This window comes from Solanum verrucosum, unplaced genomic scaffold (assembly GCF_900185275.1).
Source record: "Solanum verrucosum unplaced genomic scaffold, falcon-dt-bn FXZP01000102.1, whole genome shotgun sequence".
NCBI classification, from domain to species: domain Eukaryota; kingdom Viridiplantae; phylum Streptophyta; class Magnoliopsida; order Solanales; family Solanaceae; genus Solanum; species Solanum verrucosum.
In genome coordinates, this window is record NW_026019930.1 from 3,847,304 (window position 1) to 3,969,207 (window position 121,904).

General features: G+C 34.0%; 9 protein-coding genes across 10 annotated transcripts; 5 read left to right on the forward strand and 4 right to left on the reverse strand.

The window, feature by feature from the left end:
* Window positions 1-1,794: 1,794 nt before the first annotated feature.
* LOC125831129 (transcription factor TCP5-like) lies at window positions 1,795-2,709 on the reverse strand. Its single transcript, XM_049510316.1, has one exon. It carries the CDS (start codon window positions 2,683-2,685, stop codon window positions 1,795-1,797), a length of 891 nt encoding a protein of 296 aa, XP_049366273.1. The 5' UTR covers window positions 2,686-2,709.
* Window positions 2,710-16,448: 13,739 nt separating this feature from the next.
* Window positions 16,449-24,983, forward strand: LOC125831111 (glycerophosphodiester phosphodiesterase GDPD6). Its single transcript, XM_049510299.1, has 8 exons — window positions 16,449-16,598; window positions 21,934-22,112; window positions 22,375-22,558; window positions 22,752-22,826; window positions 23,046-23,155; window positions 23,325-23,543; window positions 23,784-23,939; window positions 24,538-24,983. The coding sequence occupies exons 1-8, from the start codon at window positions 16,562-16,564 to the stop codon at window positions 24,775-24,777; spliced, it is 1,200 nt and encodes a 399-aa protein (XP_049366256.1). The 5' UTR covers window positions 16,449-16,561; the 3' UTR covers window positions 24,778-24,983.
* A 3,551-nt stretch (window positions 24,984-28,534) lies between these two features.
* On the forward strand, window positions 28,535-63,870 carry LOC125832835 (DExH-box ATP-dependent RNA helicase DExH14). The gene is made up of 49 exons (XM_049512028.1): window positions 28,535-28,756; window positions 28,827-28,888; window positions 29,079-29,247; window positions 30,459-30,912; window positions 31,012-31,077; window positions 31,448-31,552; window positions 31,638-31,940; window positions 34,875-34,991; window positions 35,115-35,174; window positions 35,261-35,332; window positions 35,412-35,528; window positions 35,658-35,819; window positions 36,332-36,397; window positions 36,544-36,696; window positions 36,776-36,859; window positions 38,565-38,639; window positions 38,732-38,863; window positions 38,950-39,015; window positions 40,245-40,310; window positions 40,412-40,534; window positions 41,034-41,183; window positions 42,048-42,260; window positions 43,421-43,576; window positions 43,659-43,883; window positions 43,963-44,064; window positions 44,143-44,223; window positions 44,587-44,667; window positions 47,296-47,499; window positions 47,610-47,726; window positions 47,821-47,943; window positions 48,790-48,879; window positions 48,961-49,086; window positions 49,220-49,282; window positions 49,396-49,484; window positions 49,637-49,727; window positions 49,846-49,995; window positions 50,087-50,278; window positions 50,374-50,439; window positions 51,084-51,239; window positions 54,463-54,606; window positions 56,213-56,280; window positions 56,359-56,524; window positions 56,628-56,690; window positions 57,017-57,112; window positions 57,374-57,541; window positions 61,742-61,912; window positions 62,780-62,929; window positions 62,995-63,126; window positions 63,536-63,870. Exons 1-49 carry the CDS (start codon window positions 28,650-28,652, stop codon window positions 63,608-63,610), a joined length of 6,267 nt encoding a protein of 2,088 aa, XP_049367985.1. The 5' UTR covers window positions 28,535-28,649; the 3' UTR covers window positions 63,611-63,870.
* Window positions 63,871-64,469: 599 nt separating this feature from the next.
* Window positions 64,470-69,276, reverse strand: LOC125830366 (protein CANDIDATE G-PROTEIN COUPLED RECEPTOR 2-like). Its single transcript, XM_049509554.1, has 6 exons — window positions 68,837-69,276; window positions 66,666-66,857; window positions 65,105-65,264; window positions 64,909-65,011; window positions 64,735-64,816; window positions 64,470-64,645 (listed from the first exon to the last, which is right to left on the reverse strand). The coding sequence occupies exons 1-6, from the start codon at window positions 69,155-69,157 to the stop codon at window positions 64,568-64,570; spliced, it is 936 nt and encodes a 311-aa protein (XP_049365511.1). The 5' UTR covers window positions 69,158-69,276; the 3' UTR covers window positions 64,470-64,567.
* Window positions 69,277-75,540: 6,264 nt separating this feature from the next.
* LOC125828027 (uncharacterized) lies at window positions 75,541-88,981 on the forward strand. The gene is made up of 9 exons (XM_049507331.1): window positions 75,541-75,723; window positions 80,894-81,258; window positions 81,339-83,731; window positions 83,810-83,955; window positions 84,157-86,079; window positions 86,237-86,285; window positions 86,369-86,616; window positions 86,706-86,813; window positions 88,495-88,981. Exons 2-9 carry the CDS (start codon window positions 81,078-81,080, stop codon window positions 88,679-88,681), a joined length of 5,235 nt encoding a protein of 1,744 aa, XP_049363288.1. The 5' UTR covers window positions 75,541-75,723; window positions 80,894-81,077; the 3' UTR covers window positions 88,682-88,981.
* A 2,638-nt stretch (window positions 88,982-91,619) lies between these two features.
* On the reverse strand, window positions 91,620-97,725 carry LOC125829093 (uncharacterized). Its single transcript, XM_049508367.1, has 8 exons — window positions 97,422-97,725; window positions 96,815-96,899; window positions 96,290-96,331; window positions 94,936-95,104; window positions 93,562-93,614; window positions 93,234-93,458; window positions 91,849-91,895; window positions 91,620-91,781 (listed from the first exon to the last, which is right to left on the reverse strand). The coding sequence occupies exons 1-8, from the start codon at window positions 97,703-97,705 to the stop codon at window positions 91,727-91,729; spliced, it is 960 nt and encodes a 319-aa protein (XP_049364324.1). The 5' UTR covers window positions 97,706-97,725; the 3' UTR covers window positions 91,620-91,726.
* An 889-nt stretch (window positions 97,726-98,614) lies between these two features.
* LOC125829079 (protein Asterix) lies at window positions 98,615-101,316 on the forward strand. Its single transcript, XM_049508355.1, has 3 exons — window positions 98,615-98,832; window positions 99,164-99,264; window positions 101,039-101,316. Exons 1-3 carry the CDS (start codon window positions 98,692-98,694, stop codon window positions 101,103-101,105), a joined length of 309 nt encoding a protein of 102 aa, XP_049364312.1. The 5' UTR covers window positions 98,615-98,691; the 3' UTR covers window positions 101,106-101,316.
* Window positions 101,317-102,875: 1,559 nt separating this feature from the next.
* Window positions 102,876-105,558, reverse strand: LOC125830742 (biotin carboxyl carrier protein of acetyl-CoA carboxylase 1, chloroplastic-like). 2 transcript variants are annotated; one of them, XM_049509911.1, is made up of 7 exons: window positions 105,223-105,558; window positions 105,085-105,138; window positions 104,747-104,880; window positions 104,355-104,655; window positions 103,656-103,727; window positions 103,217-103,282; window positions 102,876-103,132 (listed from the first exon to the last, which is right to left on the reverse strand). In XM_049509911.1, exons 1-7 carry the CDS (start codon window positions 105,355-105,357, stop codon window positions 103,109-103,111), a joined length of 786 nt encoding a protein of 261 aa, XP_049365868.1. In that variant the 5' UTR covers window positions 105,358-105,558; the 3' UTR covers window positions 102,876-103,108. The 2 variants fall into 2 exon arrangements, with proteins under 2 accessions (XP_049365868.1, XP_049365875.1); XM_049509918.1 differs by having other exon boundaries at window positions 104,747-104,865; window positions 105,223-105,517.
* Window positions 105,559-118,201: 12,643 nt separating this feature from the next.
* On the forward strand, window positions 118,202-121,401 carry LOC125830175 (UDP-glucose 6-dehydrogenase 5-like). Its single transcript, XM_049509375.1, has 2 exons — window positions 118,202-118,238; window positions 119,807-121,401. Exon 2 carries the CDS (start codon window positions 119,812-119,814, stop codon window positions 121,252-121,254), a length of 1,443 nt encoding a protein of 480 aa, XP_049365332.1. The 5' UTR covers window positions 118,202-118,238; window positions 119,807-119,811; the 3' UTR covers window positions 121,255-121,401.
* The last annotated feature ends 503 nt before the right edge of the window (window positions 121,402-121,904 follow it).

Here is a 121,904-nt window from a genome sequence, read left to right on the forward strand (position 1 = left end):
CTACTCCCTCCTCCGTCCATTATTGTGACTTATAATACTTTTTATGTAGTTTACAAATATATAAATTTCATTTGAAAAAAAATTAAAGATTCTACGCCCAAATTTCCGGTCAAATTTAAATGGTTTTGACTCTCGAAAAATGAAAAGTTCTACAAAGGATATATAATTTCGAAAAGTTAGTGTATTGTACGGCATGAAACTGATTTTCTTATTTTTGTTTTGGATGAGAGTAATTAATTTCGATATCTAGGGTTTGTAAGAAATTACAAAACCCAGATCAGAGGGGATGTATACTTAAATATGTTTCATTTAACGAAGTATTAATTATGTTAATTGTATTAATAATACACATTGTAGTACTCTCTCGACGCTACCGATTAGTTATAATCACTGATATTATATTGCTTTAATTATTCAGGTATTATTATATATATATATATATATATATATATATATATATATATATATATATTACCTCCCTAAAAGATATGATAACATTGTTATTCTTTTGTTATTGCTATTTAACGTCATAACTTTTAAAATATAATATATTTAATGGAAGAACCTTATTAAACATTGAATCCTTAAAACTTAAATCACAGATCCACAAAGCTATCTGCATGTGGGGCGCCTAAAATTACTTTAATTTGCAGAAAGTAAAACAGAAAGGATGGAGAGCAGTAAAAGTAATAAGTCTTTATTTTTTTTTTATATATATATATATATAACTTTAAATAGAGCATAATGGATCTGAACCTAATTAAGTTATATTATTTCATGAAAAATGATTAAGCCATTTCCATAGGAACTATTCATATACTTTTGTTAGATAGTTGTCAATGACCCGGCAAGCTGTTAAGTGCCGCACGGAGCTTTAGTGAGACTCTAAATCCGTCACATAGTATTAAATTTTTGGAAAATATATACCAATAACACAAACAATACGAGGAAAAAACATAAAAGTTGAAGGTTCCATATATAATATGAACAACAAATTAACACAAAATTAAAGGCTTGAAATACGTGTAAAATATTTTCTTGAAAATAATATTTGTTCCCTCTCCTCTCTGCAAGATTGCTATGGGATTGTACGTAAAATATGATCACAAGCCTATAATTTTCTGCACTGTGTAAATAATGAGGAAGTTCTATTGGAAATTAGGTAAGAAGTTGAACTTGATCGGCCTATTGGAGAAGAAAAGATTTTTTTGGAGAATATTGTAAATTAAAAAAAAAAGATATACTTATCTTGAAAATCACAAGAAGTAGTAACCAAAAAATGAACAGACACACCCTTTCATTTAAAATACTTATTATTAATTTTCTTTTAACAAAATTGCAACACTAACTTTCTGTAAGAATGCATATAATTATGTTGGGATACTAATTAGGTTAGGTTTTCATAAATCCTACAAGGCACAAATTAAAAAGAATAGAAGAGGAAGATAAACATAAAAGCACACTTATATCACTAATTAGGAAAATTTCACACTTGTAAAAAAAAACACATTACAAAAGGTTTTTTTTTCTAAACTGGATATTACAAAAGAATACACCTAAGTTACAATATAAAGACTACATTATGCACCAAATCATAGACCAAAATTCACATGAATATAACTCAAAGTGCATTCACTTAATAATTTCAAAATAATCAAAATTATGCTTCTAACAAATTATATATACTAATATTGACGTACCACATATATTGTGGTACAACAAAGTTTATAAACATAAAAAAGATAGATATATAGAATAATGTCTTACAGTATCATCAATTGCTGTATAATATGCTTAAGAACCACTGCCTTCTTTATGGTTGTGTTGATGATGATGTTGTAAGTTGATCCCCTTGTTATTGTCATTCAAACTGAAGGAAGATTTCACTGGAGCACTGATTAACTGAAGAGTTGGCGCGAGCGAATTCTGATGGAAATGGGAATTATATGGAGGGACAAGAGATGACAATGTTGTAGCAGTACTAGTAGTACTACTACTTGGAAAAAAATATAGTTGTTGATGAGAACCTGAAGGAAAAGGCATATTTTGTTGTTGATATTGATCTTGGTAATTTCCAAATGGACCTAATGATAAATTTGAATTAGGTTCCCAATTATGGCTAATCAAGGCATTATTAGTACTATTATTGAAGGTGTTTAACATGCCTAAATTAGAAGATTGAAAGAAATGATTACTACTAATTTCTTGATGATTTGTAGCAATCCACTTCTCTTTTCCAAATCCTGTATCAACAAAATCTAAATGACGATCTTTCATATTGAAGAAATGAGAAAGTGATGGTGGTGGTATTTGTAAAGGTGGAAGTTTATCAATTTCATCTTTAGTTGCATCTATTAACCAATCTACAACTTTGCTAGGTTGGCTTAACCCAAGCCTATCTTGAAGATCATACAATTGAATTGCTGTTGGTACTGAAAGCCTAATTCTCCTGTCTCTTAATCCCTTTACAGTACACACTTTACTGTGTCTATCTTTCCCTCCAAAGGTACGCGATACGCGTACAATTCTTGGATTTTTAAATCCTGCTGCCCATGACGATGACTGCCTCGAACAAGAACTTGATGGAGTAGTAGCAGTACATGTAGTAGTACTAACAGTAGTCCTTGAGGATGTTTTACTGTTGTTGGTGTCACCCCCACCAGTTTCTTGCTTTTTTGTGTTCATGATGATCAAGTACTAATCACTGCTTTCTTCATTACACAAATATTCATTAGAAAACAAGAAAAAAAATGTTATATTACTCATTTCCATAAAGAAGATTACATTCTTTTACTAATTAGTATAACATCTTTTGTAGCTATATATAAGTGGAACATTTCTTGTATGCATTAATTCTAGTTGTGAAGACAATTAGGTATATATATATGCAACTTGAAAGTTCCAACTCAATAGGGAAAAACATTAAAGGCTAATTAGTGTGACTAACCAGATATACAAGACTCTGGCACAATAATTGAACTCGATGTCTGTTGTTGTTGATCTGATATACTGTTTCTTGGGACGTGTTGAGGACGAAAAGATATCTATAAGGAATTGAGGAAGGATAAAGATATCAGATTTGCAGCTCATAAGAATCTCTTAATGGCATTAAAGTCTTTCTGTTTAATACCACATCAAAATGAATGAGTTCTGAAGCAATTTTGAATGAGAAACCTAACTCGTGTACTCACAATTATAAACTTACAGAATAAGTTAAAGGAAGAAAGAAATAGAAATAATTGTTAGAATCTTACCATGCCATATTGCTAAGGCAACGAAAAAGAATAAAAAAGGTATGGCGAATTCGCGGCAATGTGTATCAATACAATCATGACACGTGACACATCAATTCAATAAATTTAACGAGAATTTAAACAAGATTACACAACACAAATGAAGAAATTTTTGCACATTAATGAAGTAGTTATAAGTTAAAATTTGTTGGTTAATGCTAAGTAAGGTAGGCTGTTAACTTCAAATGGACCACTTCCTATAGTTAGAAAAGAAAAAGGAGTTACTATACTTTTTTCTCCTTTTTTTGTTTCCACTAGTGAAAAGTAAGTAAGTAGCTTATCAACTACTAGTAGAGTTTTTATTGCATTAAAAGTTGTTATTTCAATTTTGTTGTGGTTCAATTAATTAAGATAAATGCCATCAAATTTAGATTAAAAAATAAATAAATTGTAGCAAGTGGGGATGGCAAAGTTGTGGTGCAATAGCTGGATGAGATAATTGATAGTAGAACAGCTACATTTGTATAGCTAGAGGAGGGACCAGCAATACTTATTTTGTACACACAGGACCACACTTATTTTTGCAGTGAGAAATAACATATGTAGCAATTTTGATTGTACTAACTTAAATCAACTTTAGTATTTTATCATCACTTTGAATTATATTCTATTTTTTCATATCTAGCATACTTTTGTATGGGGTAGTATTTTATTTTTTTGTGCTAGCTATAGAAAGAAACTTCATAAATGCAGAAGTTTCAACTGTTAGGCATAGACAATATGCATAAATTTCCAAATTAAGAAAAGTATGTTACAAGTTATGATTGTCAATGAATGATTAGGTTATCATTATCAAGAATGATGAAACACCAACTATATATTATATGAATGAATGGAGAAGGAAAAGTGACAATGTTTTTTGCAAGAAATTAAAGAGATAAAATACTAGTCATGATCAAGTGCACATATCTTTTACACCATCAGATTATGTAGGCTACAAAACAGATAATCTTCATAGTGAACCTGGTACTCTATATATATATATATATATTGCTCAGACTCTTCAAAAATGACAACAGATGCGGGGCAGATTTTCCAAAAGTAGTGTATTTTTGGAGAATTCAACATAAGTGCGGTATCGAAAGTGAATAGTCTATCCAACTTAGACTACATGTATAACGTGTTATACTTTAATTGTTTAAAATTAATATTTGCATTGTCTAGTACTTGTACAGTTGTACTCCCTCAGTTTCAATTTGCTTGTCTAGCTTTCTTTTTAGTCCACTTCAAGAAGAATGTCTCTTTCCTTTTTTATGATAACTCTTTAATTTCAATTTTTCACGTGACATGTTTAAGACTATAAGATAAAAAAAACATGCATTTTGGTACATTTAACATTTACTTTAGGACTACAAATATTCAAAGTTTTCTTCACTTTCTGAAACTCCGTATCAAGTTAAAACCAGACAAACAAATTGAAACGAAAGGAATATATATCATCTTATAATTAAAATTCTTTGCACTTGCTAGTATTTATAATATTTTGGCAAATTTACTGGGCAATTTAGAGGGATTATGCTAACTCGAACGCACATACAAAGTCCAGATAAAAAAGAAAGATAAGGTTACGTACGATACACTAAATCAACGTAAATAATTAGTCAATTTATGATTAACTTGAAATAATATTCAAACTGTCGCCATATATGTGAGTTGAACTATTGAGAGATTTAGACATTACATACCAAAAAAAAAAACAATCATAAATGGACCCGGAAAAATCCCAGACAGACTAACAGAATTGATAGTGAACTGTGTGGCTCTCCATCTAGCTCTGCCATATTCTAGTGCCAGTTTGCCACAACGTTTTAAAAAAAAATAATGACGATGTTCGGGTGGATGTGAAGTTTATGATTTCTATAGTTATCGATTTTAAATTAATTTACAATATTAACGAAATTCACAATGAAATATTTGATTTAGTTAATTAACTTCTTAATACGCACAATGATGGATACCTAAGTATGGTGTAACCCATATGAATTTAGTATAGCTTTGACTCGAACCCTATATATGTGTTACGTTAAAAGTTTTACCCAATAAGTAGAAAAAAAATAAAGAAGCTTAATTTTACTGAAATTTGAAATTGTCATCATGACTTATCTTTTTATTTATATAATTCAGAAAAATCTGTTAGTTGTCTATATTTACGTACAGCTTTTACTATTAAACAGTTATTCCAACTGATTCTGCAGATCCTTTTTTTTAAAAAAATTATAACTCTATAACAGCGACAAGTCCTAGCCTCTAATTTCTTTAAAAATGAAAATGAATTGGGCAAATAATCACAGCATTTTTAGAAAAATTAAAAGTCAATTTAATTACATTTGCTTGATAATTATCCAGTTATCCGAGAAGTAAACTGACAAAGATTGTGGTGGGATGAATATGATATCTTCATCATCAAACGTCTCGTGTTCAAATTCTGAACATGAAAAAAAATCTTTTTAGAGAAGGCTTCCACCTTAAACAGCTCTCACACAACACAAATTTTAATTAGTTAGGCATCAAGTAGAAAACCCTAGCTTACCTATTGCAAGATTAACCCTAACTTACTTTAATCTTTGATATTAAGAGCAAAAATTAATTCAGGCATTCATTTTCATTTGTCCTTTCAACAATTACATCCCTATCATGCATGTGCAATTGAACTGTGAATTTATTTACTTAAGTTTGTGGGCTCTTACAAGTTAAATATGATTTCAGATATATTTATGAGTATAGTAAGTTATTGGTGAAATAAATACTATTGTACATTGATTAGTTTATATATGTTTCTAACTTTGCTAACAAGAAGAAACATAATAAATACTAGGGAAAAGTAGAAGAAAATAAAATTACTCAAGGTAATAATAATATATGCACAAGTAAGAGACTCAACAACGGTTATATAGAAGAAACTTATTAATCAACAAATCGGAGATAGGAGATTTATTAAATAACTCTTGTATTACTATATTGAGTATTCAGTGTATTTCTCTACACATTGAATGTATCTCTCACTGCATTGAAAATATGTAATAAGGCAACCCTATTTATAATACTAACAACCAAATTAAACTAGGACTAGGATTCTACCAAACTAACAAATCTTAATTAAACAGAAATAAGTAAATACCATAAATAACATATCCTAAACTATTAAGAAACACTACATAAAAATTATCTTTAGCGGCAATAGCTCGATTTCCGCTATGTATTTTTAGCGGCAATTAGCACTCTTTGTATATGCTCCTAAAGCCTTTATAGTGGCATTGGATCTAATGGCACTTAACTAATGCCGGTAAAGACTTTAGCACTCTCTGTTAATGTGTCTATTCTTGCCGCTAAACGTTGTTTTCGTTGTAGTGGAATCCTACTCTTGGTTTATTTCCTACATAGCCTCCCTTAAACCAAGATCTTCAATTGTGACCATGCCTAGAATCTGCTTCAACTTTCTGAAATATGTAGCACCAACAAAATCGTGTGTGCCATCGTTGGTCAACTTCAAGTTCGCTTCAGCAAAATTCAAGATCAATTTAACTTTCTTAATATTTAATATTTTAAAAATATCATCATCATATTTTTTTTCTTTTCTTGTATTCTTGAATAATTGTTCTTGCCTTAAAATTGGCTGCTTCTCCAATTGACTTGTAGTTGGTCTTGTATGTTCATTCGACTTTAGCTGATCGTGTATGTGGTAAAGTAGGATCTTCAACAAATAATTTCTCATGCTCTTCTAAACCTATAATTTTGAATAATGTTTCAGAGTTGATTGTATCATCACTATTCATAGTCATGCACTTCAGTTGCGGATCTAGAACTTTAATTATTTTTGCTTCAATTTTGGGTAGACTATCAAACAACTTGCTCTTGATGATCACTTTTGCTTCTTTTATTACTAGCTTCATCTTCAAAAGTTTCAACTAATTTTTCTTGTAAGACAATAATGAATATTTTTATTTCTTTTCCAATAACTTCACTTTGTAAGACCAATCATGTCTATCACATGTCTCGTGGCTTAAATTACTAGCCTCTATCGAAGCAACGTCAGTTTCCACCAAATTTTTCTGCTTAGTTGTTTCAGAAATTATTGACTTATTAGATTGACCACTATTGAAGCCTTCTTTGCAATTTAAGGCTTTTATAATTAGGATCACACACAAGCTCTGTTACCAATTTGAAGGAAATAAAATTACCCAAAGTAATAATATATACACAAGAAGACCCAACAATAGTTATGTAAAAGAAACTTATTAATCAACAAATAGGAGGTAGGTGGTTTTATTAAAAAACTCAATAACTCTTATATTTTTGTACATTGAATGTATCTCGCTACACATTGAAAATATGTAATAAAGGCACCCTTATTTATAATATTAACAACCAAATTAAACTAGGTTTAGGAACCTACATAACTAATAAATCCTAATTAAACAGAAATAAGTAAATGCCAAAAAATAACAAATCCTAAACTATTAAGGAATCCTAAACTACTTAGGAATCCTACTCTTGGTTTATTTCCTACAAAAGGGTCTGATATACCCCTCAACTTTGTCATTTAGAGCTGATATACCTCTCGGCTCTCGTTATGAAAATGACTCATAAATACCCATATTGTTATACAAATGACTCACATATACCCTTTTCATCTAACGGAAGTGAAAAATTAATTTTAATTTATTTTTTAATTATTTTTTTGAAAAAAATATAATCCATATGGGGTATGTTTGATCCTCCTCACACATTTTTATTTTTTATTTTTTTGTTTCAACGACTAATTTAAATTTATTATTTTGATGGTCAAATTTATTTATGTTTTCAATAATTTTCTTGTAAACTTATTATAAATGCCCCTTTTTTATTTTATTTTTACAAATACAAAAAACTAAATTACAATATAGCCACAAAAAAATAAGTTTTAATTTTTTTTCTTTACACTAAAGAATGAATGAAAAAAAGAATAAGAAACTCGAATAATGATAATCAAATAAGGTAAAAAAAAAATGTATGAAAAAAATTAAAAATATACCTTGAATTTTGCTAGAAAGATCATATATATATCCCTACATGAATTTTTTAAAAATTTAAAACTAATTTTTTCACTTCCATTAGATGAAGGGTGTGTGGGAGCTCCTTTTGTAACGGTAAGAATATAAGTGAGTCATTTGTATAACGGTACAAGTATATATAAGTCACTTTTATAATGAAGGTATATCAGCTTTAAATGACAAAGTTAAGAGGTATATTATGTCATTTACCCTAAATACTATTATGAGCAATACTTTTAAAATTAATAGGTAATATTTTGAGGAGTTAAAAGTTGAAAAATGTATGCAGATGTAAAAGTCGATCAGAAAGAGTACTGGTATTTTCAGCTTTAGAAATAGTTTGAATCTGTTAGAAACCATTTTGTCAGTTTATTGAAATATTTAACAAGACAATATTAAAAAATCAGTATTTTCTACAGAAAAATATTCGGTGGTTATTCCCATAGGCATTTTCATATTTGAAAATTGAAGAGAAAAGAAAACTAGTAATATTTTGGTGAAAAAATTAAAAAGTTTTTCATATTTCATTGAGGATCTATTTTTCAGCATGTATTTTTTAAATGAATTGGTTCGGTGGAAAAAAATGAATAGAAAAATCATATTCTATAACACAAATTTCTCTACTAATTAATTTATGGAAAAAACCACTATACTACCAATTTTACAGACAAGGTTGACCAAAAAGAATTATGGAAGTCTCCTATTCAAATTTCCAGTGGAGGCAAAGGTTGTGATGGATGGATAGAATATCTTCATCATTAGATGTCTCGTGTTCAAATTCTGAACATGAAAAAGAATCTTTTTAGAGAGGGCTTCCACCTTAAATAGCTCTCACGCGGCACAAATTCTAATTAGTTAGGCCTCAAGTAGAAAACCCTAGCTTACCTATTGCAAGAACCCTAACTTACTTTAATCTTTGATATTAAGAGCAAAAATTAATCCAGGCATCCATTTTCATTTGTCCTTTCAACAAATACGTCTCTATCATGTGCAATTGAACTGTGGATTTATTTACTTAAGTTTGTGGGCTCTTACGAGTTAAATATGATTTCAGATATATTTATGAGTATTGGAGGTTATTGGTGATACAAATACTATTGTACATTGATTAGTTTATATATGTTTCTAACTTTGCTAAGAAAAATAATAAATACTAGGGAAAAGTTGAAGAAAAAAAAAATTACTGAGGTAATAATATATTATATATGCATAAGTGAAAGACTCAATAATTATTATATAGAAGAAACTTATTAATCAACAAATAAGTAGCAAATTATTAATTCAAATTAAATGTTATAACCACAGTTTGATTTAATTGTAACCCGTAGCAAACTGTTGTCATTCGTCTCTCTCCCTGAAATTCTCGCTTGCCACTCTCGTTTCTCACTGGCTCTCTTGCCTCTCTCACTTTTATACAAACACAAATGTATAAAATGTGTTTATGGTTGTATAAAGTGAGAGAAAACTGTATATATATATATATATATATATATATATCTTTTCATTCGCCTCTCTCCCCCAGAGAATCTCGCTAGCCACTCTCCAAGAACTCGCTCACCACTCTCACTCGCCTCTCTCACTTTATACAAACACAAATGTATAAATTGTGTTTGTGTTTGTATAAAGCGAGAGAAAATTGTATATACAAATACATATATTTTCGTCCTATACACTTATAATTATACAAATACATATCTTCCCCTGCCCAGTTTTCTTTTGTCTTTCTCTCTTCCTCGTTTTATACAAACACATATTATACAATTGATTCTTTTGTATATGCATACCGAAATATACATATTTATAGTCATAGCAAACATACAATTTGCTATGGAGCGCAATTATACAAACTATAACTATAACATACAAATATGATTTTTATGTTTGCTAAACCTAAAATTTACTCATTAGTAAATAACTCAATAACTCTTGTATTTTTGTACATTGAGTATTGAGTGTATCTCTCTACACATTGAATGTATATCTCACTACATTGAAAATATGTAATAAGACACCCCTATTCATAGTACTAACAACCAAATTAAACTAGGACTAGGAAACTACCTAACTAACAAATCTTAATTAAACAGAAATAAGTAAATACGTAAATAAAAAATCCTAAACTATTAAGGAATCCTAAACTACTTAGGAATCCTACTCTTGATTTATTTTCTACAAAAGGGTCTGATATACACGTATTTTTTTTTATTTTTTGTTTCAACGACTAATTTAGTTAAAATTAATTAAAATTAATTTTTCGCTTCCGTTAGAAAAAAAGGGTATATGTGAGCCATTTGTATAACGGTACGGGCATATATGAGTCACTTTTATAACGAGGGATATATCCCGTCGCAGAACAAAAAACTTCGACTAAGAGGTACCAAATATAAAAAGTAAAATCGCCTAACTTCTTAGAGGTGTGTCAACCCTTTTCCCTAAATACTATTATAAGCAATACTTTTAAAAATTAGTAGGTAATGTTTTGAGGAGTTGAAAAATGTATGCAGATCTAAAAGTCGATCAGAAAGAGTACTGGTACTTTCAGCTTTAGAATTTAGAAATAGTTTGAATCTGTTAGAAACCATTTTGTCAGTTTATTGAAATATTTAACAAGACAATATTAAAAAATCACTATTCTCTACAGAAAAATATTTGGTGGTTATTGGCATAGGCATTTTCATATTTGAGAGAAAAGAAAAACTAATAATATTTTCGTACGAAAAAATTAGAAAGTTTCTTACTATTTCAGTGAGAATCTCTTTTTCATCGTGTATTTTTCAAGTGAATTGGTTCGATGAAAAAAATTAGTAGAAAAATCATATTCTATAACACAAATTTCCTCGCTAATTTATGATGGAAAAAACTTTGTTTTCTAATAATAAAAGTTTACAATTTAAGATATTAATTCTAAACAGACTACTACCAATTTTACAGACAAGGTTGACCTAGTGATCAGAAAAGAATTATGAAGTTTCCTATTCAAATTTTCAGTGGAGGCAAGAAAAACATTAGGTAACTTTATTTTTTTATCTATTTAAATCTTGATGAGTAGAGTTATTCTATACATAACAAGTATTCGATAAAATATTTGAGGTGTGCATATATGATGAGCGGTATCATAATATTGTATCTCTATGTCCCAGTTTATATGATTTATTTTTCTTTTAATTAGTCCCAAAAAATGACACACTTTTATATTAAGTAACAAAATAATTTAACTTTAAAATATCCATTTTGCCTTTAATGAAATGATTTATAGCCACACAAATTTTTATCACTTATTTTAGACCACAATTTTTTTTAAAAAAATCATTTCTTTCTTAAACGTTGTAGCAATCAAATGATATAAAATGGAATTGAGGGATATGAATACTAGATTAAAAAAAGTATAATTTACATAAATCACACAGTGTTAAGAGTTAATTACATTAGTTTCCTACTCTTTTTCAAATTACAAAAATCCCTTAAAATTCATGGATTTCGGATACATTACTGGACTTCCTGATACATCACAGGACATACGGATACATAGGTGAGGGATGTATCCGAGAGGGGAGGAATGTATTAGAGAGTGGATAGGACATCCGAATACATCAGCAGACATCCGGATACATAGGTGAGAGATGTATCAGAGAGGGGAGGGATGTATCCGAGAGGGAGATAGATATGTATCAACGAGAGGAGAGTAATGTATTCGAGAGAGAATTTTTGAATTTTTTTTAAATGGTAGAGAATTGTAGAGATTATGATAAAATAAGATATGTATTTAAGTAATTTTTCCAAAAAAAAAGTAATAGTAAAATTGTGGGGTTTTGGGAATAGTAATAGTATCAAATATGCATGTAATGTCACTATCAGTTGAAACAGTTATTTATGAATCCACCATAAGTGTATACTGACAATGGTTCCCCATCCCTTACGTGACTAAACTAAAAGAAAAAAGAAGGTCAGACGTGATGAAGTCAATGATAAATGCCTCCTCCCAATAATGCTTACTTTACTATGCGCTTCGATATGAATATAATAATAATCAAAAACATAAAAATATTTGAAGTTGTGTTTGAATATGTATTATTGAAAAAGAAAAAAAAGTTATTTGAGTAAATTTGAAAAACTTATCTTTATAAAAAAAAAAAATACTATTCTAATGTGTAACCGAAATTTTTTGAACAAAAAAATTAAAATATCATGACCAAACGGACTAGATTTGTTTGCTTTAATTTGTTCGAAGAGGTGTTCAAAATGCTATTTGAACTTAAATAAATGACTCACAGTTCCTTAGTGTTCATTATATATAACTCTATAGTGTAGAAATTTCACATCTAGGATTAGAGAAATCAAGGATTGTATTGATGAAAATAATGTTGAGTTATAACCTCCTTATATAGGGAGAGAATTGTAAAGTCCTAAGTTAACTATACTTAGAGTCCTACTACAATACCTATTACTACTATAATAATAATAATGCAATTATAAATAATCTAATCCTAGTCGTAATATAATCCTAATCATAATATAATTCTAGTCGTAATATAATCCTAATTAATATAAGTGGTCTAATCCTAGTGCTACTCTAATTCTACATTAGTGTTGTAAACTCGTTAGTCAATTTCCCTGGACTTGTTCCTTTGACATGTTCCAATCGTCCGCTTCCTTCTTCATCAACACTTGCTGCAGACATGTCAGTCAACTTCGTTGGACATGTGTTATTGACATGTTCCAATCGTCAGTTTCCTTCTTCTTCAACACAGAGCAGTAAAAATGGAATAGCCTTTGATGAATTGTGTGGTAACTGATCAAGTTTTTACCTAGATTTTATCTCTATTTCAGGCTTGTCCTCAAATATAATGGTTTTCAATTTTTACTACTATCTTCGTCTACTTTTAATTGTCCTAGTTTTATTTTTTAGAGTCAAACGATAAGCTAAGTACTTTGACTAACATTTTACGATATACCTTTTCATTATATTGATATGCAAAAAATTGCAATTTATTGTACTTTTCATATAGTTTTTGAATATTTAAATTTTTTGTTTAAATATCGAATTAATGTAATCTAATTTCACTTTAAAAATGAGTCAAATTGACTTTTGAAAAGCACAATATGACCATTAAAAGTGAACAAAAAGAGTATATAATTTATTTAAATGAAAATTTGTAGAAAAGTGCGTACTCTTATTTACCCCACAGGCCCACAATTGCTCAACATAAGTTTAGAAATATTTTACCTCACTCGATCATAAGTTACACTTTTTTTTTGTCATGTTCAATAATTAAAATTATGCCTTTCGAGGTAGATAATTTTTTCCTACCCCCCCAAACCAAGAAGATCAATAGTTTTGGAGCATATACACATACTAGATACAAATATCCGGACAAGTCCGGACCCAATCTATATTATTTTATTTGTTTTAATTTATAATTTTGTCAATTATTTTTATAATATTTTAAATGTAATTTTTAAATAATATATGTGGCACATGTGATATTTTGAGAGTCCTAATTTGCAAGCAGCCACAATAAATCTAAAATGACTAAATTATCCTCAAACTTATTGAATATTTCCGTGAAGCACACACGTCAACCGAGACATGTGTTCTTATTCCCTTTTATATATTAGTAATGTAAATAATATATGTAGAACGTGTGATATTTTGAGAGTCATAATTTACAAGCAGTCAGAATAATTATGAAACGACTAAATTATTCTCGAACTTATTGGATATTTGGAAAGCACACACGTCGATCGAGACGTGTGTGCTTATTTCCTCGCAGTGGACATGTTCTTTAATCAGTTTTAGAGGGCGAAAAAATCGATAGCTAATGTGGGATGATGCAATAGAGTATATATGTAGATTTGGGTGTTGTTATGTTTTTTTTTTAAAAAAAAACACACATAATGTCCTCTGACATATTTCATAATTTGTTATGTACTTTACAACCTAACTTATATGAGATATTATGATATGGTCATATGGAGTAGGGACATATGAACTAATTATGTCGCAAACACTTTTTTTTGTTATTTTAATGTTAGGAGTATGACTTGTGAAGTATGTATAATATGAAAGTATAAATTTATGTCTCGCAAAAAAAATATTTATTATTTTGATATCAAATATATTTTTAACCACTTTTCTATAACTTAAATTATTGAAATACAAAAATTAAACACTATCTAAAATTTAAAAATATGGACATTTATACTAATGACGTGTAATTGATTGCAAATGGCCAATTATCTATCGTCGACAAAATGGGAACAATAGATAGTATCTAGCCATAAAGTTTGAATTTGATGATCAATTAACAAAATATTTTCTCGGTTTCATATTATTTGTTTCATATTAATTTAATATATTTTTAAAGAAAATATTTATTTTTATTAAACTAACTTTATAACGAAACTCTAAATTTGATTAGTTATCAGTATTACTATACGTAGTTATTAAATATTGCAATATAATAATTTTTTAAAACTTGTTACTACTTTTAAATTGAATAAAAAATATACTATAATGTTTATTTTTAATATAAGAGTCGATTAATATGAAATGAACGCAAAAACAAAAGAGATTGAGAAGTCAAAGTTTCTATATCCAATCATCAAACGAAGGTTCAACCTCTTTTGACTATCAAATTGCACAAAATAGCTCCCCCCACCAATAGAACTCTAAAAATAGACATCAGAAAAGTGTATACTATACTATTAATTAGTTTAGGATTTAATAATTGTTTCAAAATCTAGACGTGACACTCGAAGTTTTAATTTATTATACCAAATGTCTATAATATTGATACTTTATTGGAATTTAATTATTTTTTAATGTGTTTGTAGCTTTTTAAAAATCTAACTAAGGGAAAAGAGTTTAATATATCATTTAACTTTGTGATTTAATATTAATATATATTTTTTGTTTAAAAAGTAGTTCACATATATTCCTAACTTATATATACAAATGACTCGTACATATTATTTTGATCGACGGAAGTGAAAAATTAATTAATTTAATTTTTTATTAAAATAAAAATTAAGCATATTTGATCCATTTCACATATATTTTTTTTGATATTCCAAAGAATAATTCGAGTTTTAGTATGGATCTATTTGTTTATCAAAATCTGAGTTCCTTGTTCTTTGTGTAAAAATATAAAAAATAAATAAGTGCGAATGGAATAAGAAAGAAGAATAATTAAAACTATTTTTTTCTGCAAATATACATACTGTATTTCTGTTTTGAAAAAATTACATAAATACACAACTTAAGATATCATAATCTCTAAAGGATTTTTGTGATTATTTTTTAACAGAGGCTGTTGAGTATCAAAAATTTATTACCCGGAATCTTATTCTTTTAGAACAAGTTGAACGTGTGGGCATTATTGGGAGAGACGAGGCATTAAATTGGGGTTTATGGGGACCAATGCTACGAGCTTTCGGCATAGAATGGGATCTTTGTTCCTATCATTTAAAATAATTACAAAAATCCCCTCTCGAATACTTTCATATGCTCTCTCGGATACATTCTTCCCATTATGTAATATATCAATTGCAATGTATAAGACAGTCAATGAATGTATATGAGAGTAATGAAAAATCTAAGATTATTGTAATTGGAGAAATTTCTGGTGTAAGATGTGATTAGCCCACAAATATATGAGATTTTTGTACTTTATACCTTAATTTTTGTATATGCAATTTGTTTTAGGGCATCTATGTAGATTTTACAAGAAATGAATAAAAAAATATATTTAATCATCAAAATAATGCTCATTAGTCATTAAATTTAAAAAGCAAAAAAAAAAAATTTGTGAAAAAAATTAAATATACCCCATATGAATATTTATTTTAATAAAAAAGTCCAAAATTGGTGTGAAATGGATTATATCTAAGGTCATAATGCTTCTCTTTATTTGGAGTTAAAAAAACTAATTCATCCATATGATCTGTACCAATCAGAAGTGGATTTAATCACCAAAAACGTGATCGCCTTTACAGTGACAGTCCTGTTACCTAACGGACTCATATTAACCGTAGATTTAAATCTTATTTTCTCATCAACGGCTGTAATAACGCTGACATTATTCTAAAGGAAGTATCCTTGCATAACTATAACACTTCTGGAATTTGAAAATTGCAATTTTAGGAATATTCGTTAAATCCACGGCAACGAATCAGCGATACGTTCAATTATATAATTCAATATTGGGTATAAGTTTTCTGCAAAACAGAAAAAGAGGAATGAGGGAGAAGGAGACAGTCTCCATGGGTTCACCAAGTAAGTATTACAATCCCCAGATGACAATTTTTGGAATTTTTTTGTTGTTTCTGTGATTTCGTTTTGTTATTTGCTGTATTTAGTTTTGGAATGAAATTGAGCAGAGTCGATTTAGTTATAATGCTCTCTATTTCGTATTATTTCGTTATTGTTATTGCTCTTGTATTTTTTTCAAATTGTTTGACATGCGGTCTACGAGTTAGAGGTAAGGTCTGTGTATACTCTAGATCAATACGATGGGATTACATGGGTATATTGTTGTTATTATTATGGTTACCTTAGCTAGTTTGGGATTATGTGTGTATTCTAGGAGTGGAATTTTTTCAATATTGTCACTCAGTTCTTGACAATTGTGTTTTTCAGCTTAGATTGTGTATATCTACAACCCCTTAATGTATATAGGTGCCGGATTTAGTGGAATCATTTGAAAGATTTTTTTTCTTCTTCTGGGTTTTAACTTTTAAGTTCTCTATGGGCTGAAATCTTTTTAAGTAATGTACAGTGGACAATTAGTTACTGAAATCTGCACTCAGTTTATATGTATACTCATAATTTACTATGAGTAAATGGGAAGGTTGAACAGTTATTCAAGAGCTTATCTGTGTGCTTTGTCTGGTACTCTGACAATTACAAATTCTTGTCAAGGCATTTCCCAGATAAGCACGCATTATATGCAGCGTCTTCACATTTATTTGATAGCTAATTAACTTGTGGTGATACCATAACTTTATCTATTATGAGGAGTAGGTGGTGCTGATACAAGAAAATAAAGAGATAAGTGTGTTAAAATCTACTCGTCTCATTAATACATGACAGGTTTACATCTTGAAATTGGTTGGTAACTCTTTATGGTGAGAGATTTTATGTAACTTTAATATTTTACATGCTAAGTTGGGGTTACTGAATTCAGTTCATAAAGAACTCTGTAGGGCAATCTGGCCCCATAAAACTTCAGAGAGGTGTTAGCACTGGTAGTAAGTAGTAATTGTTCAACTCTCAATGGTTTTGTGGGCTCTCTGTGTCCCCATTAATATTATGTGATGTTAGGTGAATTTGTAGTCTCCTTTGTTTCCCAACCATAGAATCCCAAATGATATTAACTGGAGTGGGAACTTGATAAGAAGTGTTTATTTGTAGTGATTTTTGAATACTCCAAAGCATTGAATGCAATAAATAGGTTTCTTTGAAATCAGTCTATCCAGGTAAGCATTATATATGCTTGAACTTATCTCTCTACTTCAAAGTGAATGTCATGGTATGACATGACACAATTTCTTAAGGTAAACTTGGGAAGAAAAGTAAGACTAGTTTTTGAATTTGGAAAATCCTGCTTAATTTTTTTGAGGTATCATATTCAATGAGGCGTGAAATGTTAACCCACTTTGTTTCCAAATATAGAATATAAACATGGATGTTGAGGATTCATATAGTTGCCCCCACTGATTTTGAATTAAGCATTGTTGTTGTTGTTGTTGTAGATTATAGAATTTACATTTAGGATCAGCTGAAAAAAAGAATCTTAGCTCCAAATAAAAAAAAGGAGCAGTATTAGTTACTATTCATTTAGATAGAATTGAAAGTTCAGCCAGATATTACTTATTTCAATTGCTATGATGTGTAGTATTGTGCATCATATAAAGATGGTTCATAATCTAAATCGGGTTCAAATTAGCTCAATCTAACTAGTTAACCAAATATCACAAAAGGAATATAAAGGATTACTGTAGGCAATCCAACTAGCATGTGATTGAAAGTAGTTGATTCATAGAATTAGTGAACCAAATTATGGCCACCAAAAAACTCCTATTATAGAGTAAATCTTATTTTCCATTATTGATTTTCAGAATAAGAATTGAATGTATATCTAGTCTAGTACTTTGTCCAAAGTTTATAAGGATATCCCATTTCAAACTAGGATGTAAACATTGGGTTGAACTTTTTATGTGTTGGTGTAATATACCACAAATATAATAAATTACAATTGAAAATAAATGAATAAACAAATCTTTAGGCTGAGGCGCGGATATCTCGCTCTCTTTAAGGAGATTCAAGCCTACTGCGACATAATCTACACCGATCCAGCAGTATTACTCTTAACTTGTTCCCTCCAGGATACAACAGCCCAACAACGTCATACAACTCAAGCAACCCCGGATTAGTTGAAGAGTCCAAAGCTCTACAAAAAGAACACATTCCTTCAACATATAAATACTCTCTTTTGTATAGTGAATATAGTTGAAGACTTAGAATATTTTCTTTGTCTCAACTCTCTCTTTTCTCATCTTTCTTAAGATATTTCACAAAGGAAGAAATACCAGTATATATATGTGAAGAAGTCTTCCAAATAATCAATGGGTAGAACGAGGGGTAGTAATGTGGGTAGCTTAATGGGATAGATGTTACATAAGTTACAAGAAACTAATGGTCATATGAGTTACAAGAAACTAATGACCATGAGAGTTACAAGAACTAATGATTATATAATTTACAAAAATCAATAGTCATCTTCTACCACAATTTTATAGCCATTGACATATACATTTAATATTTTATTTTAATAATAAAATGCATATGCACCAACATTCCCCCACTCATTTTAATATTAAAATTAAGAGAGGGCACCACAATTTAGTTGAAGGTGGACTATTATGCATAATGAAGGTGTGCTCTGCATTGAACCTTCACTTGGTAAAACAGTAACCTTTACTCCAGAGTCAGTAGTGGTCTCAAACTTGAACTATGAGTGCTTAGGAGAAATAACGTATTACTGTTTACACACAATAATCAAGGTGTTGACATAAGCTTTCATAGCCAGGACATTACGGCCTTGTGCTATCCCAATTTTCATGAGCGGTTTTTAGAATAAGCCCATTCTCATAGAAAGCTGTCTACTTTCACACTCACATAGGTGAAATCTGTCAAGGATGCTCCTATAATTTGACATTCCACTCATACGAGATACAGACTTTCATTAAGAGTTCAAAGACTCAACCTCCACAAATCATTATAGGATAAATGCACTTACATAATATATGGATTGAATAAAATAAACAATATTGCATTTCATAACAAGTCATCATATGATTTGTTCTTCCCTTTGAACCTGGTTATAGGATCTCTAGTCCCCAGGTTGGGTTTCCTCATATATGACTCAGATTTATGAGCTTTCATATCATCCCCTCGATGTGCTTCAAACCCTTTATGTTGTTAAGGCCTTAGTTTACGATTATCACAAGTTTTAACACAATAAATATTGATGGTATATCAATGATCAATATGATCTCACAATATTGTGTTTTTTCCTCATGAGTTTGAATTTACCGTTGTAATAATGATTTTGTACTCTACCATTATATTAGTGCTATCATAATTAATCAAAATTAGAAAAATTAATTTCTCAAAATAAAGTGTTTGATATAGTAAAATCAAGTCACTTTTTCACTTATTGAAGCTTAATTTTTTTTACTTCAACCTCCACAGTAGATAAGCAAGTAATATAATTTGCTTTTCTCACTTCCAACAATTAGCACCAATTTTCTCATCTTGTTTGCTTGTACCTGCTAAGTACTTTTTCTGCAAACACAATATCAAGTCAGGTTGTTAGTCACATAGCTCATATGTTTATGAGGCTAGCAAACTCCCTTTTTCTGTCACACAATTGAATAAAAAAGAGTTGCAAGACTCACACAACCATGTATTTCACAATTATTCCACCATAATGTGACTTGACAAGTTAAGAAAATTTCATCACGTGTTTTATAGTATTTTTAATTTCAAGAATGAAAATTTTCTCACCCAAAGCATTTCATGTTAGCTACTCAACATGTTTTTTTATTATTTATTTATAACTCTCATGTTAGAGTCAGAATCATCCCATTATAGCCAAACAACAACATGTGATTTATTCCACTATAAATATATGCATTTGTAATACTCTTTTTTTAGAGCATTTCTCAAACAAAAATCATAATTTCACAAATATTTTTTCATCATTTCATGAACCCCACTATTTTAAGAATTTAAATAACATTTTTTCCATGAAAAGAAGTATAACTTTATCCATGAAAATATTAGGTAAAAAGTTTTTTTTCTTTTACCTTTTCTCCGCTTGAATTGAGCAAGTAGAAAAATACTTTACCCTTACATCTCTTCTCTTCCATCTCTTGAAGAGAGCGACGTTGAACGAAATGTTGATCTCCTATCTTGATATTCACACTTTTTCAAACTGTAACAAAAACATGAGTCTCCTTAAAATTGTTGGTGTAATATACCACAATTACAATAAATTACAGTTGAAAATAAATGACAAAAAATGAATAAACAAATCTTTAGGCTGAGGCGCGAATATCTCGCTCTCTTTTAGGAGATTGAAGCTCACTGCGACATAATCAACACCAATCCAGCAGTAATACTCTTGACTCATCCCCTTTAGGATACAACAACCCGACAATGTCGTACAACTCAAGCAACTCCGGATTTGTTGAAGAGTCCAAAGCTCCACAAAAAGAACACCTTCCTTCAACATATAAATACTCTCTTTTGTATAGTGAATATAGTTGAAGACTAAAAATATTTTCTCTGTCTCAACTCTCTGGCTTCTCATCTTTCTTAAGATATTTCACAAAGGAAGAAACACCACTATTTATAGGTGAAGAAGTCTTTCATATAATCAACGGGTAGAATCAGGGGTAGTAATATGGGTAGATAAATGTGATAGATGCTACATAAGTTACAAGAAACTAATGACCATATGAGTTACAAGAAACTAATGACCATGAGAGTTACAACAAAAACCAATAGTCATCTTCTACTACAATTTTATAGCCACTAACATATACATTTAATATTTTATTTTAACAATAAAGTGCATATGCACCAACATTATGATATATTCAGATATCCTGTGTCGCAAGTACAATTCAGTTATGCTTTGGATGAACAAATCGTTGACTGTATATTCTTCGCACATTTATCATGCTGCCTGTTGCTAAATATGTGTATTGACCGTAACTATCGATTAATCCTAGTTTAGAACTGAGACACAGTGGTCGTTGTGTGAGTATTGCTTGTTAATTTCCAAAGGTTTTCCATATTTTAGATTGACAGTTAAGACATTATAACTTTTCTCAAGCTGCAATGAATTGGTTTATCAGAATAGATCAATTGATGTCAAGTACATGCATTCATGTATATATTGGTCTCTCCGTACATGCACCATTATATATACCATGTTCACGTGTGAAATCATTGACCATGGATAGACAAGCATAGGTAACGTTTATAATCATCTGTGTGCATATACAGAATCTTACCTCTTTCTCAATGTACTTTACAGGTGTTGTCCCTTATATCTTTCTGCTACTTCTTGTTGGATGCTCGGCCAGACCTCTCTACCCACTTCCTGGCAGAAGAAATGATAGGAATAAACAGCCTTTACAAACATTTCGAGCTTACAACATTGCACACCGAGGTTCAAATGGAGAAATTCCTGAAGAAACTGCAGCAGCATACATGGTATGTCTACAATAGAATCATCATATAGTTTTCAAAACATCCAGTTTCCAGAGTAGCAACTAGGAATCGGGTCTAGTCTCCAATATAATGGCTTCACTTAAGGTGACATGGTTGATGCTGAAACTACAATTATAGGGAAAATTCCTTTTGATGTTTGCATAGCACCTTTCTGCTTGCAATAACTGATGTTGAAATACTAGCAAACAGGCTGTTTCTTTAAATAAACTGCAAAACATGCCCCTGAAGCTCTATTATTATGCAGAGAGCTATTGAAGAGGGTACTGATTTCATCGAAACAGATATTTTAGCATCTAAAGATGGCGCTCTTATATGTTTCCATGATGTCATACTTGATGATATGACTGATATAGCAAATCACAAGGAGTTTGCTGATCGAAAGAGGACCTATGATGTTCAAGGGGTTAACACTACTGGATATTTTCTGGGTATGGATGTTATAATGTCACATGTGCTAACTTCTGGTTTTTTTTTCCGTTAATAATAGATTATGTCCTCTTGCTGTCATCTTGTGTTAGCTTCATTTTCTTCATTTTACCTTCTAAGTATTATACTATTTCTTTACTGATATGATATGTATCATTACTTCACCTATTAGTAATTTCTTGCACTAATATGCAGTTGACTTCACCCTTGAAGAATTGAAGCTTCTGCGTGTTAAGCAGAGATATCCTTTCAGAGATCAGCAATATAATGGTTAGTTTTCTAAGCATTCCTATAAACACAAAACAAGATAGAGAAATTTATGCTACGGGAAATGTAACATCAACAAAAAATGCTGCTTTTGATTGACTTTGCCCAACAACAAGACAGGCGTGCTCCTGCAATTATTCTATATGAGGATAGTTTCTTCAGAAAAATGCATCTCACTGCCTCCAATATTTTTCACCTTTTTCGTTTTCAATTAACATGCAGGAGAATTTTCTATTATTACTTTTGAGGAGTTCATCTCAATTGCATTGGATGCCCATAGAGTTGTTGGAATATATCCAGAGATAAAAAATCCAGTCCTTATCAACCAACACGTGAGTTCATTCCCTTTCTGCTACAAAATTGGGGAAACTGATTTTTAATTGCAGAGTATGTTTTGCTGGAAAATCAGTTGATACCCTTGTGTGTTATTCTCAGTTTTAAAACTGGTATCCTTATGTATTACTTTCAGTTATCTTATACACTAACTGCTGGTTCCAACAGGTCAAATGGCCAGGTGGTAAGAAATTTGAGGACAAGTTTGTTGAGACACTGAAGAAGTATGGATACAATGGTTCATATATGTCGAAGCAATGGTTAAAGCAGCCTGCATTCATTCAATCTTTTGCGCCAACGTCACTAATTTATATATCAAACCAAACAGACCTGCCTAAGATCTTCCTCATTGATGACACAAATACACCAACTCAAGACACCAATCAGGTTTTTAACACGAATTCATTCAGATTCTTGTTTAAAAGTTTACAGGATTAACAAGTACACTTTTTACAGGCTTGATAAAAAAATAGAAATTTACTCTTTGCTGATTAAGAAATTAACCTCCATTCTAACATGTATTCTCTTTTTAGGAATTTAGTGTTGATGAAAAGATACCCTAGAGAAATCTGTTTGTTACACCGTTTTGCTATTGCTAAGAAAATCAATGATCCTTTTACATTTCAGTCATATTGGGAGATTACTTCAGATGGTTATCTTGACTATATCAAGGAATATGTGGTGGGGATTGGGCCCTGGAAGGACACCATAGTTCCTTGTTCCAACAATTATCTGCAAACACCTTCTGATCTCATCGCAAGAGCACATGCCCGTAATCTACAGGTATCTGATCAATCATTGATTGTGGGATATCGTTGACATGTGAAGTTAATTGATGATATGATATTTTCTTCCACTGGTCTCTGTTCCACGGTTATTAATTTTACTGTGCACTAAGATTAGATTACTGTTAATTGAAGGAAAAGGAAATACCTATATATCATATAAAGTGTTTTGAATTGGCATGTTATGTACTTTTTTAACTTGTTGAGTCTGTTCTGTTGTAAGTTTGAGGGGTGCTGGGTTGCTTCTAGTTGGTGAATAGACGCCTCTAAGTTCCAGGGTCATTGTTTTTACTTCTAATTCTTAGAGAGCCTAGTGAGTCACTATGCTTTAATGACTAGTGCCACTGCCTTCTATCATAGATCCGCTACATCTTTCTGCACTCCATTTTATGTTTAGCACGCCTCTTCTTAGAAATTAGAATTGGCGAGTTTCCATTAACTAGTGCCTTCTGAATTATTGAGTTTTCAAAGAAACTGAATGAACCTGCTTTAATACCTATCCCATGTGTAGAATGGTCTTTCTTTTTTCTCCTTTTCCGTGCAATTCATCTTAATTTCATACATATTTATCCTCTGAATTTCAATAACAAATCCAGGTGCATCCATACACTTTCCGGAATGAGAACCAATTTGTACACTTCAACTTCAGTGAAGATCCATACAACGAGTTTGACTACTGGATAAACAAGATGGGAGTTGATGGCCTCTTCACAGACTTCACAGGCAGCCTTCACCACTATCAGGAATGGACCAATCCATTTGCATCTGGAGAAAAAGAAGCAACTAGGCTTCTGAATAAGATTGAATTGATGCTTTCCAAGTTCAAATACACCTGAGTTAAATTCTATTCAACATTGTCTGTGACAAGGCAATGCTATTTATTGGTCTGTATATATCATTGGCTTTCCAATTTATATTTACCAAAAGAAAAACAGGTTTCAATATATTGTGATTGGTGCAATGACACTCTTGAAGCATTTGGACCCTCTAAACCTATCTCCTAGATTGTTGATTTATACAAGAGATTTGCCTTCTTGGGAAATTTTGTTTCATGTTCTTCGTTGGTGTCACTTGCAATGGACTTTTGCCAACTTCTTTACACTTTGTGTCTCTTTTTAGCAGGCAACAATCACTTCTGCCTACTTGCTTCTTGGATTTTAACATCTTTCCTAGCATACTCTTACAAAAAGGCAGAATAACGAAAACAACAACAATAACATACTCAATGTAATCTCACAAGTAAGGTTTGGTGTGTATCCAATCTTAACCCTACCTTGTACAAAAAGACATAATGAGGGAAAAAACATGTCAATTAACATACATAAATTGCATATACTCAATGTAATCTCACAAGTAAGGTTTGGTGTGTACCCAGTCTTAACCCTACCTTGTACAAAAAGACATAATGAGGGAAAAAACATATGTCAATTTAACATACATAAATTGCATATATTTGACTACTTAGTTTCTCGGCTAATCTCTGAATTTTGTGTATTTCGCCTTGATTTTGCACCTCATGAACCTTTTGCACATCTTTGTTGAGTTTTTGTATTTCGCTTGTATTTCTGTATTATGGAGGAGGATTTTTCCGACAATCATTGTATTTTTGTATTTCGTGTGTTGATTGTATAGTGTATTTTTGTATTTCGTGTATTGATTGTATAGTGTATTTTTATCGTTGTTTGTACCCTTGTAGACACACTTATGTTTTATCCTTGTAGTAACTGTATCCATCAAGATTGTATGTGTTGATATAATCATTAAAGAAAATGAATACTAGTGATACAATCAGATGACAATTGAAACAATACAAGGAACCTATGAAATTAGAGTGATGACTGAATACAACAAATAAAGTCCCATGTTTTTTTTTTGGTATTTGTACCCCAAATATATGAATTGTATTTGTCGATATAACCTAAATACGCCTATGAATACAATTAATACAAATGTGTGACAACTCAAACACATTGATATTGTCACCCCCCAAACTCGAGGGGAGCAATTGGCTCCTAATGCCAAAACTCAGGCCCGAGCCGACCCTGCTGAACTATTTACTACTAGCGCATGGCAGCCACACGCAATTAAGAAAACAAACAAGTATATCTCGGCTTAAAACTAAGCCCTTGGCCCGCAAGGCCCCTGTCAATTGATCTATAAAAGAAACAGTTACTCCCAGGAGATCATATAAATAAATAGCCAACTAGCAAAGAAGTCCTGATTGGGCCGTCGAGGCCACCATGATATCTATACCAAAACTGAAAGCAGGTATATATCAAGACAATAAATCAAACAACTCACAAGCTTCATCAAACCAACAAACTAGGCTAGTATGGCCATAACGTAGCTATACACCCTACACACTAGCTTGCAAGCCTCTAAGAGTAATAAAGATTGGTGGGACAAGGTCCTATCCTACCCATAAAGATATATACAACAAAAGGTAACAAACTTCCCAACTCTAGCAGCTCCGGAGGAAAGGGGCTAGCCAATCGGATAGAAGTCAATCCTGCTGTTGAAGTGGTCTACTGGGTCGTCTGTCGGGTCTTGCATGCATGAATGCAGCTCCCCCAAGGCAATGGGTCGTCAGTACAAATAATGTACAGAGTATGAAAGGCTATAGACTAAGTGAGCAAGTATCATAATATACCAAAGATAATCACGTAAGGAAATCAAAATTTTAGATAAGCATGCTAACCCGCTACTGAATCTAAAAAATACAAAAATGATCAACATCAACCTAACCAATCCCCCATAAGCTCGGCAGGTACAATCAACATACCACCTACCTAGGCCCCCATAAGCCCAGAAGATGTCAAGTCAATCTACATACCCCTATCGATAGCCCCTTGTCTTTGTAAGAAGTCACATAGCCCTTTTTGGCAACGATATAGCCCCGTAGGCAACACATAACCCTCTTAGGCAACATCATAGCTTTGTGGGCAACACATATCCCTCTTTTGCATCAACATAGCCCTGTAGGCAACACATAACACTCTTTGGTGTCAAAATAGCCCCGTAGGCAACACATAACACTCTTTGGCATCAATATAGCCCTGTGGGCAACACATAACACTCTTTGGAAATAACATAGTCCTATTAGACAACATCATAGCCCCTATATGCAGTTCATAGCTCAACAACTAACCACAATAGCCCCAAGGGCGACAACAAACAATTGAATAGGCTAAATGCGAGTAATTTAGCTATAAACAATATATATGAATAATCTCCAAGTCGTTCCTAACTTAAGGTCGTTCTTAACAGATTATGAGTCCCTAAAATGAGGGTTTATAACCACTCAATCAGCCAACCACTCACAATTACATCTACAAGATCACCAACATTAACTACCTCTAAGGAAACATATCAAACGAAGGGAATAGCCTTAACATACCTTTCCAATGAATGCTCGAAAGACCGTAGTTCCTTCACAAAAGTTGTTCCTTATGTCCTGAGCTTCACAAACACTATATATTCACAGCTGGTACGCACCTATAAACAGTTCATAATTAATCTTAAATCGGCAGATTTGCCATATTGCCCCAACTTGTCGAAACGTCCGTAGAAATTCATAAAAACAATCATAAAAGAGTCCCGAGATGATTACCTTAGTTAACCAAGTTTAAACCTTGAAGAAACATCAATAACTACAAATTTATATCTTCAAAAACCAGCTCCAAACGCATTTAATAGAAGGGAAAAACGATTGCCACGTGTAGAGATTACGTTTCTAGGCACGGGGCAACGTTTAATGGTAGAAATCATCAAAAACTAACCTTCATCATGCAAGAACTCCATAGGAACCCTCTATTAAGCTTTCTTTCTGGTTTGAAAGTGAAAAGAAATGTTTTCATGGCTTAAAACGTTGAATAAGCCGACATACCACATTTTTTATCCGACCAGGATTCTGCCCCGACAGTCCGTAGTAAAATCCTCATAACTTTTTACTCCGATGTTGGTTAGATACGGGGTTTTGTGCGTTGCAAACTAGACTCGTAGGCCTTCGATTTAATGGATGATAGGCCTTCTAACTCTTTATATATTAGGAGAAAACATCCAAGACATTTGACCCAAATTTCAGAGAAATCTTTAAAAAGGAACTTACGATAACTTTCGCCAACTTTTATTTTGCCACTTCAAAACTTGAGATACAACCCTTGAAAACTTAAAATATTACATACCACATCACTCTTAATTTATTACCCACCCTCCTTGTCTTTCCACGAAGATACACGTTAATTTAGACGTTTTGAAAAGTCATGGTGTTACAGATATAACCTAATTGTGCATATGAATACAACAAATACAAATCTGTGACACCTCAAACACTTATTCCGACGGGTAAATACCTAAACTATAACTATATAGTACAAACTACCGTCATTTATGAGACTCCTCAATTTTAAACCATTTATTGTTAATAAACTGAAAAGCAATTATCGTACTTATAAAAGACAATGTCAAAATACTTTCAAAAAGTTGGATATTTAACTATATATCAAAAAGTTTAAAATTTGATCAGTTTGATAAATTATTAATTAAAAACTAAATATATTAAGTCACATATAATAAAATAATTTTTCCAATTACACTAATCTGTATCCGGTTCCTCAATTACGCCTTGCGCAAGAAACCAAAAACCGGTTCGGAGCACATACAAATCACTTCAGACTATCGGAGAAGAACATCAATCGGCGAAACCAAAATGTTGTTTCAACTTCCTCGCCTGACCAATGCTCTCCGGGAACCATTTGACGCCGATCAAGCTTACCTTCACCGGAAAACCATTCTGCAAAATCTCAAGTCTCGCAGGTACCAGAATCGCATCTTCTAATTACACACCCTTTTCGTTTTTGATTAATAATTTTTTTCTTGTTTTCAGTACTGCAACTTCACTTGAAGAATCAGAACTTGCTCGAAAGATTGTGTATAAATGGGACGAAGGTACTATACTATTGATTTATTAAGAATTAATACGTTCTTCTTTTTTCGTTTTGAATATACTCTGAGATACATGGAAATATGTTCGATATTGTCACCTCAATTAGCTTATGATTGAAAGGAAGCATTTTGAAATTCTTTTATGCCCCTTTTCATGTCCACTGCTTAATGAAGTGTTCTGTAATTGGTGCAGCTTCTCCTGAGTTGCGGCAAGCCTATAAGCAGTTTATAGGCGCGGTGGTTGAGTTGATGAAGGGTGAGATTGTGTCAGAGGAGTTTAGGGAGGTGGCATTCAGTGTGTATAGGCTTTTCAGTGGGCCAATGGTGGAGGGTGAGGAACACAGGCGTATTGCTGAGAAGAAGTAAGCATACAGTTTCTAGATGTATTGCTTGAAGATAACATTTAGCTCCTTAGTTTGTCTGTGTATATCTATATTTATGGTACTTGCTAATCTTTAGAATACATGAGGATCAGTTGGGGATGGGGTGGAGTGGTGAACCAATTGGTCATGTTGATATGCTTTTATCGCTAGGAAATAAATGGAGAATGTCGGCTAGTAAAATGAATAGGTGCATGATCACGATGCCTTAGCTGCTCAGCAGGGTTTTTAAGTCTCTTTTTTTCTTCATCAAAAAGTCTCTTTTTTCATCCCTTTTCCCAAGCACGTGAAGTTCTGTAAGCGAGGATAAAAACTGTTCCGACTGCTTGCTGTATCTGTCTCTCGTTGTAGTATATTTCAATCCACTTGCAGTTTGTATCTGTTCCTTTTGATACTTCTTATTTGAGAACCTATTCGCCAAAAATAAAGGAGAAAAAAGATAATTGCTGATGCTAGTATCAGGCCAAATGAGTTCTCATATTAGGTCCACTTATATAGGCTTCTGCTGGGTCCAGAAGCACCGTGGGCATTTAGTTTTTTGCAGAAGGATCTAAAAGGCATTTTGTCCCATTGGTTGTTCTTTGTGTATCAGATTCATAAATCTTCCAAAGCAAAAAAGTCAACTTCATTACATTATATTTCATTGTGTGAATTAGTGCTTGATACCTTACAGAAAACTCTACATGTTAGACCTTTTTAATTGTTAGGCAAAAAGATCACCCAGTAGTGGAATGTTCTTGATGGACGTGTTAATGTTATTCATACCCAGAAGTCAAAGGTTTTTCAGTCCTTGATTGCTGAAATGTAAGTTACTCCTTGTAATCTATATCTTAACGAGTTGAAAAATGGATTCTAGAACCAGCATGCTTCTTATACTTTTCTTATCTGCTGCCAGCTTAGGTAATTGCTAGTAAAGATTGCATGACTAACATTTGTTTTGCGCAAAGTATTAAAGTTTCTTATCAACATAATAATTAGCATAAGGTTGAAAAAGAATCTAGAGTAATACTGATACAACAACAACATACCCAGTGTAATCCTACATGCGAAATAAATGGCGAATAGTAAAGACCTGGAGATCAGATATTAGGTGTATATTTTTTCTTTCCTTGAATATTTTGTGAATGTCTGCATGCTGAGAAAGTTTCTTTGAACTGCTAGTCTGCTAAGTCAATCTTTTATTTTGAATGCAGGCTAGATTTGCAAAAACTTGTTGGCTACGTAGTTTCAGACTCATTACTATCAAGAGTTGCCTCTTTAGCACAAGGATTATATGAGTTGCAGAATAATCACCCTGGAATTGAGACTGTCTCTTTACCAGAAGTGTCTAATGGAACCACTGATGAAGTGGAATTTGGCTCGGACCTTGTGTTCAGACCACCAGCTCGTTTTTTAATTGATGTTTCCTTGGAAGATTCTGATTTTCTTGTTGAGCAGGATAGTGCACCTTCTTCAAGTCATGAAACACAGAATGAACATGGCTCCTTCTCAAATTTTAGAGAATCTGTATCTGGTGGAAAATTTGATTTAAGCTGGTTAAGCGATGCCTGTGATGAGATAGTTAGAGGAAGTACTTCGCAGCTTCCTCGAGATGAACTGGCAATGGCCATATGCCGCGTACTTGATTCAGAGAAACCAGGGGATGAGGTAACAATATACCCCTTTCACTTCATAGTTCTGTGACATGCTTTAACCTCATCTTTTGGCACATCAGTTCCGGAAGCATATAATATGTTTCTTTTTTAGATAGCTGGTGATTTGCTTGACCTTGTTGGTGATGGTGCATTTGAAACAGTTCAGCATCTTATCATGGTAAGAATTTTGAGCTGATATTCTAATTATTGTGGATCGTCATTGGACATATCATCAAATTGTTCTTTAAATTTATGATGCATTGAAGTAAAAAGTATGTACAGTACCTACAGTGTAAAGTAGTCTGAGTCTGATGATATGTTTTAGGATTGGTTGAGAGATTATAAATACAAATCTGGGCCTCATAGTATTTGAGTTGAGTTCTCCAAAATGCTAGATTTATGGTAAATAGAAACAGTAAGCAATCAGGTAGAGAATCATTCAAATAGCAGTAAGCAATTAGGTTCATCCATTTGCAATTTGGTACTGTTTAAATTATAACTTTTCTCCATTCTACCTTTTTCATGAGATCTTGTTCCTCCTATCTCAGCACAAAAAGGAAATTGTTGATGCAATCCATCATGGACTAATTGAACTGAAAGCTGACAAGATGACTACAGGCGGGCAATCGCGAGCTCCTAGTTATGCCGTCCAGGTAAGTAATAGATATATAGCCATGATAATGTCATACATACAATGCCACACTTGGCATTTGAATTTACTTGTTACTAGTCGAACAGGTAACTGTTCAAACCGAGTCTGAAAAGCAAATTGATAAACTTCGTCGCAAGGAAGAAAGGAAGCATAGGCGAGGAACAAATAATGGGGTTGAGGGTGATTTGTCCACAGTGAGTTTTAGTTCTTTGCTTCATGCTAGTGAGAAGAAATATATATTTGAGGACCTCGTTGGTCATGGTGAAGGGACAAACACCTTAGGTCCTACAGCCCTTCCTCAAGGAACTATCAGAAAACACTACAAAGGATATGAAGAAGTCATTATCCCTCCAACACCAACTGCATCTATGAAACCTGGGGAGAGACTGGTATTTCCCTTTTCTGCCACTATGTTTTCCTTTACTTATTGTTGTTCTCTCAGCTACTTATATACTTTGGCTTAATATTGGAGACACTTGTTAATACTATTGTCTAGTACTTCTTTTTTCTGGTCCTCATTATATATATATATATATATATATAGAGAGAGAGAGAGAGAGAGAGCTATAGATATGGTTTTGTTTGTAGTGGACATGGTTATGAAAATTAATTATCTGGGAGGTAGAGTTTGGTTTGAATGAAGTGTTGCTAGAGTTTGTCGCAAAACCTGTTTGTATAGTAATTGTCAAACTGCTTCGGTCCTTCCCTGCATTCAATATTTGATGCTAGCAGCACTTTATCTTTCCACATATAAAAATGAAAATGTACATGAAGTAGATCAGATGATTAATTTCCTTTGTTCTTTTCACATGTAACTAGTGTACCAAGATACATATTACTGGGGTTGTGCTTCTCATCCATTGCTTGCTGTGTGCTATTCTTTATTAAATTTTTGTGTTATTTTTTCAAAATATACTTGATGCTTGAATATGCTTTCTAATGGACGATGCATCTGTAAATCTTGCTTACCCGACGCTCTATCTTGGTACTGAAGACAATCCAAAGCTCGTCTATTTGCTAGATCAGTCGTCAATTCTTGTGTTTAGTACTGAATCTAAACAAGAAAGGTAAAACTCATTTGTTATATGCTATTATGGTAGTAGTTTGGCTTGTTTGGCTAGAATGGAGTTCTGTACTTTGTTGGATTAGTATGGCACAGCCTGCATACTGTGGTTTTATGGAATAATACGGGATATAATTTTTTATCTTTCTAGATCCTCGTAATTTCTATTTTTGTCACTGTTAAGCATGTAAACGATAATGTATCGTTTCTTTGCACAAAAAGTGCAGAAAAGGATCTTAACATTTGATGACCTTTCAACTTTCCTCCTGTTTTCGATCTTACTCTTCGACTACTGTATCAACTACTGTTTTAGGTTAGCACAAAGAAGACGATGTCCCTTAATTCTGCTGTGAACTACAGTGCAGGAGCTAATGGTCTAATCTTCATGATGCTTCTTACATATGAACCACAAGTCCTACAATTCATTTTCTCCATTATGTGATGCTAGGATTGCATCTCCAGCTACATATGATTTCAAGAAGCTACAAGAGTTAATATAGATAATGTTATTTAGGGTAGGCATCCATGGCTATCTAGGCTTGAGCTTGGCCGTTTGAGTTGTGGAGCGTTGCTTCTCGCTTGAATGTTTAGTTATGGGGCTTGGACTGTTGAATTTTCATACTAGACACATGGTTAAGACATTTGCTTTTGGAGGTGGTTTCTCTTTGATAATTGTTCTGGGTATTTCCTCTTGTACTGAAATTGTAGATTTGTTAAGGTTGGCACTGGTGGGTTTAAGGAAAGGTAGAGGTAGGCCGAAGAAGTATTGGGTAGAGGTGATTAGACAGGAAACGAAGCATCTTCAGCTTACTAAGCTTACCAAGAGTACGTACTGTAGTGTCATCTCGCTTTCTTGTAGGATAGGCTTGGTGGTAGTTTGGTGCACCTTACCTGTTTCTCCTTTCATATCAGTAGTATTTACTACCTCCGTCTACTTTTAATTGTCATGGTTTCCTTTTTTAGAGTCAAACGATAAGTACTTTGACTAACATTTTATAACGTATTTTTTCATCATATTGATATGCAAAAACTTGTAATTTATAGTATTTTTCGTATAGTTTTTGAATATCTAAATTTTTGTTTTAAATATCGAATTAATATAATATAATTTCACTTTGAAAATTAGTCAAATTGACTTTCGAAAAGCACAACATGACAAATAAAAGTGGACGGAGGGAGTACAGTATTTCTGTAGTTTCTTGTCCCTTTATTTCTGCTACTACTTGTTGTTTCTTGTTCTTTGAGTATTGTATTATTTGTTGTTTCTTGTGCTTCGAGTATTGTAGTATTTATTGTTGTTACTGTTCCTTTCCCTGAATGCGATGTAATGCTTTCTCTATTATTTTGCTATGTCTTCTTTACCTATGTGTATTTTTTTCATACTGCTTCGATATGAGTTACTTGGGCTAAAGGTCTTTTGGAAGCAACCTCTCTACCTTCACACAGTAGAGGTAAGGTTTGCGTACGTTCTACCCTCTCTAGACTCCACCTACCTGTGGGATTACTCTGGGTATGTTGATGTAGAATAGTATTTTGCAAATCAGTGTTTAATTTACTATTTTGTCCATTATGTCAACTTCAACTTGGAAGTAGGGAGTTTGAAGTTGAAAAACTTGTTTGCAGAGTATTTTGAAATAATAATTTTCACTCACTAAATTTCAATTGTTTCTCAGAGTAAAATTCATGTATAGACACAACTCAGCATCAAAACAAATATCTTTAGGCTTCTTTTTATCATTGATATGATGAAATGGCATAAAACTCGTCCACCTAATTCCTTTGCTAGACCGATGAAGATACTAGAATGCACTGTTCCTTTGCTGTATTCTCATGTCATCTTTTTGCATGAACGGCAAGTTCATCCTCCTCTTTGTAGTCTCTCTCTCCAATAAAACATATTTTCTACAGAAATCAAACTTAATCTTTTTATTGATCTAGTATATGCTATGCTCTTTATGTTATGTTCAGTCTAACATACTCTTTTCATTCTAGTTATAGCTTTGGTCAATTAAGGAGTAGTCTCCGATCCCTTATTTTCTTTTGAAGAACCCGCACCCATGTTGTTCCTCTTTGTATAGAGGATTGAGTGTCTTTGGAAAGAAACACATTTTCTTATAATATTGGAATTTTTGTCTCCACATTTTTGCTGATTCTCAAGTGACAATGTTAAGAGAAGTTGCTTTTCTGATGGATCTTCATTGGTTTCACCAAAACTTGCTTAATTTAACTGATGGTTTTGTTTCCTTGGTTTTCTTATCAGATTGAGATTAAGGAGCTAGACGATTTTGCGCAAACAGCTTTTCATGGCTACAAGAGTCTTAACCGTATTCAGAGCAGAATTTACCATACTACGTACAATAGCAACGAAAACATACTAGTGAGTAACTTTTTCCTTTGGTAGTGTATGTTAATACCCTTTTTTCGGTTATAATGTATACTATTTTCCTATGGAGATAAATTTTGATCTGTCTTTGATAGCTTTCATTTCATTTATTACCAGGTGTGTGCCCCCACTGGGGCTGGGAAAACAAACATAGCTATGATTGCTATTCTACATGAGGTGTGCTCTATTTTTCTTTTAGAGCATGTTCCATGCTGGGACTATTGGCACTTTGATGAAGTTATGTAACCTTCTTCTCTTTGCAGATCAAACATCACTTTAGAGATGGTTACTTGCATAAGGATGAATTCAAGATAATCTATGTTGCCCCTATGAAGGTGTAGGTCGAGAGTTGTGTACTTGTGTCCTCCAATTTATTTAACATAATTGGTAATATAAGTTAAATTTCTTCTCTAGGCATTAGCTGCAGAGGTCACATCAACTTTCAGTCACCGATTGTCTCCACTTAATGTAACTGTGAGGGAACTTACTGGAGACATGCAGCTTTCTAAGAATGAGCTTGAGGAAACACAGGTTCTGTCAAACTTCAGTTCTTGTAAAGTTGTTGATTATTTATTTATTGTCTTTCTGTTTGGATTTTGGCCTAGTTGACTAGTCGGTTGATTGGCTTCACTCTGATGGTGTCTGGTTATATTTCTTCAGATGATAGTGACAACACCTGAAAAGTGGGATGTTATTACTCGTAAAAGCAGTGACATGTCGCTCTCAATGCTGGTGAAGCTACTTATCATTGATGAAGTCCATTTGCTAAATGATGATAGAGGCCCTGTGATAGAAGCATTAGTAGCCCGTACACTTCGTCAGGTTAGCAAATGCTGTTATACTTGTTCTAGTGTCTACTGTAGAAATTTCAGTACTGTTTTATATGATGATGTTGCCTCTGTGCACTAATTGCTGCCGCCATCCTCTGCTACTGTTCCACTTCTCCAGTAAAGGCCTAAAATTGCAAGATAAAGCATGTTTTATTTTTTATAAAGTAATAATTTTATTAAAATTTGGGATAATTGAAAGATGCATGTTATTGGCATTTAGAACAGAAAATACAATGTTGGAAAAAGACATTTTAGAGCTTTTCATTTTTAAAACCAAAGGAATATGAGATGCATTAAGGTTATGAAAATGCTGTGAGACAGAGGTTTAAGTCATGAAAGTCTAACATGGAAATATAAACTTGGCAGCAAAACATATTGACCAACTATGAGGGTTTAGGTTATGAACTTGATTGTGATATCATCTCATCTAGTGATAAGGTGGAGGTGACTCCATTTTCATGTGTACACGATTAGGTTTGACTTTTGGTTCTGGTGCTTTGACAGGTGGAGTCCACACAGTCTATGATAAGGATAGTGGGCCTTTCAGCCACATTACCCAACTATTTGGAGGTTGGTTCTCGAGTTAATATTTTCGTTTAGAAGTCCTCACCTCCATGTTGGACATTTGGGCTATACAGAGTGATGAGGCTCCAATATTTTGTTACATCCTTTAGATTCAGCTTTTTGTTCATGGCTATTCCTTCTGTGAAATCCAGGTTGCACAGTTCCTAAGGGTGAATTCAGAGACAGGCTTATTTTTCTTCGATTCGAGCTACCGTCCAGTACCTCTTGCACAGCAGTATATTGGTATTAGTGAGCATAACTTTTTAGCCCGCAATGAACTGCTTAATGAGATATGCTACAATAAGGTATCTTTCTCCAAAACCTTCCTCCTTTCTATTTTGCGGTCTCCCTATAAATTTCTGGTCTGACTCTTCACTTATGCAGGTTGTTGATTCCTTAAAACAAGGGCACCAGGCTATGGTTTTTGTCCATTCACGTAAAGACACAGTGAAAACTGCTGATAAGCTGGTAGGTTTTTTCATCAGGCTATGGTTTAACTCACAGTTAATCATTTTACTTAATAGTTCCCACTATCTTTGCTGCATTTTGTTTACCTTGCTTTCCTCCTAGTCCAACTCAATTTTCTTTTCTTCACTTCAATTTACTGAAATCTTTCTCTTCAGTATTCATTACTTTCTGAATATTTTGTAATTCATTATCTGTATCTTCACTATTTATTCCTTATAAAATCTATGTTATACTTGTTTAAATCAATAGAAAATTTCAAACTTGTCTAAAAGCAATCTATATTTCTGATCTTGCGCCTATTTTTATTTGACTTACAACTCTGTCCATCTCTATTGCATATCTTGTGTTTTTGAACATCATGTTTATTATGATGGTTGAGTTTCATAGCTTCCGTAATATCTGCACAATCTTTCCTTTATGATAGTGGAGGTTATTTTGATGATTCCACAAGGAACATGGAGATTAAGCATTCAAGTCCTACTATGTCTTTCTGTATTATGAGCTTTAACTAGCATAATCTGTAACTTCTTGCAGGACAAACCCACCCCCTCTACAAAAGAACAAATAAAGCAATTAAAATTTAGTAGAAATTGATGGGGTGGGGGGGTGGGGGGTTGGGTTATGACCCACATTTTAGCCATTTCAGCCCAAGTAGCTTTTGACCCGCACATTTATTAACTCAGCCTCTCAGCCCAATTTGACCCGCCCAAAATCAGACCAACCCACCCATTGGACACCTCTATTGGAAAAGTATCTTTCTAGATGCTAACAGCATTTTGCCTAGTTCAAAGCAATGTTGTTCTTGTCAAAGCAATAATCTTTGCTGTAAAACATACTGCTGCCGCGGGGTATTTTCAGATTCTCGCACAACCAACCCAGAGTTGTAGTCAATCTATGTCTTAATAAATCATGGATGTTCTGTGAAATTCTTCCTGTGGTTCTCTGGTAGAGATAGGTGATAAATGTTGGCTAAGTTTACATTTAGGATTCGCAATGGTTTGTTAAAGACCCTGGGAATGGCTCATCTTTAGCTCACTGGTAACTAACAATTCAGGATCCTGCAGTCAAGAGAGGGTAATGGGGTTTGATAGAGTTGGAAATTCTAAAGAATGATAAAGGAAGAGATGTCGCGAATGAATTGCTCGATTATTGCCTCAAGCATGTTGGAATTAATATATGGTGCTTTGTGTTTACAAGGTAATCCTATTAAGGAAAGGAAAGTATAGAAGTGATCCTAAAAAGAAAAGAAAGTAATTCATATTCTTATTTATACAATTATCGGGATTCTTAACCATTCCTATTTATACATCAACTACAACAGCATGCCCGGTGTAATCCCACAAGTGGTCAATCTAGAAAGAGAGAAACAATAGGAGTTGTTTTTTCTAATTAAGAGAAACAACATGAGCTTTGAAAATGTGCAAAACAGTCTACATGATGTAAAATGAAATGACCTGCTTAGCTCTTTTTTATTTATGGTGCTAACACAGTTTATTAGCTCAAACAGAAGACATCTTTGATATTCTGGATCGTTTATAGGCTACATATATAGTTTTGAGCTTTTGTTAGATTGTCATACTTTTGAAGGGGAACTACACTTTTGGTTGTAGTATACTTGTGGATATTTAGAGTAATGTTACCAGTATCACAAAAAAAAATATAAAATTGCCTCCATTTTTTGAACATTTCATAATCATATCAACAGGTTGAATTGTCTGGTAAAAGTACAGAGTCTGAGCTGTTCAAAAATGACGAGCATCCTCAGTATGAGATTTTAAAGGCGAGCAAAATCTATTGTCCTTTAATTTAATATTCTCTTTACATCCTTATTATGCCATCTTTTTCTTAGGTCATTCAATCTATGCATTTCAGAGGGAAGTTTTCAAGTCCAGAAATAAGGAGGTCGTTCAACTGTTCGAACATGGGATTGGCATTCATCATGCTGGAATGTTACGTGCTGACAGAAACCTAACAGAGAGACTTTTCTCTCAGGGACTTTTGAAGGTTGGTTTGTTTGCTTTTCCAGTTATTCACTTACATTTTTCAACCTTTTTTTTCTTTTAGTTTTAAAAACCCCTGCTTCATTCTAGGTCCTTGTTTGCACAGCAACTTTGGCATGGGGAGTCAATTTGCCTGCTCACACAGTTGTGATTAAGGTTTGTGGAATACTTTAAGAAATAAAATTTGAGGAAGATTGCACTAGTTTTAATATATTCTGAGCATCGTGTTTTTCTTTTGACTTGACTGCCATGCATCCAAGCTTTAGATGAATAATTTTAGCTTTAGTCTGGTACCTGATTTGGGTGTGATTTAGATTCAGCTCAACCGGATCATTCTGGATTTAGTCGATGTAGAATAGTTCTCTAATATTAAGAATTGTTTGTATCTTTATTACAATTCCATTGACATACGATTGCCGTTTAAGCTGAGCTTCTAATATCTAGCACAATGGAAGAAACACATTCCTAACCATATCTGGTGAAATAAATGGGTAGTTAGCTAGGATAACAAATACCAACTTGCTTACTTCTTTTTAGTGACTTTGTTGTAATAATTTGAAACTTAGGGTTTCGATGTCTGGTTTTCTTGATCTTGTTTGCATTTTCTTTTTGTGTCCGGCTTTGTGTGCTTTAATCTGGATTTAGCTTGGGCTTGGGAACTCGTCCAACAGTTTTCGCCTTACCAGTTCAATTTGAAACTAGCAGATATAATCTTGTTTTGATTTGATTGCATTCCTAACCTCCCATGTTTTATCCTTGCTTTATTGCATGGTTCACTAAAAAATAGGGTGATCTTGGGTGTTGAAAACGGCCACCTTCATGTGCTCTCTAATCTTTATCATCAAAACAAGTTCCTCCTTTTGCTGTTGGATACTTTTCTAAACTGTTTTCGAACTGGTCAAAGGAAAGATGTTGTTGTTGATTATTTGTTGATGATTCTGGTATGATATTGGTATTATGCTAACTGAACTCAATCATAGTATTAATTGTTTTCATTTGAATCATGTCTTATATGGCCTTGGACTTTGCATCTGATAGAACCCAGCTTATGGAAGAAGTGTAATGCAACATTCTGGATTAACTATGCACTCCATTGAGAATGTTCTCCTTCAAATCAAATGTTCCATTATGTTTTGGTCGCTAATTGTCTGAAATTTCACAGAAAACCTCTTGCTAAGAAAAACTGATGGTCCTGGTCCCTACTTTGGGCTGAAACATGTACTATATATGTAATTTGTCTAGTAAACTTAGTTGAATGCAACTGTATTCATTGAAGCTATTCATATTATTTGTAAGTTAGTTTGCAGCTTTTTTACATGACATATTCTTTTGCATGATAAACCTTGTCCTGTGGTGAGTAATGCTTTAGCATTTCATCTCTCCAGGGAACTCAAATATATGATCCAAAGGCTGGTGGATGGCGAGATCTGGGTATGCTAGATGTTATGCAAGTGAGACATAATCTTCTCCGTGCTGTTACTTTTATTTGGTTAGTAATGTTGATCGGCACTCATATATTTGTGCTGTTGTGTAAAATGTTCTTCCCTGGTAGATCTTCGGACGTGCTGGAAGACCTCAGTTTGATAAAAGTGGTGAAGGCATTATAATCACTTCACATGACAAGTTGGCTTATTATTTACGGCTATTGACAAGTCAACTTCCTATAGAAAGTCAGGTAGAATGCATATTCTATGCCAATTTTAGACCTTTAGTTGTCTATTTGTTTCCTATATGCAGGGGCTGCAGATATTTGATTATTTTTCTGATACATTCCTCCTTTAACTTTTAGGCAGAAGCATGGTTATGTACTTATGTAAAAAGTTACTTGTTAAAAAAAGCACGATTATGTGAAAAGTTGAAGCTTTTCTATCATCCACAAGATTTTTTTGAAGCTCTCACATACAAAGAGTAGATGCTACTCCTTTTACTTCTCCTGTAAAAAGTTAATAAGGTTTTTCATTTCTGCCTTTCACAAATTGCTGTAGATTTGAATGATATTCTGCCCATCTAAAATATCCAAGTCCCTTTGAACAGTATTTTATGTAACAGATCAGCTCCATTTGAAAAAATGGGGTACTGGAAATTCACAGCTCCTTGCAATTTCTAATCTCTGTATTGAACATTCTTTTAATATCTTTTTCATTGACTCTCTTTCTGAACTTGTTATCTTGCAGTTTATCAATTCCTTGAAAGATAATCTAAATGCTGAGGTGGTACTGGGTACTGTAACAAATGTCAAGGAAGCTTGTGCTTGGCTTGGTTACACATATCTTTTCATTAGGATGAAGATGAATCCTTTGGCCTATGGCATCGGATGGGATGAGGTATATTTTCATGCATCTTGATCGTACATCATCTTAAACATAAACTTCTGATTTACTTATATTGTTATCAGGGCATTGTAATCTATGTATTCCTTCACGTCCCTTCCAAATTTTTAAAAGTAAGTAACTAACAAGAAAACAATAAACTAATGGACCTTCAAAGACATCATGTACTTTTATAAATCCTTTTAGGGTCTAGTGGATGAAAAGTCGATAGTTTATTTTGTACAAAATCATGTGTTGTCCAGGTGCAAGGCCTTGCATTACATTCATTTAGTTCTTTGAACATAGAATAGTATGAAAGTTCTCTTTTTCAATTTTACTTCTTTGGGGATGGAAGGAGATGGAGGGGTTGAATGCTTGGGAAATGAAATTTCTGTGTAGGTGAATTTTATATACTCTATAAAGATAGATGGAATGATGGAATTTTAGACATGTGCATTTGTAAATTTTAGTCGAGGGTCTATCGGAAACAACCTCTCTACCTCACACAAGGTAGTAAGGACTGTGCAAACCCCACCCCCTCACCCCCTTGTGGGATCACACTGGGTATGTTGTTATTGGGAGTTCGATCGATGGATCTTTTTGTTTGAAGAAGTATCGCAGATGAACAAGTCTTGCTTGACCATTAGTAGATAGGTGATGCACCATTGGATATCAAGATTACCCCTGAGGTTCTCATATTGGCATTTCTTGAATACAGCTTTCATTGTCACTAATGGCTTTTATAAGTGTGTTAATCTGATATGGTTAATATCTCAAGATAAAGTTGATTTGAGGTACTTGTTTTTGCAAGAGGTTTGGGGAAGCAGCTAACAATATTGCATTCAAACTTAAGCTGATCCTCTCTTTTCTCTTTTGCAGGTCATGGCAGATCCATCATTAAGCTTAAAGCAAAGGGATCTTATAAGTGATGCTGCTCGTGCACTTGACAAAGCAAAAATGATGCGTTTTGATGAGAAAAGTGGGAACTTCTACTGCACTGAGCTTGGTCGTATTGCAAGCCACTTTTATATCCAGTATACTAGTGTTGAAACTTACAATGAAATGCTGTCACGGCATATGAATGAAAGCGAGGTATTTTGTTTTGCTTGCCATTTCTTTCACTTAATGGATCATGCAATTTGCTTTGTTCAGTTATGATTTTGTCATTTTTTGGTTTGTGATCCTATGTTAGCGAATATGGACATATCTAAAGGGTAAATGCTATCTACACCTTGTTCTAAGACCACTGCTTACTCTTTGTTTGTATAACAATTTCTCTGTACTGGAGAACCATTACATCAACTATAGTTAATTTCTTGTATCTATTGTATTAAATGTGCTCCAAAAATTGGAATTAATGGTCTTCGAAGATAGAAAAGGAGCTGAATACGAAATCTGGACGCTATAATTTTCGTTGGAACTTTGTCATTCATATTGATAAATTCTTGGGGATATTGGAGTAATTTTGAGCCAATTCTGTTTTGGAAATGATAAGGGAAATCATTCCCAAATTGATATGATAAAGCGCAGAAATATTTGAGGAATTTATTGTTCAATTAAGATACAGAACGTTGTTGCTTGTCAGATAGACAATGATCCTCTGTATCATTTTATGTGACACTTCTCCTTTTTCTTTTTTGGTTGTTCACATATTTTGCGCATACTATTTACTAGTGTAAACCCATGCATCAGCACAATGTCCAACTTAAATTAGTTACAGTATCACATCTGATGGTGTTATTTATGGAAGAAAATTCATAATGAACTTGAATAATTAGAAGAGATTTTGTTCGAGGGGCAATTAACCTTAAAAGTAAGTGAAGTTCTTCTTAGTGTTCTAAACAGTAACCTGTCACCTGTAAATAGGACAGAAGCCATTGTTCATTTATCTCTATCTAAAGGATTGCTTTAGTAGTATGTGTATAACACCTATTGAATGAATTGCCAACTATTTCAGTTTTTCATCTTCTATTTTATATGGTCCTCTTTGTTAAGTTTTTTAATTGTGTGTCACAAAATATTTGCTTTTACTTTTACTTTTAATGGGTTACCTCTCCTATGTGGTTTGCGAGCTATTGCATAGGAGGGGGGGTTTTACCTTGTGCGCACCCAAAGGGTAGCGGGTTTCCCTTGTTATAGAAAAAAAAATTACTTTTAATAGTCATGATTTCCATTCCTACGTGTACTAAGTTTTGCTGTCCATTGTTTATCATTGTGCTTTCTCTGACATTTATTTTTTAACTGGCTATTAGTTGATAAATATGGTAGCTCATTCTTCTGAATTCGAAAATATTGTTGTCCGAGACGAGGAACAAAATGAGCTTGAGATGTTGGCTCGCACATATTGTCCATTGGAAGTCAAGGGTGGTCCATCTAACAAACATGGAAAAGTTTCAATTCTTATTCAGGTATTGGATAACTCTTTGTCCATTAAATACTGTGTGGCTTCTTAACATATAGTGTTTTAACAGTGTTGATTGTATCTTGCAGCTGTACATCTCTCGAGGATCAATTGACACGTTTTCGCTGATCTCTGATGCTGCTTATATAAGTGCAAGCTTGGCTCGTATTATGCGAGCTCTTTTTGAGATTTGTCTGCGTAGAGGGTGGTGTGAGATGTCTTCTCTAATGTTAGACTATTGCAAGGCTGTGGATCGCAAAATATGGCCCCATCAACATCCTCTTAGACAGTTTGATAAGGACATTTCTTCAGAAGTTTGTTCTCTATAAATAACTTCTGTTAAATAAAATTTTCAACTAGTTTATGCGTGTTAACTAAGAACTGGTGTTTCAGATATTGAGGAAACTTGAAGAAAGGGAGGCAGATTTGGATCATTTACACGAGATGCAAGAGAAAGATATTGGAGTTTTGATTCGTTATGGACCTGGAGGAAAGGTAGATTATTTTTTACAGGTTTTTGGTTCAAGGCTTATCCTGTGACTTTCAGTTAAAGAAATGTTTTTGAAATTCCAGGTTGTTAAGCAATGTCTCGGATATTTCCCATCAGTCCTGTTGACTGCTACAGTCAGTCCAATCACTAGAACGGTTCTGAAGGTGAGTACATTTCTGCACTTGCTTTTTCCCACTTGTTCTATCTGAAATTTATTCCCTTTGTACCAATTTAACTTCCAATTGTATTCACTTTACTAAAAGAAACTTCTCTGCCACGTTTTAGTTTTTGTCAATACCATATAAGCAATATGGTAACATTGTACCTAAGTAGTGTAAATTCTTCAATACTAAAAGAACTCCTACCTTTGGAGCCACTTCTACTTATGCAACTATACTATTAACACCTGTGGCCACTGGCGGGTCCAAGAAGAAAGACTCGCAATGAGATAGAGGAATCATCTATCATTTCCTTTTCTTTTTATCAAATGCAAAGAGAGATATTGCCATGAAGCTCCTTTATTATAGGTGGATTTGGTTATAGCTCCACAGTTTGTTTGGAAGGATCGAATTCATGGCACTGCGTTGCGCTGGTGGATTCTGGTTGAGGTACAAACTTGTTCATTTATATTATGCTTTGATGTATATAGATGTTTATCAATTTGTGATACGGTCTAGAATCTTTCCTCTTAAATTGGCATGGTTATCAAAATCTATCACTCTAGATTACGTTCTGTAGCTTTGAACATGCTTGTTTTTAACAGTATAACAATAATAATAATAATCAAATATCATATTGTGTATGGAATTTGGCCTATGCTCATCTGCGAGGTGTCTTACCTTGTTTACCTTTCTTTTTTATTGCATTGGTTTGACCTGTCTATTATTCAAGCTTTCTTCTTAGTTTTATTCATCTCCCCAGGAGTTTCAAATGTGGTTCAAATAAGTAACAGTCATGTCATGCTCCATTCCAGTTTAACAGTAACACATATAGTTGCAACCCGAGTACAAAGGTGCTTTTGTTTGGGTTTACTTGTCCAGAAAGGAGATCAGAGGTCATTATGTGTGGCAAGATGATCTTGTATTTGCATTACCTATTCTCCTCTTTGCTTTATCTTGGGCGTGATAGTTGAAAGTAGGTTGGCAAGAAGAAAGTCAGAAGCTTGTCAGGTTTGGTAATAGGAAGCCATGCTGAGCAGGATAGATCCACCATTATGGTATCTAAACCCAGTACTTCCAATGCAGAGTAAGAACCTTAAAAGGTTGAATCCATAGAGTATAACTCCTGGATCCACCTCTAATACCTAGGCAAGGGTCAGTGTCATAAAGATATCAATTTTAGTGGTAAAGAAAAAAATATACTCCCTCCGTTTCAAAAAGAGTGACCTGGTTTGACTTGACACGAATTTTTAGAAAATAAAGAAGACTTTTGAATCTTGTGGTCCTAAATTAAAGTTATGTCAAATGTACTAAATTCCCCTTCAATCTGTGGCTTTAAACATGCCACGTGGAAAGCTGAAATTAAAATGTTACCAAAAAAGGAAAGAGGTCATTCTTTTTGAAACAGATTAAAAAGGAAAGGAGGTCATTCTTTTTGAAACGGAGGGAGTATAAACTTTCTGGTGTTAAGTGGATGCCATGAGGAGATAATTGGTGGTCAAGGTTATTTGCAAAGTAACTTATGGGTAAGGAAGTGAACATAACTGTAGAAATAGAGGAATTACGTTTTGTTCCACCGCTTCATATTTTTCTTTTGAGAATTGGTAATTGTATCAATAAGAAGTACCAAGAAGGTGCAAGCAAAAGGATTAGTGATCAAAAGCAAAAGTATGTTCTTCTTAGAAGGATTCTATCACATTTACAGCTCCTCTTTTTCACTAGTAAAATTTTTTTAAATAAAAAATAAAGCAAAAGTAAACAGGTCATTTCTCTTCTGAATAGAACTTTCTTTGTCTTCAAAGCCCTTTATGTTTCAGCACTTCAAAAGCTCAGTTGTGTCCATGGGCATGTACCATTTAAGTCCCACCATGTTGAAGAATAGTTCCCATAACTAAACAGTGATGTTGCAGTGTAAAAACAATTGCTATGCTCTCTGAACTTACCCACACAAAAAACATCTGGAGAACAATTGAGATCTTTGTCTTTGTAAGTTTTCCCATGTCAAGCATGGTTTATGGGACCCCAACAATGAGAAATACATCACCGTATATGGAGCATTAGTTTTCCGGATCTGTTTCCAAGGCCTAAATCCTGAAGTCGTCCTGAAATCAAGCTACGATAGCAAGATGTTCACTGTAAACTGAACCCTACATTCAGTTTTCCAAATAATCCTGTTCTGGCACTGTGACAAACCTTGGAAATTCTCCAAAATCAATAGTAATTTAGCAAGTCTACCCATTTCCCAGTCATTCAAGTTCCTTCTAAAGTTGAGGTTCCAATCATCGTTGCCTCTGTTGGACAACTATGGTTTACTGCCTAGTTATTGCTCATTAAGGTGTTTAATCGCACGGCCATCTTGCCTGCGACGCATCATTCATAAAAAGTTGTTCATTAAGGACACATGAAAGAGATCAGTGAATGGATTGATAAGGGTCTTAATCAAGGGAATAATGTTATTGTAAGACTGTTCTGGTGCTTGGTAGAGTGCAGAGATAAGAAGTAAGAGATGGAAGAAGAGGAGGAATGAAAAAGAAACATAAGAGTGAAGATTCATACATATTTGATATTTCTATGTATAATCCAGTCATCTGCTTAAACACAAGAGGATTCATGACTTCTAAAAACACAAAAAGATACTTATGATGTATTGATCAAAAAAGAGAACAAAACAAAGGATGCATATGATATAAGGGAAACTTTAATCAAAGCCAAGTCGGAAATTGTTTCTATCCGACAACTCTATGGGCTGTAGTCTGAGACATAGTGGGTGATTTTTAAGATTGCTTGCCGTCCAGCTAACAAACAACATGGCAATGGTTGCCTTAGAATTTCACCCTCCCCTTAAAATATTTTTCAAACATTCACTGTAACTGTTTCCATCTCATCAAGTTGGTCCATGTAAGTCATGTTTTTTCCTTAATATGTCAAGTGTTTCAATTGGAACTCTTTTAGTTTCATTTTGCATGAAGGAAAGGATTTTTCAGTTCGAGCCATTTTGATCTTATGACTTGGCTAGAATATTGTTGTTAATTTTATACTAGCTGATCGTACTAATCATTTGTCTAATAACTGCCTTAGGATTCTGAGAATGACCACATTTACCATTCTGAGCTCTTCACCCTCACAAAGAAGATGGCTAGAGCGGATCCACAGAAACTGTCCTTTACGGTGCCAATCTTTGAGCCACATCCTCCACAGTACTACATTCGTGCTGTTTCTGACTCGTGGCTACAAGCAGACGCTTTGTACACAATAACTTTCCACAACCTTGCTCTTCCAGAGGTTGTTTTATTAACTTATATTTATCTCTATATTGTTGAATATCTGCAATATGTCCTAAAGTTTGAATTTTGTGTGTTGGTTTTCTCCGACTTGAATGAATGATTTTTCAGACCCAAACATCCCACACTGAGCTTCTAGATTTGAAACCCCTTCCTGTGACTGCACTCGGCAATGGAACTTTTGAGGCCTTGTATAAATTTTCACACTTCAATCCTATACAAACACAGGTGGATATCTCATTTTCTTATTTCCTTAATTCGATTAATTGTCTGTTTCATTAGTCGATATCAGCAATAGCTTAAATCAAATCAATTTTGGCAGGCTTTTCATGTGCTGTATCACACGGACAGAAATATCCTTTTAGGAGCTCCGACTGGAAGTGGGAAGACAATATCAGCTGAGCTTGCTATGCTCCATTTATTCAATACACAGCCCGATATGAAGGTACTTTGTTGCAATTAGTTTTGCTAAATGCTTCCACATGCATAATCACTTGTTTTTATCAGTTTTTATGTGTCGATATAATGAGGAGTGGTCTCTGATCCCTTACTTTCTTTTGGTGCACCCATGTAGTACCTCTGTGTATAGATGATTGGGTGTCTTTCGGAGAGAATAATATACTATAGATCTTTTCTTTTGGGGTACACCACTTGGATACAACCATGTTGGCCTTGTTATTATTAATGAAATACTTTACCTGATAATAAAAAACACTTTATAAAACTTACCTTTTAAGTCTTGGTAGCACATTCTTATCAAACAATACACCAGATGCGAGCCTCCATTTAATCCACTATCAACCGTTTCCTTGGATTATTGACCCAAGGTACTTGAAACTTCCTCTCTTAGGGATGACTTCAGTATCTATCCTCAGTTCCACATCTGCCTCGTGAGTTACGTCACTGAACTTGCATTCCAAGTACTTTGTCTTAGTCCTGCTCAACCTGATCCCTTCAGATCCTTTAGATTTTTGGTTGTCTCCAAACCTCTAGCCTATTGTTAACTCCATTAACTCCGCCGCGTGGTTAGCCAATCAATACTATGTCATCTGCAAATCACATACACAGTGATACCTCCCCTTGAATATGCCGCATCACTTCATCCATTTCCAAGGCAAATAAGAACCGGTTAAGAGGATTCCTTGATAAAAGAAAAATCATTTACCTGATCAAAAAAATATATTGTTGCGAAACTATGTATTTATTTTTGTCTATTCAAGATTCCCCATCATTATACTTGTCTCTCAACTTCGTAATTGCTAATGATCTTTCAATGATTTTCTATATGCAGGTTATCTATATAGCACCTTTAAAGGCTATTGTTCGGGAGAGAATGACGGACTGGAGAAAGCGTCTTGTTTCCCAACTTGGAAAGAAGATGGTGTGTGAAGTTTCTTTTGTTTGGGCATTATTCTTATGCACTTACACGTGATATCACTGCTAACTCAATTATCTTCTGAAGGTTGAAATGACTGGTGACTACACGCCGGATCTAATGGCTCTCTTGTCAGCAGACATCATAATCTCCACTCCCGAAAAGTGGGATGGTATCAGTCGCAATTGGCACAGTCGAAGCTATGTCACTAAGGTGCAATATCTCATTCGTTTTTATTCCTTCTTTTTTTTTAGCTATTGGTACTTAATATCAAAATTATAATATGAACATTCTGTTCATGATTGCTCTCTTAACCACAATCAAATGTTCAAACCTACATCTATAGGTTGGGCTTATGATTTTGGATGAGATTCATTTACTTGGAGCTGATCGAGGACCCATACTTGAGGTACACAGTTGTCACTGAATGTCTCACATTCTCTTCTCCCTTGCATGGTCCTTGGTTTATTGATTATATTGTAATCTCTTGATTATGTCTAATGCTAGATTTTCTGGTTCTAGGTTATTGTCTCAAGGATGAGATATATATCTTCTCAAACAGAGCGGCCAGTTCGGTTTGTTGGCCTGTCAACAGCATTAGCAAATGCACAGTATGTGTTTCATTGTATCTATATGTCTTGCTCGTCTTTTGTGCAAAATGCTAATTGGTTTTGTGGAGTTTTTTCTCTGTAGATTGTTTTAGATACTACCTTTTATCTTGGTAACTTTTAAATGAAATTCTTACATTTGTCCTTGAACCCAGTAATTTGGCTGATTGGTTGGGTGTCGATGAAACTGGCCTCTTCAATTTCAAGCCAAGTGTGAGGCCTGTTCCTCTTGAAGTTCATATTCAGGCAAGTGAAGCTGTTGATTATGAGCTACCCAAGTGCCATCAACATCGAAGCAGACTGAAGTATATTTACCTACAGTATCATGCTTTAATCTTGATTTATAAATCATTCCTTTTAACAGGGATATCCTGGGAAGTTTTACTGCCCGAGGATGAATAGTATGAACAAGCCCACATATGCTGCTATATGTACACATTCACCAACAAAACCAGTTCTAATCTTTGTCTCCTCTCGTCGCCAAACAAGACTTACAGCACTGGACCTTATTCAGGTGAGGCAAAAATTCAAACTGTATCGATCAAAATATTTCTATCGCGTAGTGATGGTAACTAATCTGTCATGTTTTTTTTCTGATCTTGAAGTTTGCGGCTTCAGATGAGCACCCAAGGCAGTTCATAAGCATGCCAGAAGATTCACTTCAGATGGTTCTTTCTCAAGTCACAGACCAGAACTTGAAGCACACCTTACAATTTGGAATTGGATTACACCATGCCGGGCTGAATGATAAAGACAGATCATTGGTTGAGGAACTGTTTGCAAACAACAAGATCCAGGCAACTATGTCATCCTGAAATTTGTATATCTGTAGGAGTAATAATATGATGAAATTGGAAATTATATTTGAGTCATTTTGGCTGCATCTTTTTAGGTGTTGGTTTGTACAAGTACGTTAGCATGGGGTGTAAACCTTCCTGCACATTTGGTTGTTATTAAGGTATGTTGTTTTATCCACCTTCGAGAATTAGGTCAAAGACTGGAATGTTATAATATCATCTCCCACTGGAAGGCACTAATACCATGGGCTAATTGTCATCTTTGTTTGTTACATCACACTCTTAATGTGTAACTGGATCACATGATATTTTACTGGTTTAACTTTGGTTTAATCCATTTTTTACTAACAAATTGAGTCCCTTAGATGTTATTATTTGTAACTAAAGTTTTGAAGATTATTTGAAGTTCCTAGATACCTTTTCCTTTTATTATTTATGTTTGGAAAATACTCCAAAAAATCGATCTTTCCCCCATATCTTCTTCAAGCTAGCACTTTCCTTTCCTTCTCTTTAGAGTGAGGTCATTAAAACATAAGTGGTATCACTCTGGTTCATGCAAAATATTTTGGGTTTTCTTTTTGTGAAGTTCTTCTATTTGTCATCTTGTTGCTGTAGGTAAATTATTAAGTCTTCTTTTCTCTCAAAATAATATATTAAATACATATATTTCTTCGCCTTGCATTCATTCGATGAGTTTAATCTGCTCATCATAACAGATACTGTGTCCTTCTTGATGACTGTCAAAATTCATCACCTCAGGATACGCACCATCTTTGGTGTTTAAAATATATAGATCCTTCTGCAGGGAACAGAGTTTTATGATGGGAAGGCAAAAAGATATGTTGATTTCCCAATCACTGATATATTACAAATGATGGGTCGAGCTGGTCGTCCACAATATGATCAACACGGGAAAGCTGTTATTCTTGTTCATGAACCCAAAAAGAGCTTTTATAAAAAGGTTATCTATAATTCTTTTCTTTGAACATGACTGTACTGTTGCTTTTCCTTCTTTTTTTTTTGATAAGGTAACTTTGTATTCACACCAAAAAAAACTCATCAAGTAACAACTGATGAGGTGGGATTTACAACCCCATAAGGCATCCTGATAACCAAAAACCCAAAAAAGAACTTTACAATTGTCCTATGAAGTCCACTAGACTTACTACCTCCCCCACCATATCCTGTTTACACCAAAAATACAGCAAACTCAAACTCTTCATCAATATCTTCTGAATGCTGCTAGCTTGCCCGTCATGGGATCTTTCATTCCTTTCCTTCCAAATTGTCCACCAGATGCAAGCTGGAATATATTTCCACCAGTCCTCTTTTGATCTGCTTCTTCTGCTCATTCGTTCCCAGTGTTTCAGCATGTCTAAAGGAGTTTCTGGCATTACTCAGCTAACTCCAAATATACATAAGAATATGTGCCACAGATTTACAGCTGTTTTGCAATGTAGGACTAAGTGGTTGTTAATCTCTGCCTCTTTATCACACATATGACACCTTGAGCAAATCTGTATACCTCTTCTCTGTAACCTTTCGTAAGTTAAACATGCTTTTCTGATCACCAGCCATGAGAAACATGACACCTTTAGTGGAATTTTGATCTTCCAGATTAGCTTCCATGGCCACTCCATTCTCATTCTCCGCTTATGATTCATATTCCAGTAGCAGGATTTCACTGTGAAACTCCCTTTGTTGTGCAACTTCCATATTGGACTGTCAGGTCCTTCTGTGACACCTGGGAATGGGTTCAGCACCTGCAACAACCCAGCTACTCTACTAATCTCCCAGTCATTTAGAGCCCTTCTGAAAATCAGGTCCCACCCTTGAGGAGTCCATACCTGTGCCACTGTAGCCATCTTTTGTAGACTTAAAATAAATAGATCTGGGAATAAGGTTTTCAAGTCCCTATCCCCTATCCAAATCTCATTCCAAAAATTAGTTTTAAACCCATCTCCAATTTTGAATGATATATTGGAGGTGAAAGAAGGCCATAGTCTTCTGATAGTTTTCCAAACAGAGCACCCAAAAACACTTGTTACCTCATCAGTGATCCAATTATTTTGAAGACCATATTTACGTGAGATGAATCTTCTCCATAATGCCAAATCTTCAATACAGAACCTCCAAAGCCACTTTTTCAACAAACTAACATGCTGTACTTTCAACTTTTTTATCCCCATACCCCCTTGTATTTTGTTGAGGGTCACCTCATCCCATTTGACTAGGTTTTACTCAAGCTTCTCTTTGTTCCCCTGCCACAAGAAGACTCTTCTTAGTTTGTTGATTTTCTTCTCTATGTTTCCTGGGATTGGGAATAGGCTCATCATGTAAGTTGGGAGGGCATCCATTACTGACTTTATGAGAGTTAATCTGCCTCCCATAGATAGGTATTGACTCTTCCATCTTGTCAGCTTTCTCTCACTTCTTTCCAACACTTCACTCCATACTTCCACTTCTTTATTTTTTGCACCAAGAGGCATTCCAAGATATTTAGTTGGTAAGGAATCCAGTTGGCATCCTAGGTTCTCAGCCAGTATCTGCATATTGGTAACTTGGTTAACATGGTACAAGCAACTCTTATGCCAGTTAACATGTAAACCTGAGATGCCCTCAAAAATGGTTAGGATGGCCCTCAAGTGCCTGATTTGCATTACTGCAGCTTCACAGAATACCAAGGAATCATCTGCATATAGCAGATGTGTGATTTCCATAGTATTTCCCCTGTTAGCATTTGCAGGGGAGCCTCTTATCCACCCATTCTCACTTGCTCTTCTGATCATAGAATTGAGGCCTTCCATTGCTAAGATGAATAGGAAGGGTGATAACGGATCACCTTGCCTTAGACCTCTTTGTGATTGGAAGAAACCTTCTGGACTACCGTTGATGATAAGAGAGAATTTCACGGTAGATATACAAGTTTTGATCCAGTTTGTCCATTTGTTCCCAAAGCCCATATCTCTCAGAATTTTTAGAAGGAATGACCAGTTGACATGGTCACAGGCCTTTTCAATATTAAGTTTACATAGGACTCCAACTAGCTTCTGCTTCACCCTACTGTCCACCAATTCATTGGCCAATAATGCTGCATCCATGATCTGTCTTCCTTTCAAGAATGCCATTTGGTGTTCATCTACCAATTCCCCCATGACAGTCTTCATTCTTTCTGTAAGGAGCTTGGCTATGATTTTGTATACTCCACCAATCAGACTTATTGGTCTGAAGTCCTTCAATTCTTCTGCTCCATATTTCTTGGGAATTAGTGCTATAAAAGTGGCATTGAAAGATTTCTCAAACATTTCATTCTGATGAAAATTTTGGATTGTTTGCATCAAATCATCTTTCAAGGTTGCCCAACAAACTTTGAAGAAACTCATGGTGTAGCCATCAGGCCCCGGGGACTTATCCCCATCACATTGTTTGATAATATTTAGCACTTCTTCAGTGAAAGGCCTTTCTAGCCAATCTTGTTCCTCCTGGGAGATTCTTGGACAGTTAACATACTCAAAAGAGGGCCTCCACATCTCAGATTCAGTATAGAGTTTCCTGTAGAACTCAATCATATTAACCTTGATAGCTTCTCGATCTTTAACTTCCTCCCCGTTGATTATTAATCTATCAATGTTATTGTATCACTTGTGGGATGTTGCCATTCTCTGGAAAAACCTAGTGTTATTATCCCCTTGTTTTAGCCAGAGAACACGGGACTTTTGCCTCCATCTAGATACCTCATTTTTTGCCAAATCCTCCAACTCCACCAGAACTGCTGCCCTCACCAGTAGTTCATCCTCAGATAAAGTTCTAGTGTTTTGAGCTAGATCAATATCAGCTAATTCTTTGAGAAGACTATCTTTCCTGTTGCATAACTCCCCACACACTCATTTGCTCCAATCTTTGAGTTTTTGCTTCAACATTTTTAGCTTCACACTGAGCTTGTAGTCATGGCAGCCCTCCACTTCAAATTCGTTCCACCAACTATGGACAAGCCCCTCAAAACCATCAACATTGAGCCACCAATTCTCAAACTTGGAGTATGACTTCATGTGGTCCCAGTCTCCACATTGCAACATGATAGGGCAGTGGTCAGAAGTCACTCTGTTGCTTTTCCTTTATTTCAATTATTTAAGTAACTAGTCTATTCCATTTTATTATTCAACATATATGCTTTCTTTTTGCAGTTTCTATATGAACCATTCCCAGTTGAAAGTAGCCTGAGAGAGCAACTGCATGACCACATCAACGCTGAGATTGTTACTGGAACAATATCTCATAAAGAGGATGCTGTGCATTATCTCACTTGGACTTACTTGTTTCGTAGATTGGTATGGTTTTGTGATCCTATGGCAGACAATTTATTCTGTTGCTCCAAATTTTCAATCTTGCATAACCGATCAAGAAAAAAATTCAATCTTGCACCAATGGCAATGCTAAGTTAGGAACCACCATCATTATATTAAGACTGCTTGATGCATGTTTTTCTTTCAGCAAGTAATCATCAGTAATAAGTAGGTTACTTGGTTGCCGATTGATATGGGTTACTCATTTAAGGTAAATATATTAATATGAAATTTCTAAAGAAGATGTAGGTAACTAAGTTGTGTCTCCTACAGTGAAGAACCATATAAATGGAAATCCAGTAAAGGAAATGAGTCTTTTATAATGAGGTAGACTTAAGGTAACACGAGAGATTTAAGAGTTGATTAATTTAGCTTGCAAAAAGAAAAGTTAAGGGAGGCCACAATAGTGCAACCTTGTTGCGATTTTATCTTGCTTATGTTGTCTATTTCGGAAGCCTCAAGTTTTATTTTCTAAATTAGCATTACCAACATGTGACAACTGAAATTGGAAAAAGAAAGTGGTGGGTAAAGGGCTAATTTCAGTTGTAGCAAGCATCAGTAGTTGTCTGATTAATATCTACTTGGTGACCTTTATAGTAAAAGGATTTGTTTCAGATTGTGGTGGACTCTAAAATCTATATTATTGTAATCAACAAGCAGACAAAGGAAACACACTTCAAGCAGCAGCTATAGTTGCACAAGAAAATATATGGCTGTTTGATGTGCTTTTACAAGCTTACTGCTGCTAGATGCCATCAAAGCATTTGCTACGAAAGAAAAGTTAGGAGAAAGTGAGGTCTACCCCACGTAGCCAAGTCTTGTCAAAGCGCAAGTTGAAATAGCTCTTGCCAGCTCTAACCAGACCCTAAGGGATAGGAATAGCTAATCCACAAATTCTGTGTAGTAATTATCTAACTTGATTGAAGTGTTTTGGGTTGCGGAAAAAAATTATTTATTTATTTAACATAAGATTATTTTGGATTCAAAATGAGAGAGCTGATTTAAAGCAATAACAATCAGCATTGAGTGGTAAAACAATGGTTTGCTTATGCTATTCATTGTGTCCTGTAGGTGTTGATGTTGCATGTGTATCATTTTCCACCTTGTGCGAAAGAACAAGAGAAAAGTTACATTTCTGTGTACTGCCTGTATAGATGCCTTTTATATAGTGAATAATTGACTTGATCTATGGGTTAGTCACAATAGGGAATAATTGGTTATTCCGTGGTTCAAAAGCAATTCTTGCCCTAGTGACAAGGTCCCTCCACCTCCTATCATTAGATATGTGGTTCAGGACACTCAGAGGGAAAAGTAGGAGAGCACTGTTTCCCCTGGGAAGGGGAAGCATTGAGGTAAAAAAAGGATGTTACCAAATTAAAAAAAATAGAAGATAAAGGAGGGGATGATATGTCACCTAAATGAAAAGAATGAGAAGAAAGTCCATTTTCACCTCAATCTACTAACGCATTTCTGTGGATTGACAATGTTATCAAAGAAAATCTTTTATGTTTGAAGAATTACCAAAAATGGTGTACTGTTTTTTCCCTGTTAGTTATTATGTTTGTTAATCATAGAAGCTTTTTTCTGGCAGATGGTTAACCCAGCTTACTATGGCCTAGAGCATGCAGAACCTGGGATTCTAAATTCTTATTTGTCTAGGTAAAATGAAAGCACTACATACTCTTGAAATAGCTTTTCTTGAATATTTCTGTGTGCGCTCACGTTATTTATAAACAGCTTGGTGCAAAGCACATTTGAGGATCTAGAAGACAGTGCATGCATCAAGATTACTGAGGACAGTGTTGAACCACTGATGTTGGGCTCAATAGCATCTCAGTATTATCTGAAGTACACCACTGTATCAATGTTTGGCTCAAAAATAGGATCTGATACATCACTTGAGGTTTGTAGAACACCTAACATGGATGTCCAATCCTTATTTCTCTATTTCAAATGTTTTTAAATTATATTTCTTGGCATTACTTCCTGTTTATCTTTCACCCCAGGTTTTCCTTCAAATACTGTCTGGTGCTTCTGAATACGATGAGCTCCCGGTGAGGCATAATGAGGTAATTTTTTTAGCTAGGCAATATATATATTTGAAGACAGTTGTTGCTGAACAATGGTTTGTTGGTTTTCAACTCACTTAATTTCTTTACTTTTTTCCCTTAGTGTATGTTACTTGCTAGTTCTAACAAGTAAACTAAGAACATTGATGTCCTGGCATTACACCAATTGTTGCAGACACTTCTGAATTATTTGGTCTGCAAATCTAAATTAGTATGTATATTCCGCTAAGAAATTGCCTGTGGATTTGAAACTATCAAACTGTGCATCAACTACTTCTTTATTTGTATGTTGTACACATCATCTGCTTATTGATCACCTATTCCAGGAAAACTACAATGAAAAATTAGCTGAGAAAGTTCCATATGCTGTCGACCACAATCGCCTGGATGATCCTCATGTGAAAGCAAATCTGCTCTTTCAGGTATGGGTTTTGGCTTTGTCTGCTAGATTCTGTTTAACGTCAATATATCCTTCAGGGACCAACCGCAGCCTTTGTAACCTGGGGATGATGCCCCCTTCCCCCCCCCCCCCTCTCTTTTACCCTTCTCCACTTAAATACCAAACTTAGTTCGCATGGCGCAGGGCTCGAACGTATGACTCAACTTTGCTACCTGAACTAGGTCCTGGGGGTTATAATATTTTTTGCTCTTTTACTCTTTCCTTACACATTTCACTTTTGCAGGCTCATTTTTCCCAATCAGAGTTGCCAATCAGCGATTATGTCACAGACTTAAAGTCTGTGCTGGATCAAAGTATACGTGTTATCCAGGCTATGATAGATATTTGTGCCAACAGTGGATGGCTCTCAAGTACCATTACCTGTATGCATCTGTTGCAAATGGTCATGCAGGTCTTGCTACTGCTTCCAAAGCTTCCTTTATCTATTCACTGTAAAATGGACTACTATACTGCTTTTATCAACTCTTTTATATATTGTTATACTTATATCCGCCTTCCTCCAATTCTTCCTTTTTTTCCTTTTTACCTTAGGATTTCTCTATTCCTATCATTTTCTTTTCTCATTTTGGGGTTGCCAGCATGTCCTTATGAGAATACAAACTTGTCTTTTTCAAAAAAAAGAAATAAAAAATTCACATCGTAATGAGAGAGAGTAAAGAAAAATAACTATCAAATTCCAAATTGTTGAATATTATAAAAAAAATTTGGTTCGTTTTATCATCAATTCCAACGTACAAAGAGATAGAGTTGAGCTATGTTGCAACACAACATCACATATTCCCGTTACTTTTTTCCTTTACTTCCTGTTCAGAATAAATCCTATCAGAGTAGCATCCAGCTATCTACTGATGTGGTCTTTATGGATGTATATCATGTTTCTGTTTTGTTGCATTCTGCAAATTACTTGCCATGGAAAATATGTTTATCACTATGTAGATGTTTGTTATCCAGCTTATCACTAATTCTTATATCTAGATGAAGTGAAAGTTCTGAAGTATCTGAACTAGAAAGAGCAGCTCTTCAACCTTCATCTAGAAATTGTTTGTGGTTAGTATTATGCACCAAATCTGCTCCTTGACACACTTTCCATAACCAACACACTTCATGCGATGTAGAAGTAAATTTCTACAGAACAGTTGTCAGACTAGTAATGATATATAGGAGTGAATGTTGGTCCTCCAAGTCCAATTTCAACAAGATAAATATCGTAGAAATGAAGATATTAAGATGGATGTGCAGTTACAATATATAAATCAGGTATTAAGATGGATGTATAGTCCTACAAAAATTTGGATAAGATTATATAATGATAACACCAAACAAAGGGCGCAAGTAGCACATATGGAAATTAAATGAGAGGCTGCATGAAATGGTTTTGCTATGTCATGCTAAACCTCCATATGCACCAATATATGGATGTGTAACTATGAAAGGTGTGAATTGGATATATGGCAGGCCTAAAATAATGTTTTAGCGAAAAATAATGGACCCAGCGAGGTTAAAGTGGCTCGTGACACTGGGAGGGCCATGTGACCCTTGTTTCAGATCTCGAGTCCTTCTAGATGTTAAATCCTTGAAATTCAAGAATGGACTGGGAGGACTGAAGATTCCTGAGGAAGGTCGTTTTGAACCAAGCAACCATCACAATTAGGTCAAAACCGCATATAATGGAGCTAACCCAAGTCTTGGGCGCTTGGATATGTTAGAATAGGATTGTACATAGTGTCATATATGGAAAAAGATTGTAGTGTAATATAAATACGGCTCAGTGCAGTAATTTAGTTCTTACATTAATTCAATACTCCCTCTGTCCCAATTTATGTGACTTTCTTTCCTTTTTAGTCAGTCCAAAAAAGAATGACACATTTCTATATTAAGTAACAATTTAATTATAAAATGTCTATTTTACCCTTAATGAAATGATTTACAGCCACACAAATTTCTATCATTCATTTTGGACCACAAGTTTTAAAATCTTCCCTTCTTTCTTAAACTCTGTGCCGAGTCAAACTATCTCACATAAGTTGGGATGGAGGGAGTATTATTTTTCCCATGATTTTACTTCTCCCAAATGGTATCAGAGCATGACCCATCTCAATTGTCATTTCCGATGTTAGGCCTCTATATTAAATTACCCAGGCACTAGCAGTTCAATCGGGAAACCTTTAGCATATTCTTTTTTTCTCTCTCTATTTATGACCATTCTCACTTAAAAGTCAAAGATTAGGAAATTCTCTTGATTTTGGATGTTATGGCCTCCTACAAAACTAGAAACGAATTAGCTTAGCTCTCGCAGCTACCGGTGAAGGAGAAAGTTGTCCGTAATTCATTGCCTATTTTGAGGCTATAATTGTTATGAAAATATCAGATGGGAGAAGGAGAACTAGTTCGGCAATAAGACTGATGTCCATCCCTAGGCGTGAGGGGTGTGTAAAGAGTCCCTCATCGGTTGGTTGTCTGTTTATGCAGTCAAAGTTTTTCAGTGTTTGCAAGGAGTATTTTATTCGGGTAAAGACTTATTTTCAGCATAGGAATAAGTTTAAGATTTAGAGTATCTTTGTGATTTGAAAACCACTATTCTGTTTTCGAAGACAATTGTTCTAGTATTAAAACATAATTGACCCGAATAGAGATGAAAAGATGCAGATGATTTACACTGGTCCAACTAGTTTGGGATTAAGGCTAGTTGGTTGATTGGTTGATCATTTAGAATATCTTTCAAATGATGGTTTTTGTGAGAAATATAGGAAAAGAATATTATTGAATTGTTGTTGTTTCTACATTATTACATTGAGACCCTATTTATAGAGCCTAGAATACAATCCTTTACCAAGTAGGATACTATTTAGTATTCCTATTTCTATTTCTATTCCTATTCTTATTCTAATAGGATTGTATAAACCTATTTCTATTCTTATAGGATTGTATAAACCTATTCCTATTCTAATAGGATTGTATAAACCTATTCATATTCTAACACTCCCCCTCAAGCTAGTGCATACAATTCATGTACCTAGCTTGTTACAAATGTAATTAACACGCGGACCGATGAGGGGCTTGGCGAGATATCTGCAAGTTGATCACTCGACTTCACAAAATTGACAATCAATCTCAATGTGCTTGGTCTTCTCATGAAATACTGAATTTGATGCATAATGCCGATAAAATACAGAGTGATAAAATTACAGTGTTGGAACTTCCCAAACTAAGCTTGCAAAGACTGTTTCAGACCATAGAGTGACTTACGTAATCAACATACAAGGCTACTAAACTCCCCCTGAGCAACAACATTAGGTGGTTGCTCCATATAGATTTCTTCACAATGCAGCGAACATTGTAAGTGCTCAAAATCTAGTATAAAGTACATGGTTCATGTTGGAATCAATAGACAGTCGATATTAAACAAGTCACCGAAAAAACTGGCCAAAACATGCTCATATGCCGGAGTATTAGATTTGATGGCTAAAAGTGGTCACAATCTAAGAAATAAAATTATATGGGTAGGGTCGGAATGATGTCATGACCCAACTAGAAAATAGAAATTATATAGGATAGTTCGAATCGATGGAACGACCCCATTGAAAAAGAGAAATAATATGGGTAGGGTCGGAATGATGGCACGACCCAGCTGAAAAAGTAAAATTTATACGGGTAGGGTTGGAATGATGGCACAACCCTACGCAAATCAGATTTAAGGAGTCACCGGAAAGACGAATGGAACTATGCAAATCAAATTTGAGAAGTCACTGAAAAGACACATGATGCTATGCAACTCAGATATGACAAAATAGTTCAGAAAAATCCACGGTACTACACAAATTAAATATGAAAAGTAGTCCGGAGAGATGCACAGTGCTACGCAAATCAGATATGCAAAAAAAAAGGTAGTCACCGGAAGGATGTCACGGTGCTACACAAATTATATATGAAAAAGTAGTCACTGGATTGATGGCACAGTGCTACACAAAAAAGTAGACACCAGAATGATGGCACGGTGCTACAAAAATTAAATATGAAAAAGTAGTCACCGGAATGATGGCACGGTGCTACACAAATTAGATATAAGAAAGTAGTCACCGGAATGATGGCACGGTGCTACACAAATTAGATGTGAGAAAATAGTCACCAGATAGATACACGGTGACCCAACTTTTGCTAACATAATCATTGGCCAGACGGGCAGCATATATGGGTGCCACCCGCCGGCAGCGGAAGCTCTTTAATTCTCTACCAAGTTCGCAGAGGCTCTGATATCATGTGAGAAATATAGGAAAAGAATATTATTGAATTGTTGTTGTTTCTACATTATTACATTGAGACCCTATTTATAGAGCCTAGAATACAATCCTTTACCAAGTAGGATACTATTTAGTATTCCTATTTCTATTTCTATTCCTATTCCTATTCTAATAGGATTGTATAAACCTATTCCTATTCTAATAGGATTGTATAAACCTATTCATATTCTAACAGTTTTGAACAAGTTTTTGGTATTCTTACAAGATTTTACCTTTTATTATAAACTAGGTCATTAGCAACTGGACTTTGTCCTTGAGCATCATTTGATTATTTGTCTTTGTTTAATCTACAGGGCTTGTGGTTTGATAGGGACTCTCCTCTTTGGATGTTACCATGCATGACTGATGATCTACTGAACTCATTGCATAAAAAAGGAATTGCTAGTATCCAGCAGCTGTTGGATTGCCCTTCAGAATCACTGCGGGCTATCACTGGGAGTTCAGCTGCCTCGAAACTGTATCAGGTGTTCTAATTAGTTTTGGTAGTTGATGATGTTTTGGATAAATCATCTCTCCTGTCTCACTGAAATTTTTGTTGATATATTGCATCCTAAGAATGTTTGTTTTGAACAAGCGTCAAACATCTATGAGTAGAAGTTACTCCACACGGTTAGAAGGTTAGTGTGAACGGCTCTGTTCTAAAAAAGTTATTGCATAATGCATGTGTACCAGCATATGGAGGGATATTCTTAAATTTATGATCATCTCTTTGACAAAGCTTAATCTATTAGAGAGTACACTTTTATTTACTTATGACTTCAACACACTCCCCTAATGTGGGCCTAATTCTTTTTTATGGGTCATACATGTTGATTTCCTTTTTTGATAATGAGTGATAGTGAGACTCGAACCCAAAACCTTTGTTTGCTCTGATGACATGTTAAATTATATGACCATCTCATTTAAAAGCTTAAAGATGTTAGAGAGAGTGCATTTGTATTTGCTTAATTATATCTTCAACAGAATTGATTGTCTTCAGCAGAACCTTGTTGATGTAGCATTCCCGACTTCTTGTCCCAGCTTGATGTTGAAAGACCAATTTTTGTACATACTTTTTATGAGTTCTAAAATTTCCTTCCTACCTCTCACATCATTCCCGGGGTATTTGTTCCATGTTTTTTGGGCCCTCCCATTTCCTCTCTGGAAACTGAAGGATCTCTTGATTTTATGCTAGGGAGAGCTTGTAATGATACTCTTTATCATTGTATGTGCTAATATTAATCGTCAAAATCCACTTTTGTACTGTGCATGGTAAGTACTAGAAAATCTCTGCTTCTGGTAACACGTATACTAATTGAGATCTGATTTGCGTAATTCTACTTTTTGGATAGGATATGCGGCATTTCCCTCGGATTCAAGTTCGACTTATAATTCAGCCAAAGGAATCTAATGGTGGAAAGATTTTCACCTTGAACATTAGATTGGAAGATGCAAATACTCAGCGAAGAACAGCAAAAGCTTTTATCCCACGATATCCAAAGGTATTTTCATCTGCTAGTTTTGTAATCTGGAGCAAGCCAAACACCTGACATTTTGCTCTTTGCAGGTAAAAGATGAAGCTTGGTGGTTAGTCCTTTGTAATACTTCCACAAGTGAACTGTATGCTCTGAAGAGAGTGTCTTTCTCTGGTCGTTTGCAGACACACATGGATTTGCCATCCACTCTGACCAATTTCCAGGTTGATATCTGATGATATTGTATATACATATATACTATTTGGTATTAAAGTTAACCTGATAGCATTTGGTACACCAGTGAGCTGGTGTTTCCCCCTCTTCTAGATGAATCAATGTCCCAGTAGCAGTCATTTCCTTTTTATGATGGTCTTTGAGAAATTAAACACCTACTCTCCCCCCAGCACACACACACAAACAGACAAAATAAAATTAAAAAGAGAAGTTAATAACAGATCAGCTTTTAGGAGATAAAGGATGACATATTTGTCGTCTTATCTTGGAGTCAAGATTCAGTCCTCCCAGCTACCCACTCCAAGAAGGGGAAAAAAACATGTTCCTTTTGTTCTGTGCATAGAGAAGATGTTATACCTTCTCCGTTGAGACTGAAAAGTTGAGATGTTTCTATTTCAGGGGATAAAGCTCATTCTAGTATCGGATTCTTACATTGGGTTTGAACAAGAACACTCTATTGAAGGATTGGCTTAATCTGGAAGAAACTATATCAACTCCAGATTGTAATGCAATGCTCCCCAAATCGGGATTTGACTTTGTATAGCACAAAGGCTCTCTTTTTCCCAACCAGTTATAGAAGTTGTGTTAATGTCTACATTTGTAACGAGATATTGCTTTGTAATTTTTTTGAGTAGTTGAGCGGCATCCTTCATTTGTCTTTGTCATGTAGATCCAGTTGTATATATGCATCAGGGTACTGTTGAAAGTCTTATATACACACCCTAATCAATATAGAGCTTTCCACTCAATTTCCAAGAACGTTTCCAGCAATCATCCCTTCCTTTTTTCTTATTATGTTACTGCCTAAAGAAAAAAAATTGGAACAAAGTACACAAACAAGTTCCCGGTCTTAAATGGAGTAATAGATTTGTTGCACAGAAAGGTTTGGAACTCATCGCTACAATGATCTGTTATATTCTTGACAAACAAATATATGTTGAGTACTAATTTAACATCATCTTTGTGCTGCATAATCATTTTTCACCATGGTTGCAGCAGAATTTAAACCACAGAACGCATTTTGCATGCCTTAGGACATGTGATTAGCCTAATTTTGCTTGTTCATGTCTGGACAGTCTCTTTGCAGATTAGTGATTAAGACTGACGGTTAAATCCAACTTCACAATTGCTATCATCCTCCGGCGTCCATGTATAACGCCCTTAATATTATTATTATACTGCAGTGAACAATTAGTTTAACCCAAAATATTTAGCTAGCATGGGCTATTCAAAATAACATCTTAACAATAACATTTTAGTTATTCTGTTCTTATACTTTTCTCCGCCAAGTGGATCAGTGATTTCAACCAGCAAATAAGCTTAGACAATGCAATCACTTGAATAACTATTGGTTTTGTTTGTCACAATACCAGCCAGTCAATATTTACAATTACATGTTGGAATTGCTTATTTGTTTACAGTTTTACAAGCTTACTCCCAGTCTGCATCAAAAAATCCTGCATCTTTCATCTCTGAGTAGTATGCGCTGTCCAGAAGCCAATCTTCCTCCTGCAATTGTGACGAAAGAAATGAGAGAATGCTTGCATTGGTGCACAACAAATAACTAATTAGTCGGAGACCTAGTTTGGGTAGATTACCTTGAAAAAATCAGCCAGGAATGTCACATAAAGAAATGGAAGATAAAGCGAGTGATAACAAACTACTGTCAAATTATACAACCTGCAAAATTGAACGATTCACATATGTCAATTGAGTTGAAAAGACTATTGATTTTGGAAGAGTAATAGTAACGGAAGCAAACTTGTCTATACCAAAGTCCAAAGCCGCCACTAATGCCTGCAAGCCCACAGGCAAATAACATTACAGCAGTTGTCACAAACATGACGATGACGTAGTTGTAGAAGGCTGGACGTGCTGCATATAATGGAAAACACTGTATGTTAGATACGAAGAGATGGACCAGGAAAATGGAGGAGGTTAAGTAGGGAAATAAAGCATCAAACTTACGAGGCAGCTTATCTCTCCACTTTGAGAAATGCACAAACAATATGTAGCCATAAGCTGCAGTAAGAAGAAGCTTGTTGGTGCACCAGACACCCCACTTCCCCCTATCAGCTATTTCCATGTCAAGGAAAAGTGGAACACCAAATCCAAATATAAAAATTGCCTGATCAAATGAAAAGACAGGGGAAGGCACATAAGAGTTTCCACATAAAGAAATCAGAAATACGCTTTCTACAATTAATTGGTTAACCTTTATTTGGTTGTTCCGGAAAAGTAGCAACAACTCTGGGGCATAAAACAGTAACTTGGGATAGTACTTGTTTGTTTCCACCTTGTACTTGCGGGTTAGGGAACATACCCAAGTGATTATTAGAAAACAATATACTAAGTTATCTGGACAAATTTCCAAGCCAGGCACGCATGAGTTACTTGTCTCACCCTTTCTCTCTCGCAACAGCATTATTTAGTACGGTAAGTTTCACTAGCATGTTCCATGTCCCAAAAGCACAACAGTCTGGAAGTACTGTATCCAACCTTCGTCAATCATGATGAACTAAAAAAGTCCTGTGTCCCTGGATGGATGTGACTACTCATAGGGTAAAGAGCACACTTATGTTATAAGACTGATTTCTCTTGTTACAAGAGAAACTTCTACAGCAACTGACAAAACAAGGCCTTCCTCATAATCAAAGGAATTGAACAAAGAGTTTTAACACATCACATTGAGATAAATAATTTTATATCTCGTTGGAGCACCAAAGGTTTCCAATGAAATGCAATTACAGATTTAGCATGGCTTGCAAAAGCATAAGATCTTGATCCTATGTTTCTATCCTGGTAGCAAGTATAAAAAACTCAAACCAACCAATCAAGTTATAAAAGATACACAAGAACAGCAGACTCAACAATCTTCTCTCTAAACTACAATATCTTTCTCCTTGAATGTGTGTTTAGCATGTATTATTTAATTTGCCTTCTCACTTAAAGCTGAAAACTACAACACCCAATACTGTGAGAGTTTCCACATTATTTTCAATTAAGCCTAAAAGATGAAAACAAGAGTGGCAGCTGATGCAAAACTACACTATTTCTCCAGCCAGTGCAGAACCTTGCATAAAAAATCAGCTCAAGCAAACTGAGTCAAATATCAAACGCATTACTTGCTTCATCAAGCTTCAGTACAAAAGGAAAAATCATGGAAATTCAGTTGTAGGCGCTGCACACATAGATGAAAGGAGAACATGGTAGCAAGAAAGTGAATATATGAAATGAGAATAAATAGACTTGTGCCAAAGTTTCACCCGAAAAATACACACTAATAAAATCAAACCACATTTCTGGTGCTGAATACTGGGTGTTTCTTTCCTGTAGATTTCAGTTATAGGCGAACTTAGTTTAATGGATTCCTTAAATTGGTTGAACAGGGGGGCAATTTTGTGATATAGTTTATGCTCTGGATGGATAACAAGTTCTCTGTAACTGCGTGCAATTTGTTAGTGCATTCACTAAGTAAACTGCTTTATTAGTCAAAAGACAGAAAGAAACAAGATGAAGAAATCTTCACCTTTAACAGTAAATCCACGCCGACAAAAAGGCCTGAAACAATGAAAGTGCGTGCTAAAGTTTCCAAACAGCTCGCATAATTCTCCTTAAGTAAGAACGCCACTATGCTAATCTCCAGAAATAGCATTGCAGACGTTGCAAACAACGATAAAAGATTCCAAGCCACCTGCTTCCCTGGAGTGCACTGCCATACCTGCTTTGCAAATTTGGATGGATGATGCAATAACACTTCAAGGAACAGCAGTACATAAAGATAATGGTTTATGACTTCGATAGTATTAGGAATACGTAGATCATAACAGCATTGATACAGAAGGTAAGACGCGTTCCAAACTCTGATACAAGCCCCTTTCCTTTTAACAATTTTGCAACAAACAAGCCCCAATAACCACCCAAGAAACGAAAAACATTCAATCACATTCCATATCATAGAGACCGAGGAAAAGATTGACCACACTAATCAAGCACAATTCCTTTTCTGCTGGATTTTGTTCAAGGACAATACCATAATTTCAAAAATCATGACTACAGAAACATATGATGCTAATCAGAGAATTATATATTGATTTCGAGTCTTTTATTACTCCTTCGGACCCAATTTATGTGATGTAGTTTGACCGGGCACGGAGTTTAAAAAATAGGGGAAGACTTTGCAATGTTCCAAAACTAACCATAAAAAAAAGAGCAACTTTCACATATAGCAAATATAAAAATCATATTTGTATGTTATAGTTTGCATAATTGCGCTCCACAACAAATTTTATGTTTGCTATGGAGCTTTTAATTTGTATAATTCGCTACAAACATCCAATTTTATACAAATTGTCCAGTTTTGTATAAATTCAATTTGTATAATAAGATCTGTATTTGTATAATTATAAGTGTATATGACAAAAATATATGTATTTGTATTTGTATATACACTTTTCTCTCACTTTGTACAAATACAAACGCATTTTATACATTTTATACCAAAACGTATAAAATAGTTAATTGTATACCGAAAATGGCTAATTGTATACCGAATCAGATGGTAAAAAAAGGGAAGTTTGCTGCGAATTACAATTAAAATAAACTATGGCTATAGCATTTAATTTGAATTAATAGTTTGCTATTTCATACAATTTTTCCTAAAGTAAATGAATTTTTAAATAGAAAAATACAACTTTATTGACTTTCTTGCCAAATAAGTGGAACCCAACATGGGTAAATTATTGATAGTGTCATTAAATGTTTGTCAAATAAGGAAATATGTCATTCTTTTTGGGATCGACTAAAATGGAAAGTACGTCATATAATTCAGAGGGAGTACGAAGACAACACAAAGGTTAGATTAAGTTAGGGTTCGATCACCATGTTTTTACAGATATCCATATTCTCTAATTATCCTTTCAACTCTATCTTCAGCAAAGACAATGCGAATAATACTCTATTAGCTAGTCAATAGCACCATTTTCTTCTATAAGAGTGGACCTTAACTATTCCAGCACGTATTTGCATCCTTCCGCCAATACATTTACCTAGAAACTCTTCCCATCCCAATGGAACTTTAATGCATTAATTGGGATTGGAAGCATGATAAACCATTGTCTTCATTCCAAATTCATCAACTGCTACTCCCCACCCTTGAGTGGGGAAGTCGTAGCACCAACATGAGTTGATGAGTCAGAAACTAGAGTCAAATCCACAATACTTCTCATTATTTTGGGATGAGAATCGATTAAATATGTCAGGTTACAACCATGGTTTAGCTCATTTACCCAAAATAGTAACAATCACGAAGTGGATTGATTTTGGTAATCAAAAAAGAAAACCTTCTTTCTTTCTAATTTTGAAATACCCAGTCATCCCATGCACCCTCTGCCAACCAATAACTAGAGCTAACGACCCCCAGCTTAAGGAGGACTCCTCTCCATCAGCTCTCCTTAATAGCTCCAGCAGGACAACCAATGTCAACTTTCACAATATTGCCTTAGATCTAACTTTAGGTCTCAATTCCAACATAAATTTGCCTCTCTTTTTTAGGAAAAAATAAGATTCACATATCTGGAAACTACATACAAATACTACTACACAAATCATAAAATATCTAAGAAGTGAACGAATTATCAAGTGTGATATAACATGGAAATAAATACCGTCGAGCTAATGGAAGTGCAAAATAATAAGTACCTGAAGAAAGCACCAACCAAGGTTTAAAAGAACAGCAAACCACAGAAGTCCATAGTATCCAATCATTACAAAAGACCGACGGTGACTGAGCTTCTTAATGTTGCTCCTAGCATGAAACCCTAAGTATAGTACGAACAAAACCGATGGTAATACCAGTGCCGCATCGTGCCAGAACCCATGGCACGCAGTTGCAGAGCTGGACAACCGGAATATGAAGTCATCTCGACCGGCGGTTCCGGCTCCGGTTCCGGTTCGGGCCGGACCTGCTTCGGTGGGAGATGAAGCTTCAGTAATGGAAAATGCTCCACTAAAATTTGTCATTCTTCGAAGACGCCAAAAATCAAAGGCATTGAAAACTTATGGATGAGATCATCGGAACCCTAGTCCGACGTGAAATGGAAGCAATCGGAGGAGGGTAGATCGAAGGAGTAGTTGCGTTGGTTGATGGAGGATGAAATCGGTAATTTGATGGGGAAAATTGACCTGTGAAGATAAAGACAAAAGAATGCCACGTGGAAATGGTCACTTGAGTTGGTTTTTTTTTTTTTTTTTTTTTTACCGTGGTTTCCGGGCGTCGCTTTGCGAACCCGACTAGCTGTACCCACCGGGTCCCGCTGTTTCAAGGCGGATCCACCACGGTTAGTTCCACGGGGCCCTGGAGACGCGGTAAATTTGTAATGCCTCTAGTGGCCCTGCTGGGACTCGAACCGGTGACCTGAAGGACTTTGTCCCAGGCCTTTACCAGCTGAGCTACCCCTCAGGTTACTCCTCTTTAAGTTTCTCCACTATAAGTAATCAGTTGGTGGTATGAGTAATCAGTCTATTTTTTTCACGTGCTTTTATTCAGAAGTAATAGTAGTATTACTTTTTGTAGTATCTAATTTAGGAAACTTCTGGAAAACGTGATGATTTTCGATTCCGTCAATACCAGTATCAACTCTACTAATTAATAAGTAATAATAAATGTATAAGATTCGATATGTCCCATGTGATGATTAAATTGAGTTCAATAAATACATATAAATATAAACTTTAATAGAAAATGAAAAATTAAGTGATTGTTTTATGATTAGAATATATATGTATATATATAAAGAAAATATATGAAAAAACAGTTAAGGAATGTGATTCGAATTATATATTGAAAATTTATCAACATGAAATGTTCACTATGCATGTTATGTGTCTGTCGCATACTTGACATGTACGTCACATACTCACGTATGCATGGTTAGACATGATTGATGTGTGTCGTGATAAATGAGAGTTGGCAAGTTTGGTTGACACGTGTCATATGCATGTGCTTGTATAGTCCATTATGGCTATCAATATAGTATATAATTTTCTTCTGTCATAAGAATGATTCATTGAAATGATGAGTCATTGATATATTTGAGATGGCCAAATACTTGAGAGTTCCTTTATTCAATTTTTCTTCTTCTTGTTATTGAATATCGTGTTCATGTAATTTCTTTTCTTTTTTTTTTGGGATCTAGTGAGTTAGACATAATTCGAAAAGTAGATAAAATCTTTGATGATTCTAGTATTTATGATTGAGTGTCAACAACTTTTGAATGTATATTCTACATCTGAGCAAAATTCGTGTTGGCTAAAGAATTTCTTTCTACTAATTACTCTATAACAATGTTTAGAGATTCTCTATAAGACACGTAGGGTTCTGTTTTCGACGGCATCATGCTTGATCCCGTTTATTGGATCAAATCAATACATTTCAAGAGGAAAAAATGAAATATCAATGTCATTGAGATCATCTCATATTTCTTCAATCGAATCACTTTTCATTTCATCAATCGAATTACTTTTCAAGAAATACGGGCGAGACACACACGTCAACAAAAGAAATCAAGAAATTCAATTGTTTTTATTTTTATTTTGGTAGAAAAAGATTAGTTGCATGCATTAATTAAATAATTACAGTGAGTATATGGCCCCGATCGATGGTTCTAATCTAAAATTACAAAATGAGGTTATTGATATTGTAGGTGACATGCACCACATACCTTAATAGTTAAACTAACCGTTGGTAAGTTACAAAAGATATTTGTGATAAAAAGTGGTGTTTGGTCTATTTGCTTCGACCATTGATTCCACAAAAGGATATATATATATATATATATATATGGACTATCAAAAAGTGTTATGATAGCCAAAGCTTCATTATTTGCTTCATGTTTAGCTAGACTATACGTTACATGATTCTGTTTCCTATAAATGTGAGTGACAATTGAATCACAGAATTATCGGAGCGTGAACATGCAATCATATAAAATATTAAGTAGCATTTTGTGTTAGAATTTTGACAGCAAAGTGATTTCCTCATTTGCATCAATTTTCACTTTTAAGTGAAGATAGGTTCATAAAATACAGACAAAGAAATAGATTTTTTAATTCACCTGTAGTGATTATAGTATATGAAAAATGCATACAGTAACCTAATTTTCAATGACCATCTGATTTTCTAAAAAATTCTCCTATGCCTCCACTATTTGACATATTAATATCGAGCAACTTACAAAAATGATTATAGTTGTAGGGTTATTGAAGTTCAATTGTTATAAGTATGCTATTTACCAAAAATGACTATATTTTATGTATTAATCTCGCTGTATATTTGTATTTTTTTCAAATTTTTATTTATACAATGATACAATTATAATTACAATGCACTAAGTAAGGTAATTTTTTGTTATATATAGTGACGGAATGCCCCCTAATTACGTTTTTAAAACTCTCAACTTCCCATAATTAAATTAAAAACTAATGATTACGTCCCTATCCGCTTGGATTCCAACTAATAATTAATAACTAATATTAAATTAACAACTAATTTTACCTTATGAATACACCTATATCATATAAGAGTACCCATGTTATTGAGTTTATGATGATTTGATTTAGTGGGTATCAATTTGAGTTGTAATTGGAATTAATATTGAGTTTATGATGATTTGATTTAGTGGGTATCAATTTGAGTTGTAATTGGAATTTGAGCATCTTGAAAGTGGACGCCTTAGCTAAATAGTGATATTTTGTGGCTTGTTAAGTAGTCCATATGCATGAAATTGGAAGCTTTTTTTTTATCGCTAAAGAGATTATCATTCCTTGTTAACCACATATGCCATAAGAAATAGGAAATCAAAGTTTCAGCTAATGGGGAGGATTTTGATTGTTTACGAGTTGATTAACGAGACTTGATATTTTCAGTAGATAAGCATGAAAGATTGTTGGTGATAGTGCATAATTTGTCTTCGAAGGCCAATTTGAATTTTTTTTTAAATGGCATTAAAGCATTCAATAAGGATGTGGTTGATATCCTTTAATTAAGTGAAGACCATAAAAGTGGCATCGAGTTTGAATTGGTATTCCTAAGCGGTTTAGGTAGACTTTCGTGGAAAATCTTTGATTCCGTTGAATATATTCAAGAAAACACGATGGATATTAGTATATTTTCTTGATTATGATTATTTTATATAATATTTAGTAAAAAATATATTAAGTTCCATGATTTAAAAATTACCAAATTTTTAATTAGATTATTTATAATTTAGATAAAGAAAATCTTTATGATAATGTTTTATCGATCTTTAAAAAGCATTCGCAAGCTTATTATATTTTTATATTCTATAGCTCATTCCAAAGATAATGTCAAAAAAGTAATCAATTTAATTTGTAGATACTTGAGAAAATTATACTTTCATATTGGAGACACCAAGCCACTCAAAAACTTGGTCCGAAATGGACTCGGCTCCTCTTTATTTTTTTATTTTCTCTAAATTTTTGCTTGAATTTAAGACACATGTGATAAGTTAAATTTAATGACTAAGATTTAATTAATAAAAAAATTATTAATTATAATTTAGATGGTAACTATACTGTATATTTAATTTCAAAAGTTATTGTAATCCCATTATCTCAACAATATATTATATTGTCATAAATATATTGAATTATTTTTTCTATTAATAAAAGTATATGTTTAGATCTAAATATACATGTATTGATCTCCTGTTAAATACTATGTGAAACAAGATTGATTGAGCAAAACTACGAATAAATAATAAATATAAGGAATTTCTCATACTTTAAAAAAAAAATTAAGAACTTTCAAATAACAATAAGTAATTAATATACTTTATCAATGTTCCAAAAAAAACAAAACACAATAATATACATTCTCAAATGTATTTAGTTAGTAAATGTGTTGTTATTCATTAGTTATATACATATACATGTTAATATTTTCATCAAGAAATTAATAACCCAATTATTAAACTTGGAATGGTCAATTATTAATAAATGACAAATATAAGGAATTTCTCATACTTTAAAAATATTTTTAAGAACTTTCAAATAATAAAAAATAATTAATATACTTTATTTATGTTCCAAAAAATACTTTGTTATACATTCTCGAGTGTATCTAGTTGGTAAATGTGTTGTTAATATATATATAGAGAGAGTAATTTTTTATTAAGAAAATAATAACCCAGTTATTAAACCTGAAATAAAGATGATCAACTATTAACAAATGATAAATATAAGAAATTTCTTATACTTTAAAAGTATTTTAAAGAACTTTCAAATAACAATAAATAATTAATATACTTTATTTATGTTCCAAAAAGAACCCATTAATATACATTCTTGAGTGTATTTGGTTAGTAAATGTGTTGTTATTCATCAATAGTTACATACACATGTTAATATTTTCATTAAGAAAATAATAACTCATCTATTTAAACATGGAATAAAGGTGATCGACTATTAAATAGTGATAAATATAAGGAATTTCTCATACTTTAAAAATATATTTAAGAACTTTCAAATAACAATAAATAATTAATATATTTTATTTATGTTCCACAAAAACACATTAATATACATTCTCAAGTGTATTTGGTTAGTAAATGTGTTGTTATTTATGAGTTACACATATACACACATTAATATTTTCATTAAGAAAATAATAATCCAATTATTAAACTTGGAATGAAGGTGGTCAACTATTAATGAATGATAAATATAAGGAATTTCTTATACCTTAAAAATAAATAACAATAAATAATTAATATACTTTTTTATGTTCCAAAAAAACACATTAATATACATTCTCAAGTGTATTTGGTTAGTAAATGTGTTGTTATTCTTGTTACAAAAAAAAAGTGTCTATTTTCATTAAGAAAATAACAACCCAATTGTTAAATTTGTAATAAAGGTGGCCAACTATTAATAAATGATAAATATAAGGAATTTCTAGTTAGTTACGCATATACACATAATATTTTCATTAAGAAATAATAATCCAATTATTAAATTTGTAACAGAGGTGGTCAACTATTAATAAACGATAAATATAAGGAATTTCTCATTAGTTACATATATACACATATTAGTATTTTCATTAAGAAAATAACAACCCAATTATTAAACTTGTAATAAAGGTGGTCAACTATTACTAAATGATAAATATAAGGAATTTCTCCTATTTAAAAAAATAATTTTAAGAACTTTCAAATAACAATAAAAATTAATATACTTTATTTATGTTAAAAAAAACACACTAATATACATTCTCGAGGGTATTTGGTTAGTAAATCTGTTGTTATTCATTAGTTACATATATTATATAGACATGTTAATATTTTCATTAAAAAAATAATAATCCAATTATTAAACTTGTAATAAAGGTGGTCAACTATTAATAAATGATAAACATAAGGAATTTCTCTTATTTAAAAAATATTTTTAAGAACTTTCAAATAACAATAAATAATTAATATACTTTATTTATGTTCCAAAAAAACACACTAATATTCATTCTTGAGGATATTTTGTTAGTAAATCTGTTGTTATTCATTAGTTACATATTATGTAGACATGTTAATATTTTCATTAAGAAAATAATAACTCAATTGTTAAACATGGAATAAAGGTGGTCAAATATTAATAAATGATAAATATAATGAATTTCTCCTATTTAAAAATATTTTTAAGAACATTCAAATAACAATAAATAATTAATATACTTTATTTATGTTCCAAAAAAACACACTAATAAACCTTCTTGAGGGTATTTGGTTAGTGAATATGTTGTTATTCATTAGTTACCTATATTATTATATAGACATGTTAATATTTTCATTAAAAAAATAATAACCCAATTATTAAACTTGTAATAAAGGTGGTCAACTATTAATAAGTGGTAAATATAAGAAATTTCTCCTATTTAAAAAATATTCTTAAGAACTTTCAAATAACAATAAATAATTAATATACTTTATTTATGTTCCAAAAAAACACACTAATATACATCTTGAGGGTATTTGGTTAGTAAATCTGTTGTTATTCATTAGTTACTTATATTATTATATATATATAGACAAGTTAATATTTTCATTAAGAAAATAATAACCCAATTATTAAACATGGAATAAAGGTGGTCAACTTTTTCCCTACAATTAATATTCAGTTAGGATGACGTGTACACTCTTTTTGGAGGGAGAATTTAAGACCAAATTTTACTTTGAATTATCTCTTTGAGATTCTTTCATTAGGATTATTTGTCTGAAAAAGGAAAATAAATAACACAAGCGGGCCCCGCTTACACCTTGCTATGATTGGACCAAGACCCGGGTTCTTCGGGTCAGGAGCTCATTTTCAACCCGAACCTAATACCGCTCAACAGTTCATTGAAAAGGCACAGACTTTCTCTCACTGCTTTTTCTCTCTCTTCAACTTCTCTCACTCCTTTCTCTCTCTAGCCTCCCTCTTGACACAAAATTGACATTTCTGGCAACTCAGAACTCTACAATCAGTACAGTTGAAGGATCGATTCCAAGTTCAATTGGTGCAGTTTTGGTGTTTTGGTAAGTGTTTTCTTCTCAAATTCTGTTTGTGTGTGTTATCACAAACCCTAGTCCCTGCCCCTCTATGTGCTATGGATTCAGGATTTTAGTTTTTCAGGCTATTTACAGTGAGTACATACAGCTTGAATTATATCTTTTTTTTTTTAAAGGTATGTTCAATCTGTGTAATTTTTATGGAGATGTCACAGGAGTCTTTCAGATGGTACTTGAATTGTCAAAAAAATGATGCCTTTGTACAACTGAGTGCTCATCTCATGCTCGGCGATTAACATGTTAGTTTTTTAGTTGAATGTAACTGGTCCAAATGGAGAGAAATGGACATTGAAGATTCCGGTAGCCAAGCCCCAACTAGTTGAGGATTGAGGTGCTAGTTGTTGTACTTCGATTTTTTTCTCAAAGTTGGACTAAAAGGTCTAGCTTTATTTCCATCTAAACCTGTTGCATTCTAATAGGAAACACCATAAGTTTTCTATTATTGGTAGTTTTTATTATCATTACATGATTTTACGTGTAGAAACGGATTAGGAGTTGGGTCAGTAGCCTAGTTCGGATGGATATATCTGAATGCTTTATTCCAGAAGGAGAACTGGTGTTTGTCAAATATTGGAGGAAATGGTTTCTTATCAGTTTAGTGAGGAGCCTGTCAATGGATTTTAGTTCTCTCTATTGAATAGGGGGATCTGGACTTCTCTTTATTATCAACCAGATTCCATTCGTTTCATCAACAAAGGTATCCGTGATCTAGGAGTGATTCCTTTAATGGGTAATTATAGGAACTCTAAGAGGTAGAGTATGGATTCTGTTACATTTACAAATTCCTCCCCACACCAAAAAGAAAACAAAAGTATACAGTTAAACATGATCTGTTGGAATGAGTTGGCTTTATCTTCAAAATATTTGTTGTTCCTTCCTTTCCAAACAGACCACCAAATGCATACTGGGATCATATTCAACCACAGCACAATGTCTTCTTGTTCCTCTCATGCTTCTATTCCATCAATGTAGTAATTGTATGGTGTCTCTTGGCATTACCCATATTAGATCTGGTAAGTTTAGGAAAATATGCCAAAGTTCTTATCTTACCTTAATGAATCTAAAGATGGTTTATAGATTTGCTTCCTCCCCACATATTAGGCATCTGCTGCACTAAAGAAGCTCCTTTGCACTGAAAACCATATTTACAGCTTGTCAAAAAAGTAAGAAAACTGAATCTGAATCCTACCAGGAACCTAGGATATTTATTCAGTTCTTTTAACTAACCTCTTTCGTTAATATTTTTAATTAATTAATTAATTAATTTGTTTACCATGATTTAAGTAAATTTATATAAGGTAAAAATATTATTTCTAAAGTCATGCATACTATTAGGACTTTTAATATAGTTCAAATATGGTAAGATTTAAGAAGCAAAATTTTAGTCAATTTTAAAGTACTGAATATTAGGAGTTCTTACCTATTACAAATAAGCAAAGATTTAATATCTAAAACTTAAATAATTTTCGAAGTCCTAAATATTAGGATGATAATTAAATGACGATTTTTTGGGGAAAATAGTAAATGATAGTTTTGTTTGTTGTGAAGTCTTTTAATAAAGGGAAACTAGTTCAGATGTGGAAGTGAAGCTTGACACACTAACTATCCCTAAGAGAGATAGTTTCAAGCATCTTAGGGCTATAGTTTAAAGAAGTGGGGACATCGACAAAGATGTCACACATTGTATTGGTGTGGCGTGGTTGAGGTGGAGGCTTGCCTCCGGAGTTTTGTGTGACAAAAAGGTACCACTTAAGCTTAAAGGTTAGTCCTTTAGAGTGGTGGTTAGACCGACTCTTTTGTATGGGATAGAGTGTAGACCAACAAGAACTAAAAATGTTTAGAAGGTGCATATTATAGAGATGAGGTGTTGAGATGGATGTGTGGACATACTAGGAGCAATAAGATTAAAAATGAGTATATTCGAGCAAAGGTGGGAGTGGCCTTAGTGGTGGACAAAATGAGGGAAGTGAGGTTGAGATTGTTTGGACATGTGAAGAGGAGATGCGTTGATGCTCCAGTTAGGAGGTGTGAGAGGTTGGATCTAGCGGGTGCGAGGAAAGGTAGAGGTAGGCTGAAAAAATTTGGGGAGAGGTTAGTAGACATGACATGATACAACTCCAACTTATTGAGGATATGACCTTAGATAAGAAGGTGAGATCGTAGATTAGGTAGAAGGTTAATAGATATTGGATTGTTCTCTTACTTTCCGAAGGGGTTTAGACGTAGTTTGGTGTCTGTCGTAGTAGTAACTTTATTCTTGTAGTGTCTTGCTTTTGCTTTTTACCACCATCTATTTTATGTTGTTTCAATTATTGCATTATTTTTTTGTTGTTACTGTTTCCGTAGTAGTTGCTATATTTTCTGCTCTGTCATTTTTCCTTTTCATACTTGCTCAGATTGTTGTACTCGAGTTGAGGGTTTTTCGGGAACAACCTCTCTACCTCCACGAGGTAGTGGTAAGGTCTATGTACACTTTACCTTCCCCATACCCCACTTGTGGATTTCTCTGGGTATGTTATTGTAGTTGTAATCACTCTTGGATGGGGTCCATGTCACGTATGCATTTGGGTGTTGCGTTAGTCCGTGGTAAAACACATAACTTTTTAACCCTAACTCGGATTAATGAGTGGTTTGTTTTGCTGGAAACTAGACTCGGAAGACCTTTAATTTGGCATGTAGTAGACTTTCTATCTCCTTATAGATTGGATTTTTTTTTTGATCCGGTAATCATATTTTCATTCAATAGACTGGAAGATATACTCGTTCCAAGTCTGTCCATGTACAAGATTATTTGAAATACTCTGACGTAATGAAACCTTAAACTTTTGTTTCAAGGCTTCCTTTGGCCTCCAACTTCAGGCTTATACTTCAAGTGACTTAATATAAGTGTTCCTTGTATGATTACCCATTTGCAACTTTATTCTCCCGATTTCACACTGATTCGTTGGCGTTTACGGCACACATATTTTAAGTTACGGGGTATTACAATAATGTCAGCTCCATGTTTAGTGTAGATGACATTCCTCCATAGAGCTTCAGTTTCATGGTTTAACCTCCACAATCAGTTAGTCGTGTAAGCTTCTGTTGTGTTGCCTTAGGTTCTTGATTCCCAGTCCTCCATCTTTTCTGCCTGTAGTGAATTTGCTCCATTTGACTAGGTGGAATGTCGTTTTCTCTTTGTTGCCCTCCCATATAAAGTTTCTTCTTAGCTGCTCCAATATCTTCTTGATCTTTGCTGGCAAATCCAATACACTGTTAATTCTGAGAACTAGGAATTCAAAATTGGCTGAGTAATTGGAGCTATAAATCAACTTTGATTGGATTATTTAAGGAATGTATCAAGAGAGAATTGGATTTGGTTAGACAATGTGTGCTTGGTAAACAAGGAGTGATCTATGTTTCGTTGCAATTACATTTTAACAATGTTCAGTGTGAGATGTTGGAATTAATATTGTCATTATTGGATATTTGATGATGAAATTTGTAACGTTGATTGCAGTTTTGATGTAATGAATAGGAATTTTATATATTTTAGGTAATTCTGTATTTTCTATAAATTTTGCGTTTCACCTCGAAGATGTGTGTACTATGTTTCTCGCTTAAGCCCTGCAAGACTTGTCATTTTAAAAATATTTGTTTTTGCGGTCCCCCCCCTTTGAAATACTGTTAGGCTCTCAAAAGATCCTCATGAACCACAAGCTTTACCTTTCCACTGCAATCAAGATATACTTTTAGTATCTATTATTGTAAATAATTAGTTGTCCGAGATCTCATGTCAGCACTTCTTTGATTCCCCTAATTACATACCTTTTTGTGAGTCCAAAGATCAGAGTTATTCCTTAGACATAGTCGGGGCTAAAGGCCAAGCATGGCTCTCTTTTAGTGGTAAATTTATTTAACTAATTAGTGGTGGATAACATCTACTGATAAAAAACAAGGTTGATCTCTTGCTGACAATTCTTCCATTTTTTTTTTGTATAGAAACAATTGTAATGTGCATTTAGACCATCTATCAACAGAAGAGAAAATTTTGCCCCTTCACAACCAATTTAGCAATGTGGCAAAAGGCTGCTGTGATTACCTTACATTATTACGAACTATCAAATAGAGTTTGGTGCAAGAAAATTTTGGTGGCTTAGGATAATGTTCAAACTCTTGCAGATTAAGCACGAGTGAGGCCAAATATGTGATTATAGTTGAGTGCAAATATGTGATTGCGAAAATCTTGCAGATTAAGCATGAGTGAGGCCAAATATGTGATTATAGGCAAAAAAGGAAAGGCTTGCTTAAGTCAAAAGCGCTAAAAGGAGGAGAAGACTAAGGGCTTGGAATGTGGTTCTGCTTGCTTTAATGTGGGTTATTTGGAGAGAGAGAAATAGGAGAGCTTTTGAAGGAGTACAGTTGAGTTTCTCTCAGTTGAGGAGTAGTCCCAGATCCCTCATTTTCTTTTGGTGTAAAACTTAAAGTTTCCAGTTGTATAGTGAGTTTGTAGAGAATAATGTTTTGTAGATTCTTTGCTTTTTGGTATACCCCTTGTATACGGCCAGTTTGGCCATGCTTATGAATGAATATACTAATAATTTTACTTGATCAAAAAGAATAATCCGATGTTACTCATTCCTAAGAAAATTTGCAGATCCAGTGTAGTTGTTGCATGTACCCCCCCCCCCCCCCCCCCTCCTCCCTCCTTTTACTGCTGGAAACAAGTGTGGTATGCACCAATCTTTGATATGATATGAGATTTTGAATTGCCCCGAAGTCTTGGCAACTTTGTCGAACACTCGTTATCACGGATCCCTTTTGTTCACTCTTTATGGCCATTGCCGGTCTTTCTTTTCTCTATGTCATGTCAACTTGGTCCACTACAGGCTCTCTGATGTGATTATTGACTGAGGAAAAAGTGAGCTTGAATGTCATTGATAATCAACATGTTTAGTCATTGATTATGTATTCTACGGATTCTCTGTACCTCAATGTTTATATAACTTTTAGTTGTGTATTGAAATAGTTCCATCAAACTAGGTGTGAATCTTCAAGTAGTATACCTCTTCTTTGTCATCTCAGGGTAATATCTATTGCCGCTTAACAGAAAACGTCTCTTCTTTCACCTAGCTGAACTTGGATGAATGTCTTGCAGGTGTTTGCAGTTGTTTGAGAAGGCAGCTGATTCTTAGCTTCCAAGAATAGTAGTCCCCATGTTTAAGTTCTGGATTTTAATTGCAACGCCAGATAGCAAAAAAGTTTGTTTTATTGATATCTTGCTATGTTAGTAATTGCATAGCGACATTTAACAATCAAAGGTTTTGGACTTAAAATTATCTATGCCTGGTAATGAAGTCAAAGATAGGGTTCACAACTTTTTTGCACAAGACAGTATGTCACAAGAACATCATTCCCCTGTAGTGGATGGGAATTTGCCAGCTCTAAGTAACAGTTTGGGGGTTGGAAGCCAGAGGCAGACAGGTGGACTGAGTTCCAACGCATACAACTTACAGATCTCTGGTAATTTGATATGCTGTTTAAACTTTATTTGGTATCCAAGTAGCTTGTTGGACAATTTTCTTATTTTCCTTTGTTTGCAGATACTACTAGAGGACATAGCAGTTATCCATTTAATGGGCAGCGTGGCTTGGATTCTGCACAATCAACTCAATGGGCTGAGTTTGCTAGAGGTCAGCAGCCAAACTCGAACGGAATCATGTATGGTAATCAGTACTACCAGACAAGGCAGGATGAATCAAGTTTTTCGGCTGTGAATACAGGTTCTAATCAATGTAATCTAGCCTCAGGGGGCTCATTTTTTCATGAATTGCAGCGAGGGGCGGGTCTTGAGCAGCAGGCAAGAGGACTAGTTAGGTCAGAACCTTCTGGGAGTCCTGTTAGTTTGGATCTTTTTGGTGGTCAGCAAATGAACGGTCAGCAATCGAACATGCTGCAATCTTTGCAACGACAGCAGTCTAGGCTAAACGAAATGCAGCAACTACAACAGCAAGCCATGTTCATGAAGATGCAAGAACTTCAGAGGCAACAGCAACTAGATGCCGGTCCACAAAATCTATTGAATCAGGTTCCCCCTGTTCCTAAGGTGGCATCTAGTAACCATTCTCCTGCTTCTATTAATGGCACCAATTATTCCGGTGCAGTAAATTTTGCACTGGCAACTGAGCTTGGCAACAATAATTGGTTGCAACATGGTTCTCCAGTCCTTCAAGGATCCGCAAATGGATTCAATCCCACCAATTATGAACAAGCACAACATTTGATGGGTTTGATTCCTCAAAACATTGATCAGTCTCTATATGGAATTCCTGTTGCCAATTCAAGAGGAAGCCTGAGCCAACTTCCACTGGTGGGAACAAAGAAGCCTACAGTACAGCCAATGCCAACCTTTACTGGTTCATTTCCGGTCAATGAATGTGCTGAATTGTCAGGTCAAGTCAGTGGGCAGGATGGGACTTCTATTCATAGAGTGAGTTTGCAAGGTGAAAGCTTTTTTGGTCACACCGTAAGTCAAGCTCTATCTAATGCAGTAAATACTGAGAACCTTCAGCAAGCAAATAATGTGCAAAAAGGTTCAGCTCTCCAGGATTTCTGCAGCAGACTGGATGTAACCATTCAAGCAGAGACCTCACAGGAGAAAGTTGCGACGCAAGCTTCTTCACCACGGAATGAAGTTGGTTTAGATCCTACAGAAGAAAGAATTCTGTTTGGTTCAAACAGCAGTATATGGGGTTCCTTTTCCAAGAGCCCTAATAGGAATGAGGAAGGTGTTAATCTGTTTGACAGTGCAGGATTAACTGGATCTCCTTCTATCCAAGGTGGTACTTGGAGTGCTCTTATGCAGTCTGCTGTTGCAGAAACTTCGAGCAGTGATTTAGGTCTGCAGGAGGAATGTAGTGGTTTGAATTTTCACAGTGCTGAAATTCCTTCAGGGAATCAGAATCTGATGTATAACAGTGGGAGACATAAATCATCTTCTGCTGACAAGCTGCCTCTAGCACCATCCTTGAATTCTTTTTCTGTTCGGCCATCTGATAGCATCATTATGAATAACAGCTTCCACAACGTCCAGGGGCACAGGTTTCCATATGAGCAAGGTCAGAATCTGCAAGCAAATTCTCAAAGACCTGTCGAGTCATCACATGGAGGAAGCAAGTGGTCAGATTTCGGTCCACTGCAGACGTCAGTTGCTGAATCAAGCCAGATATTTAGCAATACTTCACATCCTCTTGATACAGAAATGATTTCTAGAAGGGGTTCTAGGTCCTTGACGCCTGAGCTTGGTGGAGCTAGACAACCATGGATGAAATCAGCTAGTTGGGGTGTTCTTGGGTCAGCAGTAACCTCTGGAGATGCAGCTTTTAGTATTTTGAGTGAGAGCTCATCAAAACGTTTGCAGGACAACAATCAGAAGAAATGCATCCAAGAGAAAGTCTTTCATGGTGGTGTGACATTGAAATCTAGTTCACGCAGTAATTCTGCAGTTGATATGGAGCATGCGGGATCATCTATGGCTAGTCCACGGGGGTATTCAGAGGTTTTTAGCTCGTATCACTCTGCCACAGCTCCAAACTCAAGTACGATGAAGTGCTCATCCCCTTGCGTTGGTGGTAAAGAGTTCACAGTGCATGAGTTGGAGAATAGTGATAAGAAGGATAATTCAAATGACAGCTCTCACTCTAACCTACATCCTCATTCTTTCGCTGGTGGGGTTAGGGAAAATGCTTTATCAGATGCCAGTGATTCAAGGTGTCATCTCATGGGGAAACAGAAGTTGTCTAATCAGGGCGGTCGGAAAAATTCTTGGCCTCCAAAGTTTCAGTATCATCCCTTGGGAAACTTGGATGAGGATGCTGATCCTTCTCGCAGCATGGAGCAATCTACTCATTCTCAGTCTATAGTGCAGCACAATCCCCAGCATGGCCAATCAAAAGTTTTTGGTCAGGTTCCTCACAGTCTGGCAGAACTGGAGAAGGTGATATACGTAGTATATTTTTGAAGAGCGTATATATCCTTTATCAACAATTATAGGCTAATGTTCTTTGATCTACAGGGGCAATTGCCTGATGTTTTGATGGACAACAAAGACTCTAGTGAGGTGCATTGTCAAAGCAAGTTTCCTGGTGGTGGATCTAATATTCCTGGGCCCTTCAACAGATCTCTTGACTTACATTCACCTAATAAAGCTGCGGAATCTAGGTAGTTAATTTCCTGATTCTCAGAACTATTAGCAATGGTTATGGGTATATTTTAATAGATCCTGTACGATTTAGATATTCTTTTGTACGTATCTTTACATGTATCTTAAAACCTTGTTGACGGTCAAGTTGAGCTGTATAAACTACTTTGCGGTGCCTTCTTTTTCTGGCTTCAATGTTTAAACTGTTTCTATTCTTGCAGTCCAAACATGCTACAGCTTATTCAGAAGGTGGACCAGTCGAGAGAGTATGGTTCCGTGGCAGAGTTAGGTCATTCTGAAAAAAAAGCAACATCTAAGATGCCTGAAGCAGCAGAGGATTCTGATGAGTCTGTTGGTCATCACCTGAGGAGTCAGTCTGCTTCCTCTCAAGGCTATGGTCTACAACTTGGCCCTCCATCCCGACGTGCATCAGTCCGAAACCATTCTTTGACATCTCAGCGCCCGATCCAAGCTTTTAGCTCTTCACACTCAAGTCATGCTGCTGTTGACACTGGTGAGAAGAATCAAGGACCAATGCACCCCCCTCATCAGGCTCAATCCTTACTTTCACCTTCTGATCCATCCCAGGAAGGATTGAAGAATATAGGATTTGGTATTGCAGGAAGTACCAATAATGTAAATTCTATGTATGCAATGCCCGGAAACCTTTCTCCAGCATTTGATTCTCATTCTGGTTTTCCCTATAGGGGAGGTCAGCTTAAAATTCCAAATGTGGCTAGGACTACTGCACAACTCCCAACAAATCAATCCTTGAGTGTATCCTTTGATAAGCATGCTTCTTCTCATACAGAGAAAGGTGACTCTTGCAGAGGATCTGCAAATGGTCAGTCTGTGGAGGCTTCCTTGCTGGCTGGGGCTGACAAGTTACAAGATAAGCCTATCCTCTCCGCAGGCAAGTCTCAATTAAGCAACACCAATCGTACAGTGGAAAGTATCTTTACCAATCAAGTTACATCCCAAGAGCCAGTATCAGTTTCTCAGGCATTAGTGTCTGGCATCGGTCAGCAGGGTACGTATTCAAAAATGTCATCCGGTATGTGGGGTACTTATCCACCACCTCAACAACCTTTTGGCTCTCAGTATGGCAAGGATCCTTCTCATATTTCCCAATCACATCAATTGAATATTGTGGAGTCATCATTCTCTGCTCCTGGGAGGCAAAGTGATCAATACTTGAATAGAGGTAATTTTGCATCCCAGATTGGTACTAGCTCAGTGGATTCCCTGGTTTCTTTTGAAGGGGAAGAACAGCGAGCAAAGGAAAGTCATTCTCAGCAAATATCAGTGAGAAATATTGACCACATCCAGAAGATGAATGATTCACAGGGTAGAGAGCCTTTTATCAAGTATATCTTGGGAGGATCTCCTGCAAATGCTGCATCTATGCAAAGAGATATTGAAGCCTTTGGCCGAACTTTGAAGCCCAACCTTTCTAATCAGAACTATTCCCTATTAAACCAAGTGCAGGCCATCAAACATGTGGAGGTCGATCCAACCAATAGGGATTTCAAAAGAATGAAAGTAGCAGACAGCAGTACAGGTGCTCCACAAGTTTCTTCTGGGGACACTGAAATGTTGGGATTCTCTGTGCCAGAGGATTTGCAAAGAAGCATTTCATCTCAACAAGGGAGGAAAATGTCTCCTCATGATGTACTTGCACTTCATCAGGTGGATTCTCAGAGCAGTAGTCACAGCAATAATACAAATTCCGTTACGCTTGAACAAACACAAAATGGTTCTCAGTTGGAACCTTCCTGGTTCAGTCAGTGCAGAACCTTAAAAAATGGGCAGATGTTACATATGTATGATGCTCGTAGAGCTACTGCAATGAAGACAGTGGAACAACCTTTGACTATTGGGAAGTCTTCCAGTAGTTTGCATGCACTTAATTCTATGCTGCAAATAGTGCCTGCAACTTCTGATAGAAGTACAATTGGTAATATTGAACCTAATTCTGTCCCCAGCTCTGCTACAATTGACCATTTTTCTTCTCCGACATTGCCAGTGAATGTTGATCATCAGCACCTAATTTCGAAACCCATGAAGCGGAAACGTGCTACATCTGAAAATACTCCTTGGCATAAAGAAGTTTTAGCAGATTCACGGAGCAGTCAGACAATCAGGTTTGTATTATGCATAACAACTTCTTTTAATAAACTCTCGTGCTTTTATGCTAGTTAGTTGCTGCTCTACACCTACTTTTAGTCCCTTATTGTCTTCATTTGGGTTGTTGTATTAGTTCAACATTCATGCTAATGTGTTTTAACTTTCGCTTTGCAGCCTGGCAGAAAGAGAGTGGGCTAGAGCTGCTAATAGGCTTACTGAAAAGGTATAATGAACTGACTACTATAATCCTCCTGATTTCGAAATTGGTTGCCTTACTTTTAATAGCCTGTATTTTTCAATTCTTAGGTTAAAGAAGGCATTGATTTTAATGAGGAAGGGGCACCAGGGGTTAAAGCTAAAAGAAGAGCTATGTTGACCACTCAGCTTATGCAGCAACTACTCCCCTCTCCCCCTGCAGCAATTCTTTCTGCAGAAGCTAATTCAGAGTATGAGAGTGTGGGTTACTCCATCTCTAGATTGGCATTGGGGGATGCATGCAGCATGCTTTCTTGCTCAAATGATGATCGTAATATGCCTTGTGATGACAAAGAACAGTGAGTTCTCTAGTTGCATGAGATTATTCAACTATGTCTATTGTTTTTTGTTCTTCTGATCCTAATGATACATTTAATGCAATTTGTAGGCTTCCCGAAGAGTGCATTACTTCTCAGAGGATTAATAAACATGATTTTGCCAAAACTCTAGAAGAGTTACAGGGAAGAGCGAGGAGATTGGAAAGTGATTTTATGAGGTAATGCTTGATGTTTCAGTTTCAGTTTCTATATTTTGCTCCAGTAACAATATTTTGCTGAAAATTGTTGACTGTGCACGGCTATAGCAGAGGAGTTTCTTTACAGCTAGTTTGAATGGTTGTTACCTATTGTATTGTTTTGTTTTAGAGAAAATAATTATTAGAGGGGGCAAACAAACAAGTAATAACTAATTTTGCAAAAGAGCAAAGTTTGTGAGATGCAATGGTAAATAATATTTTAAATCAGTGAAGACGATACTTGAAATGAGCCAATGTCCATGTGGGTGCGCATGCTAATTCTACAAATTATATGTCATGATGCAAGGTGAGCTGTTGGTTAATGTTATTTATTAACTGATGCCATAATTTTTTTCATTGAGCTACCTAAATTGGAATATCATTCATTATTTTTGGGAAACTTACACTTTTTTCTTTAACTTTTTTTTTTCCGAATTTCATTGATCTAAATTTTAAATTTTTGTTTTTAAGTCAAATACATTGTTTAATAGTGATACTAATGTAACTTTAAAGAAATTGTGCATTCATTGATTTGGATACTTAAAGCTAAATTGACTACCTAAATGGGATTAACATTCATCATTTTTAAGGAACATAAACTTTTTCATTTAATTAAGTCTTATTTTATGGCACAAATACATAGTTCAATATATTTATGAGTTTTTTCAAAATTATATATTCATTAATATAGGGTTCATGCGCAAAGTGCGTATATTAAAAAGCACAAAGGCCCATAACAAAATGTTGTTCATCTTTTTCACCCTTTAAAATTTGATTTCACACTCGATAAAATAGTAGTTTAATTATAACCCTAATATGTATATTGATATTGATATTGGATTATAACATTCTTATGAGACGCGAAGGAAGAAGCTATAGGTTGATCCATATTGGGGTCAAATGTTTGTGTTGTTCGAATTTATGTTCTTTGTCAATATTTTATTTTAGAATTTCGTCCTATTAGTGCTTGCATTATATGTTGGAGGTTCTGTATGTCATGATTTCTTCTCCTTTATTGATCTAACTAATATATTTAACATTTCTTTCTCAATTAATGAAGTTGCATCTATTTAGTGTCATTTTCTATTTTTACATAATTCACTTTTCTTATATACAATCTTTTTAGTTGACGCAATACACACATGCAACACATGTATACTGAAACTAGTTGCTAAATAAAGCTGAATTTGTTAATTATGTAGAAACTACATGTAGTGCTAAATTTTAATGATGCATATGCAAATCTAAGATTTACAAAGAACAATTTCAGAAATTCAAGGGTTTACTTTGAACTGTGATGGCTTTTGCTTCTGATTTAGCACATCTAAAAATATATACAGCTGATGATAGGTCTTTAACCATGATCTTCCACTCCATTAGAAAATGAGGGCAAAGTGCTTACTGTACTTATTGGTTGGTTCCGTATAAACTTGGACTTTTTATTAGGAAATCCACACTTCTCAAGTCTTAAATGTCTACTGTCATTTGACTTGCTATTAGTTCTTGGACATTCATTTTATCTTTTGATGTTTCAGTTTTACACTTCCGATTATATTATATAAATATTGTCTGCTTTACTAGCTTCCTTTTTTACCTGGAAAAGGTATGTTAATTCTGCATGATTAGTTCTGTTTGCTTTCTAATTTGTTCCTTCTCTGATCAGACTGGACAAGAGAGCATCAGTATTAGATGTGACAGTGGATGGTCAAGACCAAGAGAAGTTCGGCGTTATTAATCGGTATGCTAGGTTTCTTGGTCGGGGGCAATATGATGGTATTCCTCAGAGATACGTCACAGCGCTTCCAATACCAAAAGATCTGCCTAGTGGAGTGCACTGTCTTTCTCTATAATCACAAATGAATTGAATCTTTTCTGTGCTCTGTCATCAATTACCTCAACTTCCAGTAGACATTTTTGTCCTAGTCATGTACTAGTGCTAGCAAGAAGAAAATAGAAACCATACATTGCTGAACATACTCAAATGTCATCTCAGATGGAATGTAGCTGTCCAATCTTTTGCATGTAGGCCATTTATGTCATTATCAAGAAAATATACATGTACATCTCTTCAAACTTAGTGAGGGGGGAGAGACTAGGGTGCCCCATCATTTTTTGCCAGAAGTGGGGAGAATACATACTCTGTGCTTCTAAGCTGTTGATTTACAGTTGGTCAAACCTGTTGTTGCAAATTGTGGAAGCTATTATAATTGATTTAGCCAGGTTTGGGGTATTTGTATTGGCCATCATTATGTATAAGAGATGCCCAGGCTCATAATTGATTCTGTTGGTGCCTTTTATTTTTTGATGAAGGCTAATTTTCAGTTGGTGGATCATCAACCATTTGTAGTTAGTTTTTAGAGTTAACAACTGGAAACAGGCCAAGCTGTCCAGATTGTTCAGAACATAATTTAGTTGAAAAAGGTGCCTTTAAGCAGCATGATATTTCATAATTTCCCTTGTATGGTTCTTAATGTGCAACTGCTGTGCAGATTTTTGCAACTTGTTTTGGTGTGTGGCTGGTCGAGCCTCTTTGAAACTACAACCCTGCCTCGTCTAACTTGAGTTACCCTGTTCCTTTGGCCTTTGGCAGTTAACGTAGCTTCCTTCAAGAAGTAAGATTACATCCCTAGCTATGCTATGAGCAGAAGTTACAAACATACGATTTATAGGGAGATAAAGGAATAGAGCGAACCAAATATATTTAGTTTCTAGGGTTACTCTCTATAAACCAAGGATGAATGAATAGGTTTCCCCAACTTTGCCAATTGTCATAGTGGATGCCAAAGAATGTACGAAGGCAATGAATATTTTTTTAAAAAAACTTGCATGCGTTTTATGTTGGGTTAAAGAACCCATAGACGAGGTAAAGCAATGGTAATACGGATTATTTGGCAAAATAATTTGTTTTTCAAAAGCGGTAGATGTAGAAGAGTGCATCTATAAAAGAGGAAAGTTCATAAATAACTATAGTTTGGATCATAATTATCATTTAGTAGCTATCGTTTACCTAGTATTTGTTTGCTCAAATTTAGTTGTATTAACACTTGCTCAATTTTGCTGGATATTCTCATTTTAGGGCAAGTCGTTCTCTATCAGTTTATTTTCAAATTTTGCGAGTATATATGCAAGGATACAATCTAGTTACAACTTCGAAAATCGCTAGATTCCTAATACATCTCAGAACCATTCCATATACAACCTAACTATAATTTCGAGATACAACCCAGAATCAACAATGTACACCCCTAGGAAATCTGTCTATGTAAACACCCATAATTTAGAGAGGATGAAAGAGAGAACAAAGCAAATGCAGGCCAGAATCACCATAAGGCATTTCCTTGATATTCAATTTCGAAATGAAAATTGACTGTTAATCCTACACTCCCTCCTTGTTATTAGTAGCTATAGTTTGCCTAATTACGATTCATAGTGACTGCTTTTGAGTTGTAATATGTTGTACCTAATTGCTCTATCCTGGAAAATTGACTGTCAATCCTCCACCCTCTCCTTGTCATTAGTAGCTATAATTTGCCTAGTTATGATTCATAGTGATTGCTTTCGAGCTGTAATATGTTGTACCTATTTTCTCTATCTCGGAAAATTGACTGTCAATCCTACACCCCCTCCTTGTTATTAGTCGCGATAATTTTCCTAGTTGCGATTCATAGTGATTGCTTTCAAGCTGTAATATGTTGTACCTATTTTCTCTATCTCGGAAAATTGACTGTCAATCCTATACCCCCTCCTTGTCATTAGTAGCTATAATTTGCCTAGTTACGATTCATAGTGATTGCTTTGGAGCAGTAATTTGTTGTACCTATTTGCTCAATCTCGTTGTATCCGTCACTCAAATTCCTCCATCTGTTTGTTACATTATTCAAGTTCTTGAAATTATTGCTCTTGTAACATAAAAGGTACTGGGCCATTTGTCAAACTCCAAGCGTTTGGAAAAAGAACAAAATAACCGTAATAAGTCAAGTAAAGATCTTTATGCATGAATTTAGAAATATGCAACTTTTGGTACATTTTTTAGTTTTGTTGTTATATATGGAAGCCATATCTGGGCTTGAGCAGTTCCACTCGACTTTCTGCTAGCAATCTACTGTTTCCAATACTTTTGATGTTGTTTCTATTGACTTTATCTTCAAAGTCCCCATGATAGAATCAAGGCTTTTATCTTCATTCTTAAATGACTTCCTATAAATTATATTAGCCCAGTGGAAGACACAGTATTTCATGAGATCCATCTTCAAAAGAGTATTACACTTGCAAAGCAAAACGCTTTGTGAAATTAAGACCCATCTGTCTAGATCTTCTTCTGATGTTAATATCAATTTTAATGCAAATGGTAAAATTAGGGAAAACAGATTTATATATATAGCATCTCTACTCCCATCCCAAAAGAAAAGAAAAAAAGAGAAACCGAGTTAGAGAACAGCCAGTTATAGTGGTTCTTGCTTGTGCCAAGCCTCTTCATCCGCTGATTGCTTTGACAAACAAAGACAGCATTTAGCAACCATTGCTGTGGCGGTATTGCCTGGAAAACAGCAGTAGTCTTGTTTGTAAGTTGGATAGTTCCTCCTGGACAACTTCACCATCTGAATCCCAATTTAAGTCAGTTTTTATACGCCTCAACCTCAATTCAGTTGGGGTCATCCATGTGAATCCTTTGTATCCATTCCGGTCCAATAGATTCATCAGCATTGTTTTGAAGAAGTTTCAAGATAAAAATCTTAGAAGATAGAAGATCAGATAAATGCCTTTTCAGGCATATGGATGAGCCCAAAGAATGTCAAAGTCCAATGCCTCTTCAAGTTTCAATCTTGGAGTTGTGCAACAACAGAGAATGTTAAGTGTTTGTTCACCATTGTTTACCTATCTGTGTAGTTGAGGCTTCATGATATGGTAACATGCATCTCCTCACCAACCATAGCAAGTAATTCACCTATCCTGTCAAGGAGAACTACTGTTACAACATGATAGTAAAAACTCAAAAAGTCCCACAGAATCAATTTACCTGAATCTATCGACATTGACTTCTGCGAGCCAGGTTGTTAAGTAAACCTACAATTCAAATATTCAGTTAGTATAGAAATAAAAGGATGTGGAAACACCACTAGAAGCCAAAGGTTTGTAATTTTTCCATCCAATAAGACAATGATAGATCCTTCTAGTATGATCATAAACAATGGAATTTCCAAATATCTTTTTTTTTTTTTTTGAGAATGCATGGAATTTCCAAATATCTTTGTTGACCAGCTTCAACGTCTCACATGTTTTTTCATCATTTCCTTAAAGAACTCTTACTTTAACAAAGAAATCGGGGTCCAGCGGTGCACGATATCTTCACCAAAATACCACTCTTTTGTCTATGGCAGATTTCTGACCCATGACATGCCATCTACACATCACGTGTTGTGCTATTACCACTAACCAAAACCCCCGGAGCTCATTTCCTTGAAGAATTTTTTTCATATAGTAGTATTTTACTCGTATCTGATGGAACTGTGGAAGCCCATGTTACAAGCGGTACATAAAAAGTAGTATTAACATAAAATAATAGTTCTCTACAACCAAACCCAAACAGGAACCTCATGGGTAATATTTCCTTGAAGAATATCTTAGCTTTAACCATGACCCTTCCTAGAGATCTAGCCGTAAAAGACCTTTTCACCTAAAACGAATCATGTTTACATGTTGCACGCCACTATTATAACAATATTACCTTGACAACAAAACATGATTCACTGTCACGAACTTGAAAAACAAAACATGATTTAATGAGAAAACAGTACATAGAAGAGACAGGAAAGCATGCCTTGAACTTAAAGGGAAAAAATGCAAGTTGCAGAGAAATAATATTTCCAGTGAACCAATATTGCTACCTCACACAAATTCAAGAGAAATTTGATGCCAAAAAAGGCCTTTATGCTAAAGCCAAAAGCTCTTTTTACAAGCAAACACTGAAAGCTCAAGAAGATGGATACAAAGGGAGAGTATGTAAATGAAAGGAACTTAATGTATTAGAAAGTAAGACCTTCAGAAATTATATGGGATATACATATTTATTGTTGGTACCACTAGAGTAATTATGATATTTTTTTGGGTTAAAAAAGACCTAATATCATTTTATCTTACGCATCTGTACAAGATAAGAGTGCTGAAAGTAGCACTAAAGTTACTCCAGGTACAATCATAATTAAGATATGCAACTCAATGTGCTGGTTGAGGGGCTTTTCCCAAAGTAACAATGATATATCTTACCATCAACTAGGGTCTTTTGAAGCACTAGGGATGTGCCTCACTGTGCTAATAATTCTAACAGCTATAGACACATATATAGGAGTAGGCACACAAATTTATTCTTAAACTTATAACTTCATATACATCAGGTCACAATACCTGGAGAACGTTCCTCTCTAGTTGACTACTTGATTGCATGGTGGTAGACTGAGAATTGCAGCTCTCTTCTTTGGGCACGAGTTGCTTAAGAACCTTGTTTGAGTTTGAATCACATATGCGTAGATCATCAAACTCTCCGACATAGAAATGATCACTCCATTTCAGCCCGTCAACTTGTGAAAAATTCTCGGAACCAATAGAGCATATTTCCATCACTAGCAACCGCTGCACATCACTCAACTTTTAAGAAGGAAATACAAATAGATAGAAGATTTTTACGAATAAAGTAAAAAATGCCTCACTGTGGCTGAGAAGATGAGAAAAACACCTTTAGATTTGTTTCTGACACAAACATCTGGACCAGCTCCTTGGCCAGTGTCTCTGAAGTCATTAGAGAGTAAAATTGTAATTTTTAAATATGAAGCAGATACATAGATAAAAAGAAAAGTTAATTTCTCTGTATAAGAACAACAGGAAGCCTATGTTGAGCTCCTTTTAGTGATTGTTTAATGGGACATAGATTGTGTCTCCATTCTTGATAGTTCAGGTCTGTATGTAAGATTTGCCACCCATAAAGCAATATTTATTTAGTTAACCAGGGAGATTAAGGGTGACTGCTGAATAAAGTTACCAAGTTAAAAAAAAGAAGAAGAGATGACTGCTGAATGTCCTCTGGTCAGGTAGAAGAGACTAGCATGTTCAAAATCCGATTACCAGGAAAGGAAGATAACCAAAATTCCTGACCATTCAGACTTAAAACTTTACCTCTAACATCTTATACCACATTGACTCCCTTGATAAGAGATGAATGAGGACAACCAGACTTGCTTAGGTTTATATGACTCTTTTTTAAATTTTGTTACGTAGGTTTTATATGATTACCTCCATTGTAGCAAATTATAGTAATCTTTTTTGTTTGATTCCAACTGTTAGATTGATAATCTAACTAATGCTGAAGCCTAGTGACACATTGAATCAGTTAGTCTGTATAGGGTGAAGTATGGAACGTACGTGTTGACTGGTGAGCAAACTACTATTATGCAGTCACTAAATTCCGTTTCTTCCCTTGGTCAAATAGGTACAATTAAAATTAATTGTTGCATCGTCTAATGAAATCATTGTCACTCTATCATTAACTTGATGATATCTTTCTCTAAACAATATCCATAAGGCATCCAGCCAATCCTCTGTTAATCATCCTATAAAAGCTAGGCATCTCTGTGGCATAAGTTCAAAGATGTAGGGAGTTAATAGATAGAATAGCACATGTACGTTGCAGAAAAATGTACAATCAACACTGGATCCCCCTTTTTTTTTTTTTTTTGGGGGGGGGGGGGGGCGAGGGGGATATGTTAACCTATGTCTACCATCCCCAAACCCCCAAACAACCTCCCAGGAGTAACAGTGACCCTTCCTCACTTTGCTCTCTTGGTGACTTGAATTGTTGAAATATTGGAGCAGGGGGTGCTTTCCACTTGCCCAGTCCTCTCTTGTCCCAGTGCACAAACTTCTTTTCATTTAATAAGTAAACTGGACTCTGTGTTAACCTTGTACTATTAACTAAGCATTTAACAAATTTAATAGTCATTAATTAACTCGCACAACGAATTAGCATATGATAACCTTTTAACAAAACATTGATAAATCTCTGCAGGAATTTCCACTAGTGGGACAATCAGCAACTTGCAAAGAAAACGCATACCGAAATCAAAGATTGACCAAAAGGTGAAAACAGGAATCCCATCACAATCACCAGTGTCATTCTGATTTCCAGGGAAGCAAGAAAACTCAGTAAGTGGGGTGCCACTTGTTCCTTTGAGATAACACCTCATAGATTTAGAAACATTGACCATCTGAGTTACAACGGCCACCTGTAGATAGCTAAACAGTCAGGCAATAAATAGTCATGGTAATTCTGTTGAAGGCACTTGAATCAAGAAGGTAAAAATGTTGCATCCAGTATCCCAGTTTGCTAAAAGGTCATAGCTTCAATACAGACATGTAGCGGAATAAGATCCACGCCTAAGCGAGAGCTGATAGAAGCAGATTCAAGAGCCAAGTCTAGGAGATGAATAAATCACTTACGGATTGGTTTTTGTCAATGAGTTAATGACATCATGCAAACAACTAAGACCTATGTATCTCCTGATTCATTCTTGATTTTTGCACCCTAGACCAAAAGTGCTTTAGAACCCAGCTTTCCAAGCAACCAACCCCTTTGCCACTTTAAATTTACACTAACACCTAGATGTATATACTAATAGACAGTAAATACTTTCTCTTATTAGCTAAAGCTTTTGAGCCAACAAAAATTCACTTATATAATTTTGTCTAATTAGTAAAATTTTTATTGGACAATAACATTAAGTAATGGATTGTCATACAAGTATAGGCTATAAGAGTGTGATCTCAAGGACGTTAGATGTTCCAAGTATGAGATAAATGCAGTTCAGTATGTCAAACAAGAACAGTTGAGCATGGAAGACAAATGCAGATAAAAACTCCAACATATCTATTTATTTCTTTTACAACAAATAGCATGAAAGGAACTTGTGCCAGAGTATGAATTAAACAAAAATAGATATGTTGTTCACTTAGAAATACTTAACACAACCACTGGCCTTACAGATACTTGGGGATTCTGAAAGTAACATTGTGCTTCATTAGTCTATCAAATTGTCCTGATCAAAATTAGTCATTCAAACTGTTGACAAGCCATACATATCTATTTATTCCTCTATTTTTATTCAGGGATGTTTCCCTTCCGAACATAGGAAAGGGTTGAACAAAATAGGGAGCATTTTAAAGTAACACAGTTATAGAACATATCGAGAAGCCTGAACAATTAAAGAAGATACTAAGCATGACGGAGGGATATACAGACAGGTTTAGATGTTTTAATAACAAAAAATGATATTCAGGTTCTGAAAAGCAGAAAAGAAACGACAGTAGAAAATTCATCCATTTGACAAAAGAATGGTACCAAGTTAATCAAAGTAGCAAGCTAATGACAGATACATTTATGAAGTGAATTCGCAAATACGTAGCGTGCATACCATATCTTTGTAAGATGACAAGAGCTTACTCCTATTAGTCTCCTGAAAAATGAAGACAACTGTGAGAAATTGTTCAGAGTACAGTTTGATTTCGTCATTAAAGAGAGATGGGCTTTCCACTCTACTTTTACGCTCTTTTCCAGCATATTTGACCAATTAAATAATGAGGAAAACCTCTGAGGTGCAATCAGAAAATATTTTCAACATAACTTCAATCATACTTAACAAGCAACCAAACAACATTAATTCAGCAACAGAAACCATTCAGAAATTCTTTTTGGTTGAAAGGTGCTGATTTATTGTTGGTACGTTCAAATTCAATAGGTTCCCTACGTCATTAGGAGGATACACTACACCGAGGGGCATCAAGTAAAGTTAAAGCATCAGGCAATGAAGATCTGTCTCACTCCACAATAAGTGGTTTTGTTGTATATTTTCTCAATCAACTTTATAGAGTGTGCCAATAGCCAACTTCTGGGACAATTCAAAAAGACAAAGGGATAAAAAGGCAATTACTATAATCACCTGCTGCTTGAACAATTTCCTACATGCTTTTTTACGTATATCAGGCATCTCTGTCAACACACCTAACTCCATTGCATCCATATACCTGCACCAAACTCCAATGGATGTCATTCTGAATCACGGATTATTCAACATTAGAAATTCTTAAAAGTCCTACACTAGTTGAGGGTATGAGTTGTGTAGTCAGTTGAGTTAGGCATTTTCATAAAAGAAATCACATTGACAACAACACAAATCCACATATTCTCTTCAATACTATCTCGCGCTAAAACATGGATATTATTATTTGGAAAGTCAGACAATTTTTTTTTTCTCATCAAAATTTTCAATGATTTTAGAGATGTTTTAACTAAAACAATTGTGATTCATACTACCTCCTTTTCAATTTGTTTGCTGTAAAAAATACTTAATTTTACAATCTTGAACTAAAGATATCTAGAATGTATCAAAATGTTAATCTGCATGTCACCGCCGAAGTTAGAGTTAAAGAGTTGGCCATAAAAAGGAAAGATGCAATCTTTTTGAAACCGACTAAAAAGGAAAACAAAAGACAAATAAATTGAAACGAAGGGAGTTGTATTTTCTATGTAACTAAACTTAAGTTTACCTTTGGGAGAGATAAGAATTTACAACATAAGTGGCGTGTGATCGAGCAGTGGAGGATAAAGAAAGCCATTGCGTTCGAAGAGAAGACAACTTCGACCACTGGTTTCTCAGGTTTCGCTGCGCCGCCGGTCTCCATCGCCGTATATCTTGAAAGGATGACGGCGTCGATGGCGTTGTTGGTGGAGCCGGCGATTTTGCAGCCGGACTTTGAATATTCCAGTCCGTGGCTTCATCGGAGGAAGCCGGAAACGGCGCCGGAGTAATTGGGAGGACTTTGGACTCCATTGTTGTGACGGTAGAACTAGTAGCTGAAAAAAAAAAAGAAGTAAAAAAGACCAATGACGAGTAAACTTGGGTAAAGTGTAATAGTGGTCGATTTAGCCCCTAAGGTTTAAAAAGTTAATACTTACATCCCCTGTTTAGTCAAAATATCACTATAGTTGTTACAACATCAAATTGATAGTAAAACACAAGTCAATGCCATTTTACCGGATGAGTCAAATCTATATTACGATTTTTAAAGGTTACTTTATTTTAAATTTTAATTCAGAAAAAACATATTCTCTTAATTAGGCAATTCAAAATCTCATAAATTTTGAAATATTGACTCACAAATAGATCAGGATATCAAATATTGCTTTTGTCAGTCCTTCGGAGCAAAGAATTAAGAGAGGAACAAAATATTCACAAGTATCGATTAATAAAATATATATTTTTCATAATTATAATTTATTGTTGCAACCATTTCATAAAAATAATTTTTAATCACAAGAAAATAGGAGGATTAGTTTTATTAAGAAGAAATATGGGGGACATGGGAAATCACCTGAAAATTGAAGCAGTTTCTTCGGGAAGATGGAAGGCAGAAAGTTGTGGAGGTCAATAGCTTTTATTGGCTACCTCACCACGCAGAGTAAGATGGAAAGAAGACTGTAAGCTGAAATGACCAAAATGTCCTTGATAAGTAAAAATAATTATTAAAATCAGTCATATTGATATCACAGTGACATAGTATACCCACTCTCTACTATGGTAGAAAAGAAAGTCATAAAAATAGTGAGATTTATCATTTAAGAAAAATCCTTTAAAATGTTTGGTAAATATTTTTTAACACAAGAAAATTATGACATCCAACACGGGGTCTAATTGAAAGCTGGCATGTGCAATATTTACATATTCAAGGGGTTCATTCAGAAATTGTCACTTACTATTTCTAAGGCTTTTTCTGGTTCGGATCCAAAATCATTTTCGGCGCAGAAACTACAGCAGGCATGTCGTCACCAGCGAACGATCCACGGCAACCGTCGACGGCAAAGCCGTACAAGCCTTCGGCGGTCGCTCCACAAGATCTTCCTATAGATTACTCCGGCTTCATAGCCGTCATCTGCGGCGTCTTTGGTGCCATGTTCAGAGTGCGTATCCTTCTAAATTCTGTATATTTTGTACCTATACTCGACAATTTTTTCCTAATTTGGTTATATTTAGGATTGTATATATAAAATTAAATTGGAAAACCCGCTCTTAATTTCCATCCAGAACGAAGGGTTATCCTGGATTTAATTTTTTGGGGAATGGAGTTACGTACATACAAAGCTTCAGGCTGCCAATACACGAGATCCACTGCTCATATCTGTATTTGAAATGATTAGATTTCATATACATAGGTGGATTTTGTTATTGGTCTAATGTTAATTTACATAATTGTATGCTCAGCATCATTTACTCTGGTGATCTGTTTTGTAGTACAAGATTTGCTCGTGGCTTGCTATTATATTCAGTGCTCAATCCCTTGCTAACATGAGGAATATGGAAAATGATCTTAAGCAGATCTCAATGGCCATGATGTAAGTTCAGCTGTTTGATTAATTGTATTGAGAGCTATATGTGTTGTTATTGTATGTTAGATGTATCTTTACAAGTATTATTCGGAGATGTTTTCCTAGTTTGTGGAAGGGAATTTAAATCCTAAATTTGGATTCTGCTCTTGCTAGAGTTATGTTCTTTGGATTGAACCTGTCCCTGATTGTGAAATAAACAAATATTGGCTGTACTGAACTACTGATATGTAGTGAAAGGCATAACGGGTGAAGTATTATCAGGAAAAAACATCCAAGGGAACTTACCAGAAGTACTATTAGAGTCTAAGTTTCTTGAGAATAGTGTGAACTTGCTTCAATTGATACTTGCTCTTTATTATTGCACTACTTGCTAAATACAATTTTCAGTGTGATTATTTGCTGCTCCTGCATTTATATTCACAAGGAGGTATCAAACCTGGAAGTAATTTTAATTTCAAAATATCATGAAATGATCTTCAATAATATGGTTTGTTTTGAATGGTTAGTGGAGTTTCTCTTGGATTGGAATTATGGTTTGCCTTCCATGCAATTGCGCTTTGCCGTGCATTCAGGACATCAATTTGAAGTAAATTTAGTGCATTTTACAAAATATCAGTTGTGGATGGTTATGTGTATGCAATGGATTTTAATCTTATTTTAAGCTGTTGAACTCGGGAATGCAATTTTATTTTTTGATAATTACCCAACAACACAGTTATTCAGTAGCCATTCAGTGGTTAGATTAAAAGAAGGGGAGAACCTTTTTAATAGAATATCTCATGTCTCATTTGATCTTCTGAAAAAATTGGCATGTGATTTGGCGTATACATGTAAAAAAGACATTAAAATGTTTCATTTGATGTGTGGTTTGTATGGAATGGGATGAAAAGACAATAACATGGAATCATTTCCTTCATTAAGAAAAAGAAGGATAATTTAGCTTTTTAAGAATATCAAATAAAAAAAATAAAGTAAAGGAAGGAACCCTAAGTCCCTAAGTATCTATTGAACGTGGTAAGATGAGTTTGAGCCGTCACTGTGGCTCCGTACAGTTCCACTCTGCTCCAAAATTACTCAAGCCCAACTAGTCAACAAATTTTGGGAGTTAGAGGAATATATATAGTCTCATAAAGGTGAAGTAAAAGATAGTGTTCACTTGTGTGGGTGGTTGCAACTCTTGTAGGACTTAATTTGTAATGAGGTACTTTCTGGAGTGTTGTCCCTTTTACCTTTTTTGCTGTCCAAAGAACAGAAATTGCAGGAAGTTAGTTGTGCATTACTCGTTTCCCTTCTCCTGCGACCAAAAAGTACCTATGAGCCTTTATATGCCCATGTGTTCTTTTTTAGGTCTCAAAAACAATTTAGTTGTAAGGCATCGTCTTCACCCACCTTGCCACCACTGCTTCCATGTACAGTTTCTAGAATGGTTGTGCCCAATGTCTAGTAGCCTAGTTTATACTATATGTTAGTTATGAGTAAGGTAGGAAAGTAGATTGGATTCTCAATTATTAGTAAGGTAGTGTTATAGATCTGGAAACTAAACAAATAGATATTATCAGTTCTATCAGTCTTGTAATTGTAAATGATAAATGCATCGTTGTCAAAGAGTAGTTTGTTTGACTAGCTAAAGAGTTATTAGATCAAACGAAATGGAAAGAGAGTATTCATGAAGCATAAAAGAACCTATTGCAAACTGATTGTTCTGCTATTAGCCATCACATTTTCATTCCCTATGCTAGATTGCGTGTCTAATCAGAATTTGTTATTTTCATCGTCTCAGGTTTGGTATTATGGGTCTCATGACAAACTACTTGGGTGTTGGTCCCAGGGGAAACAAGAAAACTTGATGGAATTGTTTCAGGCACAAACTCATTTATAAGAACATTGATGTCAAACATGTGGATGTCGTCCCGAAATATTTGCACTGTTTTGATGATTCTGAGCTAAATGAAGCTGTAGAATAGGTTTTATGTAGTTTGAGCTCTTTTTACAGGGCTATTCTGTTCTAAGTTCTAATTGCTCTTAGCAAAAACTAGACAATTATTATTGTGGTGATATAACATTCTGCTAGCGAATCCAGGTTTCTCTATCCTTCCAACTTCCACTATATTTCAATTTATGTCTTGTAATGATGGAAACAGCTAAAGATTAACTCCTCTTCAGTATTCTACCTCCAATTGTTCTGTTATCTGTTAGATATTTAACTCTTGCCACTTAATTAAATTTAATGGTTCGGATTCACTCTTCAAATTTGTCAGTAATACACTTATTTTCTTCACGGTTCCTTCGCAATACTTTATATGCATACACAAATCATATCTGAAAATTATGTTTTGTGAAGTTATAATAGTGTATGCTTCTAATAATTGTTCCATCATTCATTTAATTGTCGATACTGAAGTGATATGCCAAAAGTGGTGTATTGGATTTCAGTCATGTTCCCTCTGCACGTCCTATTATGGACTTGGTAAAGGGCAGCCCATTTTCATATTTAAATGATACTTCCTCGACTTATGAACAGAAACAATAGGTGTTTAATCTAGGTGAGTGTACCAATTTCATTTTATATAAATATAAATCCCTCTGTTTTGACATAAGAAAGTGACACAGCTTTTTTCAAATTTGACAGTCAAGTTCCCTACTGCTTCCGTGAATACGCCCTGTCAGCCCCCAAAAGTGCTTTCCTTCTCACTTGAAAGAAAAAAGATGCTCAGCTTTTTTGTCTACCTTCTTTACCCATCAAAAAATCTGTTAATAGATTTCATTTCCCTCTTAAAAACAACCTGCTTCTGTCGGTCACCTTACAACTAATCATATTCGTGTCATCTTTTCTTCTTTTGAGTGTCTTGTCCACAATCTCTGTCTATTCAAAGATCCGAGACTGCTAGTGTTGTTGGTGACATTGGTTCCCCGTCCCTACTCTCCTATCTCTCTCACCCTGGTTGGGCTCTGGATGAAATTGTGAATCGAGTCAGGAAAAAGAAGTCCAGCTCCAGGCTTTAAAGAAGAGAAGAAAGACCTGGTTTCAAGGGAAATGGTTTAGGAAAGAAAGATCCCAAGCTTATGCTGAATTGAGAGTGGACTTGCCTTGGTCTTCTGTGAGTTCCAGAGATTCAGATCAAGGTAGTTGCGTATGTACTGACAGACTTAAAGCTGCATCTCCTCAAAGTTCTAATAAACTCTGCTTATTACTTCGTGAAGATAAACAAAATACATTTTGCGGTTAACTGATACAGCAAGTATCAGTAAAAACGTGGATGCCCTATACTGGCATATCTTTGATTGCCTATATGCAAATACTGACAAAGCTGATAGGCATAGATCTTGAACTGCACATCTGAATGCCAGTAAAATTATGTTGCAACCCTCATATCTCAGCTCACGGTATTTAAGAACTGAGAAACCCCCGAAAGCCAATATGATGCAAAGTTCAAAATTCAGTGGAGAATATGCTCATCCCTTTACACTTTTCTACTTAAAATCAAGCTTTTGTTCATTGCAGGGTTCGAACTCATGAATGTGCCTAACTACACGCTGAACCAGTCCCTTGGGGGTTCATAGCATCAAGTACTTAAGGCAGAGAATGAAAGATAGCAGGGTGACAATAGACTAGAGGATATCATCAAGTCACGACTTTATAAAGAAAATATAGTTCCAAAATTTATGAGCAGCATAAGGAAAATGAGGAATACAAGCTATAAATATGATCATAGATTTCAACAAGACTAATATGGTGAACCAATCTTCTGAGCAGATATGCCTTGAGCTAAACACGGATTTGCTCTCTATAACTTTCGAATCTCACTCTGCTTCATCCACCTATGTTGCACACCAAGATGACTTCTTTCTATCATGGTTCAATGACAAATAGAGGCTGCAAGAAGAGATTGGAAATCACATAAAGCACAAGTAGACCCGAACTAGTCTAAAGATATAAACTAGAGAAAGAGAGACATACCGTGTCCACACTAACGGGCTTACCATCCTCTGCAACTATGTCAACTACGGTTCCAGCTTGATCAGCCTGATAAAGAATTCAAAAAATAAATGCAGTAGGTACAAAAGGAACTTAAAACTGATACATCATGGTGCGAGAGTGGCCTAAGCAAATTGGATAATTTTGCGACCAACTTTGCCAAGATGGGAAATGTTCAGAAGAGCTCCTCTTTATGACACATCACTTGCCTATTTAAGTCATTCTAAGTACCAAGAGAATGGATGCAACAGAAAAGGAAAACTGAAAATACAACACTTAAACATGTTCCGCACTAGGAATTATCTGATTATAAATGTTTCTACCCTATCATAATCGCCTTTTTATTTAGGAATCTATATATTGCAAGCAACTATATACTCAGTTGCCCTTTCTGGAACTGAAATCTTAATCCAGAACTTACCTCAATTTCATTCATCAATTTCATAGCCTCAATGATGCAGACCACCTGCCCTTTCTGGACCTTGTCTCCTACCTGGTAATTCACCAGTTTAGTCAGGCTCATGAGAAAACAACAAGACCAAGAACATATAGAGGTAAAGAGAAAAGAGAAGCTGCAAGCAAAAACATAGTGGCAAACATTCTCACTTTGATTGCTAGAAGATGTGAACAGTGTGAAAGTGAATTTGCCCTAAACTAAATATTTCTCTGGTTTCTGGACTAACCCAAACATTTAACGCCAAATTTCACATAATATTAAGGAATTCAGGGACATGCTAGAGTGCAAAACATGAAAAAAATTGATCTCCATATAGACCTCCCAGTCTTTTCCCTCCCAAAAAAATGATAATAAAGGAAAACAAGAGAAAAGGGAAAAACAGGAAATAACACTCAGCAACAACAGCAAATATTCATCCCGCTCTGACAAATTTACTCCATCTCCAAACTACAAAATCAACTATGCAAGTCTAATTGCTTAACAATTGTTAATAATTGCTTCATTTCCTCCTTTTTTTTAATTGCTCATTCACTAAATGTGGATTATGGAGCAATTAAACCCCCAAGGTATTCCTTAGGCACTTCGTGTCAGATAAATATCATAATACTGCCATCTAGGTCCAATGGCTACTACTACACAGGTGAAACCAATGTATATATTTACCTTTACAAAAGGCGCTACCCCTGGGGCAGGTGATCGATAGAATGTTCCAGCCATGGGACATTTCATTGGAGGATGTGAGGATTTAGGCTTTGAAGGTGCAGGTGGTGGAAGCGCAGGAGCTGCTGGAGCTGCAGGAGCAGGGGCACTTGCAGGAGGCAACTGTTGCTGAACAAAGGCCTGTGGAACAGATGGTGGGGCCATATAAACAGGCGGCTGGGGCAATGCCGCCTTCTTCCTTATAAGAATTTCACAATTGTTTTGCTTTAGCTGCAGCTCCACAATGTCCCTTGAATCCACAAGCCTAAGCACAAAAAAGGAAAAACTTTTTAAAATGAACTCTACAAAAAGACGAGAAAACAAACAAAATTATAGGTGATGAAAGCTTAACGCACTCCACAAGATCGGCTGCCTGAGACATGAATGCTTGAATGGATGAAGCATCTGGAATACTGTATTCAGTCTTGGAGACTTCCTCCAAGCTTTTCTCAGAAACTGGTTTTGAATTGTTCGACTTGTCAATAGCAACCTTAAATCAATCAATTAAGTAAGCTTCAATACCAAATCAAATTGGGGTTGAGTGTACAAATCATCTATCTCATTCTTTTTCTCTAACTGATAAATCAGAACATATAAGGATTCATTATAGTAAACTATTCTTAGTTATCTATCATCCTACAACAACCTCGTCTATTAATTTTAACACACAAAAATCCAAGAGACATAAAATCACCTCATTCAGCTGAGCATTCACCTTAAGCACCTGAGATTGGATACGACTGGACCCCTAAAGAACAAAACACATTAAACTCAACCAAATGCATGATAAAGCTTCAATCTTTACGATTAACCTCTCAAAGGGAATACAAACCTGAAGACGAGGGAGCAATGCAGGACCGGATCTGAAGGAAAGGGAGCTCTGGGGCTGATGGGTCGAGCTTAAATTGGATGATGAAGCAACGGAAAGGACAGAAATCTTAGGACAAGGGACACTGAAAGAAGCCATTGCCAGATTTTCAAGAAAAGACTGTAGTTTATCTATATGGCTATGAGGGAAATTGGGAGCTTTGAGGGGTTTTTGTAGAAGAGAATTGGACGGTGAAATTGATGAGATTTAGCAGGGGGAAATCCGAAATTGGAGAAAAGGGAGGGAGGGGGCGATACACACGAGGGAGAAGAGGGACGATGCGATTTAAGCTGGCAGAGGCAGATGGAATAGTTGGAAAAAGGGGTTAAGAACTAAATAAATGTAACAGAAAGTAGGTCCACCTAGTATATATGTGAAACTATTTGCTTTTCTACTTACACTTACTTCCCTTTCTCTTGGGAACTTTGGGCCTATGATTGGATCATATCAAATCACAATCAACTTGTATTAACAAGCTTACGCTAAAATAGCCGGTGAATGTATAATATATGTATAATCGTATATTACTATATGTACCGATTAAGACAAGTAAATAGTGAACTCGATCGACTTTTTAAATAAAAATACTAAGAAAATCAATAAGGATCATTTAGTTTTTGGACTTTTCTAATATTATATACATTAATTTATACAACATCATTTGGTTGTCCTATACAACAAAAAGTAATTTATGTATGGACTTGTTCAATGTCTGATAGAGTGAAAATTATTTATACTTTAGAACTTTTGTTTCAAAAATTAAATATTTTTTAACTTTTGAATATTAGATTGTCCTCCTCAAGGGGTTGTATGGGTTGTTGTATCCTGGAGGAGACAAGTCAAGAGACATTCTGCTAGATCGGTGTAGATTATATCGTAGTGAGCTTGAATTTGAATCTCCTTAAAGTGAGGAAGATATTCGCGCCTCAGTTTAATTTTTTTTATTCATTTTTGTCATTTTATTTTCAACTATAATTTATTGTATTTCTGGCATATTACACCAACACAAAAATAATTAAACTTTACAATTCTAATATCCAGATGAGTTGTTGCTACAAAAATAATTAAACTTTACAATTTTGATGATACTTAATGAGTTGACGTTGTCAATTGTTATCTTGCCGAAAATTAAAACTTCAATGTAAGATGAGAATCGAGCTAATTGTGGATGCCATAATGATTCATTCCTGAAAATTAAATTAAACGGAGGATAAAATTAATTTTTACTTCTCCTGAAATTAAGAAGAAATGAAAGAAAAACCACAGACATGCAACTAAAAGTAAATTGAAGACAATAATTTTTCTCTCTTTAATTTCTCTTGAACGGATTTCTGCTAGCGAGATAATAATTGTCTGCTCTAAGTGCAACAACTCTTTGCAGATCTGATACAACTCAAAAAAAAGTGTCGAGAAATGATACATAGTAATTTAGTCTAATATATAAAGTCTAAAATATCCTTAAACGGTAATAACTTGTCCTTAAGTAGACATGTTGAAACCAATTAATAACTGACTCTTCTAATATAGTAAAATATAGCAGAATAAAAATAAATGTCATTTATTTTCTTTGGTCATAAATAGGGTGTGCACTATTCGGATTAAACCGAATAATCAAATCAAATCAAATCAAATTTTTTTTTGGATTGATTTTTTGGTTTTTCAGATTGGTTTTGGATTAATAAATTACTTTGTTTGGTTTTTTGGTTTGATTTCGGGTTTTAAAAAATAAAACCGAAAAAACCCAAATTATAATATATATATATATATATATATATATATATATATAATGTTTAGGTTTAGAATTAAGTTGGAGTTAACCACTTTTGTTCCTTTTTGGTTATTGTCTTTCATGATGATTACGTTTATATTTTATGTTTGAATTACATCTATAATAGGTATACTTATAAGTATTGTGTTTTAAGTTTTACTTATGATTTATATTAGATAGTATATTTAAGGGATTAAATATTATTACTTTGGTTATGTTATTAATTATTGACATAACCGAATAAGCAAATCGAAAAAAGCCGAATCGAATAGGGGAAAATCAAACCAAACCAAATTTATTTTGGATCGAATTGAGTTACACTTTTACAAAATCAAAAACTGAAAAATCCAAACCGAAAAACCGAATGCACACCCCTAGTCATGTAGTAATTTTATAGCAATAAATTAGTTAGCAGCATCTCATGTTGCCAAGGTATGTGCATAAGTATTATTATGGCTCACACCGCTAAATTTTTATTTTTTAAAAATAGTTCAATGTAGGGCACACTAGGGGAACTTGCAAGATGTTTGGAACATTAAAAAGTGTATTTCGTATATGTTGGTAAATTCCTTCCTTTGCGAACATATACAAAATACACCTTTTGATGTCTCAAATATGTTATTGTTGTTCGTTAACTCTTATTTACTTATTAATAATAAAATATAAATAACTATATGTCTAATGTTACCATTACACACCATTCTTTTGACATCCATATTTAATTTATTTTATTGCTCACTTATTATTAATACGAATACATATATAGTGGATGTTACAATATATCAGATATCAGCCTTTTTGACATCCATGTTTAATTTATTTTATTAGATTTGTTTTTATAAAACTATAAAAATAATTATATTTTAGTGTGATATATTTTACTATAAAAAATAGAGGAAATTGTATGAAATAGCAAACTATTAATTCTAATTAAATGATATAGCTATAGTTTATTTTATTTGTAATTTGCAGCAAAATTCCATTTTTTTGTCATCTGATTCGGTATACAATTAGCCATTTTCGGTATACAATTAGTCATTTTATACATTTCGATATAAAATGTGTTTGTGTTTGTATAAAGCGAGAGAAAAATGTATATACAAATACAAATACATATATTTTCGTCCTATACACTTATAATTATACAAATACAGATCTTATTATATAACTTACAATGTATAAATGAATTTATACAAAACTAAACAATTTGTATAAAATTGAATGTATCTAGCAAATTATACAAATCAAAAGCTTCATAACAAACATAAAATTTGTTATGGAGCGCAATTATGCAAACTATAACTATAACATACAAATATGATTTTTATGTTTGTTATATGTGAAAGTTGCTAAAAAAATATACACAAAAGATCCTTTGGACCCATTTGAATGAAGGAAACCTTACTTAAGCCCAATTTCCTTGTAACGGGCGAGAAATACAGCCCAATGTGCAATGAGTTTCTACTCTTGTGTTCTGAATGTGCCCTCTTTTTGTATCACTTGTACTACTGGTAAATATTGGAAAAATTAGCAAACTAGTCAAAAAATCTAACATAATTAATAAAAACCTCCATATTTTATAAATATTAGTAAAAATATCAAAAATGTCATTATTTAAAAAAACTTAGTGTATCCTAATTTACTTCATATTTATCTCACATTGATTTCACGTTTTCCAATTACTTCTCTCTCATATGTTAAAAAAAATTATTCTCTCTCTCAGATTTACCTCTTCTAATTCTCCTCCATCATTCAAATTCCATCTATCTCTTTTCCGTCATTTTTTTTCTTTTTCATAAATTGGATTCACAACAATCCCTTTGATTAAGGTATTCATCTTTATCCTATTTTTAGATTTGTTTTCTGATTTTATTTTTGTTTTCAGAATTGTTGTTTGTAGTTGAAATCTCGGTTAGAGTTTGATAATCTCTAAAACACTCTTCAATGGCTGAATCTAAGAGACTTACTAGAGGTTTCCAACTTAATCATCAAATTTCTAGCAATTTTTCATCCTTTAATCTACATATTACTCAAGCTTAATCTGATTTACATATTCGTTACAGTTTTTCTTAGTTGTCTGATTTTTTTGTATACTGAATCAGTCCATTATGTTGTATTTCGTAATCATTAAATAATCTGAGTGGTTGTTTAGTATTGTATTCTGAATCTGATTGTGTAGTTACAGTTTTGAATTTACTAAAGAAAATGAGTGGTCTGATGTATCTTGTATTCTCAAATTTGTGTGATAACTCATATATTGTATTTGAATCTGTTCTGCATTTTGTATTCTCTAAACATTCGAGAGCCTGAGTGGTTGTTTAGTTATTGTATTCTGAATCTTAGGTATAGTTTCAGTTTTGTATTAATTACATAAATTGAGCGGTATGTTATATTATGTATTCGAATTTTAAGTGGTATATTGTATTTTGGTATTCATTATCAAATTCAGTCAGATTTATGTATTTGTTTCATTTTATATTTTATTTAGGCATCATGATCAAGACCGATACAAGAAGAAGAGAGACATTCCAGTGCCAATGAATTTTGGTGTTGATTTTGTAGACAATAAAAATTGGTTCTACAAGTTGTCTTCCAAAGGACAGTTGTTGAATGACTCGATAAGTATGAATTATAGCTTTTTTACATTAATAGTAATTTTTATTAGTTAATGATTATTTATTATTTTATTGTTCAACATATCAATGTTATTTTCTATTATTTGAGAAAGAAAGCCAAGTATGAAGTTGTTAGCAGATATAAATACACAATCGTGGATTGTGTATTTACCTCCAAAAGTTCATCAATTTGGGAAAAGTATGCAGATTTAGATAGCGATGTTTGCTGCGTTGATGAAAAGCACATTATAGGTGAATACATTAGAGGGTATAAAGTGCATGCTGGCATTCTGTGGTATTTGGTGGATCACAGCTTTGTTCCTGTAAATGTAAAGAACAAATTCCATTGGGTATTGGCAGTAGTTTCTCTTAATGATAAGCGTATAGATGTTTATGACTCTTACAGAGCAACAGGTCATGATGCAGCGATCAAAATTGAGGTTAAAAACTTGGTTCAACTCATTTCTCTAAAGTTGACAATGAATGATTATTACAAGAACTGAGGATTAGATATATCTCTTAGTCAAGAAGAGAACCAGTTCTTTGAGATAGTTTTCATTGAAAACATACCTCAACAGATACATTGGAGCTTATAAGTTAGTGTATTATTTTGAATTTAGTATTATCATTTATTTATGTATTTGAATTTTAATTTTCTCTTAATGTACATAGGGATTGCGGTATTTATATGATTGCTTATGCCGAGTGGTTGTCTTATGGACAAGGAAATCCAGCCGGTAACTTCGATGTAATGTTTTTAAGGTCAAGATACACTGCACTTCTTTGAAACTATAGCCAACAGCAAATTGACGCCGGAGCCATTAGTGATAGTGAGGCACCCCCAAGGCATAACATGCCTCAGATAATTAATGATGGCAACGAAACAATTGAAATACAATAGTTGTGTATTTGTAGTATGGTTAAACTTGCTTTATTCTAAACTATTTCGTCTATTATACATTAACTTTTATGTAGCAGTTTATTCTGCAAAGTCATCATTTTGATCGTATGAAATTTTGATTTATCATTAAAAAGGTTAGATATTTATTATTGTATTTCATTGGTTGCAGATGTTGTATCTTGTATTTGGAATCATCCTTTTCTATATTTGTACTTTGTACTATGTATCTCTGTATAGTTATGGACATTGTAAGAGTGTTGTTTGTATCCAGTCAAGTAAAGATACATAATAACTTTATACATTTGTATTCCTTTTAAACAAATAGGATGTTATATCATATTGTATTCATTACTTGTTATTTGATTGTTTTGTATTCATTATGGTACATTTGTTGTAGTTGTGTTGTGTGCTTTATAAGTTAATTTATTTACTTGTGTTGGTATTCATTATGGCATATGTTGTATCTCTCCATAGAGTATTGAATACAAATGGTTATGCCTAAAAATACAATAAGATATGTCCGATTATTTAGTGATCTTTCAAATACAGATATAATGTGCGTTGCCATGGTTATTCATATTACAATTTAATTAAAATTTGAATTCATAACGAGTTTACCTGAATTACAAAATTGCATTTTGTATTTGTTAATTCATTCAACCTATATCATCATAATTGTTCCTAAACAGTTTTTTTGTATTTTCATTTTGGTATAAGAACTAATTTATCTTATTTTAATTTATTTTTTGTATCCATTTTACCTATGCTGAATATGAACAGTTTAGTAATATATTAAAACGAATACATAATTAGAGACAAATACAAATTGACATCTGAATACATTTCGAAATATAATATTCATTAAAGATGATCAAACATCAATTACATAATACTAAGGACAAACGAAATTATCAAACACTTTTAAATTACTTTTCAAAAAAATTCAAACATATCTAACTATTCAGTTCGTGGTCCATTCCTGCATGACCGTCTATTATGCCCCTTATGCCTACAAGTACTACGAGAATTCTTGTTTTCTTCCCATATAACTCACTGTACGATTTATCACGAAGCTTTTTTGATGGCCTACCAGGTAATTTTTTGAATTTTGGTGGCCTCACTACTTCATTCTCTATATATGCAGGTACATTCCAATCGATTCGATCATGTAATAGAGTAATTGGGTTGATGTATGTAACAAGTAATGTATTTGGTTTGTAAAGGTCAGAACAAAGATCAAGAAATTCCTTCTTTAAAACAGCCCAAACATGCGAACATGGTATTTCATCCATTTGAAATCTCCTACATGTACAAGTTTTCATTTCAAGGCAAACAATAAATGTTACACCTTCAACACTGTACACATAATTACTTGTTGCCACTACTTGTTAAAAATAAATCAAACCAATTTGCATGATACAAAGTTTACATGAACATAGATTAATGTATGAAATACAAAATGAAATTTTTAAAAATACAACATACCATCATACGTACTGACCGTTCTTCATTTTTAGCGAGCATTTCTTGAGATTTACCACAAAGTGTCGTGAATATATCCAACTTACAACTTACAAACTTACAAATTTATGTATTTACAATAGTACTTGTATCATATTTTGAACAAAACTGTATTTTCCATCTTCAATTATATGCTGCGACCTCTAACAAAATTATAACATAACAAAATTGTATTTCTAATTATATCTTAAGACCTCCAACATATTTTGTATTTGTATTTAAGCTAAAATACAATTTATTTACAATGATGTTCTTATCTGTCAACATACTATGTATACTACACACATATAGAACTTGTATTTAGATCAATCACTTACATAATTTCATTACTTTTATCATATCATTTTCGATTAGTGATACAATGTAGTTCAAAAAACAGAAAACAAATAACCTAACAAAAAAATAAACATACAATACAAATTATCGTAGAAAATTGTACCTCCTTCAATTTATATTCAGTTAGAGATATATTTTTTTCAAAAAAGTAAAAAGAAAAAGTCAATCAAAAAAAGACTGTCTTCTTACAATCCATTATTATTTTCGTATTCAACAAGCAAAAAAAAATCAACAAATTCAGCAACACTAATTATTCATACCTTGTTCATAATACATACAATTTAAAATGAAAATATATACGATTTACAATTATGTAAAAAAATTCATATCAAATTATAATCAATTACAAATAGATTAAGGATGAAGCAATTAACTAATACCTGGTCTAATTTATATTCAGCCAATTTTATTGAACTTCCTTCTCAAAACTTGCTTGTCGACGAACTTTTTATTATGTTTCGTTCAAATAATTCTTATCAAACAAGAAAAAAATAGATTTTAATCATTGTTAATTGATCAGAGTGAATATCTTCAACTGAGACATGATTATCGATAATGAGAAAATTCAGTCAATTATTTTTTATTTTTGTAATTGATGAGACTTTTAAGCGTTTGTTCCTTTTTAAAATAGTTCTCTCCCCTAAATTTCTCCAATCTGTTATATAAAAACTGTATTTTTTAAATTAAAACAAATAATAAAAACATAAATAAGATACATAACAAACTAAAATTTTAACAATTTCACTAAATATTAAAAGTGTTGCTAATGGATCCTATAAAATATTAAACTATTGACTTTTTGAAAATTTTCCCAAAAATATTTATACTAAATCAACAAATATATGATATGTTTTTAATATACATTTTTATCACTAAATTAATGAAAAATTTTAATTTGTTAAATCACTTTACTAACTGGTGAAATTTTGCAAACTTGAAATGCCTCTAGCCGCTGCTTGTTTCATGTATAAACCTCCATCAAGACTTCAATGAAGCAAATTTTTGGTACGGCAATGTCAAAAACTACGTCAAATTTGAGTGTGTGTTTAAGTGATAAAGATTTTGTTGCTTGGCAGACTAGAACATTTAATTAAGGACTCGTTTAGTGTGAAAGATAACACTAAATAGTCTTGAAATTAAATTATAGTGTCATTCAATTTTTTGTTTGGTTAACAATTTTGAAATAACTTATTTCGTGATTAATAATTAGTTACGTAATAAGTTATTCCTTCCCATGAGAGGTATGATAATCCTGGGATAACTTATTCCGGATAAAATAAGTAAATGACAAAAATATTCCTTTAAATCCTTTTTATACATCACTTTTCACATCCATAAAGGTTGCAAACAAATATGAGAAAAGACATAAAATCGCCATTGAAATTGTCCCAAATTTTTAAAAAGACATCTTAACTTTATGAGTGTCCTATTACCCCACAAAACTATTTTCAACTACTATAAATACACCCTTTTTACAACTTTTGTAATCTCATAGCTTGTGCGTGTATTTCACCTCAAATAAAATAATATAATTTTATTTTTCTTACAATTTAATAATGAATTGGGTAAAATCCTAACTCACTCACATTTTAATCCTCAAAATCTTCTGGGTCAAGTCCATAAGCACAAACAAGTTGTGAGTGCAAACTCAAAACTTCATTTACATGGGTGCATTAACTAATTTGGGTTTAATAGATATAATTTTTTCATGAAAATGCTCTTGACGAGTTGTTGCATTGTTGAGGATAATTTTTGGAATTTCAATTGATGGGTTCTTTTAACGTCGTACCGCTGCAACTCTATTTTTTATTGTTGTTGAAGACGAAGATGGAATGAGCTAAAATGAAGTTTTTGCAAAGGTGAAAAATGAAAGATTTTGGATATGAAATTTTTGTGAAATCCTTCGCTTTCACTGTTTACACAACAGTGAAGATTTTCACTTAGGATTGTATGAAATCTTCTTAAATTCTTAAGTAAATATGAAATTGTTCTTCAACAACCACCATGAAAGACATTTGACCAAGAAATCCTCTGTTTCTTGAACTTTTTTAGAAAATGAAGGCTTACAATCTTGTTACGTGGCATTTTTAGATTGCTTTGGGAGTGACTTTTTTTTTCATTCACGCGCCCCCAATACATGATATTATACCTGCTCTCAAGATGGGTTAAAATGGTGTATTTACAATTGTTAGAAATGGTTTCGTGGGTAATAGGACACCCGCAAAGTTAATGTGTCTTTTTGAAAATTCGGGATAACTTCAGTGGTGACTTTATGTCTTTTCTCAACAAATAATTTATTCTTAAAATTTATGCAATACATATTATTTTAAATACAACAAACAAAACATTATCAGCATAGCTTATCTCGTCCTAACTTATTTCATCAGAATTAATTATCATAACTTGTATCCAAACTAAACGACTCCAAAATTAATTGTTCATTCATTCACCGTCACTCTGGAAATTTAAAGGGCGAGGAAGACAGAAGTTCCGGGGCCATATACATTGAGTATTACTATAAAGTAGCAGTGGTCACAATTAATGTTATCCCACTTACAAATTTAAAATTCTGAATTTGCCTCTGCATTTAGCTGCTGGATTTTCGTTTGCCTCTGAAGAACCCCTGTTTTGCCATGTTCCATAATCGTAGAAATATACTATTAATCCCCGCACTCTTACAATCTGCTTTGTTCTCAACTCCAATTTGTGAGTAAGAAATTCTCCTGGTTCTAGAAGCTTTAGCATATTGCTTGTAAGAACCTCCCAAGCACTTGGTGTAAAAAGGAGAATTCATAACAGCAGATGTAATGGGAGAAGATGATTCAGCAGATGCTTTAACGAGGGCGAGGTTTAGCTGTTTGACAACTTGTTGAAGCTCGAATGAATCGAAGAGTTCACTGCCGTTGTGTCGATGGCTGAATTTGAAAGTACGCTGAACATAATTGCCGGAGTTGTTGCAGCTGCCATCTTTCATTTGTTTCTTTGTTGACATAATCTTCACTAACTATAAAATATTTAGGCTCTACAGAGTACTTATTATTTATAGTACTCCTATATAGTACTAGTATTAGGGGTGACTTAACGGACTTCACAATGAAATATTTGGTTGATTTTCACGTTTTATTGTTGGCAATTTCGTTAGTTGCTAACTAATCCTATACTACACTATCAACTACAAGTTAATCTCAAACTAATTGAGTCAACTATATAGTTTTTCTGAGAAAAAAATATCATTTTGTTATATATGTATGGTAGATGTTGAATTCTTTTATAGTTTTTTTTTTTTATTTTTTTTTATTTATATTTTTGAATTTTCTTAAGTGAAAATCCTGACTCCATCATGAATAAGATGACTCTGTGTTCTATCTCATGAGACGGAAGTAGTCCACCGGCAAATTCGTTAAGATCTTGGATGCAACACATTAGAATTTGCTATCACACATTCGCATGCGATAAGAGTGAAAACACCCGATTCTATTCCAACCTTGATATATGAAATCGTCAGCATACACGTTATTTTTTTTTTTAAAAAAATAGTAATAGTATCTACGTATATATAACTATACATTTGTTTATTTTTTGTAAGAAGAGTGAAATGAAATTACTTTTGATTGAATTGTGGCTCCGTAACTACAAGTAGCGCATGCCTAAATAGATTCGTTAATCATACTAGATTGTCACCTGGCTACACCAACAGGCAACTAGATCTGCTTTTTTTTACTGGCTTGAGACACGTGTCAGTCAGTGTTTGTAAAATTGATAATTTTATTTATTTTGATTTATGTGATACTAAGCTAGCGTTTGATCATAAATTTCTAAATATTTTTGACAAATATTATTTGAGTGTGAATTGGGTGAAATTTCACCATGTGTTTGATCATATTATTTGAGAAATATATTTCACCTTTTTAATAAATATGATTAATACCCATAAGTTTTAAAAACTATCAAAATTGACCATAGGTTTGTATTACATAGCAAGATAGAAACGTCGACGTAATAAGATTAATGACTTCTGCAACAAGTCAATTAGATCTTCGTTGCAATAAATAACAAGTAGTGTCCATGGTATTGGAGCAATGTAGTAGTTTGGAGTGAGCGTAACAAACATCATTTACATCGTGAAGTAGACAAAGCACATGACTTTATTACCCTAAGCCAATTGTTCGTCATTTTCATCAACAATCATATCATCACTTTCTTATTCACTGAATATTTCATCACTATAGAGGGTGTTTTTGTAAAGATAAAAGTTTGGTGTAGAATTTGATTTTTTTTTTTTAAATTCACAAATAATGAGATTTGGCCCAAATACTAATTTATTTATTTTTATAGTATTTGAGAATTTGGGTTATTTGCCAAATTTTTTTGTCAAATAATGGCAAATTATATGGACAAACACTATTTGCCAAATTTCCCCCTAAATTTTACTTGGAAAATTTATGGCCAAACGGATCCTAAGTAATTAGTCCACGCTTTGCGTGGTTATAAATAATCTCATTATTCTTACGAATTTGAATATTAAAACTAACAAATTCTCTAAAGTTATTAAGAATGTTCTATAAGTAGAGTTTGAATACGAAAGAAAATGGATGATGAATTCTATCATATTTGTAAGTGATTCATTCCTCTTTTTTTATTAAGAGATATTTTTAAAAAGAGAGAAATATTTTTCAATCTTGTAATTTTAAAACAATTGTTAAATATTCGTATGATTATGATCATTCAAATACACCAATTGCTTGAGACATACATTAATATTTGTAATATTGACACTCTTTTCATTTTAATTTATTCGACATAATTTAATTACTTCATATATAAGTATGATACTATTATGTACCATCGGTTTAAATTATGACCAACAGTGTCAAATATTGATAGAACACTCTTCAAATCAAAATTAATATACAAGGAAAGAATAAAATACAAACATTACTAATCTCAAATTTAACTTATGCTGATCATATTGGTAATTGAAGTAACCTCGATTAAAAGGTTTAGAACTGGTCAAGAAAAATTGCCTAATGTCATGAAGCTTAAGCCTAATAGAGAATTTAGAATTTTTAAAACATCAATGCATCATTAAAATAAAATAAAATAAATAAATATTAAGTGAAAAAAGTTCATTGTTCCTCGTGGTAGGTATTCATTATTCAACTAAGTGCAACATGCAATTTTAATGCAATTTTTTTAATCACGAAAGTCATTAGGTAATATTAAATCAATTCTAAAATATACATATAAAAATATCTAATTTTACAAAAATATCATGATACACTATATTTTGGACAGTAAATCCGTCCATGTAGGTAAGGTACAAAGTGAAAAAAAAAGTCAAAATTCAAATCTCATCGATTTATGAAATCTGATACTATAAATTTCATTTTTACTTTATAATAAAGAGTAACTCTAGTTTTCCCTTCTGTTAGATCTTTCTAGTCATTATATTATATATTTATTGTTTTCCACATAATAATCTTTCTAAATATTTACTAAATGGACTAATCTATGTATTTATATATATATATATATATATATATATATATATATATATATATATATATATTGTCAAATTCATCATTAATTAGTTATTTTAGAGAAGTTTGTCTTATACTAGTAGAAGCTTTTTATGCAAATCATTATTCAGTAAATCAATTGGAATATCTTATTAAATGTTGGAAGCAATTTTTTTACTTGTACAATTCCTTACCTTAAAGATTTTGGTAAGTATATTTATTTTCTCTTCTATAAATTAACCTTCATTTTTCATTTCAACCCCACAAGAACAAAGGAGAAAGCAAAAAATAAAGTTGTTAAAAGAAGGCCATTTAATCAGGTACCAACATGTTAATCTCAGCTTTGTGTTCCTTTTATTTAAATCAAGTTCTCTAATAATGGCTTTGTTTCTTGATTTTTTTTTCTTAACTATATTTTATACATTGTCTTAGTTATAATTAACCTTTTTCTTTGATATTACTCAATGACCTGTTCAAATTATGGTCACATTTTTTCTGAAGCTTCAAGCTTCTTTTTTTCATTTTTTAACTGTACCAGTAAAAATAATAATCTTGATTTAGTTTTCACTTTCTGATTTTTCTTTGGTTAATTGAATTGATTTGTCTATTAGAAAAAAAAAGCGAAAAGGAATTGATTTGACACCCTCTTAGACTCTTTTTTTTTTAACCCTCACGCACCATTGGAGATTCGAATACACAATCCCTCCCTAGCCCTAAAATAGACTGATAATTGTTTTTTTGATAACAAATAATGAACAGGTCCAAATTTAACCTTAAAATTTTTGATGATCCAAATTATTTCGTGATGTTCAAGGGTAAATTTGGATCATTTTGCATAGTTCAAGGGCGAAATCGATCATTTTCCTTTGTGAAAAAAGGCTCATATGTTAGTAAAGATTTCGCCTTTAGTAAATATAAGTATATTTGGACCGATCTTGTAACAACATAGTTATATATAAAGGAGCACAAATTTGGATCATTTTGCGCAAATTTAGATCCTTTTCCTTTATGAAAATTATTACTATTATATCATTGAAGTTTCAAAGAGAAAATGGTTAACTATTCCCCCAAATTTTAAACCAGAAATGAGTTGAATTTCTTTACCTTGTTTGTTACTGAAAGGTACCTCTTGAAAACGTGTTGAAGTGTTCCACACCAGACTTAAAAATCTGACTTTTGGCACTTTACTTAGTTTTTAGCTTAGATCATAGCCTCATTTTCATTATGTATTTGTATGGAAGTCTTTGCACCATTACACAAGCTCTTTTGGCACCATTACTTGGTCTTTCATTTACAAGAAGAGACATCATTGAGGTCAATTTTGTGTAAGTTGGGTAAAAAGTTCAAAGTTTTGTTCTCTTTTTGCACATTTTCTATTGTTCCCTGTTGTGTTAAGTGTATTGATAATAAGTTGGTGGTTTCATTTGGTTTGTTTTCTTTTTCATTTGTTGTGAAATTCTTGTCTGTGACATATGCCTGGTTAACATTGTCTTTGTCAAGTGATGTTAAATATATTCCTTGTGTATGTATTTATATTTAAGTTGTAATTTTCTATGTGGATTAGAAAGGCAAGAAAATATCTAAGATAGTTTTATCTAAAATCTCTGTATCCTATGGAATATATTTAGTTCTCATTTTACTTGTGTAAGCGAAGAGATGTACCTCTAGACAAAAAATGATAAGAACTTTGCCTCAGTTCTAGACAAATTGAGGTTGAGTAGACTATACTTTAGGTTCATCTGCCTCTAGACATGACTCTCAGGAAATTTAAGTTCTTTTAAGATTTTGAGCAAATCGATTGCGGAGGCTTAAAGATCCCATTTCTTTGATTAGTCTTATTGTTATACGGGAATTTTAGTTCTTCCCTTGATCTGGTTTCATGTTGCAGAAAGAATGGTGAAGATTTGTTGCATTGGAGCTGGATATGTTGGTGGACCAACTATGGCTGTCATAGCCTTCAAGTGTCCTGCAATTGAAGTGGCTGTTGTTGATATATCTGTTGCTCGTATCGCTGCCTGGAACAGTGATCAGCTGCCAATTTATGAGCCAGGACTTGAAGATATAGTGACACAATGCCGAGGAAAGAATCTTTTCTTCAGCACTGAAGTTGAGAAACATGTCTCTGAAGCAGACATCATCTTTGTTTCTGTTAACACCCCAACGAAAACTCGAGGACTAGGAGCTGGGAAAGCAGCAGATCTTACATATTGGGAGAGTGCTGCAAGGATGATAGCTGATGTAGCGAAGAATGATAAGATTGTTGTTGAGAAGTCGACTGTTCCAGTGAAAACAGCCGAGGCAATTGAGAAAATACTCACACATAACAGCAATGGAATTAAGTATCAAATTCTTTCGAATCCTGAATTTCTTGCTGAGGGAACTGCTATTCGGGACCTTTTTAATCCAGATCGCGTTCTAATTGGAGGACGAGAAACCCCTGGGGGACAAAAGGCAATCCAGGCTCTGAAGGAAGTTTATGCTCATTGGGTGCCTGAAGACAGAATCATCTGCACCAATCTTTGGTCAGCTGAGCTCTCGAAGCTCGCTGCCAATGCCTTCTTGGCACAGAGGATTTCATCAGTTAACGCAATGTCAGCTCTTTGTGAAGCAACTGGAGCTGATGTCACACAAGTGTCCCATGCTGTTGGTAAGGACACGAGAGTCGGATCAAAATTCCTCAATGCCAGTGTTGGTTTTGGTGGTTCTTGTTTCCAAAAGGATATTCTCAGCTTGGTTTACATCTGTGAGTGCAATGGTCTCAAAGAAGTTGCCAACTACTGGAAACAAGTGATTCAGGTGAATGACTACCAAAAGAATCGGTTTGTTAACCGAGTTGTCTCCTCTATGTTCAACACAGTTTCAGGCAAGAAGATTGCTATCCTTGGATTTGCTTTCAAGAAAGACACAGGTGACACTAGAGAGACACCGGCAATTGATGTGTGCAAAGGCCTATTGGGAGACAATGCTAACTTGAGCATATATGATCCACAGGTCACTGAGGATCAAATTCGAAAGGATTTGTCAATGAGAAAGTTTGATTGGGATAATCCAATTCACCTCCAGCCAATGAGCCCCACTGTGATGAAGCAACTCAGTGTAGTATGGGATGCTTATGCAGCCACAAAAGGCGCCCATGGCCTGTGTCTTTTGACCGAGTGGGACGAGTTCAAGACTCTTGATTTCAAGAAGATTTATGATAACATGCAAAAGCCTGCATTTGTGTTTGATGGAAGGAACATTATTGATGAACAGAAGCTCAGAGAAATCGGGTTCATCGTTTACTCCATTGGGAAACCTTTAGATGGATGGCTCAAGGATATGCCTGCTGTGGCATAAGCAAGTTAATCTTCCCTTCCCTCTGGAATAAGCACTAAACATGAGAGCAAAATCTATTTATCTTTTTCCAATTCTTGTCTTTTCCATTCAAGCTTAGAACTGTTGTTTCCTAGTAGCATTGTTAAAAATGCTTACCTTTATATCATGTTTTTTGTGTGTGAACTTCAGCAGCCTATTTAATGGCATTATGATCAGTACTTTATGTTATAAATCTAGCATGTTTGGATCAGATTGACCATTTTCTTATTGAAACTCCGATCCATCTATTATTTAAATGGAGAAACATGGTCGAGGACTAATATAGTCGATAGAAACTTATTTGAGCTGAGACATAGTAGTTACTGTTATACTACTCCATATGTGTTCAAACTCGAAATCTTTACTATTAAGAACTGCTGTAATAGTTTTTGTTACTTTGGAAGGAAAGCAAACAATTCCAAGTTTAATTTTTTGTTGCATCATGTCAATTATGACTTTTGAGGTGACACTATTAGATGGTATCATAACGTAAATTAGCCAAACCAATCTCTAGTAAATTCTAGACCTTTTTTTTTCTTTTAGATCTGTAGTACACTTATAGTCCCTCTAGCTAATTCAGTTAGGCAAGTTTTTTTTAAGTACATTGTTAGGCAAGTTTTGGCTAAATGCCT

Bases quoted from the DNA above. Each gene is read 5' to 3' on its own strand.
- LOC125830175 (XM_049509375.1), top strand. From the start codon at position 119,812: ATGGTGAAGATTTGTTGCATTGGAGCTGGATATGTTGGTGGACCAACT.
- LOC125831111 (XM_049510299.1), top strand. From the start codon at position 16,562: ATGAGGGAGAAGGAGACAGTCTCCATGGGTTCACCAA. The intron at 16,599-21,933 runs GTAAGTATTACA...TGTACTTTACAG, and splicing joins AGTCTCCATGGGTTCACCAA to GTGTTGTCCCTTATATCTTT. The intron at 23,940-24,537 runs GTATCTGATCAA...TAACAAATCCAG, and splicing joins CACATGCCCGTAATCTACAG to GTGCATCCATACACTTTCCG.
- LOC125829093 (XM_049508367.1), bottom strand. From the start codon at position 97,705: ATGGAGTCCAAAGTCCTCCCAATTACTCCGGCGCCGTTTCCGGCTTCC. The intron at 93,615-94,935 runs GTATGCGTTTTC...TAATGACTTCAG, and splicing joins TTGGTCAATCTTTGATTTCG to AGACACTGGCCAAGGAGCTG. The intron at 91,896-93,233 runs GTATTGTGACCT...TTTGAATTGTAG, and splicing joins TAGAGAGGAACGTTCTCCAG to GTTTACTTAACAACCTGGCT.
- LOC125829079 (XM_049508355.1), top strand. From the start codon at position 98,692: ATGTCGTCACCAGCGAACGATCCACGGCAACCGTCGACGGCAAAGCCG. The intron at 98,833-99,163 runs GTGCGTATCCTT...TCTGTTTTGTAG, and splicing joins TCTTTGGTGCCATGTTCAGA to TACAAGATTTGCTCGTGGCT. The intron at 99,265-101,038 runs GTAAGTTCAGCT...TCATCGTCTCAG, and splicing joins CAGATCTCAATGGCCATGAT to GTTTGGTATTATGGGTCTCA.
- LOC125830742 (XM_049509911.1), bottom strand. From the start codon at position 105,357: ATGGCTTCTTTCAGTGTCCCTTGTCCTAAGATTTCTGTCCTTTCCGTT. The intron at 103,728-104,354 runs GTAAATATATAC...GTGAATTACCAG, and splicing joins GGGTAGCGCCTTTTGTAAAG to GTAGGAGACAAGGTCCAGAA. The intron at 103,133-103,216 runs GTATGTCTCTCT...CTCTTCTTGCAG, and splicing joins AGCCCGTTAGTGTGGACACG to CCTCTATTTGTCATTGAACC.
- LOC125830366 (XM_049509554.1), bottom strand. From the start codon at position 69,157: ATGACAAATTTTAGTGGAGCATTTTCCATTACTGAAGCTTCATCTCCC. The intron at 65,265-66,665 runs GTGAAGATTTCT...TCATTTGATCAG, and splicing joins GCGTGGATTTACTGTTAAAG to GCAATTTTTATATTTGGATT. The intron at 64,646-64,734 runs GTAATCTACCCA...TCACAATTGCAG, and splicing joins TCCTGGCTGATTTTTTCAAG to GAGGAAGATTGGCTTCTGGA.
- LOC125828027 (XM_049507331.1), top strand. From the start codon at position 81,078: ATGCCTGGTAATGAAGTCAAAGATAGGGTTCACAACTTTTTTGCACAA. The intron at 86,080-86,236 runs GTTTGTATTATG...TTCGCTTTGCAG, and splicing joins CGGAGCAGTCAGACAATCAG to CCTGGCAGAAAGAGAGTGGG. The intron at 86,814-88,494 runs GTAATGCTTGAT...TTCTCTGATCAG, and splicing joins TTGGAAAGTGATTTTATGAG to ACTGGACAAGAGAGCATCAG.
- LOC125832835 (XM_049512028.1), top strand. From the start codon at position 28,650: ATGTTGTTTCAACTTCCTCGCCTGACCAATGCTCTCCGGGAACCATTT. The intron at 44,668-47,295 runs GTACAAACTTGT...TAACTGCCTTAG, and splicing joins GCTGGTGGATTCTGGTTGAG to GATTCTGAGAATGACCACAT. The intron at 47,500-47,609 runs GTTGTTTTATTA...ATGATTTTTCAG, and splicing joins ACAACCTTGCTCTTCCAGAG to ACCCAAACATCCCACACTGA.
- LOC125831129 (XM_049510316.1), bottom strand. From the start codon at position 2,685: ATGAACACAAAAAAGCAAGAAACTGGTGGGGGTGACACCAACAACAGT.